Genomic DNA, 128591 nt, shown 5'->3' with positions numbered 1-128591 from the left:
TTTTTTAGCCATTAATTAAGTTATTTTTTGTCATCAAATATTTGAATAACTACTTGGCAATTTTGTTTACTGTGTACAATTATGTAATAACTGGGGATTCAGTTCATAAACTGTATAAATAAAACACGTAAAAGTAAAGGTTTAATATGTTTATTTTGTATTTATCTATGATCTGTTTCTTGGCATGTATAGGTGTCGTTGGCGCACAGGGCACGATTGCGCATGACATCTATAGATGTCATTGGCCTTCAAAAGGTTAACCCGATTTCTTGTATCAATAAACCACTGCATTACGATTTACTGTGTTACAGACATTTGTTTATTTTTCTACTTTGATTATCATTAGTTAAGTTAGATTGGCTTTGTATTTGCATATATATTTGGTTTTAAGCCTGATAAAAACACAATATGTACAAATAATTATATAGGTAATCTCTGTTACTGAATTCATTTCTATTCTTTATTAATTTATATGGTTCATTTCTCCTGAAAATATCGAGAGAACTGTTAACAATGTATTCGCGGTTCATAGTTGGAAATGTAGTCTACAGTCATGAAATACTCAAGGCATATTGTTAATATCTGAATATTGTGTTAATGACAAGATACATCGTACACTAATTAGGGGCCAACTCTATACGAGTATCAAGATATATCACGAACAATTACTTCGCACACAAAGGGAATGTACGTTTCCATTACCTCTTCCATAGATTTAAGTTCCCTTTGTTCTTTATCATAAACCTATTCAAGTGTCAGTTCCGAGTGGAGGGAAGGAGTACTTGGAAGAATTCCTCGACCGAGGGTGGCTCGTATACTTTCCCGTTGCGCTCTGATAGATACGATATTTCTAACGTTTTTCGACCCACTTTGACAGAGTTTTATGTACGGTCCTTGATGACATAAATACACGAAAAGACACGTGTATTCTATTTTTAAATGAACCTATTGAATAGAGAAGTATGGTCACGATGTGTTAACTAGTTTTGCCGAAGTACGATCATAAAAAAAAACTTAACTTCTTTCAATTTTATCATATTATAAAAACCATCATATTGAGTTCGGTAAGAAATATATATCTTTTGAGTTGGATATATTTTATTTAAATATACCTTTTACCTTTATTTTCAATTACAAAGCTAGTAAAGTTTACTTTTCACAAAAAAATTAGAACCATTGACAGGTTTGCGCGTAAAAAATAAAATAACGCCTAAATTGTACCCTAAACTTCATTTTGTTTTATAACAAATATCGTACCGAGGCATATATTCGTCACTGTATAAAATATCAGTCATACCGCGGTAAATGCCGTGGTTTGTCGCTAGGTTTGAATAATTAAAGGCTCGGAGAGCAGACGAGAAAATTAGACAAGGCTGTTCCAAAAGTTTTGCGTGTGGAACTGAGCAAGCACTGAAACACGGTAATTAATATCGTACTGAGGTTTAGATCTCGTTACGATTGACCTATGAAGAACCTTTGTGTCTGTGACTTGCCTTATTTTATCAAATTTGTTAGTAAAGAAGTAGGTACCTATTTCGTCTAATTGTCAAATATTTTTTTACCGCTATTAATATTTTTTTTTGTACTCGATCAGTCAGTCAGTAATCAAGACGATACAAACTTTCTTGTCCGAGTGACCGAATGCCCTTTTCAGCAGTTTCAGTAGATAATTAAGTATTATTTAAGAATAAAAGTTATCTATACTAATATTATAAAGCTGAAGAGTTTGTTTGTTTGTTTGTTTGAACGCGCTAATCTCGGGAACTACTGGTCCGATTTGAAAAATTATTTCGGTGTTAGATAGCCCATTTATCGAGGAAGGTTATAGGCTATATAACATCACGCTACGACCAACAGGAGTGGAGCCACGAGGGTGAACCCGCGCGGAGCAGCTAGTAATAATTAATAAACCTAAAACTTTTTGATTGTTGTGAATTTGTTTTAAAATTATTGAGGAGCAACAAAAAAATAAAATTACACTTTAAATAAAATTATGGAATAGGTACTTATCGAGAATGAATCTAAATCAAAATTCATATTCTAAAAACTATGATTCTTTTAAATTAATTTCGATAAGTTATATACCTATGGAAGAGCGAATAAAGTGAGCAAAATGGATGGTTAACAATGAAATTTCAATCCAAATCTGCATCTGTATGCAAAACTTCTATCATTATTATAGAAATAGTGAACCCACACACTCACTGTTCACGTACCTATATAAAAATATCTGAAAATTTGCAGTCACAAAAAAAGTTTAACCAACTTTATTTAGGCAATAATAACATCCTGAAAACCTCTACGCATGTGGAATTGTACGTGATATCCCTAGAATTCATTACAATGCCATAACCAGTCGTTTTCCTTTTACGTCACATTGCAAGTTACAAAATGTTCCACTTTGTATTCAACAAAGCGCACGAAAAGTTTAAGCGAATATTTGCGGTAATTTTAACTTTGCACTTCTAACAAAGGTTCAGGTAATTCGCCGCATCCATGGAAAAGAAAATAAAATAAATGAACTAATAGTTTTTGCTGGAACGCAGTTGCTGCTGGCGCTTACAGATTTTGCGCTGCGTTTTACAAAATTGTAAGTACACTGTTGTTTTGTAAATAAATAAATAATTTTAAAATCATTGTTATTGTTGGCTATTTTACAATGCATTTCGTAGAACAACGACAGACTAAAAAGGCAACGTTATGGCTTTTTACTAATATACCACAGCTTTCACATCCAATATTAGGTATCATACAAATCTTTAATGTCGCGAATATTTTAATCAATTAGAATTTATATACATGAGTATATAATGTTTTAGGCTTTTTAATTTTAAATAATTGTTTTAACTGTGACATAATGTGCGAAACCTCAATAATATGCCAGAGGAATGGATCTCAGTGTGCTTGTTTAAGAAAATTGCTCTATGTCTCGAAACTATAGTAATGTTTATTTTTCATGAATGAAGACCGTGTTATACTGAAGTTTATGTTTCAAGTTAGACGAAATTCTTAAGGCCCGGGATGGTATTACCCGGGAGCGGGAAACATACGAGTCACGAACAAAGAAAAGGCAAGTTATATGGTTAATAATTTATTATAAAACTGTTTTAAGTACGTAGTATAATGAATTATTAAATCAGAAGTATTAATAGATAGTATAATTAATAATAATTTTATTTTCGATTCCTTATAAAATTTATTAGAAATCCATTTTTTGGGCCAAACTTTTTTTCAATGTTTAAACTTAGAATAAATTTATAGACTGACGGTAAAAACCATTGAGATATACATATGGAGACGACACCGCCTACATTACTTATGTTCCGCTCAACATACGCGCGTAACTGCACGCTCATTTTTTATTTGTTTTAAAGTGAAACGCATCAAATATGCCTTCGTGTGTGTTACGATATTGCACAAATAATACAAATAATACGGAAAAGTGCAAAGGAATAACTTTCATCGGTAAGTACCTAACTATATAATAATTTTTAACACTTAGAGCAAAAAAATGGCGCACAGATTTTGTTCGTGGTGTCTCCTCCATACGTAGTTATATTATCTCAATGGTAAAAACTATTTTTTTAACTGTAGTCATAGTACGAGATTTATATAATAATTGTGTACCTACCAAATGTAATTTAGACCTTTGTGGTGATTATACCTACCTAGATAATTGCGATAATGTAAATAAAAAATAATATAATATAATAATTATACTTATATGTATGATTAAAAAACGAGCTTGTGATTTACTTAGCTAATAGCTGGTATACATATATGCTGGTATATGATTGGTATTATCATAAACTGCAGTAAGTACATTTATGACGTCGTTGCTCTACATACCTACTTGAACATGTAATCTATACGAAACAATCAAATGACCCACTGAAGTTACATCAAATTTTTATTTAATTTTTATTTTAGTTTTCGAACACAGAATATATAGAGTAATGTATAGAACAAAACATTATTTGCAAAACTTAACACAATAATATGTTCTCCTACATACCAAAGCATTCTAGTCATGTCAATAGCAAGCAACCACCTTCTAGTAGTGTCAATAGCAATGATGCACATGGACGCGCTTATAATATTATGTGGTAAGTTTGGCTCTGTGGAAAACATGGGTTTTAATGGAGCGTGAAATCACATCTCTGCTTGTGAGCTACGGAAGTTCACCGAAGGAAACTATTCGTATCCAAAGGGTGGTATTTGCTTTTGTAAGTTATGCTTAGTACTTAACGCTTGCAAAGATTGCTTTGTTAAAGCCATAACTGTACATTGTACTTACCTACATATTTTATTCATTGTAAGGGGCAAATAGGATGTACGTTGTGTTATTGTATAGTAATCTAACTAGGTACATACATATATTAATACAGTACTGCCTAGATTTTTCAGTAACGTTCCAGTCAAAGATAAGTATAAGTTCAGTGTTTTGTAACCAGTTTTCATGTGGTGCGGTGGAGTTGATAGATTATTTATTTCTTTCTTTCAAATAAATTAACAATTAATTATCAATAATTTTATGCTTCAAGAATTTTTAATGTTGTTTGCCAACTTTGAGTAGCAATTAATGCCATTCGAGTACCTACTTATTTAATAAATCTTGTTACTATTTACTAAAAGGTTGATTTAAAGCCTAATTTCATAATATTTATTCATTTATATCAATCAGAGCCTTATTTCTTTAATAAAAGGTTCAAGTATGAGCCTACGAGTCAATCTTGAGATAAGAACTCTGATTAGTCGTAACGAGACTGCTTGAGAAGTCTGTGAGAAGCGAATTGCTTTGAGAACTATGGCGATCATCTAATTTATGGATACTGAACTAACAAGTATCTAATACATAATATTATATAGGTACCATTATTATTTATTGACAGTTCCTATTGGCGAAATCGTTTTTATTAGTATACTAGCGGTCCGCCCCGGCTTCGCCCGTGGTACATATTAACGTTTTCTCTACATAAGAACCATCCTCGTACTTCAAGGAATATAATAAAAAAAGAATTATCGAAATCGGTTCAGCCGTTCTCGAGTTATGGAATTACAACGAAAAGTGGCATTGATTTTTATATATTAGATTGGATTTTTCTTCGTTTCCTTTCTAATATACCTTTCTAATTTATATAACTTATCAACCCTTTAAATAAAGCTGTGTTGGGATATTTTATTTATGCAGTTTAGTGAGCTAATTTATCACTAACTTCAATCATTCGCCATTTAATCCTGAATTAGAAATTCAGGATTAAAACAAATCCAAATAACAAAAATATTTATAGCAAATAACAAATGATTCCAATGAACAATCAATATCAGGTGGCGCGTTTGTCCGCGTTTTACAAATGAAAAATAACGACAGGGTAGACTTTGTAATCATCGGTACAAAATTTAGACGTACCTAAACATTTTCTATCTCTCAATTTGATACAAATTTTTCGAGCATATTCGAAAACCATTCTGTAAAATAAGCCCCAAGTTGGACATCGACGAATATTGACACCTGAAAAATGTGACACCCACTCAAAGTGAAACATAAAGCGGGAGTATTAGTGAGATAGTTCCTAGAAAGCAGACGAAGGTTAAACTCCAACTAATAAAATAAAATTGCTCTCCGTAGAATTGGCGGGGAATGTGTAATCAGAGTTGGCCGCTGTAGGAAACGACTTAACGTTTCTAATTCGATTCCAGACTGAACATGGTATTCCAGTTAATCGTTAATGGAACCACAGCAGTCCCTAATGAAATAATAATAGCGAGTGAAAATTCTGATGTCGACTTGAAACACGGAGCATTGGCAGAAATTGCAGCGCAGTGTCGGTTTATATGTTAATTATATTAATTCTAAGGATAATTTGTTCAAGACCAATTGCATATTTTTTTCTGTTTTTTTTTTCTTTAAAGTTATTTTTCTTAGATACCTACATCCGTATACTCCTGCCAGAGTTTTAAATCATCAAGTATGTATAACAGTGACAAGTTTATTCACATGAAATTAACGAACGCGAAAATACTTACTTTTGCAACTTAACCAAAAACTTTTAATGACGTGATAAAAAATCTCAAGCTTAGTTATGACAAGAATAAAGTTGAAATCACAGGTTTTAAAATGCTTTTGGAAAATTATATTAGAAAATATTGTGAATCTATAGAACTATCGCGTACTGTTCAATAAGTTTTACCATTGGTAAACTTAGTTTCGAAACTTTTTTTGTAAGCCTCTGTAAAACTCACTTACAGTAAAATATTCAATGTTCTTCACGTGTTATGCATTATGAATTATCATATACTGCAATAATTGTAATAATTCTTATTTATTTCTGAGCCCGAGTAGACGTACCTACCTATTGCAACTGATTCGTGTTTTCTCTTCATTTTCCTTGTGCTTTGTAAAGAGGTTAAAATTAGTCGAATTGGTTGAGCCTTTTTTAATTATGAAAAGTAGATACAAATAAAATACCTGTATATTTCTGCTCATAATTATCTCATTTAGTTATACATATACGAATGGGTAGATGAAAAGATAAATATTGTGAACCCGTCCCCATAGTAGGAGGATAATTGAACGCTATTTGTCCGAAACCTCGCTGGGTTTACGTAGAGAAACAAACGATGTACTTATTATCCACAGTTTCAAAAACTGGTGCTATATTTTTTAAGTATGTATCTATTATATTGTATGCGCGGTCGTATTTGATTGTGTTCTAATTCTCATTGACTGGTATTTTAAAGGAATGAAATATATAAAATTTTATTTTACAAATTTTTCAGATTTCAATGATTAGACGATTAACTTTGGTATTTGTAATTGAAAAGAGACTAACATTAGGTACCCTGGTGCCTGCTCTCTGATAATAGGTCATTAATATTTAGGTATTAATAATATTAGTTAACTCCTCACAATAGTTAAATTAATGGTTAAACAAACCACAGAACTCATCGGGTTCAAGAACTATAATGTCACAAGCAGATTGATTATTTAATAGGATAACTTTCCAAGTGGGTACAGAGTTGTTTTACTTTCTTTGTCACTTAACTGTTAAACGTGGAAACTTCTAGTCTGTTCGCCGATCGCTCAATATAATAGTTATTTTGCTATCCATTTTCCACCATTAGAAAATTACTTTGCTGAGAGTCTATTATCCATATTTAAGGATAAAAGTCAAGTATTAAAATAATACCTACGTTAATCAGCTCTTAATATTATTTGTTCGTGACATTTCAGTCAGTTAAGTTTAATCTGGAAACCAGTAAAAGAACCTACCATTTTGAAAGTTTTTACCTTGTCGTTAAAATAAAATAAAATAGTTAAAGATATACACATCTTGGTCAATTGTCAAGATTTACTTTCTTTTAACTTAAAAGGGTATGTCCCGAGGGTTTCTGAAACTGCGCTTTGATGTTGTAGGTACAATAAAGGTAGATAGCAATATTCTTTAAAAACATCGAAGAGTCAAGAGAAAGTAAAAATTTCACTAGAGTTTATGTTATTAATAAATAGAAAATGCATTTGAAATACAGTTTCTTGTTCGCATCTACTACACCCATGGGTTCACTATAGATAGATAACTTTATAATAAAGTGGACTTTATAATCCTATCGCATCATGATGTGAAATTACAAATGGAGTCTTATTAAAATTGTTTATGCTTAAAGAGAGAAAGAAAATATACCGAGGTTTAAAGTTAAAAAGAAATAAGTAGTTTCAGTAACTCTTCTGTTCACTCTCCCTTTCTCTCAAATGTTCTTCAAATGTTATTTGCTTATTTCATAGTAATTTGTTTTAGGTCCACTATAATTTTTATTTTATTTCTAAATGCAAAGATGTAATGTAAAGCACAACAATATGTCAACTAGTGGTTTAAAATAATTTATTCAAAATTGTTCTTAATAATGTCAATCCTGAAGGAAAATAAAATCTATGAACTCAGGCAACTCGACGTTACGCATGTTTCGCGTAAATCGGGAGCCCTAGAGCCCTGACATAATATGTACTTAGTTTATATTTCAGTTATTTTCGTAACCAATATTTTCCTTTATAATAACTTAGTGAAAGGTCACAAGTATCTTGCTGAAATTAAATTAGAAAGCGATAGCATCGGCATTCGAGCGAAGTCGCGGTAACATTAGCAAAGGCTTTTAAGGCATTTTAGCTCTTCTGATTGCTTTCCGAATTCCTTTATCATAAATACGACTAGCATCTACAAACGATTTTATATTATCAAGGAAAGGGTAAGACTCAAATAAAAATTGAGTAGCTAGTTACCTACTCAGAATTTTTTGCGTTCGACGTTCATTTGTGGGGAAAGGTTTGTCTATTTTAATTCATTAAATTTTAATAATTCAATAATTCAATAATTTTATTATCCAAAATAATATGATACATAAAATATAAGAACCCTTGTTCCGATGTCTTCTGATGCCGATGGGATGTGCATTATTATTAGACCTTAATTTTAGCACACACATAGTGCACCTTTTTTGTATCTATGCATACAAAAAAGCGCTTAGGTATTAGGCGCTATTAGGCGCTATAATACATACTAATTCTAAGATAAACTTCGAAACAAAAACTTGTGTATGAAAAACTGAAATATTCAGAATAAGTGATTAACTAACTACTATTCATTCAATCAAGTTAAATGTAAATAGTAATTCCCCAAAATGAGTATTTCATGCATATTGTATTTGTTTGTAAATAATGTTAAATTAACAGTCAACTAGTTGTTCTTATTTCACTAGATAGTATAAAACGAAGTCGCTTTCTCTGTCCCTATGTCCCTTTGTATGCTTAAATCTTAAAACTACGCAACGGATTTTGATGTGGTTTTTTTAATAGATAGAGTGACTCAAGAGGAAGTTTTTAGTATATAATTTACCTATTAGGTTTTAGATAAAGCGGGCGAACCGCGCCGGGCGGAAAGCTAGTTAAATAATAGGTACCTATGTTTGCTTGAATATTGAAATGAAATGAAATGAAATGAAATGAAATGTAATGAAAATACGTTTATTATGGATACATACAAAAATACAAAAAAGGAAACAAGAAACTTAAATCTAACTTAAATATAATGTATTCCACAATAGGCCTGCCACTCAGTGCAATACACTGATTTTCAGTGGTTGCCTTAGGATGCCTTGCTGACAGTGGATGTATTATTGCTAAAACTGCAGTAAAAAGTTATTAAAAAAATACATGTACATATATATATATTTAAATATTGTAATAAATACTTGATTATAATTATACTTAGTGAATAGATATATTACACATTGACTTAAAGTAGCAGAGATATTCGCATGAAAGTAGTAGCAACTATTCTTGCAATAAGCTTGTAAGAAAAATATTTGGCAAAAAGAAATCCTACAATAAAACATTAAGCATGCTGATAGATGAGTATATGAATAAATTAAATATTTACTGAGCTATCTAACCTCGCACTGACGTCAATCCATTATAATACTGCGGTGTAGGTATCCATTATTTACGAAAAGATTTGTCTGATGTATAACAAAAGCTTCTGGAATAAAAATTCTCTTTTAATTTATAAAATTAATCAAGCTTACGGTGGTTGACGTATCTATTCTTAACTAGCGGACGGACCCTAGCTTCGTCCGTGGTACATATTTACGTTATCTCTACATAAGAACCATCCTCGTACTTCAAGGAATATAATAAAAAAAGAATTATCGAAATCAGTTCAGCCGTTCACACGTGATGCCGTGACAACGCGAAACGGGTTTCATTTTTATATATTATCTTATAATATAAAAATGAATCGCAAAATGTGTTGGTAAGCGCATAACTCGAGAACAACTGAACCGATTTCGTTAATTCTTTTTTTATTACATTTCTTGAAGTACGAGGATGGTTCTTATGGAGAGAAAACGTAAAAATGTACCACGGGCGAAGCCGGGGCGGACCGCTAGTATAGATATAAAATCAGCTGTTGATATTAAGAAAAGTATGTTCGTTTAGCATCAGTAAAGAATATATGTGTGTTATGATTTAGATAATTCGAAAGAAAATAAAGTGTAGGTAACTACATCATTTTTTTCGGAAGAGAGATTTAACACACTAAAATATGGTTTTAGTAAATGCATTTTTTATTTAAAATGCAACTTATATTGCAGGTACACCACAAGTTTGCTTAATGATATAAATCACTTGGAGTTGTGTTATTTAAAATCAAAATGTAAAAGAAAGTAACTAAATAATAGGATATGAATAATTGTATACATTTTTGTTCTTTACTTGTCTCACATAGTACCTACCTACCTACAAAAAGTGCAGCTTCGATCATTTCTGTTATTCAATCACATTATCACAATCTAGAATTCCCTATCCAAGAAAGATAAAAACCTTGAGAATATAATTTATTATAAATATCTAGTAGATACCTATAGGTACAGATATGAAACAAGAAGTTCCACATTGTGCATTGATATGATAAAATATGATTTGCTTAGTGTTTCTTATCACAATACTATTAATAGGTTCAAATATTACAATAATCTTAACCTTTTATCATTATTTATTGCTACTTTAAGACTAATTTGCGTTGTTGGTTTTATCTGAATAATTTATCTCCTAAACTGTTCCGTTTATTGCAAAATAGATGGTTTTCGTGATACTTCACTTACTAAAAATGCCATTATTTTTTTAAGAAACCTTAATAAAAATTTAAATCAGGACAATAGCGTAAAGTTATTATATTTATTATATACTTCATTTCGTTTTAATTAATAGTATTGTTTTAAGCCTCCAAATAAGTCACCAAACCTGACCTGTCATTTCAACAAACAAAACCTGTTTACTTGCAATATTATTAATTTAATCATAATAGCAGTGTTTTACCTGAAATAAAACACATATTAAATACTTACCTATATTTGAAGCTTACTTATTGAGAAGGTACCTAGCTTTTTCCGCCTATTTTCCCTCTCTTTCTCGTTGTATATATGCTATCTCTCTCGCACACGGCACACCTCCCACCAGGTGGCGCGGCCGGCGCACGATAATGTGCAGGCGCTAGATCTTCTTCATTGAGTCGAAATACTCAACAGGTGGACGTTAAGTGTAAGCTTCAAATATAGGTAAGTATTTAATATGTGTTTTATTTCAGGTAAAACACTGCTATTAAACACTTGACCGTAATTTGAAGCTTACTTATTGAGACCTGTTTGTTACCCACCTGGTGTACAATATATGGACGCCAATGTGAATTTGAATAGGTACATAAGTAATTACTTATTTCTTTATTTGAAAGAGTAAGGTGTGCAGATAGTATACCAATAAATCACACAAATTTTTAAATTTTTATATTATTTATATTAACAATAAAAAGTTAATCAAATAAGAACCAAAAAGTAAATCATAATGATTAAAAGTATTAGAACTTATGAGATTGGTTCAAGCGTACCTTAGTTAACCTTTTGGGCTTGAAAAGTTAAAGTTACTACAATTTCCACTATCTTTAGCGTAAATCTGCGAAAGAGCAAGTAACGACTTTTAATTACGCATTTAGATGTTACTTACAAAATTAAGCAACAGCTCATCACCGACGAGGCAAGAATACCTCAAACTCAAACCTTTATTTATTCAATTAGACTTCTGTAGAAGCACCATTGAATCCTCATAACATAGATTTACCAGCTGTCTCAACTCACACAGTTCTAACCCAACCTGCTACTAGCGGACAAGTAGAGACCTTGGTCTTTACTTTTAGGGTCAAATAAATTAAAAGGTCATCCCTTGGATAAGGTAATAAAATAAACCAGGTAAGCGGTTTAAATTATAATACAGATAATATGTAACATCCAACCAAAGCGTGCGGTGTCTATTAATGTTTAGAGCCAACGCCACCGATCATAATATAAACATGGCTGGTACTTTCAGTGCAATGCATGAATTATTTATTTAAAACTGATAGGTTTTAAACTCTGTACTGGAAACATATAATGAACTCAAGAAGTTAGAGACTAAAATGATAAGAGCTTATCTGTGTCCCAAACCTGCAATTACTACAGCTAAGTACGTTAAGTTTTAATCAAATTAATTTTAAGGTATAGTTATGGTTTACATCAGAACTTATATACCAAAAGTCTCGGGACTACATAACGTGACTTATTTATAATGAAAGTGTTTGTGCATAACATCTAGGCCATCAACAGCTATATGAACGTCAGATAGGAAATGAGCCAAATTTATCCAGTAAGTAACAAAGGTTTTTAATTATACTTATTCTAATTCAACCAACTTCTACTAGCTACTCCGTATGTCTTTTGGGTAGACGGAGGCAAATAGGATTTTTCTTCCGACTATAACATTTGATATTTGGAAAATGTATACATTTCTGTATACCTTCAGAGTCAGATTCTAGTGGTGCAGCACTAAACACTGTCTATTAGGTGAATGGTGCTGCTGACCGGGCCTTCAGTTCTGCTTTCCAGAATACCTTCGCCCTTCTCGGCGCTACTACTACTGAAATAGCAGTACTCTTACACGTCGTTCAGGCCTCGAACTGACTAGGATTTCTCATATTATCGTTACAACCCTCGCTCGCTCTAACGAGAACAAATTATCGCTAAGGAATTCTGCTGCAGGACAATGGCAACAGATTAATATGCATTATTATGTTCAGGAATATGGTGCGTTCTGAATACTATCGTCGTCTGAAGGTATCTCCTTTCGATTAACTGCATTAAGGGTGCAGATCTGATCCCATTTTTGTTCCGTAGGAATGCTACGACTGCCTAAACGTTAAACTGGACAAAGAAAGTTGCCCTGAATATGGTCGGTTGTTCCAACATCCCTAATATGGCTAGCTTACCTTAGTTACCCCTTGATTGTAACTGCTACCAATGGAGGCACTGCTCGTGGGTTGTCCACAGTTTTTCGAGTGCAAAAATGAAGAACTGAACTCGTGGGGATCTATGTCGAATGAATCTGTTTTAAGATTATGAAAGGACAGTTGGTTGTGGATGCGAAGACAGGACTTTAGTCATCTGTAACCACCACGAGAGGCAGCCACGGACAGTGATATAGTAAGAACTAAACTAGCAAAGTTTAGTTGGCTTACTAGACTTTGTCATGTTTAAAATGCAGTATATCATCTGTATAGAATTGCATTTATGACCATTGATAAACTTAATTCAACCGCAACCACGAGAAGCAGGCACGGATATCGATATAGCAAGAACTAAACCAGAAAGGTTTAGTTCGCTTATCTGGTATATTTATAATGTTTCAAAAGCCGTATAGTCTGTATTGCATTGCATTTATTTCCTCCCCCCCCCCCCCTTCAAATCAAAGAAATGTGAAGTCATCTGGCAGAGATTTCTCGTGAAGGGTAGGGGTTCCAAGTAATATCTAATAATACGAGGCTTTTGTTTGGAAGGATTGACCTTCCGTTATTAATTATCCTCTATCCTAAGTAACTCAATAGTCAGAATTCACAGTACTCGTTGAGTCCTTAAACGTTTTACGTTAATAGTTGCATATAAGTTTATTATATAATATAATAATCCTGGTGGGATGACAAGAAACTTGTATAAGCAAATGATTATCCTAATCCCTCAGCGATTTATTGTTTGAGCCCTGAAGAAAAACTCATGGGTGCCATAATGAGGCCAAACGGGTTGATAAACGAGTCGAATAAATTGCCTACAAGATCGGGCAACTAAAGTAGGCCTATGAGAGGTCAACTATACATAACCAATCGTAATTTGTTACATTCAATCGCTTTGCGATTAAAAAATCTCTTCAGGTGATTTTATGTGAAAATTGGTCGGCTAGTGCCATGGAATTACGATAACAAATATACCATTGACACAAGGCTTGGTGACAATCCTGGAAACCACCGCCACAAATCATCTGCGAGATGATATTTGATCCGACTCGCCTCCCTTTGTTGTGATTCTCTGCATTGTGAGGCTCTGCATTGGTAAATACAATTTGTTCAAGTCGCAATTTCCATAATTGATAAACCAATGGTGGTTTCCTGATTAAATAAGCGTAAGCTAACCTTTTAGGATACAAAGTATTCATTTCATGCGTCCATTATTTAACGTCTCTTACCTATTTTATTGTATTTATTAGGTTATATTACTATACTTATATTGTATAGATGGCCCACTGTGAATTAGATTTCAAAACCTTTTTCTACCTACCTTAGAAGAGTGAAGATCCGTTACTGTCATCTCTAACATTTTCGTGGGTCCTCGTTGACGAAAGCAAATATCTATGATCATTTTAATGATCAATCCTTTGTATATTTGCACCAACCGCAATCAAAGCCCCGCGAGGGCCGATATATATTTGCACCATTTCCCCGTGAGGGACGGTCGTAATCAAAGCCCCGCGAGGGCTGATATATATTTCCACCATTTCTCCTTGAGGGCGGTTGTAATCAAAGCCCCGCGAGGGCTGATATATTTGCACCTATTTCCCTGCGAGCGACAGCTGCGCGAGGGATGTTTGTAATTTGAAATAAGTAGGGCCTTCCCAAAAATACTTAATAGTCACCCTGCGAGGGTGGGTTTAACCTGGCTAACGAACCTAACCTGCGAGGAGTAGCGGTTAAACCTAGCGGCCACATTTATGTAATCTGCTTCGAGCAAGATTTAAGGTGCTAATATAAAATTAGAAGTTAATAATCATTTAAAATAATAATATAGTAACAAGGTACTTTAACTTATTTTCCAATGCTAGCAACAGCTGTCCAGGATGAAATAAGAATTGATTTGACAATGGTAATTAATTGTTATGTATATGTATATAAAAAGAAGGCTTTAACTATTTAATAAAGTCAAAATTCAAATCATTTACACAAAATTTTAAAATGAACTTCGATTCATATTTAATTTAGTTCATACAATCGATGTCACATTCAGTTGCTTTATATCCGTTAACATTCCTTACGAACGCAGCCATACGTGGCCATACCATCGTAGGACGGTTTTATTGCACAAAATAATCTCCGCTCACCCGCAATTTTTTACTTTTTGTCAAGGTGTACAAGTTTATAATATTATTCTAAAACGTTAGAATATGTGAATAGTAAATCCTTTGAAATGTCTCTAAATTTAATTTCTAATTAAGGTATCTCGATAACTATACGATAACGTCTCTTTCCAAACTAGAAAATTTAAATGTAAAATTTTGGCACTTACTCGTTTTAACCAAAAAGTTGCATCATTTGAAACATAGGAAACGTAATATAAATAAAAGTAATTTTCAAACCAAAATTGCTGTGTGTAATACCTATGTCTATTTTCGCTTATATACGGATCAGATTAATACTCATAAAAGGACACGTATAGACTACGGATACTTTTGAATGTGTGGTACGTTCATGGTACCTACTGAACATGTGCATTGTGCGTATTCCATCATTATTCAGATGAGCGGCTAACTCCCGGACGATTTATAACATATCTCGACATGTTCGGACACGTTGTGATTCGTGCAATTACGCTAACATCAATTTGTTCCTGTTATAGGTAATACCTATATAATTTGTTCTTTGAGCTGACTCATCTCGTTCGATAATTTTTAGTTATAAACTATACTCCGAACCGTTCCTAGTGATAACGACAATGTAATAAAGTCGTAGCAATGGATTGCATGCCTGTTAAGCTTTGAGTTGGCTCATAGGATTAGCCTTGGATTTATCCATACATACTATTAATATTCACTTGTAACCTTGTAATAAAAACACATTAAAAATGAAATAAAATAAAAATATCTATATAAAAGAGAGGGTATTTGATATATTTAGTCAATATCAAATAATCACAAAAGTAATATTAACGATACGAGTAAAGCCGAACGGTAAATCCGTTAAAATCTGCTTTACTCACAGTATTAGAAATTCAAATATTCATTAGTATATATTGCATTACTTATAAAATACTTCAAAAGAAAAGTTACTATTTCACGTAAAATGTAACGGTTGTATCGTTAATTTTAAATATCTAACATGCTATTAAGTATTTAAAGCACATTGAAAAATAAACTATTGCTGAAGGATTCACTAAAAGACCTCAGCATTTTAAATAAAGTCCAACGGATATACCGTCGATTTAAAAGATTTTTGCTCATTTTTAAGTAAAATGTCATTACAATAGATGTAAAAATAACTCACTGTACCGATCCGACGGGATACACTTTTTCACACTTTTAGCACTTGCAATATGCAATACTTAATACTTAATAGCACCAAGGTTGTAGTCTTGTAGACAACCTTCTCGCGGCGGAAGCTAGACGCCAATGAAGAAGATCTAGCGCCTGCACATTATCGTGCGCCGGCCGCGCCACCTGGTGGGAGGTGTGCCGTGTGCGAGAGAGATAGCATATATACAACGAGAAAGAGAGGGAAAATAGGCGGAAAAAGCTAGGTACCTTCTCAATAAGTAAGCTTCAAATTACGGTCAAGTGTTTAATAATTATAGCTTGCACGAACATCGAGACAAACGGATTGCAGAGCATTATATTTAATATGTTATAGTTACGGGTCAATTACTGGCAGATTCCTATATTCCTTTCGTTTGTATCTAATCCCTACATAAAGTAAGAGTTAGTTTGAATTTCATTTCAGTGTAAATAAGTTGCATTTTCCGGTAAGTAGAATTAGTTACTTTTGAAAGATTCGATGGAAATATAAAACCTACACTAAAATGATTATTATCATTTGGTCCTGAATTCCTGATCGGAAGTAGTTCCTAATGATATCGGTTATACTTACATTAAGTTATAAAAAGTAATAATATACAATACCAATAAAAACATGTGCATTCATAGCACACCCAGTGTTATATTGTTATAGAAGTAATTAAATATATTGTACAGGGTTATTTAACCGATTATTTTGTTGTAATTAGTACACCTTTAAATTTTTTACTTACTTAATTTAATTTAACTAACCTACCTTAAATTTTTTACAGCGTATCAGGATACAAAATGCTCTTAAAAACAACACCGCTTCTTCTGTGCATTTTAAACGTTTGCTTAGCCGGAGATATTATCGAAGACTTAGAGGAGGGCGAATGCAAAGTATACAGTTCTTGTGCATCGTGCTTAACGAGCGAGTCCTGCACCTGGTGTGTCACAAAAAGCAGATGCACGCGGCAAGCATGCGGCAATGATAACGTTATATACCCGAGCGGCGTACCTGCGCTCATGTCGGGCCCAGATTTCTGCCCTAGAGTTGATGGATCAAAGCCGTTCATCCTCAAAAGCGGGCGAAAACACATACTCGAGGTCATGATCACCCAAATTTATTTATACATGGCGTTCACTCCTTGGAAATGTAAAATCTCGTTGAACGGCAAAGAGGACATCGTGCCGGCGGTGCTCACCGCGAATAAAGTGTACTGCGAGTCAATGGAATTTGTAAACGATAGTGAGGAGCCGTATATGCAAGGCAGTGTGGCAGTCATGTGGAATTACAATAAGGCCTTTGACGGTTCCGTCCCCATCAAAGTTTGCCGCTGCGATCTCGCTCTAGATTGTACCGCGTGTAGGAATAAGTAAATCGCTTTATTTACCATGATACAATAATATTAAAAAATGATACACTGTATAAGTACGTAAGAGTATTGTCTTTCGTATTTCATTCATTAATCTTTATATACAGTCATTGAATAATATCTTTTAATGCGAAGGACTTATAATATATTATTATCTTAAAACGAGCTAGATAGATAGATGACTGATAATAACGGTTGTAAAGAAATGTAATGTAATCTGAATATGCCTTCGACACACCAAATTAGACTTGTAGAGGTCAAAAAATATTCATTCGGAAGAATAGGTGAAGGACAATTTCTTAACTAGATGTTATTGTCGGGTTAGCCGTAATTCTGAGTTGATAGGAATATTTTTCTTTAAAATTTCGCAAAGTCAGTCTGTACTGCTCATGTAGGACAATGCACTATTGACTATATCATTATCAATATCATTATCAACATCATTAAATCATTTGAATCATCATTATCAATAAACTTTTCTTAAAGTCAAAACTGTTCCTAGTTCTATAATATCATCTGTATCAAACAAAATACGAGTAATCCTATCCTTATCTTTATCCTAATAAAGCGGTTTAAAATCTATAGATATTGCGATTTTTGTTATTTAAAAACAAACTTTTTATATATTTAAGTATACCAATCAATAAAACAACGCATAAGAATGGGATAACGATTTCGTGTTAAGATACAACTAGATTAAGATGATAAAAAAATAAATAAGAGATAGCATATGTATGTACTTAATACATAACTTTATCATGAAAAAATACTGTAACCATAAAAGTGTACCCGTCTAAATTGTAAGTTAGTAAAAGAAATACTGAATCGTATTTATTAGACCAAAAAAATATAGGAAATATTTTCACAATCTGACATCCGTCCAGAAAAATTACGAGAGTATTTTACAGCTAGTTGACATCTTTGCTTCCAAGTACACGTTTAAGTTTATATATTTCAAGCTCCTGTCACTGAGTATTAAAGTCTGTACTCTATGTATGAGATTTTCTCTCCATTTATCATTTTACAGGTGCTAGAGACGATTTATTGTTAACGTGGTTGCACCAAATACATATATATACTGTCTATACTTATAATATAATGCTGAAGAGTTTGTTTGTTTGAACGCGCATATCAGGAACTATTCAACCGATTAAAAAAAAGTCACCGGTGGGTTTGTAATCACGTGATCCCTGAGTGCTATTAATCTTGTCGGCAGCTAGTCCGCTGTTTCCTAATAACCTAGCAACTGTCTTATATCCAATTTTGTACATTGGCGTCTATCCAAAACTCAATATTGTATCATTGGTTTACCAGAACACATTACACATAATAATATTTTGTTGTGGAAAATCCAAAATTATTTGAGAATTTATAGTAGTTAAGGAACATAATAACGAGTAGTAAATAATGATTATAATTATTAGTTTTAATACGCACCAAATTACCTTCCATGAAAAGTGATATATACATATATGCATTTTAAAAATAAAAAAAATATAAATGACATGTTATGTGTATAACTAATTCGCACCAAATTACCTTCCATGAAAAGTGATAACCATTTTAAAAATAATAAAAATATAAATACCATGTTATGTGTTACAATAACTAAAGATTATGTACCCAGATACTACGTCCCAATTTGAGGATAACATCGCAATTAATATTATCGTATATCATCATCACACGAAGAGCCACATTATTTACCTTTTTGCTATTGAATTCTATATAAAATACAAATTACAATCTTCCGGAAGTAGGTATATTGCGCCATATTGAGAATATTAATATTGAAACGGAGGAGTGAATAATTATATCTAATTTCATTTAAACGTATAATAAGTCTTCTTTATGTTTAAATTTTTACAGCGAGAAAAGATGTCAATTGATCTTGATCAATTCATTATTTGGCTCCAAACAAATGTTTATGGAAAAGACAGCGATGTAAGTTCTTTTATACCGAAAAAGCGCCGTTCCTTAGAAAAGATCGACCGTAATTCGAGTAAAAAGCGCGCAATTTTTCCTTAAAGCCTTCGCGATGCGAGTTACTTTTAAAGATACTTTGCCTATAACCGGATGCCATATTCCCCTTTTATGTCTATGTGATCCATCGTTTTCTTTACATATTTTGTTGTAATAATAAATCTTGATTATATCGTAACAAAAGCTATTTTATTTGAACGTTTGCTCTTTCCATTTAGCAATTGCTTGGGTACAAAGAAAGCTTTATTTTCAGTCAAATTAAGGTAGAATGTTAGTTATTTAAGCGTACAAAGAATAAGCTCATTTAAAATGGTTTAGACTTTCAAGTTAGGCATTGCTCTAAGCTAAGTTATGTAGACGCGTTGCAAGTATGTGACGTACGTGGAGAGAATTTATTTTAAAATTTGCATCTTTTTAAACTTGTTCGCTTTTTCTATCCAACAGTAGCTAGTTATATTCAACACTCGGTTTTCAAAGGATGGTTCCGTGAACTACGCGTAAATTCACATTAAATTACCGGTCATTTTAGCAGTTGATATCCGACTTTTGATTTAAATTTAAACGAGGGTGTCAACGCTAAGTATTTTGCTATTTTTAAAAGCGAACGCGAAGTAAGATGCTTCATTTTTTTTTCTTCCACTAAAAGTGCCATCAAAATTGAAATGCCTGTTTTGACAATTATCTACCTCACCAAACAGATATTTAGATGACAACAGCTTTGAAGGTCGTTTAGTTATAGATGGCTAGAGCTGATACATTGATGATTATTTAGACACGAAAGGAAATTCTTTGAATGATATAATTACTCTGTTTTAACATTGAAATTGAAAGTTATGGTGCCTTTATTATGAAAATAATATCAGAATGTAACCAATATCTTAAAACCTATTCAAATGATTTGGTTGGGTTTGAACGGGTGCCAATTAATAGATATTTAATTCAGTTAAAGATTTTGGATTTTTTATCTTAATAAAACTTTAGGGGTTAACAATTAACGTGCAAGATTTTAAAATATAAAAAAGTAAATATTTAAACAAGTTTTATTGAGAATGCTCATGGAATTTTAATATAAGATATCAATTATTAGTATCTTGAAAAATAGTCACATCATTAGTAACATACGTAAGTGTTTTAAAAATAAAACAATTTCCAAGAACTAGAAATTGTTATTAATGAGAAACTGCGGGAACTGCTTTCACAATTAATCAACCCGATCTTTCTTAGCTTCAATTACAGGAAATAACGTGGATGACGTTAATGCAATTCTTTTTGCCACCTGTGCCAAGAGAGATCTTTGTAATAAGACTTCGTGAGCGGTTCAATAGTTGATGAGCAGGTGCGAATTGAGATTAACATTTTACAAATGCGTCAGGTTTGAGTATTCTTCGTTACACGGAGGTAGGTATCAACATAGAAAGAAAGTGATTGTTTCAGGATTATGCAATAATTTTTAAACCATTTTAGTCTTACAGAAACCTTTTAATCTGATTCATGTTAATATGTATATGGGTGTTGTTATGACATTAATAAAATGTTTGCAAATTTATATAAAATGTTCACAACTTTGTCATTTAAATGCATAGTTGTGGTTGTAATGTTTTTGTAATTTCCCATGGGAGTGAAGAATTCCAATATAAAAAGTAGTTAAAGTTAGTAGAAATAATAAATTTAATCTATGCAAAATTCCGATCAAATCCGTTCAAACACAACTACAAAATCTGTAGATTACTAGAGAACTGTGATAGTTTTTTTTTTTTGATTTTTTTTTGTTTTTTTTTGTTTGGAACCACTTTACTCTGATCGTCAAAATGATTTATCTTAATATATAAGTACATAAAGAAGTACCTAATATAATGTGTATTTAATATTTGAGCAGGAAGTTATTTTCAATTAATATCAGGTCTATGGGTTGAAATGAGTGATGTAGATAAGTGTAGATAACACGATTCGAGATAAAGCAATACAAATTTACCTTTGGAAATTAATACTATTAATACGGATTTCTAATGAAATTTATTAAATGAAGTTGATTAAACAGGTTTTCGGAAATCCATCACAATTTTTTTCAAACTGACTTAAAAAATGGGAGTTTCTAAAGTCGACTTTATTTTGTTTTTGTGTCACAAATTGAATTACCTACCTAGTAAAAAAAGACATACCTATAGTGAATTTTATAATAAGATTGAAATCGAAATATTAAGAAAAAAATATTATCAACTTTTGTTATAAGGTGAGAAAAGGATTTGTATTAAAAAGTTTATAAATACATTCTTCCTTGTTCACTGGATTTTGATGTGAAATTTTTATTTTTATTTTTGTGATATTTATAGATTAAAGTTATTAAATGTCATTAAGTAGTGAGTAGTGAGCTCAAAATTATTAGCTATTTGTTGTCGATAAACGATAATTTCATATCGATATGATATTGATTGATTACTTAATAAATCGGTACAAATTTGATTGTTATCAAGTATTTTTGTAACATTTAAAATGATTTAGTGATTATATAATAAAAGGCAAAAAGGAATAATTATTATTTTGTAATTGTGATAAAATATTATTTATCATAATTACAAAATAAACTGAGAATAATAAATTAATAATGTATCGCCTACATAATCTAGATTATTCTCAGTACCGATCCACCATTACCAGAATCCAGCCAGGAGTAGTTACGATTATTATGATGTTTAGTTTACCTCTAACTTTAAACATAATATATTTGCTCATCTACACTAATATTTTATAAAACTTTGTTTGTTTGTTTCTTTGTTTGATTGTAATGAATAGGCTCATAAAGTCATAAACTACTGGACCGATTTTAAAAATTCTTTCACCATTTGAAAGCTACATTATCCACGAGTAACATAGGCTAGGTTTTATCCCGGAAATCCCACGGGAACGGGAACTAGGTATGCGAGTTTTTCTTTGAAAACGCGGGCGAAGCCGCAGGCGGAAAGCTAGTATTAACAAGTTTTATTTGAATGTAAATAAAAAAATAATTGGAAAGATGTAGGTTAGATATTGGGTAGTTTCGTACCCAATTTATGAGCATTGAGCCCAAACAGTAAACATTTATGAAACAACAGAGTTAAATGGAATACATTAATGTCTACAAAGCCCATTACAACTAACGCAAAATAGTTCTACTAAATTATAATTTCTAAGCCATTTCTACGCATCATTTACCTAACAGATTTGACATTATATTTTATGTATTCTTAATGATCATGATATCTTTAACTTTTATTTGAATATAATATATTATCTAGAGGTAAATAGCAATAAAGAAATATAATTTATCATTATAATTCATGACACACACGCATTGTGTGTTCCTATCAGCGCTTTTTTACTTGTGATTGAGGAACAAGGACCAAGTCCCTTCCGATATACGTGTGTCGCTTGTTGATGTTCTCTATTGCTTCTTATAACATTGTTTAATTAAGATTTTATATATAATATATTATATAAAGAGGAAAGGTTTGTATGTATGTTTTCACGCATAAACTACTGGACCGATTTTGATGAAATTTGGCACAGACAATCTTTAGACCTTGAGAAAGAACATAGGCTACCGTTTATTGCGAAATATGTACCACGGGCGAAGCCGGGGCGGACCGCTAGTTATTTATAAAAGAATATACAAATATATATCTATTATTCAAAAAGTTTACAAGCAAAAGTTTTGTGTTGAAGCAGAACCGCTAATGAAATGTATATTTATTGTTATTGGCCAAATCTAATCCAAACTATACAGAAATACTCTAATAATATTATTACCACCACTATTATGTTTGAAACTCGAAATTCTTGAAACGAGTTTCAAGACCTGTTCTAGAAGAAAACAGCCTACGTTGTAAATTTTTATAACTAGTCGATAGCAAATAATAATTAATAATATACATAGTCTGCTAAAGGAGAGTGGATGCTCTACATCAAATTCAAATTTAATTTATTTAATAGACTACGAATGTACAATTATAAAAATTTGAACATTACAATCTTCTTAAAGAAAATTCTAGGTTTGCATTCCATACCTACTTACAAGTATTTGTTCCAAGAATTAATCATTAGATATTAGATATAATTTTCTATACAAGTTTTAAAAGTACCTTATAAAAATGTATAAAATGTTTATCTACGCATTTCTTTCAGCCTACAATAGACCTGAAGTTCATGATAAAACTATTTTTATGTATTATAATAATTAAAAAGGTTAATAACGTATTTAATTATCTTTTTGTAGACAATAAAATGATCATGTGATAAGATAATCCACTTAATTGTAGGAATTTTTTGTTAAGATTCAAAGTACAAAGAAACAAAGCAGCCAGGATTTTGAAATGGGTCTTAAGTCATCATTACCTAGTACTACTGTAGTTGTATTATATACTAGTAGAGTTCGTATGCCATCAAAAGCTAAAGAATATTCAATATTTGCAACATTTTTTGAATTTTTGACTGATGTTCCGCACAAATTGGTGATGTTATATGTCTTTTAAGATTATAATGTAGACTCAACTCAATTTTATTAAATTGGTCCAATTGTTTTTGAGAGCAATTGTTTAACAATTGTAAGTTTTGTAAGTAACATCCAATTTATAAAATATTGCTTTAATTTTTTGAATTACTTATTCAGGGGATGTTTTCAAAATTTCTACGCAGTGTTGGTCGTTTTACATCACTAGTTTTTTCATTTTCCGCACGTATAACAAATAAAAGTATGATATATTATTATAATTATTTCCTGTAGACCTTTTCGCGGGAATTGTCGACCCTTTCTTGCAAGACGTGTGCGGGGACCGTCGGCGAGTTGCTAATACCCTTTTGACGACTAGTGTAGGTACATATGTGACATGGCCCTGAGCTTGATAGAATTCTTATAAAATAAATGTGATATGTACTTCATTAATTTTTCGCTGATATGTAGGTCAATCATGCTTCTAGGTCAATGTTAAACAGAAATACGGTTAAAATGATACTTATGTAATATGTAATAAAAAACGAAATACCTTACAAACGGCAAATAAAATAAATTTATAGTAGCTACCATACTAATTACTTAATTAGGATCACAATAAGTTATCTACTTAATTTTTAATGCAGATAAGGGAGCCATAACAAGTGTTAATTTCACTTTTATCATCCTTTTAAACGTGATAACGTGTTTATAGCATCATAAAGGTATAACTAATTAAATACATCAAAATGTTACTGGAAATATTAAATTAGTATTACCAGAGTTGCGTGCCGAGGTTTATATTGCGTGCAATAATTACGTTGTATTTGTGGAGATTAATTTTCAAAACCAATATATGTCATTCATACTTTCGCAAGATGATAAGCGAACTTTGCCTTTATTATTTAATTCCTAAGCGTTCCTTGAAATAATGCGAGCGGCAATATTTATGTTTTGTGCGCTGAGAGATACTGACGCGCGCGCTCCGTTCGAGAGCGATCGTTTTTCGACGTACCTGACTATGTGGAGCTTATAAATTGAAGTGGACAGTGTTGTTATATTTAATTAAAAAAATGACTAACTTAAGCGGCACGCAAATAGTAAACGTTATAAGTGATGTTACAAATGAAAAATTGAAACCGTCTACTATTAATGTTGCGGTCAAGTGGTGGACGTTGCAATGGAAGGCGGTCCTGTCAGAATTCGTCTCCACTCTCCTGCTGATATTCCTCGGATGTATGACATGCATTCCGCTCAAGGGATTTGAGGTACAACCTCCCATGTATTCGCCGATTGGATTCGGATTGGTCGTTCTATTCAACATAACCGCTTTTGGCCACATATCTGGGGCACATATGAACCCGTCAGTCACTTTAACAGCAGTGATTTGGGGTAAAATGTCTGTAGCTCTCGGAATAGGATACGTAATAGCTCAGTGTCTCGGCGCAATCGTAGGATATGGTCTATTAATTGTAGTTTCTCCAATCGATTTAGTGCCAGGAGCGATATGCACGACGCAACCTCATATAGGACAAGAGCCGTACCAAGCACTCATTGTTGAAATAATGTTATCAGCAGCGTTAGGCTTTATTAACTGTGCAGTCTGGGATCCATTAAATGAGGACAAAAGTGAAGCCAATTCGTTGAAGTTTGGTTTTACGATTGCAGCATTTTCTATGGCGGGTGGACCTCTGACTGGAGCGAGCATGAACCCAGCGAGGACGCTGGGGCCATCCCTTTGGACGAACAACTGGAACACACACTGGATATACTGGGTGGGCCCCTTGGTGGGAGGTGCCTTTGCCGGATTATTTTATAAGATAATTTGGTTAAAGAATTAAAAGTCTGGTGATACGTGATAAGTGGGATATAAGTTGTAGATCTTATCAAAATAAAAAATAATTTGGAACGATTAATTAGCTCAAACATGATGGAATATGTATCGCGCTGATATCTTTGTGTGAATGTGAGTTAAATCAATAAATGGAAGACATTAGAAATACATATTAAAGGATTGTATTAGGTAATAACTGTGATAATAATTTTGTATTTTAAGTAGTTCAAAATGCGGAAGTTTGCATTCAACTATTCCCCAAGTGAAATTTTATAATATCTTAAGCTCAGTTAAAAAATATGTACATGCAAATTATTATTTCATTTCACATTCTCATATAATTCAAATTCATAAAATGATTAATTTATTTGCTTAAATAAATGTTAACTATTAATTAAACGAACGTACCTACCGATCACAAAACAGGTTTGTCCCGAAATGTTCTAATTAAATGCGCAAATACGTAACAATTGGTTAATAACTAATCAAAAAAAAAATAATGACTTGCTAAATAATTGATTATCATTAGATATTAAAGTAGTTGCTAAATTGAATATCATTAGATATTAAAGTACTAAGTTAGAAGGTCAATAAATATGTCGGTATTAATAATGCAGGTGATTACAAAATTCTTAGGACATCGATGGAGTAAGCACGTCCTTGCGATCGCCTGACCTATAGATAATCAATTCAATTCTAACATCCCATTATTGTTGTGATTCCACGGAATTATTGTTATCTATTTTCTAAATAAAATTGCATTTTGAAAGATGTAGGAAGTTCGATTGCAGCAACTTTGATAGCTTGTGACCAGTACTTGTAGTCTCGACACATTAATCGACATCGATGTCGACCGAAATCGGTCGGTAACTAACGATTTTCAGTATCTATAGTATGGACCTAAAAAATTTAGTGTTGTTTTTCCAAGAAATTTACCTTGATATTATGGAATATATAGTAAATTAAAATTAGTTACATAAATTTTTCGCATTATTACAAATACAATTGCATATGAAAAAAGCACATGTTATGCACAAAAAACATGGCAGTTAATTTAATTTTAATCAAATTCGATATTTTTTTATATCAATCGTTTAATTAATGTTCTATTTATTACATATTCATGGAATCCAAAATTCCATCTATGGCAATCTCTATATTTACTTTTTTGACATTTGACATCAATCAATCAAAATAAATATAAATTTTGTATTTTCAAGAGGATTTAATTTTTAATTATATTCTTAAAAATCCTATAAATCTATTAGATAACAAATGTCCTAAGAAAATATCAATCTGCGTTATGTTTTTATATAGTTAAAGCTATTAGTTTTAGTTTAGTAATATTTCGTTATTTGTGAAGTGCAATAACATTCTAATCAAAAGACTCTAAAAGCTCTACAAGATAATTTTGCTCAATTCGAAGCCTTTCGAAAAATCTTTAAGACATCATATAAACGGACGGAACTAAAACTAAAGACGGAACGGATAATTTGTATCACTTGTATTTTTAGCTTGTCTTATTATACAATCATATTATGTGCATCATTGTAGGTATATTTTATTACGGTTAATAAGCAAAGGATGAATATACGCAATTGATTTACTTAAATATAAATATTAATTTTTATTAAACATAAATATTTATCTATAAATTTTATATTTTACAGATGTACAAGTTACTAGAATTATGTTGGTGAGAGATGATGGTTTTGAGCCAAATTTTCAACTACGCTATTATAAACTATTAAATTAAATTTTTCTAATAAAATTGGATCGTTTTTATTTTATTTGTATTCATCTGTATAATTTTATTATCTTAGAAGTTCAGAAAGAAATTTATCGAATATTTTGGCTGAATAAATGCAGATAGCAGTAAACTATTCTAATATTTATATAATATAAGTAATATAAGAGGCTTCTTAACATCTATAATATAAAAATGAATCCCAAAATGTGTTGGTAAGCGCATAACTTTAGAACAGCTGAACCTATTTCTTTAATTCTTTTTTTATTATATTCCTTGAAGTACGAGGATGGTTCTTATGTAAAGAAAACGTGAATATGTACCACGGGCGAAGCCGGGGCGGACCGCTAGTTTTCAATAAAATTTTGAAACCATCTTAAAAATAAAACATTATTTGTGTATTTTATTTTAATTGCAATAACATTAAATAAGAGAAAAAATTATTGCGTTTAATCATATAGCATCGGAAGTGTGAAATATCTTTTTTATTATAAAACTAGCTTCCGCCCGCGATTCCGTCCGCGCGGAAAAATTAAGAAAAATTAAGATTTCTTTTTTCTACGTATTTTTCCGGGATAAAAAGTATCCTATTTTATGCCCAGGATAATAAGGTATAATTATACCAAATTTCATCGAAATCGAACCGTTAGTTTTTATGTGATGCCTTCACATACAGACAGACAGACAGAAAGACAGACAAATATTTTTTTAATCACATATTTGGGTTTGGTATCGATCCAGTAACACCCCCTGCTATTTATTTTTTCAATATTTGCAATGTACAGAATTGAACCTTCTACAGATTTATTATATGTATATAGATTATAATAATCTATAATTTTTCCGATATTTTCAACCGTATCTACAAACCCACACAAACCGTAAGGCCCTTCTCCCATTACAATACGCACAGGCGATTCAAGTATCCTGCAAGTCTCGGAGACTAGTCGCCGCGGACTAACTCACATTATCACATACATTTGTATGTAGGCTCGCACACTACGCTATCGGTATCCTACACGTCCGCGACTAGCATCGCACGACTCACCGTGTTGGTCGCTTTTGCGTCACGTCTCCCGCGTATCTCTTCGGTAGAAAAATAAAAATTTCTAATCATCATGAGTTGTAGTTCTCGTGCGGCTACAAATCTCTACAATTTATTTTTATTTCAATATATGGATGAATCCAGTACTTCCTACTCTTATGTTGCCGTCTTCTATTTCTATAAAAAAGAAAAACTGCAAGAGCTTCTTCGTCACTGGAATCGCTGATTTCTCGACATAACGACCTAACTGTTGTTACAATAAATAAATGAATTATTATTATTATTATATAACGTCCGCCCACAAAAACGAGGCGCAATAACGATGTCATTTTTCAGTCGCATAATATGCGATCATCGGGTAGCGAGCAAATCTAGTATTCTACTCGAGTATCGTACCTATTCTAGAATTATCGTAATGGGAGAAGGGCTTTAGTTATCGAGATCTTGTCGAGATCAAAACGTCGGTATCATAACGATTGACAATGTCAAAGTATAATTTGTTTTGACAACATTCGAATGTGTTGCAAAGAAATGATTTTCCAAATCCATGAAATCTATATTTTATTTATTGTTCATATATCTACGGAATTGAAATAATGATGTTATTAATTTAGATAAAAATGCATTACTACACTGTTATTATTATATAAATATTTTGACGCATAACGGAAAGTTTTGTGAAGAATAAAAATTATAAACAAATATGTATCTATTGTATGCTTCCATCAAATTGGGGAGAGGTATTAAGCGACATCATTTTCATTGCTGAAGACGGGTCTATAAATTAGTTGTCGGTAATTACCGACTAATGTGTCGAGACTACAGGGGCAGAGCGCCGAGACGAACGTCAAAACGCCAAGGAATAGAATACGCTATCGATAGAAATTGACATAAGCGTATGATGTTTTGACTAAGGATTCGGTCACCCTACCAACGACAACGACGACCACCAAGAAAATTTTCATCCAGTCGCAATTAAATAAAATTGTGCAAAACACAATTAAACATGAAATTTAAGAATTTCCTGTCGTATTGGTGTTTGGAAAAAAAAATTGAGATCAATGGATAAACAAACAGGTTTTTCATAGAAACGGTGGCTCCTAGAAAAAAATGTATTTAACCTTTTTTATAGATAATTAGATATTCTACAATTTTGGTTCAGGTGATTGTATGATAAACTTACCATCTCGGCGAAAGTCGCAAAAAAACCCTATTTTTTTATTAATTGACCTCGAATTTTTTTATTTCCGAGTACTAGAATGACGGGAGATTTTAATATTGATTTTGAACAAATTTCGGCAAGATTGGGATTTTGGTCGTGGTCGTCGTCGTCTTTGGTAGTGTGACCGAACCATTACCAAAATGTCATGAGCTTATGTCAATAATTAGCGTTAGCAGTTTCTATTCCATGGCGTTACGTACGTTTGTCTAAAGGCCAAGGTGTAATTGGAATAACATTAATTAAATATTATGCATTGTATTTTATATTGATTTAATAAAATGTTTTTATAATATTTTTTTAGTTGCTGTACCTACTTACCCCGACAAAAAATCTATCATCTTATTTATGTCATCGTTTAACATAACATTTAAATAAAAAGCAGAAAAACAGAAACTGTAAAAAATATTGGTTAAGTATAGAGAATTCAACTGAAATATGTTTGTTTCTACGTTTAACAGAAAATTACAAAATAAGGTATCGATGACGTGTGGTTTGTGATTATCTAATAATTATCTTGTAATTAAGGTTACCTACATCAATACTGTATTAATTCTATTAATGAATTATAAGTATATACAGAGTGTTTATTATATTATACGCATTATTACTCTACAAAATCAGTTTTATTTGAACAAGTGAAATCCAAACACTACCGTAAATATTATAACGTAATATCCCAATTATATTATATACATTTTACCGATGTAGTACATATTACATTCATGATTAAATAATAGATGTAACACATATCAAAATATATAGAAATTATAATTAGGTTTTTTTTACACTAGGTACTTACTGTATTTTTATCCTAATAGTGTTTTCAATAATACGTAGAGAAATTTTTAATCAATTAAAAGTGATATTAACTATAAATATCTGCTAATGGACAGGCATATTAATAAAAGAAAGTCTTATAAGTCTCTCGTGATTTTTCAAACTTGTTATCTAGTCAAACCGGTGACTGCAGTTTGTTTTCAATTGTAGCATATTGTGGGTTTTTTCGATACACGTATTTGTTATAGATATCTTATCGTATCTATACTCGAAAATAACATGATTTTAAGTGGATATGTGACACTTCGCAATGTTTATCCGAAACATAAACGTAGATTCCAATTACATTGCTCTCCAGTGTGTAGTTGTATGAGAAAATTACTTTTCTCTAATGGCTAAGCGTACAGATATTTGTTTTGAATACTAGGAAACTTAGAGAGTATACATTTGTGATAATGAATCCTAAACTTTATGTAGCACTAGCTGCTCCGCGCGGTTTCACCCCCGTGGCTTCACTTCTGTTGGTAGTAGCTTGGCGGTCTATAGCCTATAGCCTTCCTCGATAAATGGGCTATCTAACACCAAATTTTTTTTCAAATCGGACCAGTAGTTCCCGAGATTAGCGAGTTAAAACCAACAAACTCTTCAGATTTATAATATTAGTATAGATTAGCTCGTGTAAAGATTAATTGTTAAAAGCAGATGTGGCGTGCACGTAATTGAAATATATTGCTACTTACCCCTTACTTACTTACTATACGGAGAACAGCATAAGCCAGTTCAAAGTAAAAATATTTACACATAACGTAAAAGCGCTTTGCTGTACGGAGATGCTTGAGAGAGGTATGAAAAGATTAAATAGCATCATAGCGGTTGCTTAGTATTTTTTACTTTAAAAATCTCTTTCATATAGTGTACCTATTGGCTAGTTATACCTAGTGTATTATTATTAGTCTGTGGTTATTCGGTAAATTTGTAGTAAATTAAAATTTCAAACATATGATGAATGGATAGTATATAAATATACTATCAATTCAAAGATCTTCGTGATAATGGCTTCAGCCGATAAGTTCAGCCACTCCTCCTTTGAAACGAGCCAAATTTAAAACATTACTAAGAACTATAAAGTTTTAGGTCCAGCAAAGACGGAGGAATAATAAAATGGGACAAAACAGATCAATTTTCTTATTACCCATCGCTTACTGAACTATAAATAAATGGTATTTTGAATGCTTAGCAGCAATATATAACGCCTATTTATTTGTATTATTTTCCCGTTATCATTTTTATATAATTTGAGCTTATATTTCGGTTCTGAAATTTCATTAATGTTCCTAAATTTTATTAATGTTTCATGATATAAAGTTTTTAATTTTTGGCTCTCAAAAATTAATTGGAACTAAGTTTGAATTTTTGTCGTCGCTTTTGTTCGTATAACTAACTATATTAAAAAAAAGATCAAAGAGTTACTTTGAATTCATTTTGCTTGACTCATCAACAGGCGATGGCGAGATATGATTTCTCTTGGAAAGTTGTGCTCTAAAAATAATAATGCAATTTAATAGAAATAATATTCATTTGATTAGTTTATTTCTATTTATATTTTTTTTAATCAAAGTCAGTGTCTTGTCTAGCACTACGATAGAGATAGAGGTAAAAATAACAATTGTTTTTTTTGGTTTGCCAACAACGTAAAAGTAAAGAAAATATTTTCTTATAACATCTTTTGAAACAAGATCTATTTTCATGATTTGACTTTCAAAATATGTACGTAAGGGTTTTCACATGAGTTTTCTTCTCTGAATGCCATTTAAGTCTATGTAAAATGTGATAAAATTGTGTTTTTTTTATTACATTTGAGTTTGTGTTGTATTTCAATCAGAATCGAAGTGAGGATTCTCTAGGTTACCCTCTATTGCCAACCATTGCGCTAAAGGGTTGGTTGGGCAAATTATAACCAAAAAAATGTGTGATGAAGTGTCAATTTATTTTTAACAAATGCCTTTTTAAGTAGCTTCTGCAAAAAAGTATGGTTATATTTTTGGTCGGGTTCAGATCGGGTTCTTCAGGTGGTTTACAAAATATTTTTTCCTGTTATGCCTAGTTTATATTAAATTAATAACTAATAGATGTATAATTGTTGTATATTCAAATCGTTAATGATGTTGTTGTTTGTTATATAATTCGGTTACAAACAGATTAAGGAAAATTCTAAGCAAATTTATCATTAATTTACGTACCAAAATTTATTTATGAATTAATATAAATTTTGGTCACGTACGTTTATTATACCGATAATGTTGACAAATTTATCATTAATTTTTTCAATTAATATTAATCTTGGTCACGTACGTTTAATATACCGATAAAGTTAAGCCGAGAGTCATTTATCATGGTGTTTAATACGAAAGATATTTCGGAGCACTTTGTTGTTTATCGCAAGCCTTTATTATGTAGATTGTCAATATGAAAACTACGCCCTAGTCAATTGTTATCCATTTGGATATATCCATATAGGTATTTACCTATACGACAAAACTATATCTACTTAAATTTAGTACGATGAAGCATTTTTCGCTTTTATTGATATTCGCAAAATAATAATTTTCATTTCATTATATTTTCAAGTAGTCTGCGATTGAATTTTATCATTTTCGATTTATAGCTTTCAAAGGATATCTACATTAAAATTTATCGTGTTTATTTGTGTTCAAGAGGATCTAAGCTGTGACACGCGCAGATTGACAGATAAAAACATTGATCCTAAAAAGTGTCTATTTCCTATATTGTATTTCACTTGTGAACGGGTGGACAGATTTGGAAAATTTTTTTTTAATGTTATTTACATATATAAATTTTAAAGAAAGCAAGAGAAAAGCATTTGAATGCTACAAAAACTAAATATCAATTGTTATTTACAGTGTGACACAGATAGGTTATTATGAAAATTCGTATTGAAACTGCTTCTTCGCTAAACCACTGTAACGTTGAACGTTTGAAAATATAATTGATTAAAAAGTGGTGCACTATGAATAATGTATTTTCTAAGTAAAATATTTCACAGCATGTTACAGGCGTATAGGCACGAACGGGGTTTTAGTCGTCTGTAAACCACATTCCGGTAAAATGTTTGAACAACGTTAGGTGGAATAACTCTTGATATATAGCGCTACATTTTTTTTTATTCAAATAATTGACTAATATTTTTTTTTTCAAAATAAATGAATACCTATACAATATACCCAGAACGCGAATGTCTAAAAAAGGAAAAGGTAAAAGGTTAGTAAGTATTTATTTCCTTTCTGCATCATGTAAATATAATATGTTTTTCACGAGACAAAGTTGGTCTTTACTAATTACTAGCAATTATTTTTGTTTTCTCCTGGGTTCAAGTAAAAATCCATACTAATATTATAAATGTGAAAGTAACTCTGTCTGTCTGTCTGTCTGTTACTCAATCACGCCTTAACTACTGAACCAATTTGCATGAAATTTGGTATAGAGATATTTTGATACCCGAGAAAGGACATAGGCTACTTTTTACCCCGGGAAATAGGATAGGTTTTATCCCGGAAATCCCACGGGAACGGAAACTATGCGGGTTTTTCTTTGACTGCGCGGGCGAAGCTGCGGGTGAAAAGTTAGTTCAATATATATAGCTCAAGTTGTATTGGTGCATAAGCTACAAAATTGTTCCTATAATCCATTTTTACTTGCTGTGTGTTCTCGTCTGTGAATGGCGTTCATTTAACTGGTAAATACGTATTTTTAAATCTTGTTGCTTCCGCTTTGCCCATACATTATGATTATGATTTTCCTATGTTAACCTTCTATCAGAGAAAATTACTAAATATTTTGCATTGTTATCATGAGAAAATTTGTTATAATCATGCACATAAAAAATCCTTCGTCGCTTTGGTATTCCTACAAATAAATATAAAATTCAATTTAAAATTGAGTAGGTAATGTTAATTTGTGGATAGATCAGTTGATGAAGCAGACAGAAAATTTATCTGTGTTCACACCTACACTAATATTTACCGCGTACTGTATTTATAACTGTCTTTATTTTAATCCTTATTATACATTGATGGTATATTTTTATTTGCGACTACGATGGCAGGCCATTTTCCATGTTCCATGTAAAACCCTTGGCGGGATTGTCAAACGGAATCCAGCGGATTGATATCTCAGATCCGACCCTTGTCAGATTTATAACGATCTCGTCCTCGTCAGTAACTTTATATATTGCGTTTCGAGTTTACACTTTGTATATTCGCTTAAGATATTGATGACTAAGTCGTTTATTAGAATTTGGGGGTTGCAATTTTAATTCGTAGGAGTTGGATATCGTTTTATAGGGAAAATGATGAGTTAAAAGGTTTTATTGTTAATTTTAAAAGGTAGATGTTATCCATTTCCTAATACATATTTAACTAGACTTACCGATATGGTCACAGACTTTAGTTTCTTCAATTAATTTTTGCATTCTTTGTATAATTCTGTAACATGAATAGTAAATATTTATTTTTACCCTATTTTATTCGGTAATGACACAAAAACAACTATAAATGGGTGTGGTGTGTTAACATAACGTGACTAAATATTGTAATTATTCAGTTGATCTACTATAAAGAGGTACCTATAACATAAATTATCGTGCGTTGGCTACTCTCGCATATAATCGATATAAAAAAAACAATTTGATTAGATGTTTTCCTATAAGTACATAATTAAGAAAGTTTAAAATAACAACTGAAAAACACGAGGAATCAATTGTTGTTGGTTTTGTGCTACAAAGAAGTATCTTTGTAGTAACTTATTTTTCATTTTCATAAAGTTATAACATCATCCTTGTCTTTGTCCTATTATATTTTCAGGATTTCGTAAAAAATATTAGGTACAAATTTGAACATCGTTAAGCAAAACATTCCTATGACAATAATATGGAAAAACACCGTTTGTTATTAATATTACATATGTCTATTGTATGAGACAATTCCATTATCGTTACCAACATAATTAAACCAAATACGCGGTTTTTGAAACGTATATTAATTATATAATAAAATACTTTTAAATCTCCGCTCATTTGAGGTTCGCACACAACCGTATTATTTATGTACATGGTTAAGAGACTGTTATTTAATAATTGTTAACATGTGTGAAAAATATATGTTAATCGACGAACACATATTTTAATGACTCCCTGGTAGACGCTATGACGCCTATAATTTTGCTATTAATGACTCTTTAGTTACTGCTTTAAACGTTATTTTATGGAAAGATCCTGGGTTTGCAATCTAGTGGTAAAATCACATTATCTATATTAATATAATAAAGCTGGAGAGTTTGTTTGTTTGTTTGAATGCGCTAATCTAGATAGCCCATTTATTGAGGAAGGCTATAGGTATATCATCACGCTAAGACCAACAGGAGCGGAGCCACGAGGGTGAAACCGCGGGGCGCAGCTAGTTAGGGGATATATAAATTGACACCATTTTTTTTCAATAATCGTAAAGATAATCCATCAGTGAATTTATTTATTGACGCATTTATCCCATACACAAGAAGAAGGGGAACTTCACTTGAACGTTAAGTTCATTGCAGGCGTTGCTTTGCTCTACTTACTTTTCATCTAAGTACCTACTTTACTTTAAAAATTAAAACAGTTGCTATATAAAAGTTAGATCTTTATGGTTTCAAATAGAGATATAGCAAAGCGTTTGGGATCAACGGATAAGCGTCCATTAACCGTGTGGTTCGCTTCTGTAGATGCAGCATGCACTGCCTCGCTAAATGGAGCGGCTTATCTCTCGGATTTTTTTTTTTTTTTTTTTTTGTATGGTGTTTCTCAATGTTAGCCAGAAGGGCTACTACATTTTAACGCGGACGCGGGGGTGAACTGAAGGTTCACCCTGGTAGCGACATGCACAAGGGAGTCCCCCCTTGACGGGGACCACGAACCTCGGCTTGAGCTGTCGCTTGAGTGGAGGAGGCCAGAAGGGCCCTAATCGGACGGGGTCTCTCGGATTCAATACCATCGTTTGTACCTTTGCTTAGATTGGTAAGTTTGTGGTAAGTATTGTGGGGGAAAGGGAATTTGGTATAAGGGATAAATTAAAAAGAATGTAATATTTCTTATGGCAAAGGGTAACAATAACGAGCAACAAAAAAAAAAAAGCATCGTTCACAAATTTGCCATATCATTTTATTTTTGAAATATTATGTACATACGGAAAAACAACATAACAATATATCTATGTATCCAGAGTCTAGATGCTTCGGTACATTCTGTCAACATCTATAACGTATTTAAAAATACAACAAACAAAAATACTTTATTGTGCACCACATAATATAAGGACACAATACAAAATAACTATGGTTCAAAAATTACTTTGGTTTTTTACAAAGACAAAATTAGACATTGAATCCTAAATGTCTCTCTAAAAATATCCAAACCTAAAAATCTAATTAATCATAGTTAGATATTTTTCAAAAATTCGTTTATTATTCCGCCTTGAGAAAATTGTTGAATACAGACATTTTTAATTACTTAGCTGTTCATAGAATGTGGAAGATAACAACAGCGCTTAATGACTTCGCTTTGAAATCACCTGCTCCTGAATGGGACCGTTCACAGATCAAGATTTATCTTTTCTTAACAATATATTATAATCATTAGACATATATTTTTATTTTGGCTTGGAAGTACAAAACATTATGTGAACAAATCCAAAAGTAAAGTATTATAATTATTATAACAAGAAGGTAAACTATTATGTTCGATTTATTTGTTGTTTGTTTCTAAGGTTATCTCGGATCATCTAGAATGGAATTTTCCATCACAGCCTATAAGAGAGATAATGCAATTAAATATGTAGTTGAATATTTGTGTTAATTTGTTTATTTATGTTCGGATGTTGTGAGGAACGTCATCTAGTACCAAACATATCAATTAAAATTATGAAAACCGAATCCTCACTGGGATCAGATCGGGAGTTGCTATTTGAAAAAAAAGAAGAAAAAATGGAAATTCTAATAAAGCGTATAATAATATCTATACCTATCTACGCCATTTTAACAATTTATCGAACCAGTCAAACACATCCATATTGTCCTTGACATTATCGTCGAATCAATAGTCGACTGACAAAATATTCAAATCTCAGCAACGAAAAATTAATGTTCCATACTTGGTATTGTATTTATGTGAAGAACAACTCTAAGCGTATTGATTGTGGTACTGAATAAATTCTGGTGCCGAATTTGAGACGTTTATCCGTTCAGAAATCGATAGGCGCGCTTTGTATAAGTTGCAAACAATGTAAAACTCTTAACAAGATCCCAACCGTGCCTTTTCGTACGAATTGCCAGTATTTGAGAAAAACGGCTGTCGTTCCCCTTGATAGGGTAGATTTACTATATGGATGCTGTGCTTATCAATTCTTTGGTCTTATCGAAGAAAAATATCTAGGAAAATAATGTTTGAATAAGTTGGTTGATACTTTTCTATTGGTAGTTAGATTTGAACTATTGGTAAGATTTATCTTAATTCTTAGCTTTATTAAATATAGTTATTATTATTCGTAATACATGCGGATTATTTTAATACTGTTGCAAACATAGAGACAGTGGATAAGTAAAAAACATCGCTTTATGAACGGTATTATTTACATGAATTTATATTTTAACTGTGAACCGTGCCAATCGTTCTTATGTTATGTTATCTTATAATTTGCTATATCCGTTTCATCCCTATGATAAAAATATAACAAGCTATCGGGTCAGGAGCGAAATAAAGTAATACGTAAAAAGTCAAAATATTTAGATATTAAACACGAAGCAGGAAACACAAACAATTCAAAGGACTTAGGTCTAAAATAGCTCCGGGAAACCTGCAAAACTCGTAAATTGAAACAAAACAGTGAGACGGCCGCGGCGTTCCTGCGACAAATTGCGTTAACGGATTATTATATAAGTTAATTTTGTTTTGCTGATGATTTTACGATATTCTAGAGCCGTCTTTCTCAAACTCATTAGAAACGTATTTATTTTATCTTTCAAATATATTATATGCAAATGTGTTTTGAGCAAATGTTAATTTATTGTTCTATTCCAAATCGGATTATACATTATGGCTATGGATTGTGTGATTTTAATTAATACACCTACTGTATATATATACCTATACCTTTATGATTTATATATTTTTGCAATCTTTTTATTTCTTAACAAATCTCGTTTTGTGGTTATTTTCGCTTATTGGAAAGAAAATGAAACAAATAGCTTAGAATGACACAGACGGTTGTAAATACATACATAAGTAGATTTATAATAATTATGTTATACAAAATTCAAAACTTTAAAAAAATCTGCCTGCCTCTTACCCATGGAGGACATGAGAATTCATTTTTATTTAGATTGATTTTGTTTTCGTATTAATTACAATTTTTTTCTAAATGTCTGTTCAAAGTTTCAAACAAAGGTATAACGTTTAAAACTTTTACTTTTACTTTTTTTTTAAAACTTTACTTTTAAATTACAGTTCGTAGCTTATAAATTATACTCCAATATATTTTACTTGTTTATCATAAAGCAACATTGTTCCTTTGAAAAAAATATGGATACAGATATGTATAAAGAAGAAGAATAAAGTCCGAATGTAGGTATTTATATTTCTCTTTATGTTGCGGAAGCATTCGCTCCGACTTTATCGAATTGTTGATGAAAAAATGCCTTACGCCTGTGAAGTAAGCGAAATTGAGTTTTGCGTTTTGCTCTTTTACAACGGAATGCTCAAGCTGATACGTTCATTTGTATTTCAATTCTGCTGAGAAAAATACGATGCATCTGACTATTCGTTAATAATTTCATACTTGTCATCGTTTACAACAAAGCAGATTGTACGCCATTTCGCGGTATTGTTTCTTGTGCGTTTTAATAAATTATTTTATGTCTTTTGTTCAACTCGTTTCACTAAACGCTTATTCCGGTAAACAATAAAAGCAAACTGGTTTAATCTCTCTTTTCCAGGTAATATTTAGAGTGAATTTAATTTATCGCCTGTACATAGCGCGTCGGTTCGAGCAACGATTTGCATATTTATACGAGCCAGGCTTTTAAAATTGTTTTTTTGAAATAAAACTATTTAACACTATGCATAGGCGGGTTAATTTTATTTACCAACTGCAAATATATTATTTTTGTATCATTTTAGTTTGCTCAATACTTCAGGACTCTTTGAGAATTTATTCGTTATTCATGTTATATTACACGATATTTGGTTATATTAAAAAAAAAATATATATAAATCGTATTAATTTTATTTCTCCAAATCTCCTATGTGTGATAAAAATGTTCCCTCTGAAATCTTTTTCACCGAAGTACGAATCAATGACGTGATTTTTCTTTTTTCATGCTTATAGATAATTTATGAGCTAAAGAATGGTGGTAATTCTTTATCCTAGAAAATGTTCCTTTCGTACGGCCAGTATTTTTATTGAAAATAGGACCCCATTTTTTGAGGGGAACTACGGGAGCTACGAGCTACGGGAACTACGAGAACTAGGCTAGTTAATAGAGCTGCTAGCATTTGTTTTATAAACCGATTTTTTTTCATCCATTTCTTACTATCGCTCTGTATTTTTAACCAAATTGACATACATATATGGAACCAAGTAGCAAGTGAATCAATTTTATTAACATATGTATTGTACCTACTACATTATGAATTATGTTACTAAAATAATGTTAAAGTACTAGCTTTCCGCTTTAATTAACTAAAAATTTATTAAAATGGCAAATAAATTAATATTGTACGTATATAACAACGTCACTTAACTCTAAGAAAATAGAATAACAATTCTTAAAAATACACTGCAACATTTTCAGTATATAGTACTTATATACTGAAAATGTTGCATATCCGACACAAAAAAAATCAATTTGAACCAGAGCCTAAACCCACCAAACGTGTATAAATATTAAACAAACCTCAAGTATTCGTTTTAAAACGAATCCTAGCGCCGATTGCAAAATATATGACCGATCGTTTTTAAGCTTGGGCCTTGCTCTCTGAAAACCATTTTGCTTTTATGAATACCTACAGTGAAAATATTTTCGTAGAAATACGCGTGAAAACTGCACGTTTTCTGTTTTACTTGTGGTAAGTTATTTTATTATAATTTTGAGGTAGCATTGAATGTGTTAATTTATGTAATTTTCCTTTTTTACAGAATTTTAGTTGGATAGAAATTCAACAATGTTATTTTTCTATAATTTAAATTGTTTTGTTTTCTACCCATATTGTTTGTACAGTTTCTACGCTCTTTTACCATGAATATTTTTTCCTTTTCAGCCGATAAAAGTTCGTAGAATATATTCAAATGGCTCGCGTTGTGGCGCTTATCAAACATCGGTGCCTTAGTAAAACGTATTAATATTTTAGATCATTATTGAAGAAACATTAGATACGTAACATTTGCCCACAACAGTACTGTACATTATAAACTGATGAATTTATCTATAATGATGGTTGATGGAATGGAAGTTGTCTTAGCTATGGTCTTAGGTATGTAATATATAGATCTTGATCGGTAGTCCCGGATGTTGCGGTGTGTACATCCGGGTAACGCTTCCCTTGTACGACCTCTGTCTAAACGTTTACCTACGATTCTATCAAAATCAATGTGTTGTGAATATTGAACTTCATTTTATACTCAAGCTCTGGCTTGTTGGCTGCTTTGATGAAGCATGATTAGTCGATTATAAAAATGTGATTTGGGTGCTAGTGGAAAATTGTATAAAAATTAGTGCCGTTTTTGAACGGGATTCGGTTCTCTAAGTTATTTCATTAGTCTGCTAAAATTGTAATTTAAGTATTGCAATACATTTGCAGGGTGGTTTTATTTACTCCTGAAAACTGCATCACTCGATGCCGAAAGGGTGTTTTGTTACAGAAGTTTGAACAGTGTGCTGTATAATGGTAAAAACTAACTGCTAACAAACTTTCTAATTAATTATTATTTTCATATTTTACACTTAACATATCAAGTCTTAGTACCAAGTACATAACATGTAACATATTTTCCAACCATTGTGTACCCACTAAATTCTGCAAGATTAATTACCAAAGGCTTTAATAAACTGTGTTATTTTAACAAAGGAACGGTCACTAAAGTGGGGAACAAAGGCGGTCGTACATGCCAAATTCTCTTGAGAGTCGGCTCGTTATCACTGTTTCTATTCGTACGTCTTGCTTTGCTACTACCACGTACCTTAAAATTAGGATCTTTAGTAATTTAACTTGTATATTATTAGTATTTAAATGTGTTTCGGATTTACCCTTCTATGATTTGACCTATAGGTAGGTAGGTACCTCCTTAGAATGGTGTAGGCTGTAGTCTGTAGACTGTTGTCGGGTTTAATATACCTACCTTAATCGTTGTTATACCTTATTTTAATCGTTAATTTTTTCATGTCTGTTTGAAGTTTATGAAATATTGTTATGTTACAAATATTTTCAAATTAAAAAAATTACATTTAGGTACCGCAGCAAAAATGTTTCCGTAAAAATTTGCTAACAATGCGTTCATTTAATTACTGGCGAGGTGAAAATGGAATGAAAATGCAGGGAAGCTGTCGGCCGTGAATAGATGAGTCCCGTGTAACGAAAGTGTGAAGGATGAACAGAAACAATCACCACTAGCTAACGACTGGAGTGCATGTATATTTCAAAGGTCTGAGAGTAGCTTTTGATAAAACATGCAGTCAAACTCGTAGGGGAGGCGGAAAAACGCTGCAATACGTCATCGTTACACGCTAAAGTGGCTTTTTGTTAAATTATTTATTACTGATACCTTTTATTGACTGCGTTGTAAGTTAACAGAAATTTTAAATAGCAAATTAGTGTTTTCTTGCTGTATGTATCTATCGCTTACGGCTTAGTTTTATATAATAGAAAGATATGACTTCAACAACGAATTTGAATTAGCAGTAATTGTTTAAATAAGTTTTTGTAATGCGTTGAATTAATGGTTCCTGCATCAAAGTGTAAATCTAAATAAAATTATTGGCAAGTAATGTGTAATCCTTGATCATCAGAAGCTCTAGATATGTTTCACTGAATGTATTTTCTTTTTCTTACCTTGTCACACAGATATTTTATATTTCCTCTATTGGGGGTCGAAGATAGAACTGTTAATCATCATTAATTGCCTACATATATTATATAAAGCATCTTACTAGTATATCCTTAATCCCTTATCGCGATTGATACACAATCACAATATTAGGAATATCAAATAAAATTTGAACAATAGCACAGGAAAATCATTGGAATGCTTAAACATAAATTCACTGAAATAAGTAGCGATACAATATTTGATTTAATTATTTAACGCAACGTAATTGCTACTGAAAAGATATTGTAAAAAGATAATAATGTTACTCCATTTTAATGTTCATAGTTAACATTTTATCGAAATGGAATAAACGTTAGGAAATTGTTAAATTTCGCATAATTACGCTAAATTTTCATCCAGCAGAAATGTTCGTAATGAATTAATTGTTGATTATAATTATAATTAAGTGATATTAGTGTTGATTAACTAAGCTGTAGTGATTTATCTTTGTTTTATGATAAAAGGACACATAATATTCTTTATATTTCTTATTTTCCTTTTTCTTTACTACGCTTTATCCCACGGCTTCTTTGAACTAATCCAGAAAAAAATAGAGTAGGTATCTGTTTGCAAAAGTGAACCAAGTATGATGACGATAATAATTGATCATTTGTCAAGAGATATAATTAAGCCACAAGAGATGAAGTCTGAAGGAAATAGAGGAAGAAATAAAAGAAAATTCATTGGTAAATTCTTTATTTGTTAAACACATTCAGTTATAATTTCAACATTTAATACTGAGATATTACAATTACATTTTGATGTTCATCATTCCAAATATTTGGTACACATATTTGGTTAAATTATATTGTCACATATTTTATTCCTTGTCATATAACAAGTTGTATAAATATTAAAGAATAAGCATAGCTACTAACACATTGTTCGTTACTATGAAAACACCTTATAAGCTATTAATTTCGTCTTTTAATCAAATTTTATCGTTTCATATCCATCCAATCTCATACAATAGAACGACATAAAATTCAATACATATATCAAATAATTATTTAATGTATCAATGCCATTTAATATATTATCTACAAATTCGCTTCATAGACATCCTTGTATTTAATAGAAACATCATATATTGCAAAAATGGCTCGTAAAACTGTTTATATAGGATAATACGCAGATAGTAGATACATTACTTAAAAAACCTTTAAAATGATAGGAGTCAAACGTGATGTACTTTCGGTAGGTTCTAAATTATTAATTTAAACTATAAATATAACTTACACAAATTATGTACACTTAATGATAATAATAATTAATTGTATGTCAGTTTCAAATGCACCACAATTTATAAGCACATCCATACGTATATACATTAAAATAATTTAAGGTCGAGAAATATTGTATGACTTATCATAATGTTATAAACGCTTAAACTAAATAGTTCTATAGTAGTTACCTAAGATGGAATATTTTTGCAGACAATAAATATAATGTGTAAGATAATCGAAGATAAATAATATGGAATGTAACATGTCTAAGACAAAACAGATTTATAATAAAATCTGATTAAATATTTGAAATATTTAATTTTGTTGAATAAAATCATTTCCTCGTTCCAAAGGCACACCGCAAAACGTATAACAAGAGAAATATATATTTACGTAAATAAATACTTTTAAATTTGACTAAACTTATTCATTAGATACATTTTTAATTAGGTATTAAATATTACAATTTATAATTGGACCAACTCTGATAAGAACAAGCATAACTAAACAGTATTTTATAAAAATAAATTGACGGCGGATGGATGGAAAGGTGAAATTAGTGAGGTCATGACTTGACATTTTCAGCGACCTATGTCCAAACTAGAGAAATTGCTTTCGTGGCCCTTGGCTCGAAAATAGGCGCCATGACTTGTACCTAAATATCCACTGAGAATGAACAAAGTTTTTTTCAACCTTTGTTCCAAGAATAACGTTGGATAAATGTACCAATCAATTAAAACTTGGCAGTGGTGGCTCATCTTATTGATTGAGTATTTTTTCTGATATTACAGTTAGTGACTTACTTCGATTGTTTGGTTATAATGAGTTCATGATAGGTATAATATTTAATCTAGGCAAATAAATATTTACCAGTCATTTTACTCCTATTATTAAATGTTATTTTGCACACAAATATATGATACTTGATAAATTCGATATCTATAGTTAACTGTTATGTCAATATTGTAGGGATATAAGGAGTCAAAAATGGTACATATTTATAGCAAATAGAAAATTAATTTTTGATGAACCTAAACAAAATGTTTTGTCCCGTAATCTCAAAAACATAGTGTCATCAGCAATTAGTGAAAACGCAAATGTACCTATTTTATTTTTACAATAATTCAAAAGCAATCCATAAAAGTATAAATTCCACAATCTTTCATTGACGGGAAGATAACATTGGTAATGTGTAAGTTCATCGGTAATACATGATCAGTATATCAATACTTTCCAAAAAACAGCAGATTTATCAATCCAAAACCAAAAATAACGCATAAAATTTATAAAAATGTACATAATATTATTAATTCGTAATATAAAGATTATTGCGTTTTCCCGTCGGTTGATAGACCTGCCGTATAAAATTTAACTTTATTATAAATTTATAATCATACATACCTAACACGTATTTCTGAAATTCGAACATAATTTTAATATCCTTGCCGTTACAAAATTGACATCAATATAGCCACAACTAAAATTGAATTTTTAATCAGTAGGTACGAGCGTTGCAAGCGCTCGACCGTCGCTCGTAACCATTAAATAAATAAAAAGTGGCTCATACGCTTGGTATTAGTCAGTTCAATAAAGAAACGAATCTTCAATGGCGGCCAAAGCTGACTTTGACAGATGGTAGGATTAGCAAAAAAGAAAATAAAAATAACGTAAATTGATAATTATTTTATTAATTATTTCAAATTGTTTGTTGACAAACTTTTTTGTTATTGTATTTGTGTATTTATATGAATATGTGTATTTATACGTATACAGAATGTAATAAAATACTTGTAATAAGCCCATAAAACTGAACAACTTTTCCCAAAGAACATATTTTGTCAAATTCCAATAAAACATTATTATATTTACTTTCGCAAATGCATAATTGTCATTGTAAATTTATGATAAAAACTATTATAGGGAAAATCAAATACATTTTAGTGATTTTATTTTTCCCTTTTTTTGCATACCGTACGGCCGTGTGTGAGTGAGAGGGAATGATAAGCGCCGCCATTGAAGATTCGTTTCTTTAAAGAACTGACTAATATAAAAGTACGATTCGTTTCCGCAAACAACCTTTTCATAAACCAGCGCAAACGAATCGCACCTATTACAAGGAACAAAAGTCCTAAATTGTCATAGCGTAAAAACATCCTAATTCTCTAGAATCCTAACGAAAAGGAAGGAAAGCGCTAGAACGGTAGCGGTATGAGCGAGTGGGTTCGCGGCGCCGGTCGCGCGGATGTCGCTCTCGAGCACGAACGGCTCGTCGATGACGTGTATGATGCCGTTCGTGCACTCCACGTCCGGCCGGAACACGTGGATCCAACGACCGTTCCATTCCACGTAGTAATCTGCGATTGACACCCAATTATCGCTTGGTCATTTGCAGATCGGGTGACAAGATAGTGTGTTGCTAAGCCTTGTACTCAGTGTAAACATTTGTCTAGCAACTGTTGAATCAACATGTTACGTAAAGCAAAACAGAGAGATAGACAATTTGAAAAGTGGCAATAATGGTACCGAATTGATAAAGGCATATTATTGAAAAGTTCTCGTTAGAGCAACATTAAGACAAAGTTTCCAGCAACAGTCTAGCCCATCATCTTAATGTTGATCAACTGTTACTCATAAAATATTTACTATGAATAGAAGGCTTCAGACCCATTGTGAAACTAACTTTAGTTAAAAATGCTAAATGAATCGTCTTTGTTAGTTAGACAACGGATCCAGCAATTCTTAGATTTATATGTCATGCAATAGGTGATGTTTCGAAAATGAAAACTTCAGAGTTTGTTTAAAACGTTTAATTTAAATTTCACTCTGTTGATTCAAGGTGTAAAGTATAAAAATAATTAAGTTATTAAGTAAGCACGTTTCAAACTACTAAAAAATTTTTAATTTCAAAACATGCATAATTGATGAACATGAACAAAATGATGCAAGATGACTGAATGCTTTCGCAAAGATTAAAACTATTAAATAAACTCATTTTCTCTAAACTCACTATAACAATAAACAAATTGTGGGTAACACCGCCGTGCGCGTTGTACGTAACAGCTCCGTATAAAACAATAAAATTAATTACAAAAAGTGAATAATTCCCAAATATGTTGTGCTAAATGTGATAAGTAAGGCCTAATAGCAGTGTGTGAATGTTTGCAAGTTGCTGTGTCATCCCGTAGGAAAGTTAACTTAGTTTTGAATATCGATGTGAATTGGAACAAAGTATAGTCTTAAATTATCCCATTAGTCCATATTTATACTGATAACGAAGTGAAGTGCTAAAGTAATCAAAAAGAAGGTGTGAATTCTATGTTTTTGTGAATTCGTTGTTCCCAACGTTAAATTTAACCTTGAAATAGTCCTTCATTTGTACAATTGTTAAGAACAAGAAAAATACATAGCATTTATTCGACACAAACGTCAATGATCTCTTAGCATATTGAGTTAACCATTGGGCTTAAATCAACGCCTCGAGAGTTGCAAGTTCAAATCCCAGCGTATCGAAAAGAATTTTTTTTTTTAATTTTTTTTTTTTCTCACTCATAAATTTTGCAAGAGTAGGGAGGAGGAAGGGAGAGAGAAGAAAAGAAAAAAAAAAAAAGTATGGCACCATCAAATTCATGTGCTGGCTGTCGTAAGGAGTTACCGAAAAAAGATTATTTGTGTTGCCATGTCTGCAAACTAAAGTATGACCTTGACTGTGCTAATATACCTCGTAAGCGGTTTGTAGAAATGGCCACAAGGCAAAGGGCCTCATTTAAATGTCTAAATTGCTCAGGTAAACAGCCGATAATTGTTGGTAACACGAAAGCTTCAAGTATGGATTCCGAAAGCAGCTGCCGCGATTTAAGCTCCCATGAGACTAGCCCCGAAAGTGAATCTATGTTCATCGATGGTGTGACACAGCGCATGAAGCCCACCTACCAACCCCCACAACCTAATAAACAGGATTCCTTTGTCACCGAAGAAAGGCTACGAGACATTCTGCAACAAGAATTATCATCTGCTCTTACTGTAACAATAAAAAGACTGGTCACGTCAGAGCTAAACAACCTTCTTGAAAAGATTACTGGATTTCAGGACACGATCACCTTTCTAAACCAGCAGTTCGAAGTTTTGAAATCCTCTCTAGAAGAAAAAACATCTGTTATTGAAAATCTGAAGAAGGACAACGACATATTAAAGTCCACTATTACTAACTTGTCGAATAGACTCGGATCCGTTGAACTACACATGAGGGAGAATAACATTCTGATTAGCGGAATCCCTGAGCACCGGTCTGAGAACTTATTTGAAACTGTCCTTCAAATAGCTAAAGTGATAGATACTCCCCTAACTCAAGAAGATATACAGCACGTGACCAGGGTTGCAAAGGTATCTAATGACAGTAATAGACCGCGTGCTGTGGTTGCTAAGCTTCGAAGTCCGCGATTACGCGACGTTGTTCTGGCTGCTGTGAGTAAGTTTAACAAAAAGAATTCCAATGATAAATTAAACTCACACCACATTGGTATAGGGGGAACAAAAAAACCAATATTTGTTGCTGAACATCTGACTCCAGAAAATAATACCCTATACGCAGCTGCCCGTGCCAAAGTAAAAGAAGCTCATTATAAGTTTGTCTGGATTCGTAATGGGCGCATTTTCGTAAGAAAAAATGAAAACTGCCAAGCCTTGCTTATCAGAAATAAAGACACTTTAAATAAGCTAATCTAAGCTACATACTTAGTTTTTAATTTTATATTAAGGTTTTATTCTTTTTTCCAAAAATCTGTGGGTACTTTGAGTTATTATGATCGACTTGTATTACCAAAATGTGCAGGGCCTACGAACTAAAACTGTTAATTTCCAAAAGAACTTGTCTACGTCTGACTATAAGGTGGTCGCTCTTACTGAAACTTGGTTGAACTCTGGTATATCAAATAACGAACTATTTGACAGCAGATACGCCGTATATCGTAGGGACCGTGCCAGCTCTAGTAATACTAAATTGGATGGCGGTGGGGTGTTGTTGGCTGTATCTCATGAATTTTCATCGTATCGAATTCAGTCTTGGGAATCAGATGTTGAGGATTTATGGGTCACCATACACTTCAATGTTGGTCAGATAGTAAAAAAGCTTTCTATCTGTGTTGTTTATATGCCTCCTCCAGTCAAAACTGAGACACTTAAAAGTTTCTTAGACAATATTGATAGAGCGGCAAATCTGAGTGACGACTTAATAATTCTTGGCGATTTTAATCTAGGATTTATTGATTGGAGGTTGCTCAGTAACGACACCTTTATGACACCCTTTAATTACAATAATAATTTAGGTCATGCCTTGATTGATTTCATGTCTATTAATAACTTAAAACAATATAACTGTGTCAGTAATAGCGATACCCGTTTCTTGGATATAATTTTAAGCAATTTATCTCATATCAATGTAATGGCTGCTCCCGAATCATTAAGCAAAAGTTACCCTAACCATCCTAGTTTATTATTAAATATTCAGTCTCCTAATTTGTCCTTTTTACGAACGAGAGGTGCCCCCAAATTGAATTTTTACAAAGCCGACTACACTGCCATATTGAAAGAGCTTCGGAGTATAGATTGGGCCCAAAAGCTTTGTGTCTTTGAAAATGTTAATAGTATGGTATCTGAGTTTTATGATATCCTGAACATTATAATAAGCAGATTTGTACCTAAAACGTCCTACACTAAATCAAAATACCCGATATGGTTTAGTTCAATTCTCATAAAATCACTTCGCGAAAAGGATAAGATTCACAGACGATATCGTATATATAGAAATCCACGTGATGAGATAGAGTACAAACTTATTAGGAAGCGATGTCATAAACAGTACGATGATTGTTACACTAATTACAAAAAGAACATTGAATCAAATATTAATGAAAACCCTAAACGTTTTTGGAGTTTTATTAAACACAAAAGAGGTGGCCATTCGCAGCTTCCTTCTTGTATGAAATTGGATGACTACGCGGTGCATTCTGAACCTGAAATCGCTAATCTATTCTCGAGACACTTCTCTTCTATTTACTCATGCCAACAATCCCTTGATATGAATAAAATATCGCTTCAAGAAGGTAGTGATCAATTTGTGACATCTATAAAATTATCTGAGCTTGATATATCGAAAAAAATACAGAAGCTGGACATAAATAAGGGAGCTGGGCCTGACTCCATTCCTCCACTTTTTATAAAGCGATGTAGATCTGGAATAACATTACCTCTAACTATTATTTTTAATAAATCGCTCAAAGATGGAGTTTTCCCCGAAGAATGGAAAAAGTCTCGTGTAATACCCGTTTATAAAAAAGGGGATATCATGGATGTAAAGAACTACCGCCCGATATGTATCTTATCTTGTTTTTCAAAGCTCTTCGAATCCGTTATATATCCCATGATCTCCAAAAATATTGACAATTTTATTTCAGATAGTCAGCATGGCTTCCGGAGGGGTCACTCAACTCAAACTAATCTAATTCCTTTTGTAACTGAGATTTGTCTGGAATTGGACCAGGGACGTGAGGTCGATGCAATATATACCGACTTTAGCAACGCCTTTGATAAAGTCAACCACACTCTACTTCTTCAGAAACTCGTGAATTACGGGATTGGAGAACCCTTACTGAAATGGCTAGAATCGTATCTTCATAATCGGCCACAGTCGGTAGCTGTCGGTAACTCTTCCTCTGCATCTTACGTTGCGCAAACCGGTGTACCTCAGGGCTCTCACCTAGGACCCCTGCTTTTTCTCATATTCGTGAACGATATAAATAACCATATAAAAAACTGTAATGTGTCCATGTTTGCTGATGATTTAAAAATCTACAAAACTGTAAACTCACCTTCTGACACCATTCTTGTTCAAAACGATCTCAATAAAATTAAAGAGTGGTGTCTTGTAAATGGTATGACTCTCAATGCATCTAAGTGTTTCCATATAAGGTATACCAGGAAGAAAAAACCACTTGCTGCCATGTACGAGCTTGACGGCGCACCATTAAAAGAAGTTAGCGAAATTCGCGATCTCGGTTTGACCATCGATAAAAAGTTAACATTTATTTCTCAAATTAACAAATCAGTCACTAAAGCTGCCCAGATGTTAGGATTTCTCAAGCGAAACACGGGTTGCTTTGGTGTAAAAACTAAAACAATTTTGTATAACGCCCTAGTGCGCAGTCATCTCGAATATGGTAGCCTTATATGGAATCCATTTTATACAGTTCACTCACAACGCATTGAGAGTATTCAAAGAACCTTTACAAGGCACCTAGCGTTTATAAGTAGTGGTTTCTCTCATAGACAGCCATACAAACAGCGTCTTAACAAATTCAACATGATATCTTTACATAATCGAAGATGTTTTACTGATGTCTTGTTTCTGCATAAGCTTTTAAATGGACATATTCAATGCAAAGATATTTTGAAACTTATTAGTATTCAAGTGCCTCATTCATTTCCAAGGACACGAATAAACAGAATCTTCCATATTCCTCTTGTCAAAACAAATTTGGGTGCACAGGCTCCTCTCATTCGAATTCTTAAGGAATACAACAAACTTAACAGTACCATCACGGGTCTTGATGTATTCGGTAGCCGGCTATCCCAATTTAAAAGAATTGTTTTCAATTATTTACGTACCCACAGTATTAAGAAATAGTGTCTTATTTTATATATATATATTTTTTTGTCTTACTATTATTATTAATCTGTTTCAACATTTTAAAACAACGCACCATGTTTCATGTGACTTTTTCTTTTTTAAACCATGTTTTAGAGTATGTTATTGTATAAGTTATGTCATAGCTGAATTTATGTACACCGTTATTGTCATATATTTTAGATATTAATATGTTCAATATGTTTTTTTATAAAACTTTATATAATGTATGATGTGGTGTTACTTTTTAAAAAAAAAAAAAAAAAAAAAAAAAAAAATGCATCCTTCATGAAAGTAACCCTCATGAAAATTACTTAAGCGTGAAAATTACACTCATTAGAGTTATCTGACTTATCTAACACTAATGAGTGACCGGGACCGGAGTTTGCTAGTTACGCGAGAAAGTCACGCAAAGTCACTTGAAAACTGATCGCTAACATCTCAACAGAAGGGGATATTTGAGGCTTTAACGACGTAAAAACTGTTTATATCTGGACAATCTCAAAAGGTAAGGAACACTTTATCAGCCACAATCGATACCTGGCATCTTAAAAGATTGGCGTGTTGTGAGTCTTGCTACTATGTATATTTTAGTTCTTTTCTTATAACTGTTTTAGTTTCAGAATTCACTCTTTTAAATGTTAGCAGAAAAGTTAAAAAAGGAGAAATTTAGTATAACGAACTCCATATTGAGACGCGGTAAATAAGCTTCATTGCGGATAGTTTATGGATCGCGGATTAACTTCGCTAATCACTTAATTAGCTAGTTCGACGGGTTCTAAATCCAATTTGGCAGTAAATGGATTATTTTAATTCAAATTGAAACTGCTACTTCTCCTATTCATCAGTGATCTATAAATCATGACTTAAAATATAATCCCTTTGCGTATAATACTTAAAAATTAAAATGTCTATGGTCAGGGTTATGTTTCATATAAATAGATTCAGAATAGGATATGTACAATATGTAGGTAGGTATTTATAGCATTTGTCAAACTTATTTTTTGTATAGGTTTGTTAAAGCCTGGCCAGCAAACGTGGAAACACTTTGGGAACATTAAACTGCAAGAATGGTAAATTTACTACACTATACAATGATTAATGCAGTTTTGTTTCTGACAGATGCATGTTGAATTTTTCACTTTAATACAAAAAAGTCACTGCTCCAAAATGTTCTGAATTCATTTTGTAATACTAAATAACACATTTATTCTAGTTAACAAGTGACTATTGAAGATAAAGTAGGAGTTATGGGTTCGTGCCCAGAACTAAGTCCTGGATGAATTTATGTTATCCCCATGTAGTCTTAGATATTACTTACGTTCAGGTAAATATTTTTTTAGACTTAAAATTTCATACCATTCAATTTGTTATTCATGATTTCATACTATATTTTAATATTCATTGAGACATGATGATGAAAGATGCATTTTTCAGTGTCACCATAAATTACATCACTTTAAGTTTAGTATAGTTTATATCCCCGTATTTGTTGTATGTACTCTTCTTCTATGGGTTCACATACTTTACGGTTAAGTTCTTCCCAAAAAAAAAACTATCCCATCAACTAGAAAAACATCAGTTTACAAAAGCACCCAATAAAAAAGTATTCAACGATCCCGTCATATTTGCCAAAATTATTTACCACAAACAAAAGATATACAAAGCACATTCTATGAGTCATACGTTTTTTATGTACGTGTATCATAAGCCTTATACAAGCTGCTTTATATGGGCGTATGCAGAAAGAAAGCTGGAAACTTATAAACGCTTACCGGCGCTTGTCAGTGCTGGTAACCCGCGCAGGAAAATATATGAACACGGGCCGATAAGCGCTGAACGGTGCCGATAAATCCAGACAAGCTTCAACACGCACTGGTCAGCGCTGGGCGCTGCCATATAAAATTTGTCTTGGTCTTCAACCTGCTTCCTTTGTGTAGAACGAGCAGTACTTATAAGTTTCCATCTTACTTTCTGAATACGGCTTTAGTCTAGTTACTAAATAATATTATTACGTCTACATGTAATGCTATACCTTTTTTTAAGTTATAAGTGTTGTCTGATTTTTAATGTACTGTATCATCTTTTTTGGGAATAAATGTAACGTATTATAACGTATTACGTATGTGTGCACTCACTCTTGTCGGACTCCTTGACGCGCAGACGCAGCGGGTCGCGCGCGGTGGGCAGCACGAGCGGGTGCGTCTCGTTGGCGAGCAGCTTCATGTCCGACACCGTGTACGCGCGCCCCGCGCGGATCAGGTGCCGCTCCAGGATCTGCTGCGTCTATGTCGCGAGACGAAGATAAATCAGCTGTTTCATAAATAGCCTAGGCTGTTTGTGAACCGGTGTTCTTAAATTATCTTCAGCCTATTATAGTGCGATTTACGCAACCAGTTTATTAGCTTTTTCATAAACTTCTTATATTTAATTAACTAGCAACCGTTTCTATACATTTAATAAATCTGTAGAAGGGTCAATTCTGTTCATTGAAAATATTGAAAAAGTAAATAGCAGGTATGTTACTGGATCGATACCAAACCCAAATATGTGATTAAAATTTTTTTTGTCGGTCTGTCTGTCTGTCAGTATGTGAGGGCATCACGTGAAAACTAACGGTTCGATTTCGATGAAACTTGGTATAATTATACCTTACTATCCTGGGCATAAAATAGGATACTTTTTATCCCGGAAAAATACGTAGGAAAAATTTAATCTTCATTTTTCTTAATTTTTCCGCGCGGACGGAGTCGCGGGCGGAAACTAGTTATTTAATATAACAAAGGCGTATCAGTAAAGAGTCCAAGCCAATAATGAAGTAGCTGATTGAACCAGAAACAGATGACAGATTCAAGTATGACACATAAGTTGACGAGGAGGAACGTATCCTTTTCCAAACGGTTCCGAATCATGAAGTAAGTATTCGCCAATACTTTCCTTACCTTTCTGCGAAACAGGGCAGGGGCGAATTAACTAAATCAAAGGTTATAAATTACTAACAATCAATTGAAATTGTATGTGTATTGTGTATGCAACTGGATATACATGACAATATTATGTGCAAAGAGCTAGGTACGTAGCAGACCATAAAGCATTTCACATTACAAGTTATGTCATGATTTATTAGCAATACATATTACCTGCGACAGAAAATTATGAACAACTTTATTATATTTGAAAATGGGTACAAAGCGAAATAACTTCAAGTCGATTAAATAAATGGAACGTGTCGGTTCGGGTGCGTATCAGAATTTGGAAAATTATTAAAATCCCAAAACTCCGAAACTGTTCATAAAGCCGAACTTTCGATCTCGGTCCTCGATATACCCGCATTAATAAACGCAATTTTATAATGTATGTGAATTTATAGACACGGTGATCCAGATTCAGTAAATGTTAAAATGCTAATAAAACGTAAACATAGGTTTTCTTAATATGTCTTTTTGGTATTAAAATTAGAAACTGATAGTAATTTAAACATACTGTTTTCATCTTACTAGCAAATTTTCCTATACCAAGCTATTAGCGTCGTACGATAGCGGCTTCTTCCACTTAAAATTAAATTAATAAACAGTGTCTCCGCTCGCTTCAAAATATTCTCTAGTTTCTTCAGTTTACTTACATTTACATTTAAAACAGTAAGAAAATATATTAATAAATGCAAAATGTTATACAATTTCGATATCGATAAAACGCGAAAACGTTAATTCCACTAATTTGCTTACGAACCTACATCTCAATATAAACGATAGAAATTACCATCCTGTAATTTTCATGAAAATTGGATCTTTGTATTTCAAGGCAATTTAATTGTTGATTTAGGTTCCAGTTTGTATAAGAGATATTATTATTACTTTAATAATCGAATTATTAGCTTTTTTACTTAATCATTAAATAGCGATTTGACCTATTAAAAATAATTTTTAGAATATTATACTTACATAGTAACCGAAATCTTCTTTAAACAGAGCATTGTAAGCTGAAGGGTGTTTAATTTGGAACTTGAGCCAAGCGTGATCCCGCGGCACGAAGTATGTGTAGCGATGCTCCAAGTCGTTGAGCTGGTGGTTGAACATCTGCCGCTTGCCAAGGTTGTAAGTTATACTAGAATCATATGGAATAAGTTGTTATGGCACTTTTGTATGAAGTAATTGAGTTGCAATCACGTAAAAAGGCATTTACGCAATAATGTAATCAATAATCATAGTAAAAGGGCTATGAAAACTTCGAGGATTGATAAATTCTAGTAAAAATACGTCATTCTTTAAAATTTAGTGCAATAAATATTTCATCTTGAATCTAACAACACAATTTAAATATACGTTAAAATGTATTCCAAAGATACAACAATATACATAAATGAAGAAATTTAACCTTTTTATGGAATCTTGCAGCGATTTTATTATTTACAACGTTTTGAACGCTTTACAGCAACCTTGGCCGTGAGCAAAACCATACCAAACCGCGAAAAACTAAAATTAATCCCAAGAAAATACTTATTTCTGTGGTACATATTCGATTTGCGTATTCAGCATAATACTATAATAAATGACAATAATTATTCAATTAAGACAAATACTGCAGAAATTATGAAACCATAGTAAGTATTCCTTTCTTGGTGAACCAACGCTCTTTTATGAAAAATTATTCAACAAAAATGAATTTTTATATTCTTCACGGTACTTGGTAGTCTAAGTTATAAAATACACTTCGGACTGCTGTAACATTATCATAAATTATAATAACTTTCCCATAAAACTTGAAATATAACTATTTTTTTATTGTTTGAAACACTTCTCTATATCTATACATATAATAAATCTGTAGAAGGGTCAATTCTGTACATTGAAAATATTGAAAAAATAAATAGCAGGGGGTGTTACTGGATCGATACCAAACCCAAATATGTGATTAAAAAAATTTTTGTCTGTCTGTCTGTCTGTCTGTCTGTCTGTCTGTATGTGAAGGCATCACGTGAAAACTAGCGGTTCGATTTCGATGAAACTTGGTATAATTATACCTTATTATCCTGGGCGTAAAATAGGATACTTTTTATCCTGGAAAAATACGTAGAAAAAAAATAATCTTAATTTTTCAGTTTTATCCATAGACGTTGTTCCGTAGAACCGCGAACACACGTTGCGTATTATTATAGGCCTAGCCGTATTTGGGAATTGGGTCCAATAGATATTTATAAGATGTTATTGTCAGAGGTACTCAAAATGGATAAATAAACCATCCACGCGAAGACCGACATCCGCGCGGACGGAGTCGCGGGCGGAAGCTAGTTATACAATATACATGAACGAGAATACAATTTTGGTTCATCACATCGCAAAATATATTCGAAACTTCGGGAAAATTCATTGTATAAATGAATTAACAGAATTGTTAATGATTGTGATTATTATGAATGTTTATTATTCAACGAAAACGAATTTCGATAAAGCGATGGTTTTTCTTTTCATCAATACATTTCATACAGCCGGACTCGACGTTCAATCCAACTTTAATTATTTTGTGATTTTGTGTGTGATTTTATATCATATTGTACTGCATTATGTTAAACTTTTTGTTGTGTATTTATTTATATTACGATAAAATAAAGATTTAGTGAAATAAAGTGGTGTCTTTTTGGATTAAAGAATTAATTGCAATAAAATAGTACCTTTGTAAGTGAAAAAAGGTTGGTATTATAATGATAAAAGCCTGCCAACTTACTTATCTTTTTAATAAAAAATGTATACAAAATAAAATAAATTATTGCTAACAACATTTCAGTACAGGCAGAAAATACATAAATATCTAGACAAATGTATGAAAACCGTAAATATTATTCGTGTCTGGATAGAAAATAGTTCAAGTATTATGACGCTTGCATGCTTATACCGATGGAATCAATAAACATTTCAAACAATATGAAATAGAATAGAATCGAAACAATGCAGTTGAATGACTAAAACCATTTGGTTTTATCAGGACTACTTTAAAATGTAGACGGAGGATTTCCTCTTTCAATTTCAATGACGCGCGGATTGCTTTTATCCATTTACAGAATACTTTGTAAATTTTGAATAGTTATTTGTACCCAGATAAAAGACAACATTAGAAATACTTAAGTAGATAAAAATCAAACTGAGTCTTAGTTCTAATACTTGCACAGTAGGGTATTTTATTTCATCTACGACCTTCACAATATCTTTTATACATTTGCGTAAAACGAAGTTGGTGTTTTCCGAGACATCGTTAACATTTAATATTTTAGTCTCTATAAAAAGCCAAAACTAAGCCTTCGTAAAGACAAGACTACTTTCTCATTTAAAAAGGTCTGTTTTGTTTGCCTTTGAAAGTTAAGCCTATATTATTGGGTATATAGTAAATGTCCTAAGTCAAGAAATTACCTAAAATTATTATTTCAGGATTATTCAAACTTAACCTTTTAAGCCAATTTTTTGCTAGCTTTTTATTGAGTTGCTCTCCGAAGACCAATAAATCAATCAAACTAATATTAATTCAAATCTGTTCAGCCGTTCTTGAGTTTATTTTATAGATATATATTTATATACATATATTATGTCAGTTTAAATATTTCATAGATTTTACTTGCCCCGATAATGTATCGGCATCTGATACTGATCGGATCAGATATCCTGAAACGCTGTTATGATTTACAGAACTTATTTAAAAATTGACAATAGGCTGGTACACACAGAACAAGCAACCTCGCGAAGCATATTCCGCCTAGGACTGATAACACCCAAGCGGTAGCATAAGCGCTTTCTTTGGCTAATGCCACGATTACACCGAATTGATTCGCGAATCAGTTCATTATGTGTGGACCCGCCCAATAAATTAAAAGAACCATTACATACAAATTGCATTGCATCCTTCACCATACACTAAAGCTACTCACTTGAGCATCGGATCCGTCTTCATCTTATCGAACACTGTAGTATAGGGTACACCAAGCACTCTATCTATGATGTGCACGAACCCGTTGGTAGCTGCAATGTTCGGTTGTGTGACCGTCGCGTTCACTCCTCCCCCCTCTACGGTGAGCGTCTGGTTCGTGCGCGACTCCAGCACGTTGAAGTAGAGATACTTACGGGGGAGAGCGGTTGGCGCTTGGTAGATCTGGCGGGAAGGGTTTTTCTTTTAATCGGCAGAACGGAGGTTGGTTTTATTTTTATGATCGGCTTCCGAAAGGAGGGTCTATGTTTGTGTAAGTATTTTTTTGAAGTGAAACTTCTTTATCGGGGTTGGAAAAAAATTTAGTGTAATATTTTTTTCGTTACGCGTGACATTTTTCCGTTACGCGTCATCTTTTTCTTATTCCTAGTCCCTACCACGCGTGATTCGACGTATTTCTGTAAAGTTGCATAAAGTAAATTATTTTTTGACAAATAAGGTCATAAAGAAGTTTCACTTCTTACGTGTGTACACTAGTACACGCACACATTTTTTTTTCAGTTTGAATTCTGATATGGGTTTAGACCAGGTGGATTACCATGTTTTAAAGCAGTACTAATACCAGTGAGGGAAATTGACAAAACTATAAACAACGCCATAACTTTCCCACACTAGGAATGAGCTTTAAGCCATCATGGTCACCCCCCAGGTTGGAAGAACTAGGGTTGAAACCTTGACACCTTGTATGCTAGAGGCTTTAGCGCACACGTGTCGATCGATCGTTTCGTTATGTTCTTTAAATTTTTGTATGTATTTTAAGAACGACACGTGTGCACTAGAACTAAAGTACTCCAAGGCCAGAATATGTAGGTATGAATATTTTTTCTCTTTAATGGTTTTAAAAGTTAATAAAAAAGCAATGAGAGCCTTTAGATTTTTATTATTTTATAGAGAAATTGGATTCATAGGCGGGATTAGAAGCCAGACAATTAATCACGACTTACAAATGAAGGTCAGTCAGCAGCCGTAGTAAGCGTTTTACTCGTGGAATTTAAACTATTTATTTTGTTCATTCTATTTGATGGGATAACAAACACATTCAAGAAGTGTTGATATTAAAGGATTCAAATCCAGCTCTGCTATGGACAACTATTCACATTTTTTTAAATACTCCTTTTGTATTTTTACCCTCAAGCCTAGTTTTAAAAGCAAGCTCTAACTATTGGGTTTCCGCTTCAACATCAAGGTTCGTCTCACAAACGACTATTTCATGCTCCGATTGAATCAATATGTAAACTAGAACTTGAGGTATTCAGATCTGTGGGACATGAAACGTGCAACACAGACGGACAATACGCCTAAATTGACAACGATGATAGACATGCTCATTGCTCACTGCATACTGTATTACCTTACTCTATTACCATAACAATTAAACGGTTTATTATTTAATAGACGATTACATTTAATTTGAAATTAAAAGTTAGTGTTCTGTGATGTAAATAATTGAGGATATAATTGACCATTCTGCGTTCGTTAAATGCTGCTTGGCCGCAAATTTATTCTTAAAAGTAGTCTTACTGAATAAGTTTATATTTATTTGTAAAAAACAAAATAATAAACCGTCTCGCTACTCACTTTTTCTTTATAATAATTTAATAGAATTGAGTAATTAACTATATTTTATACAACACTTAAACAACAACATTTACAACATTATTAACATATCAACAACAACATCACGATCCTTAACATACATTTTCAGGAAGCTATTCCGTTCAGCAGCAATTCGAAAACAATTTGTATATTGTTAATTTGTTAAGTAGAAATATTATCTAGAAACTAGATGAATAAATAAATAAATTATTACCTAGGTTTTTAACCTTACTCTGAAATTCTATAAGATGATAAAAAAAAGAATCGCCAGAGCCTTCAGTTATGTTTTCAGGATAATTATAGAGTGTATGTTTGTATATTTTGATGAGGAATAAAATATATAATGTAGAATTAAAAACATGTTACATATTAAAAATTAGATCATAAAACATGTAAACCTGGCAACTCATATAATGTATTAAAATTCAATTAAATTCACTGACCTGATTCATGTTATTGTGGATTATGACGTCCATCGGTAATCGCTCGCGAACCAAATGGAGGCTTAAAATTTCTCGAAGCTTCTGGTGGTTTCTGTTAGAGAAAAAAAACTTAGATTTAATAACTGTTCTTTTTTACGGACTTACATGTTGCGGTGAATATAAAGGTTATGAATAATATTCGACTCTACTTTGTAAATTGATCAAATCCAACATGTTGCTAACATAATATGTAATTTTCCTGCATACTTCGTCCTGTATTTTACTGTAGTGATAGAATTTAGACAAAACATTTGAAACATTAATTTATAGAAAAACAATCTTTTTAATTCAAAATTACACAAGAGCCAATGTTTTCGAACATCTATTTTCACATATTTTCGAATGTTTGCCCATACTTCTAATCACAATAATAAGAAAGCATAATATAGTCTGTATCTGTAAAACTAAATCAATATTGGAAAGGATCGATAAGTATCACATGAAATCACGTATCCTAATCAAATTTTCATGTTACGTTAGAGGATGGTTGAGAATTAGACTTCATATCAGCGGAGATGAAGCGTACATGATTAGAAAAGAACCTTTAAATGGATTTGCAGCGTGAATGGTGATTGGATTCGGGAATCAGTGCATGATTCACTTACTTTGTCACTAGATTGGCAACGCGGAGTAATAGCGCAAAATTGTGGGAAGTTCGATACGAATTTGTACATTGTTCTATGTTGTATATGTATCATCTTTGGAAATAGAAAATGATGAATAAAATAGTTGTTACTTAATTTTGAATTAATTGTAATTTACCTGTACCTAATTTCGTATTGCATATTTACGACTCAATTTTAGTTAGTGTTTCTTTTACATTTCTCATTCCATTCTCATTAGTATAAATTTACTCAGTGTATATATTAAAGAATAGAAAAAAGGGCATGTGAGTTGTGACATGACAAAAAAAAATACCTGAGTATATTCTGTACGCTGTTCTCATTCCAGGCTTCATTGGAAGGCGCGAACAGCGTGATATCCTTGGCCAAGTTCAACTCGTTCAGAAACTGGTTGTTTGGCCCCAAGTCCATTATGACTTCGTAAAATTTGCACAGCGGACCGTCTTCTTTTTCCTAAACAAGTAAAGCGTTGGCAACTATTTATTTAATGTAATTACTCTATAAAAGTCGTCTCAGTCGTTTTATTCTAAACATAAAATGAAACTCGTTAGAAAAAATATTAGTTAAAAGGTAAGATTTCATTGTTTATTAATAAAAACTTGCTATGTAGAGAATGTAATTACACAACAAACTTCGATCTTTTCTGGCAGTCTTGTATATTATTAAAAACAGATTACCATATAAAACAAGACTGTTGCTGTACAATGCTTTTGCTGACTCTATAATATCATACGGCCTTAGTAGCTATGGTAGGACTTATAAAACATATATGCACAGGATTCTGAACATACAAGTTCGAATTCTCAAAAAAATTGTGTCACCGCAAATAAAAAGAAAATTTAATAATGATATACCTAAACTTTTCAAACATTGCAGTGTCCTGCCAATTAATTATAAATTTGAATTTCAGTTGCTCAAAGAAAACTTCTTCAACACAAAATATCAAACATTAAATTCACACTCTTACCATACACGGAACACTACTCTTAATAAATTAATTAAACCATTCTCAAAAAACAAGTATGGCCAACGACGTACCGCGTTCTTGATACCAGATATCTTGAATGGGTTGGATACTAAATTAAGAAATTGTATTACTAAAATAAATATAAAACGTAAACTTAAGCAATATTATCTAGACAAGTTGTAGTTGATGTTATAGTTGTAAGTAAAAAAAAAAACTGTTATTTTTGTGCAAACTTTAGACTCAGCTTATGTATTCTACAGTTAAACCGAAATTGTTTTTGTTTATAAATTATTGTGTACGAACATTACTATAAACCTCAGTGGTTTTTTAATTCACAAGCTGTATAATATATCTGTAAACCTTTTTTGTTTCTGATAATAAATAAAAAAAAAAAAAAAAAAAAAAAAAAACAATTTCATTAAATTGAGTAAAGGGTTTTATATTTTTCATTTTACAGTAATTAAACTGAGTATTAAATTTAGTTAAGAACCCTTCGCTGTAAGAACTGTAAAAAACAATTAGTATTAGGCGGGGACTAAAAAAGTAAGACTGAACTCTATTTTATTTTAATCCTATAAAAATAAAGCAGGGACAAAGTCTTAACTATGGAATAATGATTTGTCCTTCTATATAAAACAATTGATTTAAACATTTAAAAAATGATATAATATATAAATACAATTTTCATCAATAAATTATAAAGTTAAAACAACCATAATATTATATAACACGCACATGGAACAAGCATCATTAAATTTTGTACATACCTTCAATCCCAAATTAATTTTAAACTAACATAAACGAAATGTATACCAAACCTACTAATTGAATTAGCCAGAATTAGCACGCTCATTCGTAAATTACAGAGGGAAAACCGTGTTAAAAATATTATGCACTCACTAGGAGACTCCTTTTCAACTTTGAATAGAGCTTGGATCATAAAAGATGCATACATTTATCTTCTTATATGTATGATTTATATTTGTGTTAAAATAATATACTACGTGTGAATAAAATATGCTAAACATGCAAAATATACTTACAATGCCCTAAAGTTGATAATTCATGCGGGATCCACGGATGTGCGTAAACATGTGAAAATTTAACTCATATTATTACTGCTCTTAAGTACCAATAATACTAAAACAATATGTTCAATTTTAGCATAATATATACTGCGGGGCAAACGATATGTAAATTCTTCCAAGCACTTAAAGGGCGGGAATAGGGTTGCCATTTAAAACCTTAATGCCTAATGGTACAAATTCTTCAGTAGTAATGTCTTATTTATTATTTTCAATAATTTTGTCGCGCCATTTATGTATACATTATAGTCTTAATTTAATTAAATTCAAACGGAATTGAATGGCATTATAAAAACGTCCTCATTTACTGAAACTTAATCGATTCAGAAATTCTCTATGAAATTATTTTCCCGCGTGCATTTAAATACTCTGAAAGTGCTTAAGTCCTCTCAACAAGTCCGAGTTCAAGCTCTCGAGGAAGCTTTCGAGAGCTTACTGTTAAAGGATGGCAACCCTACCTTTAAAGTAGCAAGGGCGTGCTCTATCAGGATTTATCAGTCTCACGTCTGTCTAGCTCGGGAAGTACAAGTGAAATTGAAACACCATTTGAGATTTTACACGCTTTACAGCATGTACTTGTATAAATGTATCTCATACTTTATACTGAAATTATTTAATTGTATTTTAAAATTTTAAACATACCTAATTGTTTATTATTGTAGCGTTATTTCACAGTGAATGTTTGTTTCAAAATGTTACATTATAATCATGTCACGTACTTGTATACTGGCAGTAATGAATGATGAAAGGGGTGGGTCTTTAAAGTGGTTTGTATGGAAGGAGATAATGTGATGTTTTACATAAAATTAAGGAAATATATCGTGGTTACACATTTACCGTTTACCGTGATACAAATTTACCAGTATGCAGCTTTAAATGTTTATCAAATTCTAAAAAAAAATGAATATAATAATTTCTGATTAAACCTTGTAAAAGAATATCATTAGACATTATTAATATTATAAGACATTATTAAACAAATAAATAAAAAATCGTGTCATCATTTGTTTATATCTTACCTTTTAGCCACAAACGATTGAAACAAGATAAAGTGTAATAGTGTAACAAGTAGAAAAATAAATAATAAAATATACTATTGGGCTCGCAAGACGAACACGTAATTAATTATATTTATTTCGCATGGGAGGGTACGAAATCTATTGAACTACGTGCCTACTGGGCAACTTTAGCAGTTTGAGCATTCAACCGCTTACCAAAGTTTCATTTTGCTCCTCAGAGTCACATGCAGACTAAAAACGACAACTTTTCAAACAAAACGACTTATCACTTTTTCATAAGCCAGATCTAAAGTTACCGAGAGGCTTGGCTTTAAAAATAGCCAACTAAGTAGTTTAATTATGTCAGTCACGAACCAACTTTAAAACGTGCTCTTTTAAAGAAATATTAAAAAAAATTAACAGGACATTACAAGAATAAACATTGAAAAATAAGTAAAGAATCGTTCATTTTACCTTCATAGCCTGGTTTCCATATAATGAAGCCAAAAGGTAACGACAGGTTTCAAAAACTTTGTTATTCAATTACTTTCCAAGACCGCTCGTTTTAAGCGAGAATTAAATAATGTACAACGATAACAAGATTCTCTAAATTGTACGAGCAACTTTATAATTCAATACAATGGAACAAAACCAGAGTTTCTTCATTTACAGACAATTATATCATAATTTGTAAAAGTGTTTTAAATAATTATGAATTATGATGTCGGTAGGATATTATCATCATTTTTATTACAACAGATATTGAAATAATAGAAAGAAAGTATATAGAAAATAAGGACGTCTAAAACGTGAACTTACTTTTGAAAATCCATTGATTTTTTGCTAAAGTTTAACAACACCCAAAACTATTTTTACAATACCACAAATTACTAAACAAATTTCTCGTCTTTGTATATATTATATTCAACTAAAAAATACAAATTTTATCAAAACTATAATTACTGACCTTCAAGAAATCAACAACTGTAGTGTCCACGACCATCAAAGGGCGCTGAATGAGATGTACCACTCCATTCTTGACGGGTATGTTGGCGCGCACGATGTCCGCCATCACCACGCCGCGGCTGTGCTTCGTGTCACCGGCCACCGTGTTGGATTTCACGTATGCTGTAATGTACTCGCAAATTATGAACTTGTATAAAGAAGTATTTATATTGAAAGAAAGAAGAATTTATTGTTCTCAATTATACACCACACATAAACCGGTATAGCAAAACACACAAAAAACATTGAAATATTGAAATTTGCTATTAGTAATTTCCCAAAACTGGACAAACTATTATTTCTTTATGGTGTTTTTCAATACGATGTAAGTATAGATAAATGATACACATGGGGATCAGCTCTAAATACAACTGAAACAATTTAATAGTTTTCTAAAACTAAACATACGGTTAAACTCCTTTAATTTTTGTATTGTCACCGATCCTTGACAGGTCGTCTACAAAATTTAATTAATTTAATTATGTAGTATAGGTCAAAATCGAATCGAAAGGAGTCTGTTACATACAAATACAAGAGAAGCTACTAAACACAAGTCAAAAATTAATATCAAGTTAGAAGCTTTTGTGATATAATTTTTTTTAATCATATCAGTTCTTTGGAATGATGTTATGACATTTAAATTAAAATTCTGTAAGGATAACAGTAAACTTTATTCTTCAAGCTGAGTCTAGACATGGATAAAATGGGACGAGGTGCTTTCACGAATTGGATTTCTGCTTTTGTCACAATATGTTCAAGCGTGTGTAAAGTCACTTGTTCTTAACGGAATCGAGTTAGTTTTCTTAGATAAACAATGTCTTGTTACTGAAAATGCAATCCTTACTATAATTGGAGAATTATAGCAAAAATAAACTGTAAAACTTTTCCCAAACAAATTTACAGTATCATGCATAAAATAACAGATACATACTTTGTTACGATCAAACATTACGCTGCTTTGTACGGTCTACATAAAATAAACACTGTAATCTGAAAGAGCTTTCGATGATAATACAAGAGGGATAATATTTCTCGTATTTAGAAATATGAAATGTAAAGTTTAATTTTCTGAGTAACGTTATTTATTCAAATCCTGAGCTGTTTGCATTTCAGCGCGCTATAAAAATTACAAAAGCTGAAATAAGTCGGAGGGAAAATTTAACATTCTGCACGCAAGCCCTTGCATGTATATTATTTGAGAGGACATCAAATATTCACTTGGGAGATGATTCTGTGGCTGTTTGATCTCCCGCTACAATTTCTGAGAGATTCCTTTTAATTGAATAAACACGTTTACTTAATAAATTAACGTTAAGTTAACTTCAACTGCTAAAATATTCAAGGCTTTAGCTGTAGGTATTCAATGTGCAGAACTCTATTATATATCAGTATAATTTAATTTGTAAAACTATTAATTAGTTATGGCTTCGGAAAAGATATTAAGTGATTGATTTGATATAAACAATTCTCGGTATAAGTACCTACCTATTAATAATTATTTCATAGAAAAGAGAGTTTTTGTAATTCCACTTTTATTTTCATGGGTCAAAATATTAAAGCAGGCAATAAAACAGAGTAAGCAAAATTTATAAAACGTTGCGAATCAGTCTGAAAGACGGTATCAGATTTGTCGACTCAAGTGTAAGGGAAGGTTTAAAGGAAATGTTCTTTAGTAAGCTATATTCATCGGAAAGTAACTATTTTGGGTTACATGGTAGAAAATAATCTTTAAATTAATGTTATATATAGGTATTCATTTATCCTATAATAATGGACTTTTTCGTAAGGAAAGACAAGTTTACGCAACAAAAAAAAATGCCTCTAAAGAGATAACTACCTACCTATTTAGTTTATAAAACGAATTCTCAAAAAAATATTAAAAGAAATTATAAATTTGGGTTGTGTAAAACAATATTCTACGTATTATTTTGAAAAAAGTAAAGTTCATTCACATTTACGTAAAATGGTGAAATAGGCCAACCCCGCTTAACGTTGAGATAACAATGTACCATGATTTTAATTAAACTGCCTACATAATATTATGACACTTATATTTCAGTTGCTTATTGTTTTTTGAGGCGGCGTTATCTTTATCTCAAGAGAAATATAATACGCATTTCGTAATTAAGGTCAAAACCGGTCACTGTGATTAATTGAAAGAAATAAAATAAACCAAAAATACAAGATTTCTTTGATGTTCATTAAGAATGAGTCCTTAACTTGAATGTCATCTTATTTCCTTTTCTAACAAGTTGAAGTAAAAACTTCAAGCGCCATTCGTGCTGTTTTCTTATTAAATCTGGAGCACAGGTCGGAAGAAGCTTTTAGAAAATAAATCTTTTGTGTAGTTTTCATTCTTTGAAAATCGAAAACGTGTTCGTTCGCGGACTCTCATATAAACTAGAGTACCTTAGTCTACAATGTCACGTATGCGTGGTTGTTATTGTATTTACACGTCTAAAGACACATTTGGTGGAAAGCTCCTACCACTGGTTAAGAAAAAACGAACTTAAATTAGGAAAATCAACAAATGCACAGATTAATTAAGAAAAATCCAATTAAGTTTTCTACATTATCTGGTACTATAGTTTATATAGCATACCTTAAGCGAATTTTGAACACTAGTTAGGACACAGACTACTAAAAAGTTACATTAATAAAAAATTACATTATATGAAATTTTTTCCCAAAATTAAAACGAGAGTTTAAGATGCTTCTCAACCAAACCTACCTAGAATAAAATATTTATATACCTACACGCACATTGTTATTCCCGTAAAACATACATAATAAATATCGTGTGTAACTCACTCAGTTCCTCCTTCCCATTCATGGCCGTAGTGAAGGATATGATCACTTTAACATTGTCCCCGAACGCGAGGCTCTCGAACTCCTTGCCGTCTGGGGTCGCGTGCGTGAACAGCACTTGTTGCGGGATCACGTGCCCGTCCACCACTTTACCGTCGATCAGGTCCGAGCGGGTGGTTGGCTAGAATGTATAGAGCTATTCACGTAACGCTGGAAATGTAATATAACTAGTAACCTATTCACGTAGCTTGATGCTGGAAATGTACGTAGGTAAAGCTGGCTATTCACTGGTATGTACGTAGCGTAGAAGATTCTTGTTTTAACTGTAGGTATTGTGGATAGTACTTACTGTAGGATGAGGGGGGACTAAGTGTGCTTTTCCACCAATTATGTGAGAGCCGCGAGGATGTGTGGCAAAAAATGTTCGTAAATAATCAATAGTATTGTTTCAATCGCTAAACGCTTCAAACTTCAAACTGAATGAAGCGATATGATTGGTTCTTTTCAAACACACACTCGAACATTATTGGTGGGAAAGCACACGGAAAAAGACGGTAGGCGTGAATCAGTTTGAATGTATATTAATTAGTGATGTTTAGAAAACTTTGTAAGTAGGTAACACAAAAACGAACTTATGATTTTTGAATCATCAATACCTAGACCTAGTGGTCTAGGTATTGATGATTCAAAAATTATATATATTCAAAAATTATAATGTAAAACATAATATAATATATAATTTTATAATATGTTTTACATCAATTAATTACCTATACCTTCGTATTTAATTATCTTCTATGCCGATAAGTTTTATAATTTTACATGCGCCTGCATGTTTTTAAATTTTGTTTACAATCATTCAAAATATGGTAGGAAAATATTTTTGCTAACGAATTTCAAAGAAATAATGCCTATTTACAGCAAGCGCTTCCTTTGTCTACGCTCTGTGTGTGATAAAATAAATTTTAATTAAAGTGAGTCTGTCGGCTGTCGGTATATTTTGTACATATCTTTCACGTCAGGCGTTTATCATAAATTATATCTATAATTTAAATGGTTTTACTTTGTAAAGTTCAGTCTAATTAGGTCACATAAAGTACGTAAAAGGGTAAAATAAGAATAAAATCATAAGAGACTTATAAAAAAGAACATACCTTAAAACCCTCATCTACGGGAATGAAGAATGTATGGCGTCCATCAGCATTGAAGACATCTTTCTTTTGCAGCTGGTTAACTTTCTGCCGGAACGACCTACAAATTACAATCGAAATAAATATGATATTCATTTACGTAAGTATTTGAAATTAACTAGGTAGGTGATATTTGAAGTGTTCAAATATTACCGACTACTGAAATATTACTGACTACCGACTGTAAAAAAGATTTTTATTCTATATTTTTGCCATAATATAATTTATATTTATTTTCATAAACGCATACATAACAAAAACTGTTATAGGTATTTCAAAATAAAATATTTTGATTTTCAACACACATTCAATAATGATTTTATTCTTTAGATTTAAATAAAAAATATGAAACATAGAATATTTCAATATAAACCTATCAAAATGTAAAAACAGAATTATCATAATATTCCTTTACCACTAAAAACATAAAATATCACAACAACACCAATTCCACTGCTCAAAAATTAATTTTGTACGATGTTTGCTTATTAAAGTTCGTATTATAATATTATTATTATTAACCGAAAACTTTTTAATCGAAATGAATCCATTCCATTCGCGCGTTCCATTTTTAAACTTCAAATTATTGTAGGTCGCCAGTTTTGTTGTAAATGCAAAAAGAGGTTCCAATTACCATAGAGGTTATATAACTGTATAAAAATAATTAAGCATTTTAATGGATCGTCGTTGTCGTTGATTATCTAGAAAATAAATGTTACATTTTAATATAAGCACCGTTAGCTTAATAATAGCAATGAGTTTGCTCAATCTCCTCAGTCGTAACTCCGCTTTTCCGATCAGTTCAATATTTTCCAAATTAGATATAAATAACCAATCTTATTTACGAATAAAATATTGCCGACGGAAACGTACCATATATTTTATATAACAAATCCCGTATTGATTTACCATCCATCGTATATTTCGTGGAATAATTATTATTATAAACGGTGCTAATGAAAATTGATAATTAATATATTAAGCAGGAAAATTATGGTAATATTATGTTTAATCAGATTATAAAGGGAATTAATTATCTATTTACGGTAATCCTTTATATTATTAAAATGACAAGGTATTTTATATCATACTAAACCTTAATATTACCACAGATATTGAATAGTTACTGATATTACTAGAGGAAATGATTATAGGTAATTTAACTGCGAAGAATTCGCAAGCACAGCAAGTTATTCTAATAAATTAAAACACGGGGTTGTTTTAATACAAATATAATGCAATGCGAAATGAATATTGCTAAGACACAATTTGCTTGGACTGAAGCCTGAATCAAAACTACTTGGAAAGCCATTTATTCAGAGCCTTGTTATTCAAAGTAGCAAATAGTGTTCTGTGTTATCATTCAGTTCACCTAGTTGAAACACAACTTTAAATTAGTTTTGCTGTGAATTTTTAATGGCTAATTGAAACAAACGTACAGTAGGTACGTAATTATGTTAACATCATTGCACATTTCGTTCGTTGGTTAAAGCTGGCTGAGCAAACTCTATTTCGCTTGACTGCAACCCAAACCTAATCAAAGAAGTGAAAAGTTGAACGCTCCTCTTATGCTCGAGGAGTTAGGGGAAACTTGCCTAATTCGTACCACTTAAGGAGAACCTCAAAAATTTTGGAAATGAACAATGATACACAGTTATTTATATTAAGTAATTATAATTTCACTAATGTTCTATTAGTATTTCAACAAAAAATAACATATATCTTATAAACTTCTGAGAAATAAACAATTTTCAAAAACTTAAAAAAGTACGATTTAAGACCATTCATCTTAAATCGTACTAGTATATTCTTAAATCGTACTTTGAGATCCTATCATTGGTTTACAGTCTTAAAAATCACAATCTTAATAATCTTCTCCTCTTTTTCTTAATTTTAATGTACCTAGATTAATTCTTATTAATACAGCGGATGGTCTTTGCCAAATTCTGACAGTCATCGCAGTAATAACATTTTGTTTTTTTAGTTGTCCCTGCACATAGCTCATGTAGGTAATTGTGAAGTATGGGTAGGTACCCATACTTCACAATTACCGCATTTAATCATGTTTTCTTTAACGTCTTCTTGACATATTTTGCAATACCAACGGTCATTTTCATCTTGTTCTTGTTTCTTTTTCTTGTTTCCTTTTTGAGGTGTTTTCGTTCGTTCGTACAGGTACGTTTTAAGAAGTTGCTGCGAGTACGAAATAGGCACAAGTATCAAAAGAATTTCAAATTTGCCGCAAAAAAAACTGTCAACGAACAAGCCGGCTTTACTATGTGAAATATATTCACAAATATACGCATAAATATAAAATAAATAGTTAAACAACTTATGAACGGTATACTTGGAAGACAGTTCTTGTGAAGTGTGCGAAAAAAATACTCAAAAAGTAAGAAAAAACTTACTTGATAAATATTTTAGTCGGGAGCAACGTAACAGGTATTTATTTATCACATGGCAATATGGCCGACTATTATTGACATTTTATGCCACCAGAGGCGCTGGTAACTATTACCCAAGTCGAGATATAGACGAGGTACGATTTAAGCGCAGGTACGAATTATGCAAGTTTACCCTATTATCGATCAAGCAATTTATCGATTGAATAAATATTGTGTTCTTGTTTCCATTGCTGATAATATTTCTGAGACTAATGCTTCAACTAATAGAAAAAGTTATAGATATAAATAAATTTCAACTGTCTGCGAAGTTGGCAAATATTGTGTATCATAAGCTAAAAGTAACTTTGACATGTGAATTATATTAAACGGAATATTAACGTTACGGAAAATTTATACTTGTCACGAAATTCTTTTAAGTAAATTCACACCTTTCCTGTATCTAGAAAGTATCTACAATGTTAAATTAATTGATTCATAATTGCTAAAATGTAAAAGGTGTGTGCTAAAGAGTTTGTTTTTTTGTTTGTTTGAAAGCGCTAACGTCATGAATGACTACTGATTAGAATTGAAATATTATTCATAGACAGGTATATCTAGGTTAGTTCACATAAGTGGAGCAGCAATGAAAAAATGTTGGAAAAATGTTCCTTCTGACTTATTTGCATAGAATTATACCTGAGTCGATGTTGGCCAATATCGAATACGTCTGAATGTTCCAGAAACTGATATGCATTGGGGTTGTAAACAGGAGAGCCGATGGAGCTCGGGCCGTGAGGGAGCAGCGGTTGTAGCACTTGGTCGATCACGTGTAGGACCTGCGTCAAATAATATTTTTTGTTAAACAATAAAAAAAAATGTAATGCTCTTAGTATGTTTGTATAGACGAAACTGTTAATACACTGACAATGAAACTGTTGTACCTATAGTTGTACCTTTAAATTTTATATCCGAATCCATCACAAAATTCACACCCAAGTGGGTGTTTTAATTATTGATATTGTACACTGTACAGTGTACTCTGACTAACAGATTGATTGATAAATGCCGAACTGTAGCGTACGTAAAAATAGAAAAATTTTAGATAATTTTATTAAAAAATAAAAAAGAATTGTTCTTTTACGAAATCTGTTAAAAAATTGATACACGTTTACGTTATACGATACTAGCTTTTCGCCTGAGGCTTTGCCCACTTTGACTAAAACCTCAACCGCATCAAAATCCGTTGCGTAGTTTTTAAGATTTAATCACACATGCGACATAGAGACAGAAAGCGACTTTGTTTTATACTATGTAGTTATTCACGTTTAGCAGGGGTGGTTCTTCAGTCTTTAATAACACCAACAATTCTCGTGTGAGCAGAAAAGTTGCTAGTTGAGAGCTCACACTATGAAAGCGCAGTGTGCATATTAAACATAATGAGCCTGTGTGAATCAATTTGATAGTGAAGTAAGGCACAAAGCTAGTGCTATTTGTACTTCTGCTGTAATTACATAACTTTGTTATTGCATTTGGCATCAAATTATTCCTTTAGATTGTGTTGTGAACGGTTTCCGATTCGTCGTTCATCTTCATTAGTGTACTCGTAACTGTAATTAGTACTATATTCATTGTTCTACGTAGTTATAGACATTTTAAGATTCAAACGTTAATGTATTGTACATACAAATATTGTGTTCATATTTTCACACAAGAATAAACATTAATATTGTTTGCATTTTAGAAAGAATATAGGCATTTCAAATGAGAATTCATTATGCATAAATGTTTAAATATAATAGAAATTGCAATTCTATTGTGTTGGTAAACAATAAAATGATTTGGTATTTCGATTTTCGAGCAGTATTCGCTCATATTATCTATTTGTTGAAACTAACTAAATGCTAATTAGCATAATTTATTATTAATATATATTTTTAACATGTAGAGTTATAGAGTGAACAATGTTTTTATCTAATAGTTGTGTTCACAATACCATTTTCACAATCTTACAACAGGATATTGATCTCAAAATAGACGACACTTCCCACTTCGTTACATGTCAAGTTGTTTGTTTCCTCGTATAAAAATAGATTCATTCAATAGCAAGATGAAGTAATCGAAAAGTGAAACAGTCGAACATTGCTCCATAAGGTGTAGGACGTACTATAGAATTTTTAGACTGACCGATAGTCTTGGTAGGTAATGACCGCCTTCCAAGCAAGAGGTCTTGGGTTCGATTCCCACCCAGGGCAAATATTTGTGTGATGAACACTCTGTGTCTGGGTGTTTATTGTCTATATGAGTATTTATTTAAAAATTATATACCTATGTATGTTTATCAGCCATCTGGTTTCCATAACACAAGCGAAAGCTTAGTGTGAGATCAGAACTTGCCGTGTGTGAAAATTTTCGTGAAATATTTATTTATTAGGTGTTACTAGGAAATGACACTATACAATGTACGTCATTTTCCTCAGCCGAGCCACGTTCACACAGATCGATATCTTTCGCGCGGCAATTATTGCTTTGTGAGGCTGCTCGTTCTGTAAGGACCAGCATATTCCCAATTCAGACGGTCATATACATTCATTAAAGTGATAAATAGCACACGTAGAAGAAGTATTTCTTCATAATTTCAGTTACGTAATAAACAATGTTGTTGAAGTAATGGAATGTCGAACGGCATGCAAGTTTCTGTTAGCCTTGAACTGGAAAATGCTTTCACTGGTTCTAATAAACATAATGCTTTCATCTTTTTGTTAACACTAAGATAGTTTAGCAGAATATAAAATATGGAAGATTGTTTCTATTTGTAATTTTTGACTTTCTTACGTTTGATTTTGATTATTCGAAGCTTTGTCTCATTTTACTTATTACTATTTATATACATTTCCTTAAAAATATAATCGTGTTTGCCTGAATGAAATTTGGCAACAGTGACAAATTTCTACAAAGACTAGACAGCTATGCAGAAAATATTAGAGTGCAGCCTTTATTACTTTTTCTGCCAAATATTGGTGTTTCTTTGAATAGTGAAGAATACTTTATATGTACAATATGTGTACTTATGAAAAATAGGTGTATAGGTGTATGATTCAATGAAGTTTTAGTTGTATTTTTTTTTTTTGGAGTGTTGTTAGCCGTCGGGCGTCGACACTCGTGAAATTACTGAGAAGAGTTAAGAGTTTGCTTCCAGGTGTGTTCTAATGTAAAGACAATCTATTTATAAAGGTGCTTATATATTTTAATACCATTTTACTAGCATTTGAGTAAGAAAAGTGTGTACCTAATAAAAACAAAAACACTTAGAAAACTCTCGCTAATAGGTAACTTCTACAGCAGTTTTCAACTGCAATATGCTGACGAGCGCAATCTTCAGGCTAACATCTAATGAATTAACGAAGTTATGTACAAATCCTAAAGTTCTATAATTACACTTATCAAATAAACATTTAAATTCCTACAATAAAAGCATGAACTAAAAATTATTCGATATAAATCGGTAGGTACTTGTTTGATATATATCTTTGAGAGAACCTAAATATAAGGTCAAGATAGTCAGTCACAAAAATCCTAACAGCGAAAACTATTTGAGTATGAAAATGTGAAAGCTACCGTGAATACAAAACTAAATAGAAAAAAATTCTAAGAGAAGGATATTTAATCACGTATTTGATATCATTTTTACAAAATAATAAAGGTTCTATGTAATATTTTATTTCTTTATCTCATATTCATAGCCCCTGCCCATCTACACCAATTTTACTTCATTAGTGTAGCAAGCGCAAAGACAAAGGCTGGCCAAAAGTCTTCCTTCCTTCCTTTATGCTCCGAGTATGATAAAAATGTGTAAGAAAAAAATAATTTCGCAACATTCTGCAATTTTAAAATTTCATTTTCATCTGCTAAATGAGAAAAATGACAGCACCGAGTTCTTTTGTAGAACAATAAACATCGTAAAGTACGATTAAGCATCTAAATCCACTATGTACGGGCTTCACAAAAATTACGGCCGCTGGGATTCCCATAACAGTCAGATTAGTCTTTTAAGCCTTGCTATATATTGTCATCTCGATGCGAAAACGCAATAAAACTTAATAACTTCCCGCCTTTAACGATCTACGGTTACACGTAAATACTAGTACACGTAAATAGGTATGAAATTGTAAAGAAAAAATTAATTTATTGGCAATAAAAGAGGAAATATTTAATTTTAAATACCGTACTTCTGCAAATCAACTTTATTAAACGTTCTATTAAACTTTAAAGAAGTTTTATTTAACTGCAAAACTGCAGTTAAATATTGCATAACAACGTAGAACAAGAAAAATAATAGAGGAAATGGAACTTTTCACATTTGATTTAATTTCTATCCCTTGAAAAGTGCACCTAGTAATACGTGAAGCTTCAAAGGGATCTTTAACATTAAATTCTTATGATATTAAATATGCCGTTACCTGTCGTTTACCGTTCCTATTCGTAGCTTGATATGATCTCGAGACGTCGACTTTTGCGTTATTGACGTAAATGTCATCATGTTGTGTGTCCCGCCGTCTCGTCACAAATAACGGAGGGTTGCCATCCAGTTCAGAGGATATTGAATAATCCAAATTCGTCAGCGTCGTCGCCAAGTTTGCTGGGAAACATAACAACAGTTAAAAGGTAATCAGGGTAATTTATATTTAAAAGTTTCTTCAATAGGCACATGAGGCTGCAAAAACTATGAAGTCGGCTATACATTTTGGTATCATCTGTTTTTGATTTCATATAATCCTTTGAATGCATACCTATACAAGTAGGTATACATTGTTTAATACTAAGTTATTAAATCTACATTGGGGTTATACTATTAAAGTATGTCAATCAATCAAGATCGATTGATCTGATTTAGTTGAAATTGCTGAACCCATGTGGGCGATTAGTGCCTATTATATAGTCGTATCAACCATTATTATCTGATGATAATAATCTGTCGTTTAATAGTACGGGAGCTAGCAACGTTTAAAAAAAAGTCATTTTAGTATAGTTGGGTTTTTGATATACTGTTTCTCTTGCTATTTCGGTTTAGAGTCCGGGCTGTCTGGCTGGCCGCAGTGGTTGCGTTTATTAGTGCGCATCTTAATATCTGCACAGGAAAATATCCTTAATTTAAAGTCATTTTTTAACGCGTAATTTTTAATCTTTTGCCTTTAGATAGATCCATCAGACATAATTTTTTATTGCAAGACGTTTTTTTCGTTGTAAAATAGGTGCCATACGCAATTTTTATTTCAAAATAACTAAAATGTCATCGAAATAAGTGAAATTACATATCAAAGAACCAACTATACTAAAATGCTCACTTGTCAACGTTGCTACCTCCTATACGATAACGACCATTCTTTATACGACGATGGCTCGCAGACTTGTCAGTATGTACTTATAAAAGTTATGTTCGTGTAAATTTTTTATTTGAATTCGATTTACGTCATTTGAAGGATGTTTTTCGTAAGATTTATATTTTCAGCGAAAAACAAGTATTTTTAGAAAAGTATTGATAAATCTGAAAATGAAAAGATCTCCTCTAGGCTTGTTTATTCATTCGTTATCGATGTAATTCTGCGTAAAATGCTTGCTTGAGGTGGTGGCGCTTTATTAAAAATAGGTCATCTTTCTTGAGGTTCATCTTTCTTTGATTCAGAACTCAGAAGTGGGATCAGTATTGTAACCATTAATTCGCTAGTAAGTAGTCATTATACTACGCATATCGATGAACAATTATACATTTTCAACATTAATCAACAAATCTACTTACATATGTGATAAAGCACTAATGAGTCATCCATTTCCCCGTTGTACTTTTGGAAGGCTGCATTGGTGGGGGCGAACAGCGTCATCTGCCGATACTGAAGGCTCATGTTTGCTACCACATTCCGCTCCAGGAGTGCCAGGAACTGAAACAGATACACTTATATGAGTACATTTAGAAATAACTTCCTAAATAAGAGAATTAAGATACATAAAGTGGTTAAGATCTTTGATATAATTTATCGATAATGTGTCGTGTTACCACTTTATTATCCAACTAAAATGTAATACAAAACACAAATTTCCCGGGTTATGGCAAACTATAAAAATAACCGTGTGTTTTATAAAATTACATGCGAAAAGTGCTCTCCGAACAACGTTAATTGAGCTTTGTAAACAAATCACACCCCTTTAACCTATAAATGGATGGAGGCATTTATTGCAAGCGAAAATGTGTTTTATAATCTAATATTAAAGGTTTAGTGTTAAACAATTTTTAGGTGTCAGCAAAGCAATTGTAATAAGAAGATAACTGATAAGCAATATACCTAACTACTAATCTTAAGTGGAGCGAATCTTAAGGGAAATTACAGGAATCGAAGGAAATAGCTTCCTGCGACCCCAAACAATACATTCGAGTCGTGTTAATAAGTTTCAGTGTGACGTAGGTCTTATAAATAATTTAATTGAATATTTTCGCAATTACTCCTCTGTAATGCTTTATTTAATTTTAAATATAATTATCTAAGTTAAGCTTCAATAAAAATAAAAGAACTTAAATTAGGTGGTCATTATATTGTCATCACTATTCAACATAATTCTGGTGATAAATAAAATGTTTAAACGATAACCTTTAAATCTATAACTTCTATAAAATTCCTTTGTAGTTAATAATCACTCTTCGATAACAGTAGCCCTCATATTATGGTCAGTAAAAGAGCTCATAAAACCAACACACGACAGGCACCGATAACAAAGCCCGCGTGTGAAACAACCTCATATTACATAATTTAATATTTTGCAAGCTAATGAATGAATTAATGTCAACGCTGAGCAAAATGTTTATAAGCATTTTAACATTGTTTAATAAAACTTTATGTTATACACAATTTTATAATCTCACTGAGTCACCACCCAGTGCACGTTTCATAAACACTAATGGTTCATGTTAATTTTAGTTTTATACCGAGTTCAATTTTAGATTGAAACAAATATTGTATGTTTAACAATGAAACTTTTATCAAAACATTTTGGTCGGAACGCGGTAGGTAGGTATTCTAGTATGAAATTTGCAATTAAAGTTAAAATATTATGATACGTCGAGTTAGCGTCCGCACTAGCCAGCAATATTTCAATACCCCAGGGCTACTTTAAAATTCATCGCAGTTTATAGTCAGTCTATTAAAAACCTCATTAATAATGGGAGAAGCGCGGGTCTGCGCATCCTGCTTTTTGTTGACGGCTATCTTGGCATTATTATGCAGTCAATTTAAACACTAATAGGTATTCAAAAGAAGCTGAGGAATGACATTACTCTATATTGTGTTAAAATAAAAACATACTTGTATTAAAACAGTCATCATTTTTTAAATTAAAGAATTTATTACTGTTAGAGGATATATGTATAGACTGCTCTTAATTAAACTTTTACGTAGTGTGTTACTTTGTATGGTAATGGCAGTAATGAACTCCCAGTTGTATAAAATAAAACCCGTTAACTATAACTGGATGAAAATATGTCAGGAGTTAGATGAGTCGTAATGTGAAGATCTTTATTACATCATTCACTTTGAAGGTAATTTAAAGTTTTATAGAATATAATTTTTTGTCTAAATTTTAGAAATGAGCCGATATAAGTAGGTACCACGCTTAATTATATGTATCGAATTTCTTTATTAAATTCGAAGATAGGTCTTACTGTCAAATTGTCCAAAAAATACCATTATGTTCCCGACCTCGTAAAAACGTCCAATTTATTGTTTCTCGTTACAGATTATAGCTTACCTTCAGGATCAAACGATTTATTCGACAACCGTGATGATATATGACACTAAATATTAAAAGAAACGGAAACAGCAAACGAGTGTGAAAAGTAATACAGAAAATGCCTGAAAGATTTGCTAACCATTATTCGTATTCGAAGGAGATCGCTTTTAGATTTTGATGTATTTCCAACGTGTGCCCATATTGGGCTTAGATCCGGCTCGAGGCAATTCGATTTAAGCCCTTGCGAATAGCAAGACCGTTTGCTAGTACAGAAATGGCCAAAAGGCTGAATAAATTACTTTTGCTAACGCTTCTTAAAATAATGTAAATATAGGATGCAGACAATACACTTTCTTTGCTATCAAATATCAGTTTACCAAGTGGTAGGTAGGTGATTTTAATTTTAATAATATGAAAAACTATTAAATAACTATCTACCTACATTGTCATATTCACAAAACTAATATATTATATAAGTAGATCAAATCAAGGATTACAAAATCCAAATTTTTTTTTGTGTCCTTCTTGTAATAAAATAATTGACCATCTGGATACAAAAATGGGAATAGAATCATTTAAGCACCAATGTGCACCTAAAATTGATTAGAGCGACCCAAAAATGGGTTGAGCAGTCGTAAACTGAATAATTGTGATACAAACGGGACCAGACTATAAATCGAGAAGATTTGGCAACAGAATATGGGGCGTTGTGGAACAAGGGAAGTAGAGTAAGGCTTGTATCGACGGCGACAGAGCGGCGCCGGCTGGCCAGACGGCGTTGGGGCTTGGAACTAAAGCAAACTGTGTTGATCTGGCATTATCCCTGAGAATGTTCATTACGTTACGCTAATGTTGGAAGTTATTATTGAGTTACGTTGCGGTGATTTTCCATATGCAGAAGCATATGGAAATTTAAATCTTTAACTTTCTGTGTGAGTAATTAAAGAAAAACATACTGTGTTAAGTAACGTGTCAGTAGTTTATTTTGTTATTAGAGCTATCGAACCTATCTTTTAATTTCACTTCACAGATGCATCGCATCGTAATGAGTGAGAATTTTCCTGCAATTACAATTAAAACGTAACCGAAATTTTAACAGTATTAAACAGTTTATTAACGCTTCTCCCACGGGAAAATGATAATTTTATGACCACAGCGATCCGGTCAAAACTGATGCGACATAAATTTTCAATCGACTACAAAAAGGAGATAGTCAATTTCACTGCTTTTAGCTTATCATCGGATGCTTATATAAATGAATGATCAGTACCTACCTATTAAAATTGTGATATATATATACATTGTATTTATAAATTTCATAAACACAGACTACGTTTTGACTACTACTAAATAAAATACTAAATTCATACGTATTCCTTAGCAGGTTGGGTTTTGTACACGTATTTTATACGTGTTGTAAGACCACGTTTAATACGAATTTACATGTTTAAAGGATATTCCTTTAAAGATATAAATTCGAAAAATTAAACCTTAGCTGAAGCTGAAAATATATCACAGTTCTAAGACGTTATTGAAATTTTATAAAAGTACCTAGGTAGTTAAATATAATTTCTATTGTTTCTAAAAGTTACTCGTATTGTTTTTACATTAACAGCTCTAGTAGATAAGTATAAATACCAAGGTTTTAAACAGTAAATAGATAACATTTTTCACTAACTTTGTAGATTTAGAAAGAACATATTTTTTTCAATTTAAATAAAACTGCATAATCTTCATAGCAGTTCGTTTCATATTATAAAAACTACGAGTTTCTTTATCATTTCGTACTAAATAATAGTAATAAATATTTAATGTACAGGAGGAAAATCAAAACATACTCTTACAAAGAATAAAGTGTAAACATATTCCTACAAAGAAGTTTGTATTTATTGTTCTTTATTCAAATAGCATCAGATAGGAGGGACTCATTGGTGTCAAGATTGAACAATGTCCACAAACCCTTTGTTATACGCGGTTACTCATAAAAATAATCTATGCATGAGTGATCACGTTAATCGATAGCTGTATTTTGTATCCTTGTACCGGGAAATCGTAGGGACTTTCAATAAGGGAACACAAACAGCGTAACATGTGGCAGGGCCGTGAAAACCGCAAATTGCCTAGCGCTCTGCGAACAATACTTTTGAATAAGGCGCCGCGTGTCACAACTGTCGTCTTTATTCTGAAGGTAGGTATTTTCTTTGGAATGTATAATTTTGTATAAAGCAAGTTAGTACCTATATCTAGTTACGCTACATAATTTTTATATATAGGTACTACGGTACCGGTAGGTTTTTATGTCTTCAATTTTAACAGTTCATAGTTTTTAAGTAATCTTAAGAACACCCAAATGTGTTTATATAAGTGATAATAGATTTATACAGGGTTAGTTGTAAAACACCGGCAACCTCGCAGGACGAGATAGCTAACATCATAAGCAACAACATTTGTTCTACGACTTTTGATAATTTGTTAGATTTTATTTTCATACAAAAATAAATATTCATTTAATTTTCCGTTTGAATATTATAAACTCTACGCCTCTCAAAAATTAAGTAAACAAGAAGCAAACGAGAAGGGGAAGGGAACGTCGCGTCGTCCATCCGATAATGAATAGAACATACACAAATGAACATAGACAAATATTAGGAGAGTACAATAAAAGTTTAAAAAATCATTTAAAAATAATTTATTGCGTTATGCCAAAAGTCGTAGAACAAATGTTGTTACTTATGATGTTAGCTATCTTGTCCTGCGAGGTTGCTGGTGTTTTACAAGTAACCCTGTATACTTTAGATTTTTACTTTAAAACTTTATAGAAGAGGTTACATTTGATTCATTGTATGATATTATAAGAAAAAGTAATACTATCGCCTCATACCTCAAGCTACAAAAAGCAAGGCAGTATGACGTGAAAGTTATTGTTCTAGCACAATAGCCGTAAAATATCTCTTTCGCTTTTTCTTTATAACTATTCAATTAATTCGCTTTCGAATAACGCAAACTCAAAGGTATAGCTTGTGATTATAAAACAATAGAATCCGAACAAAGAATATCATCAGATTCCTAGTTAAAGCCCTGTCAATTAAGTTCTTTGAATAAAACGAAGGAGCGTAAATGTCACTACAGCCGGAGCCGGGACGAAAGGATAATCGAATGCAGATGCTTCGCTCTTCTTGACTTGTTTTATTTGCTAGTTAATCTTGGAGTTAAATTAATTTACTCGATAAACCAGCGGAACTCTCGGTTAAATGAAACGAGTGAAGCGCGTGCCCGAACTATTTCTGTTTGTTGAAATGGTTTTTAAATGTGATTAAATCTATACCGGTGTGTTAGTGAAGGAGATTTTTTTTGATATCTTGGAGGTTAATTATTTTAACGGCAATTAGTAAGACATTCTAATTTTTAACGTTACATTTCCATTAGGTACCTACCAACAACCAAAAGTATTGTGTACCTATCTCCTCACTTTTATTTTTCAAAAAATAAATTAAGGTTATTCTTATAAGTAGGTAATAATAATAAGGAACGTACACAGAAATTGTTCATTGCTATATGCGCTCACACACTCACTCACACACATTTCGAGGTGTGAAAACGATAAAACATGTGTCAAAGTACTAAGCAAGTATTAGCTGGTATTGTTAGTTGAACAAAACTGTAATTTCACACAGGCATTTTAACGCTATGCTTCCCCATTCGCCGATAAAATCAGTCCGCACCCCAATGTTGTACTTTTCAATTCCTCGCTTGCTTTGTTGACAGTTTAATTCTAACGTTAAACTACATTGTTATGCCCTAATCTTGATAACAATGCTTTCACAAATCAACCGCCCGAAAGATGCCTAAGTGTTAATCTGATTTGAACCTTTGAATGCACCCAGCGGGAGATGGCAGCATTATTTTACAATATATTTATAGTTCGAATTTAAATCATTTAAATTTTGGTATGCATGTTGGGTTCTTTTTTTAACCCCGTACTTTTAGATAATGCTAATATTAATTCTACACTTATACAACCCTGGTCAAAGTTATTCCATCTTTACAGTCATTTAAATTTTTTGAAGTAATGGAACATGTAGTATTGAAAAATACTACGAATTTTTGGTAATCATTTGTATTTTATCTAAAACTTTGTCATCTTCGCGGATTTATTTTTAGTGATATAATAACGATTGATCGGAATTAGACAAAAGTACTGTAGACATATAGTACTGGTAATATAAATGCCAATCTTAGATTATTGTGTTAGCAAATTTTATCTCAATAAACTGGCCGTCTTTTATTGCATTCAGTTACTTCCAATAGAGTGCTTGAAGATTGTGAATGGAAAGGAGTAAATCCTGAAAGCTTGATCGAATTTTCCTTCAACTGTAATGGATACGAATTTACTTTATGAAATAAAAATAAAGAAATATTAACTATCTTCCTCCAGTAAAAAAGGAATGGTAGTAAGGGTCAATCTGGTTTGGGAAGGTGTGTCGTCGATTTGGATTAGAGAAAAATAAACCAATACAATAAATACGAATTTTGTATCTTTTTATCTTAAATTGTTAAGGTTATTTCATAAATATATTGACAAAACGTTTATTCATTCATCGTTTTGTACTGTCTAAAAATAAAGGTATCGACGTGTTTCATATTCATGAAGTTTCAACACATTTCGAGTGTAAATGCTTTAAGTATTTTCGCCTTCAAGATATATATTTCTAAAGAAAATAAATTTGTATTCAGGCATTATTAAAGCGGTTGGAATTCTTTGCTATAAAAAAATTATCTTCTTAATTTTGTTATTGAAATTGATGTAATTCCCTCCTCACATTCTTGGCCACGAATGGAATGATAAAAATTAAAAAATAACTTTCTAATACGAAAAAAATATTAAATATAAATGCCGACAAAAAAAAAGGAATGATTAAACTCTAACATCTGGAAACTCATTTATGTCATACATTTCTCATGCATAAGGTAGGTAATTATAAATTTTTCGCAAAGTATTTTAACTGCGCTATTAATTACACCTTCGTCGAAAGCAGGTAACTTCTTTGCTATTCGCATAAAATAAATTGTGATTTTTACTTGTTCTAGTACTATTCATTGGTTTATTCGTATAAATAATCTGCATTACTGCCTGTTTCATAATAAATGAATGAATACTTATAATTCATCCTCATTAAATCATTCGTGTTTCAGAATAAATTTTACGAACTTCATTATTATCGTAACATATTCTACAAACGTGGCTTCATCTCACGTTGTTTACGACTGACATGGGATATGGTTCACATTTATTTGAATAATGAAAGCTAATTGTAATTTAAACTATACGTGTGTTTATTACTAACTATCAACTAATAACTCGTATAAATTGAATTCGTAATAAGAAAATAGGTGACAACAATACCTAATGTTTATTGATTAGCATTAGTTAATCTGTGCTATATAGTTAATATTAGGTAATCTGTGCTAAAACGGAACAACGGAAGCAGAGGACGTAAGTATTATAAATATTATAGTACCTATATACAATTCACAGGTGCAATTGTACACAATTCAATAAATTCAAAGTTATTCAAGTGAAAGGAAGCAAGCTTCGGAAGACGGGTCATATTTACAAGCAAACATGCGCTCGCTGTCTTGTTGTATTGTAGTATGTTAAATTCCTTACTATTTCTATCCTACAAATCCAGGGACATGTGTGAAATTAAATCAAAACGTAGAATTGAAGAGAATTGAGATAACAGCAACATTGTGATTACATTATCAACAGGATTGTATGTATTCTCAACTCTTACTGTAATGTAATGGTATATTATATTAATGTACCTACCTACGTATCGTGGGTATCCCTGGAGTCTGACCAATTTATGTAATAATATATCACTATAATAACCTCTGTTGCAATGTAATAAATTGTATAATTAACTGCAGTGACATAGAATTGCACCTAAAGCTCTCTATGGAGTTCAATTCGATTTTTAAAACTTTTTGAATCAACTTATAAAACATACATGCATTTTAATTAGAAGCCTTTGGTGTGCATGATATATATTATCAGAGTCTAGTAATCGAGTGTAAACAAAAGACAATTTGTTTGCATCTTAATTGTTTTTGCTGTTGAGCAAATGAAATTGTTAATGGAAGCGTGAATTTTGAAATGCCATCTTTCGTTGTGAAAAATAATATGATATTATTTACTATGCTATTTTGCATTTTGTGTTCTCTTCTTGATGATCTAATGTGTATTTTTTTCCTAGTGAAATTTTGCGTTTGATAAGTAGATTTTTTACATAAAACTTTTTTGGCATTAATGAAAAACCTCAACGACATACCCCAATATGACCAACCCCATCATGCCAAATAATTTTTAAGTCACACCAGCCAAAGTCGATACTCGATAAAAACTCAAACATAAACACACTTTGAAAAATATATTACCAATTCACCCTTTTATAGGATTAACTTTGAAATAAGCGTGGAATCAAAAGACATACTATTGTACATTTGCACATACAGGATTCCTTTATAAGCTCATAATCGTATTACAAGGAATTTACAATGAACGTACACGAACTATAAAACGTTTTATTTATTCAGTTTGCGATTTTTTAAAATTACATCAGTGAAAATATAGTGTAGCCACGGTTTGTTAAAATTACATCAGTGAAAATATAGTGTAGCCACGCTTTATGCAACTATGAAAGCTAATGTATTTTTCAAAAAATATTGCGTGCCATAATAAACTTTATGTTTACGGATTTTGTTATCCTGCCGTGAAAATGTGGCTAATATTTTTAAAAGTAATAATGTAGGTAGATGTGATATTACTTTTATTTATTGAACATTTGTGAATTTATATCAAAATTGTTAATCCTACTAAAAATAACCTCCTAAAATGCATGTAATGACTAATGCTATTCCAGTAAATAAATATGTAGTTGTGTATAATTAAAATAGTATGCAGTTCATTATGTTAAATACAGCTGCGTGTTTCCTAGTATTAAGAAAATTATAGTTAAAACCTACCTCAAACAATTCCTTGGAACTAACTGCTAGTAACAAAATTGCCCTAATTCAGATTACATGATTCAAATTATGCTAACACAATTGCGAAAGCATATTTTCATTTCGCAATCAATTTCAATTATGAACTCAAAAATTGGTTCAAGATCAACTAATGTTTGCTTCCTATCTGAGCACAGTTAAATCTCCCCTCGTATTATTATCGTCTGTCATGTTAATAATGTACAAGTACAGTGACACACTGATAAATTTGATATTCCGTTTTGTATGTTTTCGACTTATTATTATTGGTATGTCGAAAACATACAGATTAGTGCATGCATTATTAGTTGCCATACGAGTACTATCATGTACGTAATATTCTGTGATAAAATAACAAAACATCGATTTATTCCAATTGAATTACCTATACAAATAACTAGCTATTAGTGAAATGATACACTAGCCATGAGAAGTCAGGAGTGTACGCATGCGAGCATATACTTTATTCAATCACATAACTCTTTTAATGGTAATAAATGTAGCATAATATCGTTAATCTATATATTTATAAAACTCAAAAGTGACTGATATAGTGATCTATCAACGCACAGCACAAACCACTGGACGTATCGGGCTGAAATTTGACATTCAGGTAGATGTCTTAACGTAGGCGTCCCCTAAGAAAGGATTTCCCGAAATTCTTGCGGGAATGGGGAAAAACGGGGATGCACGTACAAAGTCGTGGGCGGAAGCTAGTTTAAAATAAAGCCTGACATTTTTTAAACATGTAAACGATGAGAGCAAAATATAACGCAACTGTGTAAACGAACACAAATTTAGTATGAAGACATTATAACATATTTTAAAAGCATTGATATTGAAGTGGTAGTATTCAAATTTCACAAAAGCACAGCTAAGCTCTCGGTTTTGTAACTAAGTGCCTTTCAATACAGATGTTAGAGCTGGGAATCTCTCTCAATAGGTGCTTCGGAACAAAGTAGGACGTCGGGGAGAATAAAGAATTCCTTACTTTCAGGTTCGATAACAAAATATAAGGAATGATGAGCAAGGGCACTAGGCAATCGAGTTTTTTTAGAAATACAATATCAAATTGACTTTGGTAAAGACAGTTTATTCTTACCATAGCATCATTTAATTTTAATATGTTTACTGAAACACACACATCGATTATAAATTTTGTGCCTAGATAAAGCTCCAAAATATATATTTAATATGACACGTTTACAGTATAATACGTTAATACGTATAATACGTTTACAGTCACAGCACCTGCCTTTCAATATTAATTGATTGTTTTCGTCTCAGTTTACCCCAATTTGGGTGAATTTTCTCAGTTTCGTATATCCAATGGCATCAGGCGCCGCGCCGTCGCGACGTGGTGGAAGCCATCTCGTCGCCGAAACTCGAAGTACGATTTACCCGAGGTGTATGAACTTTCAGTGCTAATAATATTGGCGGAAGGGGACATGTTTTTTACTAGTAAATTAAATTACGCAACGTCTATGTTATTGAGGGTGAAGAGAAGAGAATTCTTATTGGATTTATTATTTTAATAGCACGAAGATGTCTGATTATCCTGCCAAAGCTTTATGTTGAATATAGTAGATATATTTGGATTGATAAATCGTAAAACTCAAATAGATATGATTTTCGCCAGCTTTGCGCCAGACACATTTGATAAAATAATTATATTTTAGAAGAATCTGTTTGAACACGGATGTTTTTGAATTCAGGGTGTTTACTGTTCAAACTATCACTTACCACCATTACATACTTACACCACAAGCACATAATTTGAAAATAAATAATAAAACGTAACTGAATAATATAAGTAGGTACATAAGTATTAATATGTCTGAAATGATACAGCTGTAGATTTAAATTTGGCTTGATTAAATTATTTCTGTTTGATGCTTACAGATTTAATCAATATCTAAGAATTACCTTTAAACAAATCTTATATTCCGTAATACCTGAGAATTTGTCCACTATTTCCTAATTAATTTTACCAAGGATACTCGATATCTACTGTGAAATCTTCAAAGGGTTTTGTTGTCAAAGGACAGGTACTTGTGATAGCTTTATTCGCAATATTTAGAGGTATCGATATTCCAATAATATTATATATTGTTTAACTTAATGGAAAATAATATGAAGTACCTACTTTCTATACTCTTTGGTTATCAATAAATATTTATATCTAGCCTTCTGTTAAGATGTTGGAGTGATTTTGAAATTGATAAAAGTGGTTGTACATAGGCTTAGTAAATAAATGGAATTTTGAGCAAATTATCATTTATTTGACAATAAATTCATCGTTCTTATATAAAGCTTTTCTTGGAAGTTGAACACAGAAAGTAATACAGATTTATGTAAGATAATAATCAACTTTCCGGCCCTGTCGTCGTTCGCATCGCTTGAATTAAGACAGAGAAACAGAGCAAATCCTATTCAAAAATATACATTAGAGAAAAATTCTTCTAAATAAAAGCTCGTTTAGAATGTAAATACATATTATAGTATATTACTTCCTACAAACAAACATAAATTCTACCTCCTTACAATACTCATATTCTTATACAAGATCAGATAACCTAAAATAACATTTTATTTCGTACTAGCTTCCGCCCGCGACTCCGTCCGCGCGGAAAAATTAAGATTTATTTTTTTTCTACGTATTTTTCCGGAATAAAAAGTATCCTATTTTATGCCCAGGATAATAATGTATATTTATACCAAGTTTCATCGAAATCGAACCGTTACTTTTTACGTGATGCCTTCACATACAGACAGACAGAAAGACAGACAGACAGACAAAAATTTATTTAATCAAATATTTGGGTTTGTTGTCGATCCAGTAACACCCCCTGGTAAATATTTTTTCAATATTTTCAATGTACAGAATTGACCCTTCTACAGATTTATTATATGTATAGATAACTTATGGTTATGCGACGTTCAGTTGAAGCTAAACCCATTTCATCGCTATTCATTCAGTTCCCACAAAGACATACCATATTTCGCTGGCTCACCAACTCTAAGCGCTTTTGATATTTCTGACAAAGTAAACTTTCGCATTGTGACTTAACTTATATCCTTCGACTTATATACGTAGCTTCGTCACAGTAAAGATATTCTTGTAATAAATTATGAATATGGATGAATAGATTCGAATTTAAAGCTCGATATGGGTGAATAGATTAAATTTAAAGCACTATTACGATTGCATACAATAGACAGATTAATTCATGCCTTTTTTTTTTTTTTTTTTTATAGTGGAGAATGCATTTAGGCATACCCAGGGCACTCGGGGAAAGAGCCCTGGGTTATGTCGGACTCACCCAGCTGAGTGCAGGGACCTACCGACTAAACTCCACTGTGTTCCGCCGTGCCGCTTTATAGACGGGGCCGCGGGTATTCGGTAGAACCGCGTCCGCAGACCCGTCAGCGGCAGCCTATCTCCAGGCCCAACGCGAATATGGCGGGAGGCCGCCAGGTCTACCTTCCTGGGGGGGCGGCGTGAGTGGAACACTTCTCACGCCGCCTCTCCGCACCGGATGATGGATTATATCCCCGTTCCACCATCCGGTGCCCATCATCAGGGAGGCAGGTCGCGACCGTGTAAAGCGGCCGCGACACGGCGACGACGCCCAATAGGACGACGACGCCGAATCGGATCCGAGGAAGGGTTTCTCTCGCGGGCCCGCTCTGCCTCCTCCTTCTGCGACATCACATACTCGCAGTATGTGATAGCCGCGGACCACGATCTGTCGCCACCAACCATTTTGCGAACTATGGAAGGCAGGGAGAGATCAGGGCCGACGACTGCGACCAGGCGAGCTCGGGGCTCTGACCACGCGGGGCACACGGCGAGAGTGTGGTCTGCCGTGTCCTCCGGACAGTCGCACCAATGACAAGCCATTTGCGGCTCCCGTCTGGCGACTTTGCACAGGTACCGCCCGAAACAACCGTGTCCGGACAGTACCTGTGTCAGGCGGAAGGTGATGGCCCCATGCCGCCTGTCGCACCACTCACGTAGGACCGGTCGGATTGCTTCGACCGTCCTTACTCCTGCGCTGGGCTCTTCGAGCCGACGTTTCCACTCAATGAAACGCCGCTCGAGAGCATCAGCCCTCCATTGCTGGACCTGCTCCAGATATGGGTTGATCCCATGCGATCTAGACGCGGCGACGCGGCGATAAACGTCTGCCAGCATTTCGGCGTCCAGGTCCCACGGGGGCGTCCCCGCCATTACGCACGCGGCCTCGAAGGACACCGTGCGATATGCCCTCACGATTCTGAGCGCCATGACCCGCTGCGGTCTACGCAATAGGGGTCTGGTACGGGCGCTCAAAGAGTCAGCCCAAATGGGCGCACCATAGAGGGCCATGGAGCGAATGACGCCGGTGTAAAGACGACGGCACGCACCCCCAGCCCCTCTAAGATTCGGGAGCAGACTTCCAAGTGCCCCGGCCACCCCAACAAGCCGGGGGGCTAGGCGACGGAAGTGCTCCACGAATGTCCAGCTGCTGTCCAACACGATGCCCAGATAGCGCAACGTGGGACCAACGCTGATGGACGCACCGCCCACCTGGATTGCTGATCCAGCAGCCTGCGCCCTTCGACGGCCACGAAACAAAATCGCCTCTGACTTGTCCAGGGCCACCTCTAGACCAAGTCTTCTAATGCGGCGCACAACTTCCGCCACCCCAGCGGTCGCAAGGAGGGCCGCGTCCCTATACGAGGCCCCACGCGCAGTCACCAGGGTGTCATCCGCATAGCAAAGCACGCTTACACCCGGGAGATAAGTGGCGCGCAGGACCCAGTCGTAACCGATGTTCCACAGGAGAGGCCCAAGAACCGAGCCCTGTGGAACACCGCACGACATTTCCTTTTCCATCCATCCACGGCGTGTGGGGTACGCCACAGCCCTCTCTGATAGGTAGGACTGCAGCAATCGCACCATGTACTCGGGCACGTTGTGATAGCGGAGCGCCTCAATTACGCAACTCCATGGTAGCGTGTTAAAAGCGTTGGCGATGTCAAGAGACACCGCCAAAAGCACTCCACCTTCATCAGCCACATTGTCTGCGAGTTCACGCAGCGCAGCGATCGCATCAATGGTGGACCGTCCCCGGCGGAATCCAAACTGGTTTTCGCTCAGGTCCGGCCCCACTCCCTCCAGGTGGTCGATGAGGCGAGCTGCGAAAACGCGCTCAAAGAGCTTGCTCACCTCATCGAGCAGCACGATCGGCCTGTAAGCCGAGGGCGAATCGCGCGGGCGTCCGTCCTTCTGCAACAGGACCAAATTCCCGGTCTTCCACCTCCGGGGAAATTGGCCCTGTTGAAGGCATTCTGTGAAGAGCTGTTCCACCCTGGGTCCAAGTGACTCTAGCGCCAGTACCCAAGCCCGCCCTGGGATACCATCAGGGCCGGGGGCAGTCTTTTTTGCTTTGAGCCGCTCCACTGCCACTGCGAGCTCGTCACGCGTGACCACCGGGACATTTTCATCAGCATACTCCTCCTGCACAGTCATTGTGGATACCATCGGCGGGGGAGAATGTCTTCCCCGATTCGGAAACAGGGACGTCACCACCTGCTCCAGAAATCGAGGCTCCAGAGTTTGAGATAGGGGCGGGGCCCAAGGGCGAAGCTTTTGCCTCACCCTCTTGTAAGGCCGACCCCAGGGTTCATGGTTCAAACCCTCGAGCATCTCCTCCCATGCGCGAGTTTTTGCTGTGCCTATCGCGCCCTGGAGAGACACGATACAGTCTCTGTAGACGGCGTATAACCGCGCCTCCTCCTCTTCGTCACGCCGTCTACGGCGTCTATGCCTGGTGTACGCCCGCCTCGCAGCTACGCAAGAAGCGCGTAGCTGGGTGATATCGGCGGACCACCAGTACATTTGTCGCCTTCGTGGAACTGACCGCACTCTCCGCATGCTCGCGTCGCAGATTTGCGCCATTGCATCGGCAAGCCAAGTGGCCTCCTCCTCCACATCAACACCGTCACCCTGCGGCGTCGGGAGCCAGGCTTGCACTATGGCAGCTTCAATGAGAAGCTCCCTATCTAGGCTTCCAAGCGCCCAGCGCGGACGGCGTTCACCAGTGAGGAATCGACTGTGAGCCGTCGAGGGCGTGGAGACGCTGAACCGGATGTAGCGGTGATCCGAAAGCGTCTCCACGTCCACCAGAACCCTCCAGTCCTGAATACAACGAGCGAGAGCGGGGCTCGCGAAGGTGATATCTACAATAGAGCCACCCCTCTGTCGCACGCATGTCAGCTCTGTTCCGCGGTTAATAAGTGTTAACCCAGAGGCGACCGCCCAGTCTGCAAGCAGAGTACCTCGCACGTCACCTGCCCGGCAACCCCAAGACACGGACTTGGCGTTGAAGTCCCCGGCCAGGAGAACAGACATTGGCTGCGCGAGGTCGATCATATCTCTCAACACGACGAGGAACTCCTCGAAATCAGCGAGACAGCGATTTGGCGAGAAATACACCCCCACGACGGTGTATCCGTTAATTACCGCTGATACGCAGCCCCGTCGCCTGACCACTCGCTCTATTTGTGTACCGCCTTGTGCAACTAGTGTCACCAAGCTATCCAGATCACCCGCCCAGTTATCCCAGGCGGGGACATTGTACGGCTCAGACACAATCGCCACATCAATCTCCCACTCTGCCAGGCTTTGGAGTAAAAGATCCTGGGACCTAGCACAGTGGTTGATATTGGCCTGTAGGAAACGCAGTGGGGCCATTACTGCGTTTCCATAGCTGCCTCCGTTTGCGGCACCTCAGCAGGCACCAGAGCAGAGCGTGATGGAACCCGAGCGCCATCTTGCTTCCGCATTCCGCCTTTTTTTGGCTTGGGGGCCTTACAGGCTAAGCTTCCAAGTCGATGTTCTGCTGGTCGCTTTGCTTCTGCACAAAGGGCGCAGTGAGCAGTGGTAGCAGAGCATTCACCCGCTTTGTGGCCCATTTCACCGCAGCGGAAACAAATGGTACTCCGATCCTCGAGTGATGAGCACGTAGCACTTACGTGGCCTAGCTCCTGGCAGCGGAAGCAGCGTAGGGGCTTCTGCTCGATTAATGAGACCTTTGCGGAAACCCATCCCACCAAAACGTGCCCCACCTGCGCCAACTTTTTCGCCGCGGTCACCGGACAGCTCACCCAGGCTGACATTGCGCCCCGAGGGCCAGAACGCAGAGCACCACACTTTACGTGCTCGACGGAACACTCCCCTGCATGTGAGACCGCGACCGCAATGTCTTCAGCAGAGGCCGAGTCATCCAGGCCAGTAATTCGCAGCTCTGCGCACTTCACTGGCCTGGTCACCTTCACATTATCCTCGCCTAATACCTCCCGCAATTTGGTGGCTAGAGCATCCGCTTCCTTTGTGCTGGAAGCACCAGGTACCTCCAATATCCTGGCACCGGTAACACCACGCTTAAAGCGCATCGCACCAATGCCGATCTCCCCAAGATCGATCCCACGCCGCGCCTCCATCATGATCTTGGCATAGGTTATGCCACGCTCCTCCGCTCCCGGCTGAAGGGTCAGGACGACAGCCGAGGAAGAGGGAACGTGGAGCTTGTGTCGCTTTTTGCGAGACTGCGCCGCAGGCTTCTTAGCCTTGGCCCCCTTTGTTTTCTTCCCGCCCTTCCCGACAACAGTCCATCCTTCTTTTGGCTGCTGTTGCGGGAGGGGGTCTGAGGATGGGGCTGATATGGAGGGCGCGACTTTGCTGGCGGGTTTTGAGTTCGCCGCGCTTTTCGACGCCGCTTTTTTCTTCTTGTTGGCCTTCGGCTTCGGCTTCATGGCCGTCGCTGCAACCTGTACCGCCACTTGCTGCTTTAAAGCAGTCTTCCCGACTGGAGCCGTAGCATGCTTCACGGCCCGTTTTGGAGTGGACCCCGTCGCCGATATGCCCGGTTGCGGTACCGAGGCAGCCATTGCATACGTTTTTTCTGCTGGTGGTAGGAGAGTGACAAGGTCCTGGGTCGCCTGTTGGACGCCCTCCACTGACGCTCTCCTGTTATCCGCCGCCAGCGCCGGTCTTAAGCGCTTAGCCGGCGGCAGACGCTCCTCTAGGGCCTCAAACCTGGCGTTAATCATGTCTCCAACCTGGCGCAAAATGTCAGCTACCAGATCAGCATCAGGTTCCCGCGGTTGAGGACACACTTGTACGCTTTGCGGGGTCTTCACCTTTTCGAGCTCCCTTTTGAGGGAGTCGATCTCGGCCTGTAGGCGGGAGTTGTCCGCCTGCAGAAGCCGTGTCTCCTCAGAGACTGTCAGCCGCTTGAATTGTGCCACCGACAGTTCAATGTCATCGTGCGCCAATTTGAGGACTTTTTTGAAAGTTGTCTTCAAATTGTTTGACCTGGACCGCACCTTCTCAATGGCGGCCAAGTTTTCCGCAATTCGGAGGCTAAGAGCCTCCGCCGTGTTCCCTTCCTTTATTGGTATGGGGGGGAGAGGAGCGCTAGCACGCGTCGCCTCGATGCGCTCAGCGCACTCCGCGACTTCCTGCTCAGCCTGCAACTCTGTCTCCAGTTTGCGCGCCGCGTCCAGTTTGGCTGCACGCCGAGCGGCGCACGTACCCGGCGTGCGGCCCTTCCCCCTTTTTGATGTTTTTTGGCAAGGGGTTTTTGAATCCCCAATTCCATCCTCTGAATCTGAACCGGAGCGGCTCCTATCCAGGGACCTCTTCCGCCACAGCCTTCCTTTTTCGTAGGAATGCAGATCCACCACGCTGTTGGCTGAGCTTGATTTTGAAAGCACCACAGCTCTCGTCCTTCTTGTCCTAACGTCATCCGAATCATATTGTCCATCATTGTCCATATTTATTTTGCTAAAGTCGTCGTTAAATGGGGCCGGGTTAAGTGACATATTTGTTCCCACGAGTATGGGGGATATAAAAAGTCCGTCCGGGCGGTGCCCCCTGCACCCAGATAACCCTTATACACCATGGAGGTCGGGCGGTATCCATGGGAGGCCACAGCTAAAGCTCACGCACTCCCGAGCCAAACTGTCCAAAAGGGACAGGAAATCCACGCCGCTGGACTGAAAACGCAGATTTGAGGGTTTTTTTTGATGAGGTGTCCTTCCTCTCGAACCAGCCGGTTAAGGCAAGCCCCCTGGTCCGTCGTAGCTGCTAGACGTGACAACAACACTACGACGGGTAACAGGTTGCCCGACGGGAGGCCGAAGCCCCTTACCAGACGCCAGAAAACCTGCCGCCCAGCCCGCCACGCCGCGATTGTAGCAACCGCCATCCACCGCTGCAGAGCAGCCCCTCGCCCAGTAGGACTAAAACGTCCGCAACCACTGGTTACCATACGTCGCCGCCAACAGCAGCACTGTTCGAACTCGAACCCAGCAACTGCACAGGGAAACTCCCTGCAGAGCAGAAATTGCGACGAAGGCACATAGCCCTCGAGTTCCTCCAAGCTGATTTTGGTCCGCGCCGGCAATACCTCCGGTACCCCCCATATCTGGGAGGCCTCCCCCTATCCGCCACCTGGGGACGCGCCCGATAGGAGACCAGAAACTCCACACGGGAGATTAATTCATGCCTAAATTTAATTTAGAGAGAGCAAATTTATATCAAAGCAATCAGCATTAAAACGATACGTGCTTTAGAAAACAATTAGTTTCAATCAATTATGTTATCACATTAAGAATAATGAATTCAGTACTTTGTACCTTGTATTAAATAATGAGTCCAAAGTAGGTTTTCACTAGTCTCTTGACAATAGAGGAGGGAGGGTGTAAGTGGATTAAAGTATTTCACGTAAGTAAATAAATTAGAGAGGTTTTTTCCGAGATTCACTATTAATTCATATAGATTAAGGTGGTAGAATTAAACATTTAATTTATCCGATACATTTTCTTTTTGTCATTAGTTCATACTACTTAATACATATTTTGTTAAAACATTAAAAAAAATTATATGCAATCAAAAGGATATACATTTTATATAACATCTAATAATAAATAAATTCTGTTTACCACCTGTTATATAAGCAATTAAAATTATCCTCATTACGAATACAATAAAATGGGATGACGAAGTAAACAATGCCAGAAAAAGCTTCACCTAAAAAGAACCCATTCTTCAAACACGAAAGTAATTACTTGGAGTTTGCAATAAATATATTTCCGTAGTTTTGTTCTGGGATGACATACAAAAACAGTACTCGTAGCCTGTACATACAGATACAATGGGAAGTCGTATTAATGTAACATACTTCTATATTATACAATGACTGTTATGTAATTTGCGAGAAGTTTGCGAGGATATGCATCACATTTGTACAGTGCATAATACATCAAACATATGCACTTGGCCGTTCGTCTAATGACTAATCAGTCACTTATTCAATAGATTTAAATAGTATGTAAAAACATTTATATTTATTTCCGAACCTACCGCTATATTATTATCAATTAATTGACAATATTTATTAACAGTTCATGATTCAAAATCATTATCCCTCACAAATGTATGATGTTTTGTAAATATGCTTCATGTCCATTTGCGTCTGAAAAACGATTTGTTTGTTTACAGTTTACACCAATCCATTAACCTGTGTTTTATTGATCATAATATGTAAAGTTGAACGCCATAAAGAAGAATTATTATAATACCAAAAGAAGCGACATTCGTCAAATGTCTAATGCTGAATTTCTGCACTCTTTCAATTATGTAAACTGGTTAACATAGGCGTGAAATTTATGCGGCATCATGTCCGAGAGTCCGAAATATGCGCAGTTGTGGAAAATCCCGACTTCTAATTCCCTCACCATAAATCAGTGTGCTTCGGCATGGATATAGGTACTGATTAATTTTGCAAGAGCAATCGTCCCTGGCTATTGTTCGTTAGATCTGGCCTGCTTCCGCGCTGAATGAAACATAAGTTGTCTGACTTTCGACGCTAATATGCCCTTTGTAGATTCGATGAATATGGGATGACGGGAGCGTTGGGGACACATTTTATTGTCCCCCAAATTGCCAATATGTCATTTCATTATTGAGCCGATTCAATTGTTTTATTGCAGAAATCAAATTTGCTTTATTGAACTATCTCGACTTTTTGTTGTGTTTGTTTCTGATATTTTAATCGTAAAAGATGTTACGTGTTTCGTGTCATTTCAATATTAAAAAAACTGTACTTGTGAAGTAAACGATCTCCATATCTCTCCGCAAAACCGTGTTCAGAAGCGATTAGTTCAAATTGGTTAGTGGTTATACGTCTCGATTTGCATACATCGCATATCAGACTTTATATTAAACCTTTAATATTTTATAACCAACTCTCGTTTACAATGAAATAGCGTGACTAAGCATAATGCACGGCGTGGCGGTGTGGAGAGCCGACTGCCAGCTGTGATTTTGATTTTAAAATATCATTTTTCTCCGTAAATTTTTTATCGCTGTATGCATTTCACTAAATTAAAATATTATTGTCACACATATTGTCAATAAATTAAAATAGCAATTCATACTTTTTTATGCTTTGCTATTTGATGTTTGAGCTGTTGACACATACTTGTTATCTGATATTGGTGATTTATTATATTTTTTTCTTTAAATTCTGCTGCTAATAACTTTCATTATTATTAGTTATATTATATCATGATTAACTATGAATAGAAATAAATATGTATGTATGTTGCTCTACATTAAAGCTTTGACTAAAAAGCTTTATGACTTGTACCTACGTTTCTTAATTCAAATGAATTACAAGCCTCAAACTATTATTATTTAGAAGGCTTATATACTACTTACCTTTAAGGAAAGTTGTGTATAAATTATTGTTATTTATAAATTTTACAAATAAAGGAGGTATTGTTCGTTATCGAATTAATATTTATACTCCACGGTATTGGTATCAGACCACCACGTTGTCTTAAGAACCCTTTGATCCGCCGAAGTTTCATAAGATGCGCTTGCGTGCATTCAATATGTGATCCACAAGCGAAGCATTGTGTATTTATTAATAACAGTTTTTCTGTTATTATCATTATGTTTAAATTAAATTAGGTCGTTTATTCTTTATAACGTTTTAATACCATTAATTTATATGAGCTTCTGTTTGAAAGACGACAGATTATTATAATTGGCTATTAGATGAACCGACTTATTTTAAAAGATCTACATGGCTGTATAGTTTAATACGTATTTCATCTCGTTATTGAACTATTTCAATTTATTTTTTCTACCCTATCTGGGTTTAAAACTGATCTTTATCAAAAAATTGAGAAATTAAACTATCTACCTAATCAAATCGAAGTGTTGCCAACCACAAATACGGCAGACAAAATACATCTATGTATGTAGGTATTGGTATATTTGATATTGTTAAAGTTATTATGCTTTCTCCAAACATTCCAACGAGCAAAGTTTACATTATAATTATGTTAATTGTAAACTTTTCCCTGTGGAAATGTTTCAAAGTAGAATATATTCGATAATAATTATGCTAAGATAATACCGTAATATAAATAAAAATTCTTAAGAATATTTTTCATCAATAAACGCTTAAAGTTTTGAGCTATAAAACCTTTAGATACCTACTTTAATGGTTTAATACCTACTAATTGAATAAAAACAAACATGAGATGAAAAAATTGATAGATTAATGCTTATTACATTGAGATCACATCGAAAGCTAAAGCTATTCACATTACTTGGAACAAGGTACAATGTAGTTTATGGTTTCGACAAATGCATGTAGTTGCAATATCATAACATTTGCAATTTAAATCAGCGACATGTGATTCATGATTTCAGGACATTACATTTACACAAATTAATTATTTTGAATTTGTACTAGGTACAGAAAAATGTTAGTATTCGTTTATTGTTTTTGTATACTTTCTATAAGAATTAAAATATATTTTGTGTGATAAAAGCCAATGTCAGTTGACTTTCTTCCTATATATAATTATTGTTCTACATATATTTACGAATGTAATGAAGATAATGTTTAAAAATAAAAATAACAAACGCACCAATAAAAGGTTTTCTTTTACATAAGTCGTCCATTTTGCAGTGTACGGATATAGAAACCATTGAACCCTATTTCCAAGCAAACAATTAGCAGAGGGTTGTTGATTTACTTCGCAGCTAAAGTTCTCAGTATCACGTACATACGACCGACTGAAGTTAAACCAGAATACACAGATTACCACATACTAAGGTCGTGTCCATAAGTTGGAAACACTAGCGTAACGGAAGCCATATTATCGCGAGCTGCGAAACCGGAACACTCCCTTTACAGGCTTCCTTCATTTACCCACTTCCAATATAAAACTCCGCATTCGTAATGTTATTCCCCATTGAGAACTCAGAATGTTCTGGTATGAGCAATTCAGAATTATTCGATTGCACTTGTAAATGCCGATTCAGAAAGTAACGACATCGGAGTAGTACTTACCTAATGTAAGTAATGTTACGTAAACGTATTGGTTTCATGAGCGAGGGAAATGCAGTATACACAGGATCTCAAGGCCTTAATAATTGGAACATGGAAAATTTAATATTTGGAATTACGAAACTAACTTTTAAGTCCTAAAATAACAACTGCGAAATACACACCAGATTAATAAATTGCCAAATATGATGAATACAATCCAAACGTTATTTTTGAACGATTGGTATTTAACTACAATCAGCAAATAAAATAAACTTGTTTCTGTATTTTTTGGGTAAATATTTGTACTTTTTACACACGTGAGATATAAAAGGCTTACAATTTAATGTTACATTATATTCGTATCTACAGTAAGGTTTATATGGTAAAAATGATAAATTTTCCAGTAAATTGAACGCTATCTCTGACAAATTAGTATGTACAATGTACATTTAGGTGCGCTCACAAACAAATATAAATGAATTCAATTTTGTATACAGAGCGTTCGCAAAGTGCAATTAAGAGACGCACGTGGCACGTTTATAATTTTGCTAAACACAGAATATTCCAAGATGGATATATTTTTCAGTCTTCCCATATCAAATGACTCTCATATATACTTACAAGAATGTTCTGTCTAGGTTTCTAGTCCTTTTATAGATTTAGTTTTTACTTTCAATGAAAAGTTGTAAAATAAACATACCTACGCTAGGAATTGAGAACCTCCCGTTGTTTTGGGAACGTCGATAAAAAATACAGATGTATAGAAGAAAATGACGCATAATTTAGGTATAATTTTCTATCTGAAATTGAAGAGAAAAGTGGCGTAGTTAGCGAGGGTGGCACACAATTTGACATCAATGATCACCCCGACGTCGGATCTTCAAAGATTTCAAGGAAAGGGGTCTAAGCCGCGACTCCGTATATTTATGTTTTGGATTTTATGGAATTTTTCGCGAAATTTCAGGCGTTGCCAAACTAAAAATAAAAATTTGGAACTTATAAATTTAGTTATTTTTTTCACATTCTAATTTAACGAATAAGTATCTTTTGTGATATGTATTTATTATGTTCCTGCTTATAAAATGATTTAGTTATGATAATAAATTGAATATTTAGTTTTATAACATACAAATGCTTTATGAACCGGATAATAAATTATAATATAATTATCATTTTCCACTTTACTATCTATGTATTCCTACTCTACTACCTGAAAGTACCAACCTACTCTAATGATGGCGTTGCTGGTAAATGACTATGATATTCAAATGAAATAGGATACGATATACATATTAAAACCGTAAAAAGTTTAACATCATCCCTTTAACTTCTAAATTACCGAGTTGAGCACCAAGATCGCACTTAAACACAAAATTGGTTTAAATAAATTTCGTAGTCAGATTTTAACTCGTTATACATATCTACTGATGTAGGTTGATGTAGGTTTTAAAAAAAAGGTTATTACTATAGGATTGTATAATGTTGAATTAATGAAACATTTTTTATGTGATAGTTGATAGCTACTTACTAAAACAAACACGACAAAATCTTGTAAAGTATGTGTACTTTAAAAGATTTTGTCTTGAAGCTAATTCTCTAACTTAACTGTATCCCATTTCTACACTAAGCTTTTGTAGAAATTAAAGTCAAAACTTGCACAATATAAGTCATACATAATATTTTCATATAATATTGATCAGACCCGCATGATCCGACACAAAAGGATCCCATCTATTGTTACAAGTTTCGTGCCTGGGGTACATCTACACAATTGCTAGTTGCAAAACATACGTTATATTTACATCCCAAACACGACAAAAAATATACGCTATAGCCGTAGGGCAGGCATTTTAACGGCGACAAATAAGGCCACGTACTAACGCCGAATTACGCTTCCCTGCTTACTTTTGTTCAATTGCGATGATAACAATGTTTGTGTTATATTTAATGACATCAAATCATGGTTGGTCGAAAGTTAAAACGGATAGCTGAGTGATTTACGGTGCAGCATTTGTACACAATGTCTGAATGGGGATTGGATTTGATATAAATTACGGGTAAAATATGAGGACGGGATTTCTTTAAACACGAATCATTAAGTAAGAAATGAGTGAGAAATAAACCGAATTTCACTCAAGGCATAGGTTTATGGAAACTAGCTCTGGGAAAATATATATTATATCTAATGTCTTTTCCAGAGCAATAAGAATACCAGATTAATGATTCTTTTTTATAATAATTAATTTTTTGGTAGATTTTAACAAAAATATTTTACCATAGATACCTATTATATTAACGAGAATCTGTCATGAAAATCGTGCTATTGTCCATTCCTAGAATATGGTAAAATCTTCCATTCCTACAATATTGTAAAATGTTTGGATATGATAAATTCGTAGGTTTGGATATGATAAATTCGTAGATACTACCTCTAATGTCCAGGAACATTATCTATAATAGCAGTCACGGAATACTGATGTCAGGAGACATTTATGTTTTAAAATATTAAAAGGCTTGTTCGTAATAATAGCAGCCGAGAGTAAGTATTATTCACTATGATGAATTGAGGTATTTTTTATTAACATCTGACCTTTCACTGAAAAGCCGACCGAGATGAGACTTAATTATGCGGAGTTATTAAGAGCTTCGGGTTTATTCTGGCACGAGGTGACTTGGTGGATAGCTGAGCGTTACCTTACTCAATTTAGAGACTGCGCCCCTTAAATTATTATAATAGCATAGACATGTGCTAAACGAAACGACCATAAGAGCTACATCAAACTATAATGACTTTATCAAAGTTGTTACTGCGATGGAAAGTTACAAAAACAGCTATTCGTACGAATCAAACTAGCAACAAAGTTTAACTAGGTACTTTATACAAATACGTTTGCTCTGCGTGTGTGAGTTTCGCGAATAAAAGTAATTTATACACAGTATGGGAATATTTAGAAATAACAAAACATTTTGAGTTTAAACAACATAAAATCACGAAGGCGTCATTATAACAGCATTAATGTTGGAAAGTTGGGAGAGAAATTGTTTGATATTTACCGAGTTTTTTTTATCAAAGTACTAAAACGCTTTCGAGTCTTTAACTGGAACTGTTCTTTGAATTATTTTAATTGAAACTGAGGATGTTGAACCCTTAAAGATAATACTTTAGTTTACAGATATTATCTTATTCATGACAGATTTATTTTCTAGATCTTCCATTCATACGATTTTACGTTTAGTGGCTATGCAAGATGCCACGAGTCCTCTCCAAAGTTTGTTTAGGCGCGATGTTCCCTATACTTGAAATATCTCTGCTCTCCCTTCAAAATGAGTTTATTCACTTGTAGGATCATTAATTATGGCTGTGACATCCTCGCGTCGTGCTCTAGTATATTATACCAGCTTCTAATGGACGAAGTTTCGAACCCCAAAGAACATTTATATTTATGACACTCATTCATATTATGCATTGTGATTATATGAGTTATGTCTTTCGAATTTTTAATTTCGAAGGCATGTTTGCTGGGCTATCTGGAAAACTTACTATCAGTAGATTGTTAGATACAAATTGCCTCGTTCCATTAGTAGAAGTAAACGTGATTGTAGCGCCTGTAGGTTCCTGATTTGCTGCAAAGTTGAACATTCTGTTACAATATATTTTATATGATATTTCTTAGGCCCGGAGATTGGAATTGTGTCCGGATTACAGTAATAGGCTCGCCCCTTTTGCGTTGATATTAAATATAATGGTGAAAATATGTGCTACATGTAACCCCGGCCTGACCCTGTTACAAGCCTACAAATGTATTCTACTTATGTTTCTTAAAGGTTACTAGATATACAAAAATAAAGGGGATGATATAAAATAGAGCTACAGTATTAAAATCTATATTTTTGTAAATTATTTAAGCTGGATCAATGAACATCGGGTATGTTTTAAAATCAAAGTGACACAACACCGATTTAATGAATCAGTTTTTATTAATTTTATTAACATCTGTTAATAACTATAACCACCCCGTCATCCATTAGCCAATTACGCTATTGTATATGCATTATATTTTAATAATCATAGTAATTCGGAAGTATTGATAATTATCTAAACGCATTTCGCAGTATTTAATCTATACTAATATTATAACAGAGCTAGAGCAAAGGGTAGCAAGTTCTTGGAAACGATTTTGGTCCTTGAAAAATATTTTTAAAAACGACGACATCTGCCAGACATTAAAGAGTAAGGTTTTTGATACATGCATACGCCCAGTGATGACTTATGGTTGCCAAACATGGTGTTTAACCAAAAAACAGTTACAAAAATTAAAGGTGTGCCAACAAGGAATGGAGAGAAGCATGTTAAAAATTAAAAGACGCGACAGAGTAAAAATAACTAATATTAGAAAAAAGACGAAATTGCATAGCATTTTGAAGACAGTCAAATCTCTAAAGTGGCGTTGGACAGGGCATATAATGAGGAATAAACAAGGAAAGTGGACTAAAGATCTCTTGGAATGGTATCCCAGGGAAGGAAAAAGGAACAGAGGGAGGCAAAAAATTAGATGGGAGGATGATTTAAAGGAAATTGTAGGAGGAGCGACCTGGAGAAGAATAGCACTTCAAAGGCAATCATGGAAGAGTTTGGAGGAGGCTTTTGTCGAAAGGCAAGCAAGATACCCAGAAGAAACCTAGTTAAGCTATTAAATTATTATTACTTGTAAATATCTTGCAATAAAGGCTTTCATTCATTCATTCATTCATTCATTCATTCATTCATTCATTCATTCAATATTATAACCCGTGTGGAGTTTCTGGTCTCCTATCGGGCGCGTCCCCAGGTGGCGGATAGGGGGAGGCCTCCCAGATATGGGGGGTACCGGAGGTATTGCCGGCGCGGACCAAAATCAGCTTGGAGGAACTCGAGGGCTATATGCCTTCGTCGCAATTTCTGCTCTGCAGGGAGTTTCCCTGTGCAGTTGCTGGGTTCGAGTTCGAACAGTGCTGCTGTTGGCGGCGACGTATGGTAACCAGTGGTTGCGGACGTTTTAGTCCTACTGGGCGAGGGGCTGCTCTGCAGCGGTGGATGGCGATTGCTACAATCGCGGCGCGGCGGGCTGGGCGGCAGGTTTCTGGCGTCTGGTAAGGGGCTTCGGCCTCCCGTCGGGCAACCTGTTACCCGTCGTAGTGTTGTTGTCACGTCTAGCAGCTTCGACGGACCAGGGGGCTTGCCTTAACCGGCCGGTTCGAGAGGCAGGACACCTCATCAAAAACCCTCAAATCTGCGTTTTCAGTCCAGCGGCGTGGATTTCCTGTCCCTTTTGGACAGTTTGGCTCGGGAGTGCGTGAGCTTTAGCTGTGGCCTCCCATGGATACCGCCCGACCTCCATGGTGTATAAGGGTTATCCGGGTGCAGGGGGCACCGCCCGGATGGACTTTTTATATCCCCCATACTCGTGGGAACAAAAATGTCACTTAACCCGGCCCCATTTAATGACGACTTTAGCAAAATAAATATGGACAATGATGGACACTATGATTCGGATGACGTTAGGACAAGAAGGACGAGAGCTGTGATGCTTTCAAAATCAAGCTCAGCCAACAGCGTGGTGGATCTGCAATTCTACGAAAAAGGAAGGCTGTGGCGGAAGAGGTCCCTGGATAGGAGCCGCTCCGGTTCAGATTCAGAGGATGGAATTGGGGATTCAAAAATCCCCTGCCAAAAAACATCAAAAAGAGGGAAGGGCCGCACGCCGGGTACGTGCGCCGCTCGGCGTGCAGCCAAACTGGACGCGGCACGCAAACTGGAGACAGAGTTGCAGGCTGAGCAGGAGGTCGCGGAGTGCGCTGAGCGCATCGAGGCGACGCGTGCTAGCGCTCCCCTCCCCCCCATACCAATAAAGGAAGGGAACACGGCGGAGGCTCTTAGCCTCCGAATTGCGGAAAATTTGGCCGCCATTGAGAAGGTGCGGTCCAGGTCAAACAATTTGAAGACCACTTTCAAAAAAGCTCTCAAATTGGCGCACGACGACATTGAATTGTCGGTGGCACAATTCAAGCGGCTCACAGTCTCTGAGGAGACACGGCTTCTGCAGGCGGACAACTCCCGCCTACAGGCCGAGATCGACTCCCTCAAAAGGGAGCTCGAAAAAGTGAAGACGTCGCAAAGCGTACAGTCAGAAGCATAAATATATTACCATTTGCAGATTAGCAAAAATATCTGTCATAAGAACGGGTTCAATAATATCTGTCTGCCCGTATACAGCAAAAATATCTGACATTAGTAGGCAACATAATAAAGTGGCATCAAAATTATGTGACGAAAATGTTACAGCAAATAATTGTGATAACCTCTCGAAGCATAAATATGTGACGTCACCTAGGAGGCAATAATATCTGACACAATTTTATATTTCTGTATTGTAAAATATAATTGATTCCTCACAAAAAGCATAAATATGTGACACTAGCTTTCCGCCCGCGGCTTCGCCTGCGTTTTCACAGAAATACCGCATAGTATCCGTTCCCGTGGGATTTTTGGGATAAAACCTATCCTTTTTGTTAACCCAAGTTACTCTTTATATGTCTGCTAAATTTCATTGTAATCGGTTCAGTAGTATTTGCGTGAAAGAGTAACAAACACACACATACACATCCTCACAAACTTTCGCATTTATAATAATAGATTAGTAGGATAGGAAGTAGGATTATAGTAGGACTAGTAGGATAAAATTGGATAGGATTTTAAAAAGGCGAAACGTTTTTTATTGAATTAGTGTTTTGTATTTTGCTGGGGTAAGAATATGAACAAAAGACACATTATATTTTGTAAATATTTTTTATTTAAATGAAATTACGATAATTTATTTAAATGAAATATGTTAACTTGCAATAATTTTCGATACTCAATAAAATAATAGCAATATTATAGGTAAAAGAAAATGAATAACGGAGCAATCGTGTCAAAGGTGTCAAACGCCGCTAACGTCAAATATAACAAAACAATTTCTAAATAATACACGAAGGTTACACTGAACCTTCAAATAAAATAGATCTACCCAAGTGGGTATTCGTATAAGTATATGAATACTTTAATTTTGTCATGATATGATATCCTTCTAATATTATAAATGCGAAAGTTCGTATCATGTAAGGATGTTTGTTACTCTTTCACACAAATAAAAGGCAAAACAATGGAATTTGGCACACACATAGAAGGTAACTTGGATTAACGCTTATGAAAGCTTTTATCCTGGAAATCCCACAGGAACGGAAACTATGCGGGTTTTTCTTTGAAAACGCGGGCGAAGCCGCGGGTGTTAAGCTAGTAGGATATAATATCTAGACATACAATATGTAGTATACAACGACGGCACATATTAATTAATTTGGTAATAATGTTTTAAAACAACGTAGTTAAAATAAAATTTATATTTTGTATTAATTTAATATTAAATTAAAATAAAATTGTGTCAGATGTTATTGCTTCCTAGTTGATGTCACATATTTATGCTTTTTGTGTGAAATCAACGCAAAATACAGAAATATAAAATTGTGTCAGATATTATTGCCACCTAGTTTGTGTCACATATTTATGCTTTGTGTGAGGAATCGATGCAAAATACAGAAATATGAAATTGTGTCAGATATTATTGCTTCCTAGTTGATGTCACATATTTATGCTTTTAGTGAGGAATCGATGCAAAATACAGAAATATGAAATTGTGTCAGATATAATTGCTTCCTAGTTGATGTCACATATTTATGCTTTTCGTGAGGAATCGATGCAAAATACAGAAATATGAAATTGTGTCAGATATTATTGCTTCCTAGTTGATGTCACATATTTAAATGCTTTTTGTGAGGAATCGATGCAAAATACAGAAATATGAAATTGTGTCAGATATTATTGCCATCTAGTTGATGTCACATATTTATGCCGTGAGAGGTTGTCACAATTATTTGCTGTACATTTTCGTCACATTATTTTGATGCCACTTTATTATGTTGCCTACTAATGTCAGATATTTTTGCTGTATACGGGCAGACAGATATTATTGAATTTATTCTAGTGACAGATATTTTTGCACATCGCCCCCTAGGCATATATTATTGCTCGTGACTGTACAAGTGTGTCCTCAACCGCGGGAACCTGATGCTGACCTGGTAGCTTCCATTTTGCGCCAGGTTGGAGACATGACTAACGCCAGGTTTGAGGCCCTAGAGGAGCGTCTGCTGCCGGCTAAGCGCTTAAGACCGGCGCTGGCGGCGGATAACAGGAGAGCGTCATTGGAGGGCGTCCAACAGGCGACCCAGGACCTTGTCACTCTCCCACCACCAGCAGAAAAAACGTATGCAATGGCTGCCTCGGTACCGCAACCGGGCATATCGGCGACGGGGTCCACTCCAAAACGGGCCGTGAAGCATGCTGCGGCTTCAGTCGGGAAGACTGCATTAAAGCAGCAAGTGGCGGTACAGGTTGCAGCGACGGCCATGAAGCCGAAGCCGAAGGCCAACAAGAAGAAAAAAGCGGCGTCGAAAAGCGCGGCGAACTCAAAACCCGCCAGCAAAGTCGCGCCCTCCACATCAGCCCCATCCTCAGACCCCCTCCCGCAACAGCAGCCAAAAGAAGGATGGACTGTTGTCGGGAAGGGCGGGAAGAAAACAAAGGGGGCCAAGGCTAAGAAGCCTGCGGCGCAGTCTCGCAAAAAGCGACACAAGCTCCACGTTCCCTCTTCCTCGGCTGTCGTCCTGACCCTTCAGCCGGGAGCGGAGGAGCGTGGCATAACCTATGCCAAGATCATGATGGAGGCGCGGCGTGGGATCGATCTTGGGGAGATCGGCATTGGTGCGATGCGCTTTAAGTGTGGTGTTACCGGTGCCAGGATATTGGAGATACCTGGTGCTTCCAGCACAAAGGAAGCGGATGCTCTAGCCACCAAATTGCGGGAGGTATTAGGCGAGGATAATGTGAAGGTGACCAGGCCAGTGAAGTGCGCAGAGTTGCGAATTACTGGCCTGGATGACTCGGCCTCTGCTGAAGACATTGCGGTCGCGGTCTCACACGCAGGGGAGTGTTCCGTCGAGCACGTAAAGTGTGGTGCTCTGCGTTCTGGCCCGCGGGGTGCAATGTCAGCCTGGGTGAGCTGTCCAGTGACCGCGGCGAAGAAGTTGGCGCAGGTGGGGCACGTTCTGGTGGGGTGGGTTTCCGCAAAGGTCTCATTAATCGAGCAGAAGCCCCTACGCTGCTTCCGCTGCCAGGAGCTAGGCCATGTAAGTGCTACGTGCTCATCACTCGCGGATCGGAGTACCATTTGTTTCCGCTGCGGTGAAATGGGCCACAAAGCGGGTGAATGCTCTGCTACCACTGCTCACTGCGCCCTTTGTGCAGAAGCAAAGCGACCAGCAGAACATCGACTTGGAAGCTTAGCCTGTAAGGCCCCCAAGCCAAAAAAAGGCGGAATGCGGAAGCAAGATGGCGCTCGGGTTCCATCACGCTCTGCTCTGGTGCCTGCTGAGGTGCCGCAAACGGAGGCAGCTATGGAAACGCAGTAATGGCCCCACTGCGTTTCCTACAGGCCAATATTAACCACTGTGCTAGGTCCCAGGATCTTTTACTCCAAAGCCTGGCAGAGTGGGAGATTGATGTGGCGATTGTGTCTGAGCCGTACAATGTTCCCGCCTGGGATAACTGGGCGGGTGATCTGGATAGCGTGGTGACACTAGTTGCACAAGGCGGTACACAAATAGAGCGAGTGGTCAGGCGACGGGGCTGCGTATCAGCGGTAATTAACGGATACACCGTCGTGGGGGTGTATTTCTCGCCAAATCGCTGTCTCGCTGATTTCGAGGAGTTCCTCGTCGTGTTGAGAGATATGATCGACCTCGCGCAGCCAATGTCTGTTCTCCTGGCCGGGGACTTCAACGCCAAGTCCGTGTCTTGGGGTTGCCGGGCAGGTGACGCGCGAGGTACTCTGCTTGCAGACTGGGCGGTCGCCTCTGGGTTAACACTTATTAACCGCGGAACAGAGCTGACATGCGTGCGACAGAGGGGTGGCTCTATTGTAGATATCACCTTCGCGAGCCCTGCTCTCGCTCGTTGTATTCAGGACTGGAGGGTTCTGGTGGACGTGGAGACGCTTTCGGATCACCGCTACATCCGGTTCAGCGTCTCCATGCCCTCGACGGCTCACAGTCGATTCCCCACTGGTGAACGCCGTCCGCGCTGGGCGCTTGGAAGCCTAGATAGGGAGCTTCTCATTGAAGCTGCCATAGTGCAAGCCTGGCTCCCGACGCCGCAGGGTGACGGTGTTGATGTGGAGGAGGAGGCCACTTGGCTTGCCGATGCAATGGCGCAAATCTGCGACGCGAGCATGCGGAGAGTGCGGTCAGTTCCGCGAAGGCGACAAATGTACTGGTGGTCCGCCGATATCACCCAGCTACGCGCTTCTTGCGTAGCTGCGAGGCGGGCGTACACCAGGCATAGACGCCGTAGACGGCGTGACGAAGAGGAGGAGGCGCGGTTATACGCCGTCTACAGAGACTGTATCGTGTCTCTCCAGGGCGCGATAGGCACAGCAAAAACTCGCGCATGGGAGGAGATGCTAGAGGGTTTGAACCATGAACCCTGGGGTCGGCCTTACAAGAGGGTGAGGCAAAAGCTTCGCCCTTGGGCCCCGCCCCTATCTCAAACTCTGGAGCCTCGATTTCTGGAGCAGGTGGTGACGTCCCTGTTTCCGAATCGGGGAAGACATTCTCCCCCGCCGATGGTATCCACAATGACTGTGCAGGAGGATTATGCTGATGAAAATGTCCCGGTGGTCACGCGTGACGAGCTTGCAGTGGCAGTGGAGCGGCTCAAAGCAAAAAAGACCGCCCCCGGCCCTGATGGTATCCCAGGGCGGGCTTGGGTACTGGCGCTAGAGTCACTTGGACCCAGGGTGGAACAGCTCTTCACAGAATGCCTTCAACAGGGCCAATTTCCCCGGAGGTGGAAGACCGGGAATTTGGTCCTGTTGCAGAAGGACGGACGCCCGCGCGATTCGCCCTCGGCTTACAGGCCGATCGTGCTGCTCGATGAGGTGAGCAAGCTCTTTGAGCGCGTTTTCGCAGCTCGCCTCATCGACCACCTGGAGGGAGTGGGGCCGGACCTGAGCGAAAACCAGTTTGGATTCCACCGGGGACGGTCCACCATTGATGCGATCGCTGCGCTGCGTGAACTCGCAGACAATGTGGCTGATGAAGGTGGAGTGCTTTTGGCGGTGTCTCTTGACATCGCCAACGCTTTTAACACGCTACCATGGAGTTGCGTAATTGAGGCGCTCCGCTATCACAATGTGCCCGAGTACATGGTGCGATTGCTGCAGTCCTACCTATCAGAGAGGGCTGTGGTGTACCCCACACGCCGTGGATGGATGGAAAAGGAAATGTCGTGCGGTGTTCCACAGGGCTCGGTTCTTGGGCCTCTCCTGTGGAACATCGGTTACGACTGGGTCCTGCGCGCCACTTATCTCCCGGGTGTAAGCGTGCTTTGCTATGCGGATGACACCCTGGTGACTACGCGTGGGGCCTCGTATAGAGACGCGGCCCTCCTTGCGACCGCTGGTGTGGCGGAAGTTGTGCGCCGCATTAGAAGACTTGGTCTAGAGGTGGCCCTGGACAAGTCAGAGGCGATTTTGTTTCGTGGCCGTCGAAGGGCGCAGGCTGCTGGATCAGCAATCCAGGTGGGCGGTGCGTCCATCAGCGTTGGTCCCACGTTGCGCTATCTGGGCATCGTGTTGGACAGCAGCTGGACATTGATGTCGCAGAAGGAGGAGGCAGAGCGGGTCCGCGAGAGAAACCCTTCCTCGGATCCGATTCGGCGTCGTCGTCCTATTGGGCGTCGTCGCCGTGTCGCGGCCGCTTTACACGGTCGCGACCTGCCTCCCTGATGATGGACACCGGATGGTGGAACGGGGATATAATCCATCATCCGGTGCGGAGAGGCGGCGTGAGAAGTGTTCCACTCACGCCGCCCCCCTAGGAAGGTAGACCTGGCGGCCTCCCGCCACATTCGCGTTGGGCCTGGAGATAGGCTGCCGCTGACGGGTCTGCGGACGCGGTTCTACCGAATACCCGCGGCCCCGTCTATAAAGCGGCACGGCGGAACACAGTGGAGTTTAGTCGGTAGGTCCCTGCACTCAGCAGGGTGAGTCCGACATAACCCAGGGCTCTTTCCCCGAGTGCCCTGGGTATGCTTAAATGCATTCTCCACTATATAAAAAAAAAAAAAAAAAAAAAAAAAATACTAATATTATAAAGCTGAAGAGTTTGTTTGATTGTTTGAACGCGCTAATCTCGAGAACAAGTGGTCTGTTGTTGTTGATTTTTTAGTATTAGATAGCTCATTTATCGATGAAGCCTATCTATATATTATCATCAACAGGAGTGAAGCCACGGGGTTGAAACCGCGCGGAGCAGCTAGTTACATGATATTTGAGTTGATGATTCATCGAGGTTAATTTGAGGTATCAGTCTCGTATAAACCACTTGAGTAAACCACAGCCATTAGTACAATATAACCTTAGTATTCATTTATGCGTAGATTTCGATTAGTTGTGTATGTCAACTTATGCGAATAATAATGAATCACCAAAACATGTTGCTTAGCTAAGATGACTCGTGATTGTGTGGACGGCCCTAACACGTCGGCTATTTTTTAACGATTTTGTGCATTTACGATGCGATGTGCGATGTGTGTGATTCTTATGCAGAGAAAAATATGTAAAAGGGGCAATGGGGCAGAACAACATCTCAGCTATTGAATGGATATTGATCGACTTTTAACTCAATTTCACATGAATCTTCATCAGCTTAGAATGGCCAAATATGTCTTCAATTACCATAAATAATTTTTAACTAAGTACATCAAATTGGCATAACGTAATTTAATAGTAGGTACTAGGTACCTATTTATATTTATTAAATTTAATGTAACTTGGTGAATTGCACTATCAAGTATCAAAATTGGTATGTATTTAAAGGCAGATATCAGTGAAATATAATCTGGCTGTGCTGTCAAAATATTTATCCATGTATCTATGATAATTGGCTCTTAGAACTTCTAAGTGGGATTTGGCAGTACAGTGGGTACCTAGTACCTACTAAGGTCTATTCTACTTCTATCTCTTTAAAATACGTATCGAACTACAAACAAGGCTATGAATTTTATACAATATAAAAATAAGTTAATTTTTATGACGAAATTCATCGTTAAAGAAATAACTTGAAAAATATCCTAAAAGTTAATCCCTTGGTAACTGTTTCGACGGTATTCTGAATGTGTATTAAATGAAGATTGTCGGGTACCTATTTAATAATGTAAAAAATAACCATAAATATGTTTTAATTTAAACATAAACGTTATAAGAAGACGAAGATCAAAGAACTTTAAATTGAGTCAAAGCCATATCTTATTTGTCAATTTATCAATTAATTAAATCTTTAGAATCTCATACGTATAAAATACTAGGTATCTATCTCGAATAATATTATTGAAACTTAAACGATAATTAATATACTTACACAGGGACATTTCGGAGAGTCACTTCATTCGAACCAAAGCGCTAACTAAATTCCGAAACAACTAACTAACGTCTGCGTTCGACTATGTTTCTATTACTTCACGTCCCCATTTGTGACACTGACCAACTTAGACATGAATTTCCATCTTTAAACATAATGAACGAACAAACTTGCATCTTAGAGACGTCTTCAAACTTCATTACTTGCCTCAACTTTGTCGGATTTCCCTTAACAATGTCGGTTTATTATTTTCAATAGCAGTTCTCTATTATGTTTAATACAGATGTAAACAAAGTAAAGTTTTGTATTCATTGGATTTTAATCAATCTAAATTAGCAATTTTGGATCAGTTTAAATTATTTCTGTAATGGTGAAATTTAGTACCTACCTATAATAGGTACTTACATTTTACATTAGATTTTTCAATAAATATAGAATACTGTTATAATTTACAATAACAGTTACTTATATTAGGACCCAGTTGATTTGGCAGATGTACAATTTAGTTTCAAACGTATTTTCGGAGCAGTAATGTTTAGGTTGACTAATTTGACCACAATCATCAAACTCAATGGAGGCGAGCTAAGGGCTAGAAGATATTATAGTGCACTTGTAAATGCAATTCAAAGCACTATTCCATCACTTCCATAGTCCGAAGGGACGGATGATGTAACACTAAGGACCGACAGATTTAAGTGCTCTTCGACGCACAGGGTATTATAACATCAGACTGCAAGCTGCTTAGGTTATTTCGTTACAAATATATCTATGCTAATATTGCGGCTTTTCTCAAAACGTGTACCCTCGATTGAACCATGTGTAATTGAACATGTCACCCACATAACAATACAAACACGGAAGAGACCTATACCTATACTATATATTATGTACTTTGTATATAATATGTATACCTAATTGTGTGCCTAATAATTAATAGTAAACCTCGAATAGCCGTCATTTCCATAACGTAATCAATTTATCACAGTAAGTTTGGTTGTTTATTGTAATTTCCTGATTGTTCATTTCACGTTTCGAGTGATAATCCCCTCATAATATACGCAGAATCCAATCATCCTTATTGTACTGAAATGAAAAATAATGCTGATTCTGTAGTGTTTGTTGACGACTAATATTTATCTAGTGTATTAATGATATAAACCACATTATGTGGTGTCTGTTAGTTCACATTTTACATAGATATAGAATGTAGAGTCGATATAAAGTGGAATATGCATGGATTGAATAAACCTTTTAACAATAGAATATAATATACCTATATGTACATTAGTAGCTCTATACTTTACCATACAATTAGCTACATTGTATTTCAAAATTCAACGGGTTCCATAATACTATAGTTTGTGCTAATTGTGTAAATTGTGTATAAGTCGTATACTATAGTATACGACTTTAACGCAATATTGAAAGTCAATGTATCCATCAAAAGACCGGCTAAATAAACTTAAAGAGCCAAAAGGAGCTTGCTACCAATTCATTTACATTGCAAATTCTCTAATCGGTCCGGCTATTTACATCGAAAGGAAAAGGAACTCGGAAGCCTGCGGTGAACTTCACCAAATTACCATAATATTCATATACAAGCACCAGTTCACAATTGCCTCTTGTTTTCTTCTAATATATATTAAAAAAATTAATCGACAAATTGTGTTAGCAAGCGCAAAACTCCAGAACGGCTGAACCGATATCGTTAATGATCGTTAATTCTTTTTTTATAATATTCCCTGAAGTACAAGGATGGTTCTTATGGAGAGCAAACCATGGGCGAAGCCGGGGCGGACCGCTAGTATTTTATAAAGAACGCGGACCGGATACAATTAGCTTCCATAAGCAATAAAAGAGGAAGGACCAAGTCAATTTTTATAACACTAGTCTCCGTATTTTTTTCACATAAGTACATTTAATTAGACAGATTACATATCCTTCTGGTAAATTTATCTTTATGATGAATAGAAACCTAAACTCGTTGCGTAGTAATAAGAATGATCCGATAAATACACGAGCAGAGGGTGACATTATTATATACTACTAATTCATAAGCATAGAAGACGTAATAATCTCAAGTATACTCAATAGCAATAAGCCAAGCATATTACTACTACCCCAAATGAACCTTCTCAACGAAGAAATCTTAAGTGGATTCAATCTATAAGAATTTGTTATTCAATAAAACCAATTCAGTGTCTTATTAGGGTATACATATGAACACGGCTCATATAACATGCTTGATGGGGATGAGGGCCACAGCAATAAATTAAATATGATGACGGGTCTAATGGTCCGTACTTGTATCTACTTTAAAAGTTTACAAAAAGCTTCCCTAAGGAACATGATTGAGTGCTGTTTTTGAACATGATTTAATTTGTATTGTAATGATGTATATTTATATATATTAATACTGCTTATGTATGTAGTTAATAGCAATGTACATACGATGAAACCCCTCAGTGTTTTAACTTTTGAACTTCACATATATTTCCATTAAATATACCCTTTTCAAGTTTTATTTTCATGACAAAAGCTAGCTTTCAGGGTATCTTTTTTTGGCATATAAATTATCAAAAGCGTAACAATTCTTTGTTACGCACAGACGGACTGGGTTACCTCCTCGTTCATTTAAGTGTATTTTGAATTTTCGTTTATTTCTAAAATGTTTGCAACTACCAGACTCCTTTATGACTGTCTGACTTTCATTAGATTGTAAAAAAATCTTAAGTTTTAACTTTAAATAAAGAACTCATTATCATCATTATTTAATAAAAAAAACAGTATACAAACATTGCAATCGTTCAACGATAGCAATTTGTGGCAAAACATGAATGACGCTGAGGTTTTGTGGTACGAACTACGAAGGTGAGCAGCCATATAAAACCCGGGGTAACACGATAAGCGACGGATGCTCCATCTACCAGAGACAATAGAGAAAATCCACCATTCTGTCACGTTCACGAAAACACGCGTCATTCATCAATATACAGCCCGTCACTATTTCGACGTACGCCAATTTTTCTGATTCCACACTTATATATTTCAACATGCAACATACAATACATTCGTTCCATTTGAATGCAGAGAAACACATACTTATAGCTAAAAAAACCATTTGTAATGGTGAAAATGTATGACTTTATATTGCTCAATCAACAATAAATAAAAGAAGCTATTTGGCTTAAGTTTATCTAGGCTGCCCTTACCATTCCTTTTGTCGCTTTTGAATAACCGCACAATAAAGAATATTGTATATAATAACGGGCATTATAGGAATAAACGGGATTGATCATAGCAACATAGGTTCGCTAGCTGTAGGTATTTGTTGAATAAATGAGTTTTCTTTTCATTCTTTATATTTATATCGGACACACTTTTATTTTGTAATCTAAAGGACACACTATGTGGATATTATCTTTGTATCAATACACGTTGAATACACCATTAATAAATTTATATAAATTGTTGAAAATTTTCAGTACAATGTCAACAAGCATACCCAGCTTATTTCAATGGATATAAATAATTAACTGTGTGAGTTAATTTTACTTTACTTTAATTAAATAAAGTTACGAATGTTCCTTCTATAGGAACCGGTAAGTTTTCTTAATGATAGGTAGGTAGTAGTAGACAAGTAATGCAAGCAGCAGCGTTTCAAGTTCATCAAAAGCATCAATAGAGTCATTATACCTAGCTGTTATAAATCGTTGAATGGTAATATAATATTAGGTACGTAGTACGTACCTTCAGTAAATGTGGTCCTCAATACATTATTACAATAGTGTAATCAGTTAAATTATAGTATCACATTAAGCATTATTAAAATACTTAATGTGATACTATAATTTAACTGATTTAGTTCGAGCTAGTCCCACTTAAATTAATGTAGTCTATATACATTTTTAATCACATTTCAACTTGACAAAGCCTAAATATTAAAGAGACATTTCATTACCGCCAAGGTCTCATTGTTTCGAAATAATTATTAACTAACTAGCTTACGCCCGCGACTACGTCCGCGCGGATGTCGGTCTTCGCGTGGATGGTTATTTCTCCATTTTGAGTACCTCTGTCAATAACATCTTATAAATATCTATTGGACCCAATTTCCAAATACGGCTAGGCCTATAATAATACGCAACGTGTGTTCGCGGTTCTACGGAACAACGTCTATGGATAAAACTGAAAAATTAAGATTAATTTTTTTCTACGTATTTTTCCAGGATAAAAAGTATCCTATTTTACGCCCAGGATAATAAGGTATAATTATACCAAGTTTCATCGAAATCGAACCGCTAGTTTTCACGTGATGCCTTCACATACAGACAGACAGACAGACAGACAGACAAAAAATTTTTTAATCACATATTTGGGTTTGGTATAACACCCCCTGCTATTTATTTTTTCAATATTTTCAATGTACAGAATTGACCCTTCTACAGATTTATTATATGTATAGAAACACAAATCAAAGTGGGATTTCGGCGAATAATGGAATTTTGTGTATGATCAGAGTTTCTTTAATATTTTCTTAGATTAAATACTGCCCTTGTTATTCTTTTTCTCCTTCAATTGAAAGAATAGATTCGGAAATTATTTAGGCGGTACGTCCGTGGGCAAATACACGTACCTAACGCAACTACTTCAAATAGAATATAATATTAGCTAAGACAGAATAATAAAGTAAATGTTTCATCTACATTTAATATATAAATGTTGACATCAAATCATATTTCAATACGAATGAATCTAAAATGATAATCTTTTCATAGCTTGTTGTGAAGTAATAAAATTTCTAATTAATTAACGTGTTCACACTTATAAAATGTAATAATTTATAATGTGTTTATTTTTAAGTGTAAAATGCTGCGTGTTAACCCAAGAGGAAACAGTGTCAAGAGCTTACTTAAGCTGTGACTAAATTAATCCAAAAGTATGTAGACTATCTACATATAAAATAAATATAATTTCAGGAGAGTATTCAACTTATATACGGGTGCGAGACACTCAAAGTTTAAATAATCTATACTAAATACTAATATTATAAATCTGAAGACTTTGTTTGTTTGTTTCTTTGAACGCGCTAATCTCAGGAACTACTGGTCCGATTTGAAAAATTCTTTCGGGGTTAGATAGCCAACTAAGACCAACAGGAGCAAAGCAATGCGGGTAAAACCGTAGGGCACAGCTAAAACATTTAACTTAATAAATTATTTCCTAAAATTCAGTTCCAGACACGGCTTTGTAAGGTGTCAATGAATACAACAGTAAGTTGTCATATGTATCCTGTGAAAACTACTGCTACCTCGAAACAAAATCCTTCCCAATTGAATACACATAACTTTGAAACACAATAACTTCATTGTACCTCCTGCTTTTGCGCAAAACGAAACGTATTTCACTTTTTGTTAAGAATTGAAACAATGTTTTACAAAACTTTTGTATTAATGTATTCAAAGCGGCAATGAGTAACTTCTCATTTTACTTACCCATTATAAACAATTATCATTTGAATTTGTGCGTATAAATTAAATACATAATTTTATAATTCAAAACCCTGTATGAATATTATGTCCTACAGAGTATCTGTATATAAATTAAATTAAACATAAAATATTATGGTAGAGTATCATCGATAATGAGTTGATGAATGTATTGAATGTCTTAAGTTTATTCAACTAACATCTTAGCAACTAACCATAAAGACTTGATTTGATATATCGATTTTAAATATGCAATAAATTCCAACGTCCCTTTTTGAATACGAGTGACGAGTCCTTGGCACGCCTTTGCAATGACAATTTCAAACTTTAAAAATACGTTAGTCTATATTTTACGATCGTCTGAAGCGATGATTCACGGGCGGAATACTAAATCCACTAACTTGATACGGAACAGCGCCCGCATCCAGATGCCTATATTAAATTCCACACCTATTGTTATTTGTCTCCCAGAAACGCAGGAAACGGTGACAGGATGTTTTTTCACACCTTCAATGAAATTAGGCACGTTTAGGAAGATTTGGTATTCAAAGTCTGTAGTGTTTAAATTGCTTTTTCGGGTAACTAAATGGTGAAGACCGGAGGTTCATAATGACGAAGACGGTAGGTACTTACGTATACTTGCAGATGCATATTATCAGAATATTTGCAGTATTTTAATAGTTTTATAAATTTGTGTGGCAGAGATTAATCCTACAAACATACAATCCATAAAAATCTGTCCGAACTGTCACAAATTATAATTAAGATAGTTAGCCCGATTTTGTTTTATGTTGTTCATGGTAGCGTTAATTAACTGTTCAGATGAACCACTTGGCAAACGAAGATAAAGCAAAATAAAGTGACACTTCATACACATAACTAGAGGATGTAAAATATACACATGTATCATTCCGGTATATTATGTAGCTTATTAGTTATACGATACTCACTCGTAAAAAAGTGCGTTTGATCTTTCGGGTAAAATGTCTTAAGGAAATGAAGCTTATATTGCTTCCAAAGGACGTTTAACGAGAAGGGGTTCATAAATAAAAGATTTAAGATATTATTGACTCTTGCATGATGATATCGAACATGTTCATTGGTTACTCGAACTCAAACTTGTTGCTTTAGTGTAAGTACGAGAGCATTTACTAAACTTTTACAAACCGTGTGGCAATAGTTTTTTACCTCAATCGACGTTATAATATATAAATACTGATTAATTTAATTAATATCCGATTTCCCTTTAGGTGATCAAGGAAAAGTAATTCAATCATTAATAATTTCAAATATTTTGTTTTAAATAAACTTAGAGTCACCTTAGAGTGAATAGGTATACGATTTTTAAATAATTTCATGCGAAAATAATAACAATCTAACTGCACGGTCATACGGTATAAAGACCGTAATTTAATTTAGATTACTGAGGAAATTCAAGCTCGAAATCTCTTCGAGAAGAGTTATTAAATTTTTGGGAATTTAAAACACAATACTTCACGCTGGATCACAATTTAATTGCGAATACCACGACGAATTCACGAAACAATTTTCATTAAACAAAAATTTTTCAACCGTTATGTTCTTTTAATTAGACCGAATTTGTAAAGATAACGCGATTTTTAAATAAATCGAGCATTATTTAAACGTCCAAGTTAGAAACAATAAGTCATACAACTTGAGTTGAAATTAAATTAAAGCGTCCGTTATTGATGAAGGGAGCCGTTGTCCATACTAATAAATTTGTGGAAACGGTAACGTGATAGGATTGCCTTCCAGAATTGAATATTCATTTTACAATTAAGGTAATAAACTTATAAAAATGAATGATAATTATATTAAGGTGTTGTAGTACAACGTGAAGGCTTTCAAAAATCAGTAGGTATACGGTATGTACGTACCTATGAGCTATAAGTATCTACTTTTTAGTTTTACTTTATTTTTACCACTTTAAAATTAAAATACAAGTGTTATCTACGTTTTTGAAACTACACCAAATACCTACATTTTCCACTAACATTAACAAATTATTATTTTAAATATCCCAATGTGTGAATATTTTACCTTATTAAATCTTCTCCAATAAACATAAGTGAGAAACACCATATCTCAGCAGATACCGTGGGCAGGAGCCGCTCATAATTTAACTTGGTATAAAGTCCTTAGCAAAGCGGATGCGACCATTTGAGACAGCTCAATTAGCCGCAGGGAACTTAGTGTGCAAATAATACATGCGTAAATATATTATTATTGTTCTTAACACCGAAAGGAAGAAAAATTGTCAGCTTCATTGCCTCTTTTTACTGGTTCAATACGTTTACTCGCCTGAAGACATATTGATTAAGTAAATGAACAGGGAATTAACTGAACTATTGATTTATGTTACTACCTAATAAACATCATACAAAGCTCGAATACATTTTTTAATAAATAATTTAATATTCATATCACACGTATAGGGGAGGAGTACCTATACCAAGTGACCTTGGTGACAAGACGGAAGGAGGTGTCGGACGCATGTGTAAATTTAAACTTTTGAGTATATAATTAGATACATAATACGTTGAAACGATCTGGAAGAATATTATAATTGGGCACATAGAGTATTTGGCAAATAGGTAATGAGAATTATAAAGAAATTAAGTCATCATGATAATAGTTCGTATAATTTTATAAAAAAAAACTTCAGTGAAAAAATTGCAAACATTAATCCCAACATTGAGACCTTTTATATTTAAAGTAATATGGGATAGGATAAATGTGAGAGTTAATCCGCAATTTTGTCCGTTTGATACGCCTTCACGGTCTGAGTACCGTACCAGTCTTTTCCGAATATTTAACAAGCTTTTAAAAACAAAAAACGAGCCAGCAATTTCGTCCATGTCATTTTAATAACTGAGACAATCTCACCGTTACTCAATTAATCCGTATTAATGCCAGAAAATAATGTATTTTCTTTATTTTAAAAAGATGTTTACATAATATAGTAATTCAAAACAAGATTGTCAAAATTAATTACCTACTCCAAAAAATCTTACCAATATTAGGTAGGCTTTTTTATATCTGTATTCTTATCGTTTAAGAATTTACCAGTAAGGTAGAGTACAAACATTTTCTTAACCGATTGCAATTTTTATCGCTACTTTAAAGTATCATTACTTACAGAAGTTGAAATCAGATTTTATTCAAAATGGCAATTCTAGTAATTCTAAATAGTTCAACTGTTCCTCCATGACTGAATATTAATCTGCAATTTAATCATTATTTTCTTCTGGATATTTCTGTACTGTAATATTATAGACTAACAAGAAGTTTTCTAGGAAAATTTAATTATATGATTAGAATCACTACTAAAAAAATATTTTATTCTGTTGCTCAATATTTTATATCAACATTGTTCTAACGATTCAACATCCAAGTACCTTTTATAACAAAGAATCGTAAGCTACCACAATCCACTAGAAATCTGAGTTAAGAATTTGTAGAGCGTACGCCAAAAATAAAAACATTTTCAACCCTTTTTAACTCTTTATTATTTCTTTTTAACCCGAAAGACGCTCTCTGATACAATATTTTGACGGTTTCCATTTTGTAACGAGCGTTGTTTTTGTGAGTGCAAGGTAGGGTTTAATTTGAAGTGTTCGCGAAGGGGAGACACGTATGATACACTTTTAACTCATCGTGCAACGATGCGAATAATTACAAAACATGTGATGGTACATGGTATTGCACTACAGTTGCAAAATGTACCTACCTACTATATCATATGTAAAAGGTAATAATTTACTACTGAATTGCATATGTCAAATTTTATGATGATAGAGATAAAAAGCTCAATCGTTCACTTTTAAAATCCTGGTGCACTGCACCCGCGGATGAAGCCCTGGTCTTTATGTGACACTTTTCTGATGCGATGCCAACTCATTACTGCCAAAGATCTGCATAGAGCCACAATAGAGCCGTAGATTTTGCAAATATGTATGTACTTCATAATTATTAGGGTATTTTACGATAACATACGTAATCGAATGGTTGATATCTAGCCTTAACCTCTTATGTTTCAGATATTACCTCAATAAAAAGGTCTAGGTCGACCACCAATGTGGTCTTTAAAGGACCCGATCTAGTAGACCGCAGTAAGTTAATCTGAGGTAGAATTAAAATGTATAAATATTAAACAAAGACCAGCGCTCAAGAACACAACAATTTATTTCTCAGGTGTTACTTGCTTTTCATTAAATTGCTTCGAAATGAATCCGATTCAGGGCATGATTAGGTTATCATAAATTATGCAATTGTAAAGAAAATTCATCAAGGAAATAGATGACCAATAAGAGTCATCTATTTCCTTGATGAATTTCTGTCTGTATTCGGAATAATCCGACATCCACTCTATTATTGTATTCTAGGAATTCGTCAAAGCGCGTCTTGAAAATTATGTTAATTTTGTAAGAGACCATTTCAGTTTAAAGTCAATGAATTTGAAACACAAAGGTAACTTTATCATATTACCTTGCACAAGCTGGGAATATTTTATATTTGTTACATCTCCTATAGTCTATTATCGTATTAGTTATTAATTTTCTTCCGTATTCATCACGCGTATTGCAATGAATAACAGAAAATGATGAATGGCCAGATGCAGGATATCTGACACCTTCGTATCATATCTCATCAATGGAAGTAATATTCATCCAATTGTCTTTTCTGACGATTACCTTCTCGTGTAATGTCTGTCATTGTGTTTAATAGTTCTTGGCGAGTAGGTACATGCAGCTATTATTTCGTACAAAACCGTAGAGCAGAACAGGGATAACCTAAACCAAACCAACCGAATAATTTTGACCCAAATTTTCTCTGGCAAACAATGCAATTCTCCAGCAATTTGGTGTTCGTTTAATGACGTATTTTTCTCCTGTGAAACTATGGAAAAAGGAAATCAATATATAAAACTCAAGAATAATCATTAGTGTAGAGAAATGGTGCGACGATTTCAAAAATACTTCAGACTCTACATGCAAGTACGCGATAATTGTTGATCCTAAACTATTTGAATTATAACATCCGTCACTGTTCTAAAGTATTAGTTGAAAGAAAGGTTGATAACAGGTCAAAGCGCGTAGGAATGTACCCATTAGCATAGACGGCTGTTCCTATGTGAGTCATACGTAACATCGGCCACTAGCGCCTCCTAACAGGATAAGTATTAACGTAATCTTATTAGAGCCGCAAGGGCAGGCTGTATTTTTACCGCAAATGCACTGCAGGGGATTACAGAACATGTAATCAATGTCTATCAAGGATTTTGGTTGAGTATAATTGATACTGATACGTGAAGGTTTTGGAATATTTTTTAAATTTTACCCGATCGTAGGTGTGACACTGTAAAAGTTAGGAGAGCCTGTGTAAGGCACCTATAAGTGGCTCTATTATTTATTCTATTTTGTATAAAAATACACTTCTTGTATAATAATGTAATAGAAAGCTTATTAACGATACTTTTAATAAATTTTTAGCCTATCTGTACATTTAGTAATTTTTTTCCCCCAATTTTTGTAATGACTCTATCTATCTAAACTATCGTAACTAAGCTTTTACTAATATCCTTTTAAAGTTTAATAGATTAATTTATATAAATACAGTATACACGTTTACTACTTTTATTGCGCGATAAAAGCAGGCTTATAATAACATAAACGCTAACCAAAACTAGTTTTAAAAGTATGCAGACGCTTAGAATGACGTCTTACAAACTTTTCCCAATATCACTGCATCAGCCGACAGGCATTTTAGCGAGTTACACCAAACTTTAAAAGTTCGTGCAACTTTACAAAGAACGTTCGTAGTGTTCTATTTAATTTATCGAAAGTTCACTCGTACCTGCGACAGATCTGCGTCTTCGCTAAGTTTCTCAGAGATGGTCGGCTTCCTTTCGGCAGCCACAGAGCATGCGAGCATAACAAACAATAACACGTGTCGTCCACCCATTTTTATAGCATCCTGATTCACAAATTCACTGAACACTCGCGAGTTTCATCTGCGGGAGGTATGAAAGGCGCACGTTGTGAGAGCGCACGACAGTAAATGCCGGCTTGTTCGGAGGCAGCGGCGCGATGACGACTGACGTAGATTATGCTCCTTCCCGCTCACGCACGCATTGTGGTCACGCTGGTCACTACCGAATCATGACCATGCTCCATTCAAAATGTAACGTCTCTAACGTATTATTTTTTGATTTTTTTAATAATATGGAACATCGACAACATTAAAGCAAAAGTACCGTATACTGTATGTGGTTAGAGAAATCACATTTAACATAAGCTGCCTTTTTGGAGCTTTTTTCTTAATCTAAATTATTTGAGATTGTACTTATTTGTTTGTTAACAAACAGATACATTATCAAGGATAATATGTTTATAATATACCTAGGTACCTATTCCTTTTATCTCTGAAACATTATTCTTCAATTATAATTACAATAATCCTTATTATTGTATTAACTCTATCATACTTTTCTCTTTCATTGATAAATCGCTCTACCAATCACAAACTACACACATAACAAATGCATGCAAATGCATTTCAGATTAATAATACACAGAATGGGAGCAATCCAATCAATTTTGTTTATGGTTTACAAGCAAACCACTTAACTGATACGACTTTTATCTAGGCTAGGACACCATACTTTATGTTCGTAACCTACGACCTCTTTTATCCACTAAAGTGAAATATATTATGCACTAGCTGACGACTTTGTTTGCATTATATGAGTTTTTTTTTGTTGACAACTTAATTCGATTAAAATCTTTTTGGATCGTCCCCGAAATACGGTCAAAGTATTCGTCATATTCGTATTAATATCTATCTTCTTTTTACTAAATACTTTTTTAAAAGCAAATTTAATAAAAAAGCTGTTATGTTAACATAACAAACATACTTTTTGATTTACTTTTGTTTGTACAGTTAAGCTCTATATTTATCACTAACTGTCGATATTTTTTACATACTGTTGAAGGATGAATAACTTTATAGTTTATAGTTTATACCTGCCCTGTTCAAAGCGGGTCGAGTACATGACGGGAACACCTATGGCCTATTATTGTATTGTTCGTTATCTTAAAATCTTCCCTATTGTATTCACTCTACAGTGACTACACCTTTCGATTGTAAACACTTCTTTTCAAGTCCTACACGAGTATTAATCACTACTTAAATATAATATTATTAAGTTTACTATCAACGGTTGTAGTGTTTTTATACTAAGAGCACTTTTCGAGTAGGTAAGATAACTTTTAATGAATTAGTTTTATTTGATCAACTGAGATTATAGTAGCATGGCAAATAATTAATTAATAAGTACTTAAATAAAGAGGTATTCCGGTTAGAACCTAATTAAATGATTAAAATTTTAATATTTAAATGAATGCCGCGTACCTGAAGGTTGTTTACTTAGCGGAGGTAATTATGTTCGGGTACGTTTTATCTTATACAGGTCCGGACAGCTCATCATCCCAACCGAGCGCATTTATAAATGTAACAAGCAATTTTACTTTAAACTTTCTACGAACCTTCTCCCAACAAAATAGTTTCGTAACTTTTTAAAATTCATCAGATAAATAGGCTATCACGCGTAACTTTTGTCTCAAAGATATTTCGATTTCATTTCGCCTGAGCTTTATTGAAATTTATTTTACGGAACAGGTATTGTGCTTGTAACAATTCGTAATAAAATATGTTGAGTTGAGTTACATATTTGTGAAATCGACACGAGCTCTACAAAATCATTACTGTGACATTAACGTTGTTTTATAATTGTACATTCTATGTATAATGTAACTCTTTGTGAGGTTTTAAAATTTAGGAGGATTGTGACAATACGTTTAAGAAAACCAGTTATGTATTGAAATCTGATACGAATAATATAGAACTTAAATAGTATTTATATCTCTCAAAGACCTTTTTCTTTTTATTCATTGTACATATTAATATGTTACAGTTTCAGAATTTTTATTTTTTAGCTCTACATTGAATGTAATATCAACGATAAGAAAGTACAGTTCAGATAATTAAGCTATTGCATAGCTTCTATCAAAGGCCTTGAGCGTGGGGACCGAATCGAGAAATTCCGGAACGAAAAAACCTCACGCTCCCCAATCCGACGGGCGGAGGTGTGACTTGAAGGCATAGCATGCAATAGCTTTACCGCGGCCGCGGCAGTCCCCGAGTGCCACACATCGTTTTTTTTAGTTTGTTTCAGTGTGGCTACATTATTTACAAATTAATACGGATATATGCCGAATAACGTTCCAATTCAAAATTAAGATGCTATAAATATTATATCTTTTGATCTAAGCTTTTGATCGTTCGTGTTAAGGGGGGTTAGGCGGTGAGCAAAAATTCAGCTTTTCGGGTCTGAGGTAAGCGGTGAGGGGTTCCGCGTTTAGTATGAAATCAACGTGCTCGAAACTAAAAAACGTAAGCGCCATTCACATTTTTATCAAAAAGTGAATGAAAATATTTAGTATTTTCTAAATCTAAAACAGTCACGAAATTGAGAAGGTAAATGCCTATGTACTTGTGATTTTATACGAATTATTATCGTAAAATACGGTTGTAATGAGCATTTATATGATATTTTAGAGGTAACTTCAGGATTTTTTTTTATCGAGCAAAATTTTTCCTATCGTGTTTTGGAAACAGTCATCCCATCACACATACGTTCTGTAATACATATTAGAAATTTCAGAGCGAAAATTCTTCAATATTTTCAATTATAGCTCATAGAAAACAGTCCATTTTGCCGATAAATAGATGGGACAAATTAATTAACTAAAATTACTTGCCTTTTATTTTTCTCGGTTCAATGATTAAAAATAATTAGTGAGAGAACATAATGTAGAGACATTGATTTTCAGGCTATTTTTATAAATAAAAAATAAAACGAGGTTTACATATTAAAAATTGCTATATAGGTTATATTACAAGATAAAATACATTTTCTGTTTATATTATTTTTAATTTGTAGTTTCAATTTAATATATTTTTATGTGTATTGATTTAGTCAGAATTAGAACTTTTGGGAAATAATACAGACCCAAGCTTTATATACAATTGGCGTCACCTATTTTTCCTTTGATTGATAGTAGTAGTAGTAGTAGTATCTCCTAGATAGTCCATTTTCCTGTATATAAATACCACTACAAATGGGTGGGTGTGATATCTTGCATATTATTTATGACTCAATTGTTACATACGGGCATTTGTTAGTCACAATTTAAATTTAACAAACCATCGATCATTTTGCGATGTCGCCACTTAAAGATTAATTTCCCTTGTGTGTTCGTACGGATAACATGCGATGATTTGTCTTACAGCCAATTTATTGCTTATGTTAGTAAAAAGTGAACGCAAACAACGCAAATGTAAACCTTAAGTAGGTACGGACATCGTTATGTTGAATGAAACGATGTATCAGATGTGAATATCTATATCTATATACATATAATAAAATCGTAGGA

The 128591-nt window shown here is 34.4% G+C and overlaps 3 protein-coding genes across 8 annotated transcripts; 2 read left to right on the top strand and 1 right to left on the bottom strand.

The window, feature by feature from the left end:
* Nucleotides 1–16555: 16555 nt before the first annotated feature.
* Nucleotides 16556–18129, top strand: LOC123693391. 2 transcript variants are annotated; one of them, XM_045638470.1, is made up of 2 exons: nucleotides 16556–16632; nucleotides 16957–18129. In XM_045638470.1, the coding sequence occupies exon 2, from the start codon at nucleotides 16973–16975 to the stop codon at nucleotides 17543–17545; it is 573 nt and encodes a 190-aa protein (XP_045494426.1). In that variant the 5' UTR covers nucleotides 16556–16632; nucleotides 16957–16972; the 3' UTR covers nucleotides 17546–18129. The 2 variants fall into 2 exon arrangements, with proteins under 2 accessions (XP_045494426.1, XP_045494425.1); XM_045638469.1 differs by lacking the exon at nucleotides 16556–16632 and adding an exon at nucleotides 16717–16772.
* Nucleotides 18130–24787: 6658 nt separating this feature from the next.
* Nucleotides 24788–26086, top strand: LOC123693159 (aquaporin-4-like). The gene has a single exon (XM_045638129.1). The coding sequence runs from the start codon at nucleotides 25060–25062 to the stop codon at nucleotides 25825–25827; it is 768 nt and encodes a 255-aa protein (XP_045494085.1). The 5' UTR covers nucleotides 24788–25059; the 3' UTR covers nucleotides 25828–26086.
* A 19801-nt stretch (nucleotides 26087–45887) lies between these two features.
* LOC123693037 (fasciclin-1) lies at nucleotides 45888–125177 on the bottom strand. 5 transcript variants are annotated; one of them, XM_045637938.1, is made up of 16 exons: nucleotides 124951–125177; nucleotides 77605–77743; nucleotides 76268–76446; nucleotides 72507–72646; nucleotides 69391–69487; nucleotides 68240–68417; nucleotides 65391–65551; nucleotides 64898–64906; nucleotides 64640–64675; nucleotides 63384–63389; nucleotides 61669–61826; nucleotides 60712–60802; nucleotides 58617–58837; nucleotides 55645–55807; nucleotides 53842–53989; nucleotides 45888–46379 (listed from the first exon to the last, which is right to left on the bottom strand). In XM_045637938.1, exons 1-16 carry the CDS (start codon nucleotides 125056–125058, stop codon nucleotides 46180–46182), a joined length of 2034 nt encoding a protein of 677 aa, XP_045493894.1. In that variant the 5' UTR covers nucleotides 125059–125177; the 3' UTR covers nucleotides 45888–46179. The 5 variants fall into 5 exon arrangements, with proteins under 5 accessions (XP_045493894.1, XP_045493896.1, XP_045493895.1 ...); XM_045637940.1 differs by lacking the exon at nucleotides 64640–64675; XM_045637939.1 differs by lacking the exon at nucleotides 64898–64906.
* Between the last annotated feature and the right edge of the window lie 3414 nt (nucleotides 125178–128591).

The sequence above is a fragment of the Colias croceus genome, chromosome 7 (genome assembly GCF_905220415.1).
Source record: "Colias croceus chromosome 7, ilColCroc2.1".
NCBI classification, from domain to species: domain Eukaryota; kingdom Metazoa; phylum Arthropoda; class Insecta; order Lepidoptera; family Pieridae; genus Colias; species Colias croceus.
Note: the sequence above shows the minus strand (reverse complement) of the source record. Positions and strands in the feature narration are given on the sequence as shown.

Bases quoted from the DNA above. Each gene is read 5' to 3' on its own strand.
- LOC123693037 (XM_045637938.1), bottom strand. From the start codon at position 125,058: ATGGGTGGACGACACGTGTTATTGTTTGTTATGCTCGCATGCTCTGTG. The intron at 68,418-69,390 runs GTATGTTCTTTT...TATACATTCTAG, and splicing joins CCGTAGATGAGGGTTTTAAG to CCAACCACCCGCTCGGACCT. The intron at 46,380-53,841 runs GTGAGTGCACAC...TGTCAATCGCAG, and splicing joins CGTCAAGGAGTCCGACAAGA to ATTACTACGTGGAATGGAAC.
- LOC123693159 (XM_045638129.1), top strand. From the start codon at position 25,060: ATGACTAACTTAAGCGGCACGCAAATAGTAAACGTTATAAGTGATGTT.
- LOC123693391 (XM_045638469.1), top strand. From the start codon at position 16,738: ATGATATCGGTTATACTTACATTAAGTTATAAAAA. The intron at 16,773-16,956 runs GTAATAATATAC...AATTTTTTACAG, and splicing joins CTTACATTAAGTTATAAAAA to CGTATCAGGATACAAAATGC.